The sequence below is a fragment of the Muntiacus reevesi genome, chromosome 12 (genome assembly GCF_963930625.1).
Source record: "Muntiacus reevesi chromosome 12, mMunRee1.1, whole genome shotgun sequence".
Taxonomy (NCBI): Eukaryota; Metazoa; Chordata; class Mammalia; order Artiodactyla; family Cervidae; genus Muntiacus; species Muntiacus reevesi.
The window spans coordinates 11,025,779-11,169,957 of record NC_089260.1 but is presented as its reverse complement, the minus strand read 5'-3'; the positions used below and the strand labels follow the sequence as shown (position 1 = coordinate 11,169,957).

Genomic DNA, 144,179 nt, shown 5'->3' with positions numbered 1-144,179 from the left:
TTGATCACTGTCCCTTGGAATGTCTGAAGCCAGTTAAAACGCATTAGCAGTTGGGGAAAGGCCAATGCCATCTCTTCTGGCAGCAGCAGGAGAGAACTTGTAATTTGATTTTCTTTATTGTGTCTTTGAGAGTCTCTGTACAGACTGGACAATGAGAAGTGCTATTTTAGGTGTTAAAAATGAGGACATTTGACTCATAAAAATATCAGATTGATAGTGACCTTGTCCATTTCCTTGCTTTTAGGTGGAATGGTGTTCCACCCGACAGATAAATGAGACCCTAGGGTGTCACAGGTGCTTCAGGTTATAACTGTTAGTAAATCACTGCAGATGGTGACTGCAGCCATGAAATTAAAAGACACTAGCTCCTTGGAAGAAAAGCTATGACCAAGCTAGACAGCATATTAAAAAGCAGAGACATTACTTTACCAACAAAGGCCCATCTAGTCAAAGCTAGGGTTTTTCCAGTAATCATGTATGGATGTGAGAGTTAGACTATAAAGAAAGCTGAGAGCTGAAGAACTGATGCTTCTCAACTGTGGTATTGGAGAAGACTCTTCAGAGTCCCTTGGACTGCAAGGAGATCCAACCAGTCCATCCTAAAGGAAATCAGTCCTGAATACTCATTGGAAGGGCTGATGTTGAAGCTGAAGCTCCAATACTTTGGCCACCTGATACAAAGAACTGACTCATTGGAAAAGACCCTGATGCTGGGAAAGATTGAAGGTGGGAGAAGAAGGAGATGACAGAGGATGAGATAGTTGGATGGCATCACCAATGCGATGGACATGAGTTTGAGTAAGCTCTAGGAGATGGTGATGGACAGGGAAGCCTGGCATGCTGCAGTCCATGGGGTTGCAAGGAGTCGGACACGACTGAGCGACTGCACTGAACTGAACTGAGGGTGTCACATGTGCTTCAGATTATAACTGTGAGTATAGGAAAGATGACAGAAGTGGACACATGAGGTTCACCTCCTTTGTGACTGAAAAGGAAGATGCAGATTGTGCAGCCCCGTGAGAGAGTAGATGAAAACATAAGATGAACCCAAGGTGAGGATAGGTTGCCTGGGTTTGGATGCTAGCTCCCCCTGGGTTATCCCAGCTAGGTAACTTGGACAGGTAACAGTCTTTATCAGGCTCAGTTTCATCATCAGAAGGAAGAAACAAGTAAATGAATTAAGATGATCTATTTCTTAGGTTTTTATAGAGAATAATGGAAAAGTGCAGCCTCCTGGTACATGATGCCTAAAGCTTTTAGCAAGGTATATTTTCTTTATTCAAATAAAAACCAAGTGCCTGCAGAGACTAGTCCTAGGAGGGAAGTCTGGAAGCAGGGAGGGGCTGTCTAACAGGAGACTCTCCTAGTCTGTTATCCTAAATTGTCATCTTCCCCTTGGCAGTCATCAGTACTCTAGAGGGGAGTCCAGCCTGAGTGTCCTGGTAAAGGATGGACCAAACTTCCTGCCACAAAGGAATCACATTCCTTTTTAAGGCTGAATAATATTCCATTTTATGTATCCACAAATGAATTCTATATTTTCTATATTCATTCATCTATCATTAGGCACTTGATTGTTTGTACCATTTGGTTATTATGAAAAATACTGTCATGAACATGGGTGTATAAATATCTGTAAGAGTCTCTGTTTTCAATTCTTTTGAGAAGAAGTGGAATTGCTGGATCTTTTAGTAATTCTACCTTTCATTTTTTGAGACATCTCCGTGCCCTTTTCCACACTGGCTGTGCCATTTTACATTCCCAACAGCAATGAATGTACAAGGGTTCTGCGTTCTCCACATTCTTGCCAACACTTCCTATATTATATATTTTTTTGATAATAGCCATTCAACTGGGTGTGAAGCAGTATCTCCTTGTGGTTTCAGTTTGTATTTCCCTAATGATTAATGATGTTGAAAGTCTTTTCATGTGCTTATTGGCCATTTGGTGGTGGTTTAGTTGCTCAGTCGTGTCCAACTCTCTGTGACCTCATGGACTGCAGTCCTCTAGGCTTCTCTGTCCATGGGATTTTCCAGCCAAGAATACTGGCATGGGTTGCCATTTTCTTCTCCATTTACATACTGTTTTTGGAGGAATGTCTATTCAAGTCCTTTGCTGATTTTTTGATTGGGTTATTTTGAGCTGTAGGAGTTGTTCATATATTCTGAATATTAATCCCTCATTAGATATATGATATGCAAAGATTTTCTCCCATTAAATGGGTTGTCTTTTTACTTTGCTTATGGTGTCTTTGATGCACCAATGTTTTAAATTTTGATGAATTCCAGTTTGTCTACTTTTTCTTTTGTTGCCTGTGCTTTTGATGTCATATCCAAGAAATTGTTGCCAAACCAGTTTCATTTGCCTGACATGCAGCAAGTCAAATCTAGATGGAGAGGTTTGTAGCAGAGAAAGAATTTGTTCACAAGGGAGCCAAGCGAGGAGTCAGCAGAACAAGTTTCAAGTCCACCTCCCCAAAGGCAAGAGGGCCTCAGGATATTTATGGGGTAAGGAGGTAAAGTGGTCTGAGGAGTGGGGAAAGATGACTGGAGGCAAGAAAAAGTTGAAATAATTGGTGTTCTGTGCAGGTGTATCTGAGTTACATGCTTCTTCATAACACGCATGTTCAGAAAATGGCAGCATTAGCATGATCTCAGGGTGGAGTTTGGGGCCCTCTAACGTCAAAAGGTCATCCACTGGACACTTGCACAGTCTCAGTTGGATGTTGGTCATCTTGATCAGTTTGATCTGAGCAAAACTAGCTCCATGTTCCTGAAAAATGATTCAGCCATTACTGTGGAAGCCCATACATCAGAGGTTTTATCTCTGGGGGCAGTTAATTGAGTCATGTGACATATTGTCTAGGCTCCATGAAGCTAGAAGGGTATGTAATTCACAAGAATAATTAAGGTAAGCTTGATTGGTGAAGGCAGGTTTTTGTGGTTATTCAGTCCTGCCCAACTCTTTGCAACCCCATGGACTGCAGCATGCCAAGCCTCCCTGTCCTACACCATCTCCTAGAGTTTTCTCAAACTCATGACCTTGAGTCAGTGATGCCATCCAACCATCATATCCTCTGTCATCCCCTTCTCCTTCTCCCTTCAATCTTTCCCAGCATCAGGGTCTTTTCCAGTGAGTCAGTTCTTCACATCAGGTGGCCAAAGTATTGGAGCTTCAGCTTCAGTATCAGTCCTTCCAAAGAATATTCAGTCCTTTTATTGAGTATTCTTGATTTCCTTTAGGACTGACTGGTTTGATCTCCTTGCTATTCAAGGGACTCTCAAGAATCTTTAACATCACAGTTCAAAAGCATCAATTCTTCAGTGCTCAGCCTTCTTTATGGTCCAACTCTCACACCCATATATGACTACTGGAAAAACCATAGCTATTACTATATGGACCTTATAGGATATTATTTATTAAGCAAGTTATGGTTTAAAAGGTCTAATCAATTACTGCTTTCAGTTTCAAAATCCTTGCTGAATCCAATGTTATGAAACTTTTCTTCTCTATATTTTCTTCTAAGTGGTTTATAGTTTTAACTCATGTTTGGGTCTTTGATCTATTTTGAGTTAACTTTTCTAGGTGGTGTAAGGTAAAGGTATAACTTTTTTTTTTTTTTTGCACATGGGAAATAGGTTTCTTGCATCATCTATAGTTCACTGGTTGCAAGCAACAGAAACTGAGAGGCTAACTATTGGAATAATTGTAGATAGTTCACAGAAATTTTAAAAAGTTCTGAATGGTAAAAATCTCTGTAAGTAAAGAATATGGCAGTGGTTTAGGAATCTTAGTCATGGACTATTTCTAATGATGCTGTGATCAGAGAGACGTAGCTCCAAAAATTGTGTGTGTGTGTACTTCATTGGATATCATATTTGGCTAGGAAGCCTATAAGGGGAAGTGTGTGTGTGTGTGTGTGTGTGTGTGTGTGTGTGTGTGTGTGTGTGCGCGCGCGCACGCTGAGGATGAGGTAGCATTGTTACTGAATTATCTCAACAGATAAGATCAGTTGAAATGTAGGGTTTGAGTGAGTGGGAGAGAGGGAGGAGGGAGGAAGGGATTCCCCACAAGAAAACCAGAATTCAGGAGCAAAAGGAAGTGGGAAGGGATACTGGCTAGGCCAAACAATAGATACTCACTACCTGTCTTCACTGAAAACTTTCTCAGATATTGATTGATATTGCATTGTGAATCTTGAGTGACAGCAATAAAGTATGCCGTGTTTTCCGCACCTATCTGCCCAAAATACTTTTAAGTGCATCTTACAGGATTGATGTTCCATAGAACATGTTTTGGGAAGTGCTTTCACATGTTAATAAAAAGAACTCTGTACTTGTACAATAGCAAGTTCCACGCCCGAGATCAGGGGCGGCGGAAAGGAGCAACCCCACGTCCAAGGAGCAGTGGCTGCACAGGCGCAGGAGGGCTGAGAGGAGCTAGCCACGTTCAAGGTCAGGAGGGCGGCCGTGAGGAGATACCCCTCGTCCAAGGTAAGGAGCAGCGCTGTGCTTTGCTGGAGCAGCCGTGAAGAGATACCTCAGGTCCAAGGTAAGAGAAACCCAAGTAAGACGGTAGGTGTTGCGAGAGGGCATCAGAGGGCAGACACACTAAAACCATAATCACAGAAAACTGGCCAATCTGATCACAGGACCACAGTCACGTCTAACTCAATGAAACTAAGCCATGCTGTGTGGGGCCACCCAAAACGGCCGGGTCATGGTGGAGAGGTCTGATAGAACGTGGTCCCCTGGATAAGGAAATGACAAAGCACTTCAGTATTCTTGCCTTGAGAACCCCATGAACAGTATGACAAGGCGAAATGATAGGATACTGAAAGAGGAACTCCCCAGGTCGGTAGGTGCCCAATATGCTAATGGAGATCAGTGGAGAAATAACTCCAGAAAGAATGAAGGGGTGGAGCCAAAGCAAAAACAATACCCAGCTGTGGATGTGACTGGTGATAGAAGCAAGGTCCAATGCTGTAAAGAGCAGTATTGCATAGGAACCTGGAATGTTAGGTCCATGAATCAAGGCAAATTGGAAGTGGTCAAACAGGAGATGGCAAGAGTGAATGTCGACAGAGTTGGATGGTGAAAAAAGCTGAGCGCTGAAGAATTGATGCTTTTGAACTGTGGTGTTGGAGAAGACTCTTGAGAGTCCCTTGGACTGCAAGAAGATCCAACCAGTCCATCCTAAAGGAGATCATCCTGGGTGTTCATTGGAAGGACTGATGTTGAAGCTGAAACTCCAGTACTTTGGCCACCTCATGCGAAGAGTTGACTCATTGGAAAAGACCCTAATGCTGGGAAGGATTGGGGGCAGGAGGAGAAGGGGGATGACACAGGATGAGATGGCTGGATGGCATCACCGACTCGATGGTCATGGGTTTGGGTAGACTCCAGGAGTTGGTGATGGACAGGGAGGTCTGGTGTGCTGTGATTTGTGGGGTCACAAAGAGTTGGATGTGACTGAGCGGCTGAACTGAATTGAAGTTCAATTCTGGTTGTACTCTTCTTCAGTTCATAAATTAGACACAGCTTACCCAAAGAGCAAGGACACACACACATCACATACATCAAAGCACTGAGCTGAAGCGGGTCTGGACTTCCCAAGTTTGTGCTTGGAAGCTAGAGGTCAGATTCAAGTAACCCTCTCTCATACACTCACAGAGTAAAGATGACTTCACATAAGCCAAGCAGAAATATCATCCACAATATTTTTTGGTGTATATATTATCTGTGTGATGGGAATACATTTCTCTGTGACACTTTGATGTGAGAAATGACATGTTCCTTAGTATTTTAAAAATAAAATTAAATCTTCAGCTAGCCCTTTCTCAGCAGGACTGGTCTTTTTGGGAGACCACCACTCTTTTGGATTATTCATGACACCATGGGACTTATTCAAGGCCCAAACAGCTGGTCTCTAGGGATTGGTCATCTTCATCACACTGTGCTTTCTGGGTGCCTTCACTGGGTGCTGGTCCCTCTCGTATTGGGTGCTGACATCCTAGGTGGGCTCCTGAAAGGTGCCCCACCCCTCATAATGCTCTTCTCCACTGACCTCATGCTTGACCTGGGGCTGTCAGTGTGACTTGCCAAATCTCTTAGTATCTGCCTCTGACAAGTAGAGCTAAACCCAGACTCAAGTCCTCTTGCATGCGGGGTGGCACAATGGAAGGCTGGGGTAGTCCCATGGAAGCCGCATCCCCTCCCCAGGATATGGGATTTCAACTCCATTTGACATTGAGTCATTTCTCTTTCTTACTTCAAAGCATCAACACCTCCATCTCCTCCTCCTCTGGCTCTTAGTGATCCAGCATTTGGGGCAAGGAGAGTGCAGCTTTGTAATGGAATTTCAGTCTCCTGGGGGATTTGGAGCTCCCAGGGTGCTATCCACAGAGGTTCTGATTCAGTTCCAGAGTGGCGGGGACCAGAACACACTGTCAGAGAGTCTGATCCAGCACATCTCCCGACCATGCTTGAGGGGCTCTGGCCTCATCCTGGGGAGAAAAGCCAGACAAGTCTCTTGGGCAAGGGTAGCGGGTAGAATAGACAGAGTTCAGCCTTTGGAGATGTCAGAGCTGGTCTCCCAGCTTCCAAAAATGGACAGTATGCTTCTAAAGGAGCAACATATCAAAACAACCCATATGGTTAAATTTCCATAACCTCATCCAATTTGCCATGACTCACCTCTGTAGATCTGTGTTTTGGAATTCCCCGTAAATACAGAGAAGAGAGCCTCTGTGTTTCTATCATGTTTCTATTTCTCTGTGTCTCTGTTGAAGCCTGGCAGGTAACGGCAGGACCTTGGCTGAGTGCCTGGGTTGCTACCTCTTAGCGTCTGACAGGCTGCTGGCTTGAAATGGGGGTGGGGTGGGGGGAGAGGGGCTGTGTTCATGGGTGTGGCTTGTCTCCCCCAGGGCACAGTTGTGAATCTGTCATTGATTTGGGGATATTTTGTGACTTTCAGAAGGGGTATCTTTTTATTTTGTTGCCAGCACCCTCTCTTCTCCAAATTCCATGCAGGCATCCATAATTCTATTGTTTCATAAATCCTGGTGTTCAAGAAATGAATGGCTGTCCACCAGGACTGCAGCAATCCCCTCAGCTCAGGAAAGAGGGCAATGATTGCTTTTTAACTCCAAAACTTAAGGCCTGGTGGTGGAGTAATTCAGGGCCCTCTGAGGACGGGTTTCAGAAGGGAGGAATAAGGGTTTTGCTGGGAGCCTCTGGAGGCTTGGATCAGCCTTGCTCCCCAGAAGGCCAGGTTTGAGGATGAATGACTCACTCTGTGTGCAGTAAGCTAGGGCCAATGAGAATGGGCAGTGGGTATGCTCCTGATACTGAGGATAGTGTTTTCTAGAATGTGAACCAGGAAGCAGAGCACTGGAGGCCTGGGACCAGCCTCAACTCTTCCATGAATGTCTCGTCACTTCTATGCTTCAGGATATTTTCCTCTAGAAAGTGGGAGGGTTGGGCCAAGTCTGTTAATTCAAAGATAAACATTTACTGAGCTTGATGATGCGCTCGGCTCTGTGCTGGAGGGATGTGACATTAAATAAAAGCTGATGCATGCCTTTGTAATGACGCTTTCCAAGGTCTTCAGACGCGCCTGCATTCTGTGAGTCTATGAGCGATGCCTGCTCAACAGCAGCCCCCAAACACTGTGCTTTCACATGCATTATCACATCTGCACTTGAGATGAGTCACCCTCCCACTGCATGGGGGTCAAGTGACTCGTCTAAGGATACACCGCTGTGAAGCAACAGGGCTGGATTTGAATCCGAGTTTCTGTTTCTTGGTCCTGTGCTCTCGGCTCTTTAGCTTGGTGTCTGTGACTGCTCCTTCCTTCCAGATTTTTTTTCCACCCAGTGAAATAAGACCTATCTTTTGCCAAGCGCTTACTTTGGGTCCTGCTACAAGCATTATCTTGTGGAAATCTCACAGCACGGTTACTAGGTAGTTACTGTTACTGTCATTTTACGGAGGTGGAAACCAGGGCTCAGCGAGGTTGAGCCTTACCCAGAGTCACATAGCCTGGCAGTGATGTTGGATCCCAGGTCTACCTGGGGCTGCTCAACTGTACTGCCTTCTGGGATCACTGAGAGAGAAGACCGCGAAGACCCTGAACCCTGTTCTTTCCTAGAGAATTGGAGGTTGGGCCTTTGTATCCTTGTTGGTTCCCTCTGGAGAAAACTGAGAAAGCCAGAGGACTAGAGGGAGTTGTGAGGAGGCCTTGGTCAGTGCCCTCTCCTGGGCTGAAGGTCCTGAGTTTGGGGGCTTCATGGGGAAATATGACAGACTTCCAAGACTCCAGAGACATTCCAGGTCTCAGGCCCAGAGGCCCCCGTAGGTGTCAGCTGAAAAGCAGGAGCATCCTGTCATTTTCCAGAAGGGATGATGTGGACTGGCCGGGGAATATGCTTCTGGGGGTCGAGGGCCTCCCTTCCCCCTGTGCCTGCCATCCTGGGCTCCCTCCTCCCACCCTCAAGACCCCAAATGGCCTTTCCTCTTCCTAAAGCCTGCCTCTGGTGCTCTCTTCATCCAGGGCTTGGAGGCTCTGGGGACAAATTAACCTCTAGCTGGCCAGTGCCCTCACCTCAGGGCTTCTGCTTAGCCTCACGCCCTTGTGGGAAGGCTGAAAGTAGTAGAGTGCGCCCCAGTAAACACATGGGGAGTATGTGTGGGCTTAAAGGGAAAGGAACTAGCTCAACTCACCCACCACCAGCAGGAATCAGGCCTGAAGCCCGGACTTGGTTCCCAAGGGCAGGATGCAGAGCTGGCCCCTGTAACCTGGGGTAACCGTGGCTCACACCTTAGCTTATTTTTTAGGCGCTTAACTCATCTACAACCACCCACGGAGGCCAGTAGTACTGTCTCCATGCTACAAACGAGGAGCCTTGAGCCTGGAGAGTTTAAATAACTTGCTCAAGACCACTTGGCTAGAGAACTAGGGGAGGATTCAAGTGCCTCACTGTCCCTCCCTTCACTGCCACTCTCTGACTTTCCTGACTTCAGGTTCACAGTGTATGCATGCCAAGTCGTTTTAGTCGTGTCCAACTCGTTGTGACCCCATGGACTGTAGCCCGCCAGGCTCCTCTGTCCATGGGATTCTCCAGGCAAGGATACTGGAGTGGGTTGCCATGCCCTTCTCCAGGGGATCTTCCCAACCCAGGGTTCCAACTCAAGTCTCTTGTGTCTCCTACATAGAAAGGCGGGTTCTTTACCACTAGAGCCACCTGTGTTCTGGTTCAAGACCCTGATGCTGGGAAAGACTGAAGGCAGGAGGAGAAGGGGACAACAGAGGACAAGATGGTTGGATGGCATCACTGACTCAATGGACATGAGTTTGAGCAAACTCGGAAATGGTGAAGGACAGGGAGACCTGGCGAGCTGCTGTCCATGGGGTCACAAGGAATTCAACACGACTGAGCTACTGAACAACAACCAACACCTGGGTTCACAGTAGGAAAAAGTAACCTGGATGTGAGTGAAGCCCGGATGGGTCCTTATGGAGGTTGGCTGGGAACTGGAGGACTAACTACCAATCGTTAGCTGACCCCCCCCCCCCACCCAGGCCCTGGATTTTAATTATCATGCAAGCAACCAAGATAAGCTTAGACTCATTCCTTAGCAACAGGAAGTGTGTGGGATGTGCAGAGGCTTTGGAGGGACCTTTAAGGTAACCAGCAGCTCAAGGGGAGTGAGCAGAACTGCCTAGAGACAATCTGCAAGCCGCAGGGCCCCAGGAGAGAAGGCTCTGACAGCTGGTGAAGTCACCATCAGGGGACAGATGCTAATGGACAAAGTTCATGGCCTCCATGGAGCTGGGCATGAGGCATGCATCTGTGAGTCACGGCGGGAGAGACTCACAGGCTTACTCCCAAACCCAGGGACCCCGCACCGAGCTGTCACGAGGGCCACCCTCCTATAAAACACATGATTAATTATGACAAAAGCTTCTTACAAATGGGAGGCTCCATGCTGGGTTTGCAATTAGCATGAAGAGAAGGTGCTTCACGTTCAATTAATTTTTATCTGACCTGCCTGATCTCCTGGCAACAGAGCTTGGCTCCCGCTGCTGTAAGGATTCGGTTCTCTGCCAGGGCCGGAGGGAGCTGCGGCGCCGGGTCCTCCCAGACTGGAGAGCACTGTTCGTGAGATGAGCAAATGGCGCAGATGGGGAATACTGAGCGTCACTGTCCTCTGTCCCACCCCCTGGAGACCTGGGGAGGCTTAAATTGAGCCTGGTGGATTTTTTTTTTTTTTTTTTTTTTTTTTTTTTTTTAGTTTAAAAAAGAATTCAGGTGGCACAGTTTTTTTTCCCTCAAGAAAGCATAATTTTTTAGGGGAAAAGTTTTCCAGCATCCAGAGATGATGTTGACGCTGTAGTGGCAGAGGGAGCGGGGCAGGGGCACAAGCCCTGGGTTCCTGGTGTTTTCTGGGACTTCCTGACTTTGATAGACCGGGGTCTTGGTTTCCCCCTCCCCTGGGCCCCACTGAGGGTCCGGTTCGCACGCTGGAGAGCGGGAGGCTGGCTCCGGGCCGCGCGGGCTCTGACGGAGAGGCGCCGCCATCTTGGGGCGGAAGTGCGTCACGGGAGAGAGCGGGAACGCTAACGTGACCCCCGGGCTGGTCTCCGGATCTGAGAGCCCAGTCCTGCGACGTCGTCGTCGTCGTGGTGGAGAACGGGGTGTCACAGGAACCCTGAAGCACTGGCTCTTGTTGAAAGCAGGAGGATGGGATGGGGGGAGCCAATGAAATTGTTCACTACAGAGAAAAATCCCAGGGCAGGTTGGGATGGCGTTTGAATGGAATGCGAGGATTTGGGGTCCCTTTTATTCAACCGGGATACAGCAGAATGCCACATCCTGGGAAGCCCGGAAGTTTGGAGTTTCAGGGAAGAAGGGTTCAGAACTCTTACCTCCTAATCAGATTTTACCCAGAAAGCTTGAGTCAGACCTGGTTCCACCGCCCACCTTCCTGTTGAGTCATACTGGGGAGGTTATTTAACCTTTTATCTTATCCTTATAATATGAGGGTAATAAATATCTCCCTGTTAGGGCTGAAGTGAGAGTCAGACGGAATCATATTGTAACAGCTTACCCAGGGGTTCACTGCAGGGGTGTCCTGAGGCCTCCAGCCCCGAGAGACTTCCCTTTTTTCTTGACATCCCAAAAGCCTTCCCTGAGGTCTAGTCCGCAAGGTGTGGCTCCTCCCATCTCCCCTCCTTTTGGGCTCTCAGCATTCTCGGGGGAATTTTGTTTGCCTCCTGATGATTTCTCCCTCTGATTTCCTGTCTCTGAAGAATTTTCAAGCCTCTTCTGCATCTTTCCAGCTGTAACTGACCTCCTATGACTCGGCACTCTCCTTCACCTTTAGTTATTAGGAAAAGTATCATTAGTCCAGGTAGTTGTGTTTACTGAAGTTCTGGGCCTAGTTGGGGCTGCTTCAAGAGAGTTTATAACACAGTCCAGAGAACAACCTAAAACTGAGCAATTGGTATGACCCTTCTGGTGTCTCAGCCATTCCACAGGCCATCTCACTAGTCATCTGTATCAGTTAGCTATTGCTGCATAACAAATTACTCCCCAACATAGTGGTAACAGTTCTGTGCATTAGCAACTGAGAATCAGTCATGTAGTTCTGGTTTCATCAGAACTCTCATATGGGTCATCAGTTACCAGTGGTCAGTTTGCTGATCCTGGTTGAATTCTCACATGTCCGGGAGCTTGGCTGGGATACATTGGTTCTTTTATGTGGTCTTTCAACTTTCAGCAGTTAGTTGTTCATATGTCAAGTGAGTGGAAGCATACAAGGTTTCTGAAATGTAGGCTTAGAAATGGCACTCCATTACTTTTACTGCATTCTGTTGGTCAAAGCAACTCTTAGAAGCAATCCAGATTCAAGTAGGGGAAAATAAATATATTTTTGGATGTGAGGAGCTACAAATCCGGATGGCAAAGGGTGTGGATAGAGGGCAGAGTGAAGTACTGTATCCATGTTTTTTTAATCTCCTGCTCCATCTTTTCCCCCAGGGTCTCTCCTATTGTCTTATTGTTGGATCGTCAGTCTCTCCTCCTGGACTGTCTAGATCTCTTTCCAGAGAGATCATTTCTCCCTCTTTAAATCCCTCTTCTGATTTGAAGAAGACTCTGATTTCCTGTAACTTTATTATGCAGAATGTTTATTTTTCTTTATTGACAGTGTTTTCCTTTCCAGTCACATTCTCACCAAAAAATGATCCTGTGTGTTGATTAAAGTATACCACTGGTTCTTGACCTGGGCATCAGAATCACCTGCAAAGCTTTAAAAAATTACTGATGCCTTTAGTTTCACCCCCAGGTCTGGGCTAGGTTTTGGATGTTGTTATTAAAAAAAATTCTCTCCAGGTGGTTCTAATATGTAGCTAAGGTTGAAAACCACTGGAATAAACAAAAGCACCATGTATCTCTGAGATGAATTTTGCTCCTTCTTTAAAATATGGACATCTTAGAAGCTGTTTTTTTTTTTTTTTAATGAGCAAATCCCGTCTTTATGTTACACTGTGTAGTGTCTAGTGTATTGAAGGTACTCACTAAATATGAACTATTATCACTGTTACTATTGCCTTCAAGGATAAGACAATGTGGTGGTAAGGAATGTGGTTTCTGAAGTCAGACCACTTCTCTCTGGCTCAGTTTCCTCATTTGTAAAATGAACATAATTAAAATTATTATTTCATTAATATCTACTTACCTCCAGGATTGTTGTGAGGGTTAAATGTCTTAATGATTGACCTTCAACACAGAGTAGATGTTCAATAAATGGTGGGTACTAAGTAATTATTGTTTTATTCTTTCAGCACCCCCCCCCTTTTTTTTTTACCAAGCACAGTTTTCTTTCTCTTTGGACCAGTTTGTTTCCAAATAAAATATGATGACAATGGATGGGGAGAAGTGGTGGTGCAGTTTCACTGGAGTGTGCTGGGGTTGGGAAGATACAGAAGAGAGCTTGCTTGGGGAATCTCTCAGCTCTAGATTAGTCATGGTAGTCTAGATTAGTCTAGATTAGTCATTAGTCTAGCTCAAGTCTAGATTAGTCATGGCATTATGAAAATTCTCTGGCAAACTTGGGAATCTTCATTCTTTTCCAAGCTGAAGTTTTCTTCAGCCCAAACAAACATTCATTTTAATGGAGGCAACTTCAAACTTGTGCAATTACTTGAGGAGTGCATAATTAGCACGTTTCGCTCAGTTCAGATGTTGTGGAGGTAATAGATGTGAATGAGGATGCAAGAGTCTGCTAGGAGCGTGGACCAGGTCTGAGTGCCAGCCGGGGCGGTGGGGTGCAGTCAGCACTCTGAGGGGGTGGTGGGTAGGACCGAGGACATCTTGGAATCACAAAGAGAGTCAGTAGGGCTCTTTGATGTCTAGACCCACATAAAGAAAAAAGAATCAAACATATCTAGAGTCACATTGCTGGTGACTGGTAGAGCTCAGACTAGCGGAGTTTTAACTGTTACTGTGTCCCTTCTTGGGCCAGGCTTGTGTTGGGTCTTCATCTTTACTACTTCAGTTGTATCTCATAGCTTTAGAAAACAGGGGATATTGTCTCCATTTTGTAGCTGAGAAAACTGAGGCTTCAAGAAATTACAATATTACTGCAACTAAATTAAAAGTTAGGTCACCATACAGCTAACCTGTGACAACACAGGACAGTTTAAAGCCATTGGAGTGACTTAAAAATTTTTCTATAAAATTTCTATTCCCCTTTCTGAAGAGGCAGAATGAGATTAGCTCCACAGTCTGATTTTAGGAAGACCCTAAGAGGAAAAAACTTCTTTCCAAAATCTGAAAATCAGAAAACCCAAATCTTGCTTCAGTTTCCTCTCACCTTATTCACTGATATGTGAAAATAAATTAGAGCTTAATTTAAGGTTTTAATTTCTGATACAATGGAATCATTCTTGAAAGAAGCTAAAACTCAACATGACCTGAAAGAGGCAACATAATATAGGATAAATGAGCACTGTGATCTCATGTTTCAAAAAACTAATTTGGCTTAAAACTTGGCCAGCCCAGTATAAGTCACATATATGGAAAATTCTGGAAGAAAGGGCACAGACAAGATCTTATTTGCTGGAAAGAAGTCCAATTTATAAAATATTTATAAAATATGCAATTTTATTATTTTCCATATTATACACCAATGTATGTGATATTTTTATGCAAAATGAGATGGGGGAAAAGAAAAGAAAAATCTCAACAGCCTTATTAATGTCTCATAGGCATAAAAAAATTACAAAATAAGGGTGCCATGTAAGTTGAGTGGTTAAGTCTTTAGATGTGGGAGTCATACTTTCTGGTTTCATATCCTGGTAGTATCATGTCACTAGTGTGTTACTTTCTGTAAGTTTACTTAATTTCTCTGGGCCTATTTCCTTATCGAGAAAATAGTGCTAATGATATATTCCTGATTCATAATGTTGTTTTGAGATCTGAATGAATTAATGCCTTGCTGTCTTCTTCCCAGTGCAAGATTCTCTTAATAGGAATCCTCTTTGAATTATTGCCTTATTGCTGATAACACATTTTTTGAATTAAGGCAACCGCATTCCTGGTTTCTGGTTATTATCTTTGCATCAGACTAGGATTACCTCTTGTCGATTTAAATTTACCACTTGCCCATGATTGCCTTGGCTTAGACTGACTGCTCTTGCATTGTTTTTCATATAAGTCATGATTTGCAGAGCTTTGACAAATGTGCACTGTCCTACTGTTGCAGCAACAGTGGGGGAGAAGGCAGGATCTCCTGTTTTATCCCACCAGAAGGTGGCCATGGCAGATCTGCTTGCTCTGAATGTGGCTGTTGGTCACACTTCACAGATGGGTATTTTATTTTCATGTCTGCACCCAGCAAGCTCATGACTCTACCAAGCACTCTGCCTCTTACTCCTGGTCTTCCTGGAGACCAGGCACCGGCCTAAAGCAGTAATATGGTTATCTGGGGGCCACAGGGAGAATACAGAGATAGACTACTTTCCTAGCCCAAATACCAACACAAACTTTTTTTAAAAATTGATTTTTACTGGAGTATGTGTGTTTACTCACTCAGTTGTGTCCAACTCTTTGTGACCCTTTGGATTATAGCCCACCGGGCTACCCTTTCTATGAAATTTTTCAGGCAAAAATACTGGAGTGGGTTGCTATTTCCTCCTCCAGGGTATCTTCTTGACCCAGGGATTAAACCTGTGCCTCATCTCCTTTGTCTCCTGCATAGCAGGTGGATTCTTTACCCGCTGAGCCATCAGAACTGATTTAAAATATTGTGTTAGTTTCTGCTCTACAGCAAAGTGAATTGGTTATGCATAAACATATACTGACCCTTTTTAAGATTATTTTCCCATATAGGTCATTACAGAGTATTGAGTAGAGTTTCCTATTCTATACAGTAGGCCCTTATTAGTTATCTATTTTATATATGTAAGTGTAAATGACTGTTAGTTGCTCAGTCATGTCCAACTCTTTGTGACCCCGTGGGATGGTAGCCCATCAGGCTCCTCTGTCCGTGGAATTCTCCAGGCGAGAATACTGGAATGGGTTGCTATTCCCTTCTCCAGGGGATCTTCCTGACCCAGGGATTGAACCCAGATCTTCTGCATTGCAGGCAGATTCTTTACTGTCTGAGGATGCCCATTTTATACATGGTAGTGCATATATGTCAATTCCGATCTCTCAATTTAGTCCCATTCCCCATCCCCCTTGGTCCAACACAAATTTTTATAAGTGAACAGCACACATGATTCTATTACTATCCTCCTGTTACGTAACTCCAACTCAGTGTTTCCACACTCAAAGCACCCAGCCACAAACAAGGGTGATTCTGAGCTTGAGCTGAAGACAGATGAAGCCCTGCTGTAGGTCACCCAGGCTCTAGAAGGGGCCAGCAAGAGATCAAAGTGCAGCCTTGTCACCAGCTGCCTGCCTCTGAGCAAGTGGTTCTTTGGAATAGCTCTGCCACAAATATGAGCAACCGTTAGTCTAAATTTGGGGCTGGCAGAGATAAGAGGCCAGGCAGATGGCCTGGATGAGAGCCTTTCCAGGACCTCAGTAAGAATCTGCAACCGACAATTGTCAAGAGGGTGTAATGGACTGGAAATATGGGCATGTCTTGTTACCAAAGGCATCCCCAAATCCCTTTAGAAGAGGAGGTGTGGGTTGCAGTCTACAGGTTTGGTTGTTTACCTGAGTGAGTATTCCTCCCTATAAGACCCCTAAACAGAGATGAAATAAGGGAATAGCATGGAATATTGCACACTTACCATCACAGGTTTCTTCTGTTAGAAGAATTTTTCTGGTCTTCTTTCTTTCCTTTTCTCTTGGGCAGCATGAAGAGAAATCACAAGTCACATGGAGGCTGAAGTCCTGTGTTCAAATTTAGGTTCTTCTATTAGCTGAAGGATGCTGGGACAAATCACTTAACTGAAGAATTTGTGAAAATGGGGATATAGCAATATTTATCTTGGAGGTGCTAAAAAAAAGCATCTTAGTTAAATAATGCCTGTTTTCTGAATCAATGGGTTATTTTTCTCATGAAAGAAGAAAAAAAATCATATCTTGAAATTGATATGCTGATGGTCTCATCAGACAAGTAACCTCTTTGGAGGGTTCCAGAAGACCCCTAGTAGCTTGGCATTATGACCTAGGTACTTCCTTCCTCATTTTGTGATGAATCATGATCAAGTGTGTGTGTGCCTGTGTGTGTGCGTGTATGTAAGAGAAAGAGATTGTGACAGTTAAGGGACAATTTGGCTGTGCTGTGCTGCCCAGATATGTTGTCAAACATATGTGCTTCTGTGAGATTGTTTTGAGATGGGGACAGGGAGGCTTGGCGTGGGCGGTTCATGGGGTCGCAAAGAGTCAGACACGACTGAGCGACTGAACTGAACTGAACTAAAATTTAAATTAGTGGGCTTGAATAAAGGAGATTGATTTCCCTAGCATGGTCAGCCTTACCCAATCATTTGGAGGCCTGAATAAAACAAGACTGATTTCACTGGGTCAAGCATGAATTCTGTCAGTCAATGGCATTTGGATTTGAACTGCAACATTCGCCCTTCCTGATTCACCAGCCTGCTGATCCACCTTGCAGATTTTGGATTTGCCAGAGCCATAATTGCAGGAGCCAATTTTTTTTAAAAAGAAATCTTTCTATTGGTTCTACTTCCTTGAAGAACCCTGGCTGAATCTTGGAGAGACAAGAAGAGTATCAGCATTCTCTGCTGGCTTATAGCATCTGAGGAACGTCACTTGACAAACCTCATAGCGCTTTTTTCACAATGATTCTGCATTTTTGAGATACTGTAGGTTTTTGTCTTGTGCCTGCTTTTCATTGTTTGCTTCTTTGGGATAAGTTAAAAACATAAAACAGGGAATACAATGGTCATTACTAGACTGTACTATGTTCGAGGGAATCTTAACTCAAACTAAGACCAAAGACACACACCCAGTCCTCTTCTGAAGACAAAATAAAAGACAATACACGACAGTTTCCATCACCGTAGTTCTGTATAAGGACCTGCAAAGCAAGGATCATTTTAGTAATTATAAGAGTAATAACAATAGCTGACTCTTAGAAAGAAAATGAAAGTGAAAGTCGCTCAGTCCATTCCAACTCTGTGACCCCAAGGACTATATGGTCCATGGAATTCTCCAGGCCACAATACTGGAGTGTAGCTTTTCCCTTCTCCAGGGGATCTTCCCAACCCAGGGATCAAACCCAGGTCTCCCGCATTGCAGGCGGATACCAGCTGAGCCACAGGGGAAGCCCGACACATAGAAGCCCTTACCAATTATTGGGCATATACAAGAATTTACATATATCCTTAAACATGATAATAGTGGTGGGAGGCCTTCCCAAATGTACTGGAGAACCACTGCAGGCCCCCAAACTTTAGTGCTTAATTTCTCCCTACAAATGATGCATTTCTTCGAATTTTTCTTTTTTATTTTTAAGTTTTGACTGTGCTGGGACTTTGTTGCTGTGTGTGGGCTGTCTCTAGCTGCAGCGAGTGAGGGCTGCCCTAGTTGTGTGTGGACCTCTCATTTAGGTGGCTGCTCTTGTTGCCAAGCACCGGCTCTAGGGCACTCGGGCTTCAGTAGTTGTGGCGCGTGGACTTAGTTGCCTTGAGACATGTAGGATCTTTCTGGACCAGGGATCGAACCTGTGTCTCTTACATCGGCAGGTGGATTCCTAACCACTGCACCACCAGGGAAGTCCTAAATGATACATTTTGAAAGGACAATTTCTTGGTTATTTTCTGCCAGATTCGTTCCTGTTCAGTTTTATCTGTCTTCCACTCTTCATGTGGTAGATTAACTATATACGGTGGAGGTTGTGTTTATCGTTATCCAGCAGCAGAAAAGCCAGCATGGTCAGAGAACATGTTTATCCTGGGTAATCAAGTATTCTGGTTTTATAGATTTCACATAACCATATGCGGCTGAACAGTTGTCAGATACATTTAATTCAATGAGATACATTTAATGCTCTGCCTCTGGAATGTAATAGCATTTTGTGGGTCATAAACCTCTTGAGGATACCTCGCTGCCTCTGGGTCATCTTCACAGTCATCAGTTCTCACTGTGTGTACCACTACTTTCTGTTTTTAAAAAAGTGGAGTATAGTTGCTTACAATATTGTGTTAGTTTGCTGTACAGTGAAATGGATCAGCCATATGTATACACGTACCCCTTCCCTGGTGGACCCCTGTCCCAGCCTGTCCGCATCCCCCCCATCGCGGTCACCCCAGAGCGCCGGGCTGAGCTCCGTGCGTTATACGGCAGCTTCCCGCAAGCTGTCTGTCTGCACACGCAGCAGTGCGCTACTTGCTAATCAATAGGGCGCTAAATAAATGAGCCTTTACTGCATTGCTTGCCACGAGGGACGAGGGGCTGCTTGGGTCTATAAGATATCATTTGTGGGCAACTTATTTAAAAGTGATGGAAGGTGATGGGAAGAAGGAGCTGTGAAATATACTTTCTCCTTCCTCACTGCCCACCAGCCCCTGCCGGGTTTTCTGGATGTTTTTGTCCTGGATTTGCTGCCCAGATAAGCAACAGACATATCAGTTGTCTTCTGAAGTCAGTCACCTTTGGTAACAGGTCTTCATCCTTTCCCGGATGGTGCTGTTGGCCTTATTTCAGTGGGCAGGATTTTCACCCAGGAAATGCTCTGGGCTTTGGTGCCCCCAAAATGCCACCTGCGGCCTGCCAAACCCAGACAGCAGGGGAAGGCTTTTGAAAGCAGAATTCCATAAGTTAGAGGACAAATGAAGTCACTTGCTGGCTGTGTGACCCTGAGAGAATAACTCAACCTCTCTGAACCTCCTTTTGCTTGCCTGTATAATTGTGGTGGTAATGCCTGTGCCGTGGGAGAGGGGAGACTGGAATGATTCATGGAGGAAATGTATATAAAATGCTTAGTACATGGTCTGGAATGATAATTCATGAATGGCAGTAGATCTAATTGCTTGTAGCCCTGCCATCAGCTCAGATTTCTCTGACCATTGGAGACACAGAATCTCAAATCACACTGTGAGAGGCTAAAGACACCCCCAAGATACCTGCAGATGCCTGAGACCTAACCTCAAGTTGGACAAGCTGCCCCTTCCTTCTACACCCCTTTTGCTTCCAGGTCACAGGCCCCTGTATCTATAAGCGGGCTACTTCTGTTTCTCTCTGCGCCTGCTGGCCGAGATTCTTATATCCTTGAGACACTAACACAGGAGAACAGTTCTTATGTTTCAAAACTAATATTGTAGTGCTCTGAACTCCAAATTTACCTTCCAATTCAGGAGACTTCATTTGCATTTTCTGAAAGGCAAGATTCAGAATGTGAAATTAGAGGCTTGGCACATGGCGTTATGGTGGGACAGTCCCTTCTCTGGAAACTGTCCAATGAGAATGTGCTTAACACCATCTCTAAAGAAATAAATACCTTGATGGTTGGAACCAAAAAAACACCACTCACCCCTTACTGACCCAGATCCTTTGCTCAAAACAAGAACAAGAAGTTAGGGAAACTCAGGGTGTGCATGTGTGTGTGTAACTAAAATGTTCTCATTTTAAAGTTTACTAATAAAGCATGTCAAAATCAACAAAAATAGAATAATGTAATAAACTCCTATGTGCCATCATTGCCCAATTGCTTTGGTATTTAGCTTGTGCCTAGGCTTGTTTCATTTCTGCTGCCCTGTGCCACACTCCCTTCCTTTACAACCAGAATGGATTCTTATGAAGCAAATCTAAGACAGCAAATCACTTCATCCATAACTCTATACATATCGCTAAATAAGGACCCTTAAAGAACTGAAACCACATAACCATTTTCACACCCTGAAATGGAATTTACCTATTTTTATAATTAAAAAAAAAAAGAAAAAGAATTTGTTTGGGGAATTCCCTGGCAGTCCAGTGGTTAGGACTCTGAACTCTCAATGACCTGGGTTCAGTCCCTGGTTGGGGAGCTAAAATCTCCCATGCTGCATGGTGTGGCCGAAAAGAAAAAAACAAAACCACAACAGAGAATTGGTCCATGCCTTCTTTTAATTTTCTTTTAATCTATAACTGTTTAATCTTTTTTCCTTTTCAATTTATACATGGAAGAAACAGAGTCATCTGTACATCTGTACTACAGAGTCATCTGTACTATTTCACATTTTCTATTTTGCAACCCTGAGTGTCATTTCATCTGTAACTTGTTCCTCTCACCAGCATTTCCTGTAGACAAATTCTTTAGACCTACCATCTAGAATGGAAAGTTTTATCTGGTTTAGATACAATTTTCTATCAAGAAATTTTCATAAGCGTACTTCTCTCAGGGGGCAATGGTGCGACAAGTTGTCTGTTTATTGTAGCTCATCATCTTTGATAGATTCATTTTTCACTAGGGGTTGCAAAATGATAGTAGTCTAATTCTATCATTCCTTCATTTATTTGATGGAAGTCTTCTATAAAGAGAAACTTTTCCTTAAAACTCTTTGGTTACCCCAAGATACAGTTTGCACAGTAAGGGCAGGTTAAGTCCTTTATTCTTAACTGTTCAGAATGATGACTTGGTTCTCAGTCATCCTTCAAGGGTGATCAATGAGTTTTTGTTGTTGAGTATAATTATGGCCTCATGGATTTTAACATATTTGATGTGTTTCAGTTTATTTTAGTCATTATTCTTGTTGGTTTTCAAAAATTTCCATCTTTTGCCTCTGAGAGTCTCTTTCTGTTTGCTGAATTCTTTGAATACAACCCCAGTGGTTTTTGATAACTGCTGTCCATTATGACAAATGTTCTAGGTACATTTTGTACACTTCCTGCTACAGACCAATTTCTTCAAGGAGACTTAGCTCCTTTTGTGAGAAATGATGTTTAAAGATCACAAGTTGGCGTTAGGGCTGCTCATTGCTTATGGGCTGGTCATTGTTTCTAGACTGTTTCAGCGGACAGAATGATAAAAATTATGTAGGAGAAAATACATCATGAGTTCCTGCTAAAATTTTGAATTTGGACTTAGTATTATAGGACTTCTATTTAATTTCTTTGATTTTGTATTTGTATATTTTCTTTATGCATAAAATCTTGATTCCAAGCAATATTAATATAATTACTTTGGCTTTACTATCTGTGTTTCAGAATGATGATATTAATATCATTGCTAGCAGAATGATTTCTGAAAACAGTTTAAGATTTTTAAGGTGATTTTTGTCCTTAGGATCTAACCCACCAGGGTTCACAGTGAAATTGCTCTTCTTAAATCATTTGAATTATTTCCTCTCAGGCTATGCTTCTCATTCAATACACAGCGAAGTTTGTTTGTTTCATTTGCTTTCCATTTAAGAGTGGCTTTCTTTTAATTTTGGCCTAAGGTTGTTTTGTAGTTATGTAAAGAATTTTCATGGTTCTAATGTCAAATCTATACAGTCAGTTACATTCAGAGAAGTTCTAGCTTCTGTTCTTATTCTCTCCACTTTGATCTCTAGCTTCCCCTATGATAACTATTAAACAAATGTGCTTTATCCTTCTATTTTCTAAAGTATAAGTAAATGTATACCTGTATGTGTTTATATATATGCATAATTATATATATACAAATATATGAGTTTGTATCTTCCCCTTCTTCAGTATTAGGTAAATGGTTCAGTTCAGTTCAGTTCAGTCACTCAGTCATGTCTGACTCTTTGCAATCCCATGGACTGCAGCACACCAGGCTTCCCTGTCCATCACCAGCTCCTGGAGTTTACTCAAATTCATGTCCACTGAGTCAGTAATGCCACCCAACCATCTCATCCTCTGTTGTCCCCTTCTCCTCCTGCCTTCAATATTTCCCAGCATCAGGGTCTTTTCCAAAGAGTCAGCTCTTCGCATCAAGTGACCAAAGTGCTGGAGTTTCAGCTTCAGCATCAGTCCTTCCAGTGAACACCCAGGACTGATCTCCTTTAGGGTGGATCTCCTTGCAGTCAAGAGTCTTCTCCAACACCACAGCTCAACAGCATCAATTCTTCGATGCTCAGCTTTCTTTATGGTCCAACTCTCATATCCATACATGACCACTGGAAAAACCATGGCTTTGACTAGATGGACCTTTGTTGGCAAAGTAATGTCTCTGCTTATTAATATGCTGTCTAAGTTGGTTATGACTTTCCTGGTGGCTCAGAGAGTAAAGCGTCTGCCTACAATGCTAGAGATCCGGGTTTGATCCCTGGGTCAGGAAGATCCCCTGGAGAAGGAAATGGCAACCCACTCCAGTATTCTAGACTGGGAAAATCCCATGGACGGAGGAGCCTGGTAGGTTGGTTATAGTTTTCCTTCCAAGGAGCCAGTGTCTTTTAATTTCACGGCTGCAGTCACCATCTGCAGTGATTTTGGAGCCCACCAAAATAAAGTTTCTCACTATTTCCATTGTTTCCCCATCTATTTACCATGAAGTGATGGGACCAGATGCCATGATCTTAGTTTTTTGAATGTTGAGCTTTAAGCAGCTTTTTCACTTTCCTCTTTCACTTTCATCAAGAGGCTCTTAAGTTCCTCTTCACTTTCTGCCATCTGCATATCTGAGTTTATTGCTATTTCTCCCGGCAATCTTGATTCGAGCTTCTGCTTCTTCCAGCCCAGCGTTTCTCATGATGTACTCTGCATGTAAGTTAAATAAGCAGGGTGACAATATACAGCCTTGACATACTCCTTTTCCTATTTGGAACCAGTCTGTTGTTCCATGTCCAGTTCTAACTGTTGCTTCCTGACCTGCATACAGGTTTCTCAAGAGGCAGGTCAGGTGTTCTGGTATTCCCATCTCTTTAGAATTTTCCACAGTTTGTTGTGATCCACACAAAGGTTTTGGCATAGTCAACAAAGCAGAAGCAGATGTTTTCCTGGAACTCTCTTGCTTTTTCTATGATCCAACAGATGTTGGCAATTTGATCTCTGGTTCCTCTGCCTTTTGTAAATCCAGCTTGAACATTTGGAAGTTCAACTTCATGTTGAAACCTGGCTTGGAGAATTTTGAGCATTACTTTACTAGCATGTGAGATGAGTGCAATTGTGCAGTAGTTTGAACACTCTTTGGGATTGCCTTTCTTTGGGATAGGAATGAAACTTGACCTTTTCCAGTCCTGTGGCCACTGCTGAGTTTTCCAAATTTGCTAGCACATTGAGTGCAGCACTTTAACAGCATCATCTTTTATGACTTGAAATAACTCAGCTGGAATTCCATCACCTCTGCTAGCTTTGTTGGTAGTGATGCTTCCTAAGGCCCACTTGACTTCTGACTCCAGGATGTCTGGCTCTAGATGAGTGATGGTAGCATACTATTAAATATATAGACTTTCTTTTGGTTTTACTTATTTTATTTTAAACTTTTTATTTTGTATTGAGGTATGGCCAGTTAACAAACAATGTTGTGATAGTTTCAGGTGAACAGTGAAGGGACTCAGCCATACAAATAGATATATCCCTTCTTACCCAGACTCCCCTCCCATCCAGGCTGTCACATGACATTGAGCAGAGTTCCATGTGCTCTACAGTAGGTCCTTGTTGATTAACCACTTTAAATATAGCAGTGTTTTGGGTAGCAGCAGCCAAGCAAATACTCAGCTGTTTGGTTAGAGCCCGAAAGTCAGTTCCTCTCAGTTGTTGACCGGAGGCAGCTATAAGTCATTTTTTCAACTCATGAACTTCTGTGGTTCAGAGAGCAAAAATTCCTCAGAATTGTCTACCACAATCAAGTGATGTTAAGAGTAACTTGCATGGTGCCTCTTCAGGCCCTATCACAAACAGATTTGGAAAAAGCCTGCAAGAACCCAACCAGTTCAAAAGTAGAAGAACTTCTGTTCATTGGATGCCTGTCAGGTAGAGAGAAAAGCTGATGTAATTTTATGAGTTGAGAAGCTTGGCCTATAGTCCAGGTGATGCAGGACCATTTGACCTCTAGCAGAGTTGATCAGAAGTCTGCCTCCAGGCAAGACCACTATTTCTTTTTTCTTAAGAAGTCAGTTTAAATGCTCTAGGGTGAGGGATCAGGTCATGTGTTTCGAGGGAAATACAGATGGGACAAAGCTGGACATGAGCTGTCAACTGCTGAAGCTGGAGGTTGGTACATGTGTTCATTACATTAATCTCTCTACTTCTGTTTATGTTTAAATTTTTCCACTGCAAAATGTTATAATAAGAGAATTCAAGTCACACACACACACCCACACACACACACACACACACACACACACAGCCTGACTGAAGCATTTGGTATCCAACCATAGACTACAGATACTCCTGTGGGCCTTCTACATCTATCCTTGAATCAAATTGATCACCAGCAGAGAGATTATCTTAGATGGACCTCATTAATTTAAATTCCAGTGGAAAAGCCTTTTTATTAAGTTACTTTTTCAGGTTATGTCCTTTGCTTTAATCAATGATGGATGTAAGAGATACCCTTATAGTGAATGTACATCTTTTATACAATCAATGCAAAAAGAAATTACATTGTTGGATATACACTCTAGAATTGAGGTTTGATCTGATTCAGGTACATTTTCCCAGCAATAATCCTGTATAAATAGTATTGCATACTTCTACCAGAAGGCATCAAGTGACCAGTTTGCCAACTTGTGATGGGGCAGTCTAGTCTTTACCTACACGCATTATTTCACTAGGCATTTATAAAATGGTAACATTCAAATTCAAGTATACAGGACTTCCCTATAGCTAAAATGGTACAGAACCTGCCTGCGATGCAGGAGACCAGAGTTCGATCCTTGGATTGGGAAGTTCCTCTGGAGAAGGAAATGGCAACCCACTCCAGTATTCTTGCCTGGAGAATCCCATGGACAGAGGAGCCCGGCAGGCCACAGTCCATGGGATTGCAAAGAGTTGGACATGACTGAGTGACTAACACATACACACTCAACATTCAAATTATGTCATTGTCATTTCATTTGTTTGCTGAAAGACATCTATAAGAGGAACTTTTCCTCATGACCCTAGAGTTCCTCTCCTTACAGAATAGCTGGCATGCTTTAAGCCTGGAAAATGCTAAGAGTGGTTACCACCTTCCTCAACCTCAGCAGAACCTTAGTAAGCTTCTGAAATGGAGAGGATGGCATTTGGACAGAGCAGGCTGTATGAATTCATATAAATATGTCCTGGAGAGAATATAGAAGTAGATGAATAAACAGGGCTGGTTTAACGTTGCCTACTTCAACATTAGTGAGTTTGCCCGAAGCAACAATTTTGGTTTTGATGTAAGTTCTCCAGAAAATTTTTTTGACTATCTGAAACAGTTAATCGTATACTAAGGCCTCTTCTGATTGGTTGAGCCACTCAAGGCCAAGTAATAGGAGAAAGGATGTGGTCCTGGTGTCCAGGGTAGAAGCTGTGACTAGGACATCTCTGTAAATCAGGAGCAGTGTTCACCATGACAAAGATCCTGAGTTATCTGAATCCAAATCTTAGCTCTGTAACCACCAATTAACGTGTCTAAGAACAAGGTATTTGATTTCCCTGAACCTCAGTTTCTGTAATTGGGGTTGGAGACTGTGATCTACCTTGTGTAGATCTTGTGTACATTAGAGATAAGATAAGCCAAGCACTTTGCCCAGCATCTGGCACAGAATAGATACTTGCTAAATAGACCTCATCATCATTTAGAAGTAATTCAGAAAAAAGCTAACAACATATGATACCACTTATATGTGGAATCTAAAATATGACACAAATGAACTCATCTACGAAACAGAAGCAAACTCACAGACACAGACAATAGTCTTGTGGTTGCCAAGGGGGAGGTGGGGTGGGAGAGGGATGGACTGAAAGTTTGATGGGGCGGGGGAGAAGGCATAAGTAAAGCAATAAATGGAAGAAAGACAATGGAACTGCTTAATGATCAGACTAAGAGTTAAGTTGGAATTGGGGACCATCCTTAGATTCAGGGCTGAACACATTGGGTGGCAAACCAACTTCTGGAGCAATCACATGGGCTGCATTTGAAAACTACAGAAGGTTCTTACTGGGGAGAATTGTATGTCCACCAAATGCAAAGACGTTGCTGCAGAGTTATAAAGTCAGGGCAACTCTCTAGTCAGCTACCAATAGAAATCAGAGTTCTCACTGCACTTTCAGAAGTCATTTGGTGAGAAATATGTCCAAATTGTGTCTGTTGAGAAGCCTAATGACTTATTTCAAGCTTTCTCACTGATGTTTGCTGTATTTTAGCTTTTAAAATAGAAACTTAAATGGAGAATTTGAACTTAGCTTTCTGTGGCTTCCTTTGTATTTGGTTTGCTTATTAACAACACCAATTTTAGTTTGCTAGCAGCCTTTGCAATACCACGAGATTAGGGTGATTAAGCCTTCTAGGCTTGTGGTAGATGAGGCTAATTGCTGTTGGTTCCTGGTCTGAGTGAGGTTGTGAGGCAAATGGCAAAACACTCTCCAGGCAGGTAGAGTAGGGTTGAAAGGCTCCTTAGAAAAGTAATTAATGGACGATGTTGGAATCTCCTCTTTCTACCTTCAGTATATTCTTACGTATCTTGGTACCATTTTAAGGCAGAGTTCAGAGCTCCCTACAAACACCCCTATTGCACCTTAGTATTTTTAACCCCTTAATTGTGCCACTGCTGTTATGAGCACAGAGTAGGCGGTTTAGTTATGGAAGGTCTAGTCTAAGATTTCCAAATCCTTGTTGGTGATAAATATAGGAGTCAAAGAATAGCATTGGAATTGGGATTCGCATCCTAATTTGCCAGTCCCCGAAGGCTGTGGTCTTAAACATGACTCAAAGAACAGTGTGCATGTGTTAGCCTCTCAGTCGTGTCCGACTCTTTGCGACCCCATGGAGTGTAGCCCGCTGGGCTTCTCTGTCCATGGAATTTTCCAGGCAAGACTACTGGAGTGCATTGCCATTTCCTTCTCCACAAAGAATAGTAGACCAATAGTTTATTAGGGAGCTGACTAAAAATGGGGAGAAATAAGTTCTCATTGCCCGTGTCAGGCTCAGGAAATGTGTCCCTGACACTGAGAACCCTGGGACTGGCTCTGTGGTAATTCTCCCTCCATTCTTTTCCTCATGGTCAGCAAAGAAAAAGACCAAAGGGTCCTCTATTCCAAAGACAGAAGAAAATTAATTTCAGAGTCCAAAGTGCATGTCACTCAGACTCTTTGCGACCCCATGTACTATACAGTCCATGGAATTCTCCAGGCTAGAATACCAGAGTGGGTAGCCTTTCCCTTCTCCAGGGGAATCTTCCCAACCCAGGAACTGAACCCAGGTTTCCCGCATTGTAGGCGGATTTTTACCAGCCGAGCTACCAGGGAAGCCCAGGTTCAAGTCAAAGTCCAAGGTCCCTGTTAAATTCCAGAAGGTCAGCACATTGGCACTGTTGTACTGGGAGCCGTGTGATACCCCAGTAATGGAGAGGATGTTCAGTTATTGGGGGAAGGGGCTTCCCAGGTGGCTCACCGGTAAAGAATCCACCTGGAAAGCAGGAGATGGTGGCTGGATCCCTGGGTTTCTGACCCTGGTGTGTCAGAAAGATCCCCTGGAGAAGGAAGTGGCAACCCATTCTGTATTCTTGCCTGGAAAAACCCATGGACAGAGGAGCCTGGCCTGCTGCAGTCCAAGTCAAGTCAAGTCAAGTGAAGTCGCTCAGTCGTGTCCGACTCTTTGCGACCCCATGGACTGTAGCCTACCAGGCTCCTCCGTCCATGAGATTCTCCAGGCAAGAATACTGGAGTGGGTTGCCATTTCCTTGGGGGTTGCAAAAGAATCAGACACAACTGAGCGACTAAACAGTGAACAACATGTAAAAAGCCCAGGAAGTCAGGAATAATTGAATGACTGCTGGGGCAAAGTGCACCTGGCCTCGTGTCTAATTCTTTGAACAATATTGGCTGCTGGGCTGGGCTGGTCTGAGCTGAACTCCAGTAAAGCTAACCACTTCCTCATTAGCTCTGAGACAGGGTGACCTTCCTCCAGACCAGCTGAGAGAGAGACTGGATCCAAGTCAGCCAGGTGATGCTCTCACTCCACGACGAGAAAGGTCAGGGGGATGTCTAAGGGGATACCAGCTGGGGAGGAGATCTGGGTAGAACATTCTCTAGGGGGTAAAGTAGTTGGTGTTATCTGTGAATGGCAATGACACCAGGGAAGGATTCCCAGGGAAGGAACTCTCAGAAAAGGTGGAGCGAAGGGACAGCTGGTGGGAATGTTGTCAGGGTGGGAGCGTAGATGCTTGGGCTGCGGTTCTGTGAGCTGATGCTTCTGAGCTGCCTCTGATTCTGGTGCCTGGTGCATAAGTAGAGCTGCATAGGAGAGGCACCCTGCGGGCTCTTAAAGAGGCTCAGTCCCGGGTAGCTAAGAAATGCTCTGATATATATATATATATATATATATATATTTTTTTTTTTTTTTCTAATTCACACCTGGATTCAAGCCTTGGTGAGTCTATTTTTATCTTCTTTTTTTCTCGGTTTCTTTATGCAAAGTAATAAAATTAATGACCTCACAGCATTGTTGTGAGTGTAATATGCTGAGACCAGTTAGGAAAGCGCCTGACAAAGGGCAGGCCTTGGATCGGTGAGTCTCAAACTCAGTTGAGCCTTTGGTACCAAGGAGAACATAGAGATGGCTGTTGTCAGGTCATCAGACACCAATCCAATTAGAATCACTTTATTTCTGTGCATCCAGGGATAAGAACCTCAGTACTAAAAATTAATTGTTTTCGGAAAGCTCAGAGGATAGAAAAGAGTGGTAGTTTTTGGTTAAATTTTAGTCAAGTCCTGTGTTGTTAACTGTGATTAGTTTTCTTTTGTATAAGGTGGTATCTTGGAGAAGGTACAGCCACCTCTGTCTTGTAAATCAATCTGATTGGATACAGTCCTGGTTCCAGGCAATTCCTTTTGCTTCTCATGCTTAGGAGCAGAACTGGGAGGATATGGGAGTAAAACAGTCTCTCTGGAGCCTTGCCTCTGGGACTCACCGGACAAGACCGCCTGGTTTAAAATAGGGGCATGGTGTGAGAGGGACTCTAACAGTTTAATCAAAGACGGTCTGTGGGGCCTCCCCCGTGCTTTGTGAGGGGGCCTGGCATTACCTGACCGCTCATTGGTGACCCTCAAGGATCTTTCCCCAGTGGCTTCCCGCTTTCCTCCTCCTTCAGGCTTCTCCTGAAGAACAGCAAAGTGAATCTCAGGTGTAATATTTCATTCCTGGATTTTCTCATGTAGCAACTAGCGAATTTCAGGCTTAAGATGACAGAGCTTTTCCAGAAATTCTCCTGCGTTATTCCTGTGTGTGTACGTGACACTAGGCTTAGTATTACCCTGAGCCGGAAGACCAAAGGAAGAAAAAAATTTCTCTTTTGTTTTCCGAGTTACTAGATTTGGTCACTTCGAAAGAAAATAGACTTCCTTTTTTGGGGGGCAGTGAATTCAGAGTTTCTCTAGTGCTGTACTGACTGACCTGAAATGCTACGAGAGAGATGGAAAGGCCTGTGGTAACCAGGTCCTCTTTTCCTTCCTTCTTTGCTTAGGGCAGAGAACTTTCAAGAATGTAAGTGTTGTTATAGACATTTTTAAAAGTAAAACATAAAAGATGAGATCAAATAATAAGTAAAATAAGCAAAGCAAATATATTTAGGTGAGACTAACATGATTAAAACCCCTCAAATCATCTATGATAGTAGAACACAATGAATTGGTTCTGAAGTCCTGGTTTGAGGAAACTGGAAATGTTTAAGCCTGTGTCTTGTATTTTGTATCAGGGTGAGTTTGATTGTAGCAATTACCTCTTCCCTTTTTTTGGTAACAGCTTTACTGAGATAAAAATTAATGTACATAAAATTTACCGATTTAAAGTACGGAACTCAATAGTTGTTTTTAGTATATTTATGGAATCGTGCAACCGTCACTGAAACGAATTTTAGAACATTTTCATCACTACAAAAAGAAACCCCATATCCTTTAACATAAACTTCTAACCCCATCAACCCACTCCTTGACATCAGGCAACCATTAATCTACTTTCTAGCTCTATGAACTTGCCTGTTCTGGGCATTTCACATGAATGGAATCATACAGTGTTTGGCCTTTTTTGTCTGGTTACTTTTACTTCATCTATGTTGTAGCATATGCCAGTGCTCCTTTTTTTTTTTTTTTTTATGGCTGAAGAATACCCTATTACCTGGCTATACCACATTTTGTTTATCCATTTGTTGGTTGAGTGTATATTTTGTTCTTTTTACTTTTAGTTATTATGCATAATGCTGCCATGACCATTCATGTACCAATTTTTATGTGGACATATGTCATTTTTTCTTAGATACATACATAAAAATGACATTGTTAGGTCAGATGGTTTAAGTTTTTGAAGAAATTTCCAGATTTTTTTTCCAAAGTGACTTTATCATTTACATTGCTATTGAGTATACAAAGATTCTGATTTCTCTGTGTCCTCTCCGATACTTGCTGTTATATGTCCTTTTTGCTATAGCTATCTCAGTGGGTATAAAGTACTATCTTACTGCAGTTTTGATTTACATCATGCTTATGCCTAATGATGTTGACCATCTTTTCATGTCTTTGTTAGCTATTTGAGTACCTTTTTAAATAATATCTGTTCTTATTCTTTGTCCATTTCTGATGGATTTTAATCTAGCTATTTTTGAATTCTAAGAGTTTTTTTTAAAGTGTGTTCTAGCTACAGTTCCCTTCTCAGATATGTGGTTTGCTCTCATCCTGTGGGTGGCCTTTCCACTTAAAAAAAGATTATTTTTATTTATTTGACTGCACTGGGTCTATGTTGCAGCATGTGGAATCTGATTATAGTTGTGGCATGCAAACTCTTAGTTGTGGCATGTGAGATTTGATTCCCTGACCAGGGCTTGAACCTGGGCCTCCTGCATTGGGAGTGGGGAGCCTTAGCCACTGGACCACCAGAAAAGTCCCTCACTTTTAAGAGTGTTCTTTGAAGCACAAGTTCTTAATTTTGATGAAGTCCAATTTGTTTTTCTATTGTTGTTTGTGCTTTTGCTGTTATGCCTAAGAAACCATTGCCAAATCCAAGGACATCCAGATTTACCACTGTTTTCTTCTAAGAGTTTTATAGTGTCTCTAATTTCAGGTCTTTAATCCACTCTGAGTTAATTTTTCTGGATGGTATGATGTAGGAGTTTGACTTCGTTTCTTTGCATGTGGGTATGCAGTTATTTCATCACCATATGTTGAAAATACTATTTTAATTCAGGAAATACTTCTTAAGGACAACATTTTCAGAGGTAATCCCAATGTTTTGTTTTCTAGTGAGATACCCATAAGTAGAGAAGGGAATCCAGAGTTTACTGAGCCCTCCTGTCTAACTCATGGAGTCCTTCCTAGGCAAGGTCTGTGATTCCCAGGCATATTCACTGCCAGCCTCCTATTTGTACCCATGACAGGAATTACTAATCAACCACAGCACCCTGGCTAAGGCTTGGTGACTCCCAGGGCTAACATGAAGGCGTAGTGTCCCAAGAGGCTCAGTTTGGGAGAGAGTGAAATGGTGAGGTTAATTTTGGATATGTTGTTTGTAGTGTGTTGGGAACCTTTAAAGGGAGCTTTGGCAATAACTGGTTGGTGTAAAAAGACTGAAACCCAGGCCAGGGGAGGGATCTAGGCTGAGAGACTTGAGACTTTGCTGTACTGATAGGAACAGAGCCAACCTCCTAGAATGAGTGACAAGGCGAGATAACCCGGCATTGACCCAAGGAGTCTGGTGAGTCTACAAATGGGACTGCCAGAGGTTGGCTCGAGAGGTAGAAAAGAAACCAGAACAGAGTATTCGCAAATAAACCAAGGATAAAGGGCAGTTCAGGGAAGGCTATTGATAGCGTCACATGTTGTGAGAGATCTGGTAAGGTGCAGTGTTTCTGATTATCAAATGGGGTTGTTATTGCCATGACAAGTGCAGCTTCCATGGGATACTGGAGGTGGAAACAAGATGCAATAGTCTGAGCATTGAACTGGATGTGAGCCGAGACCAATGCTGGTGAAATCTGGTAAGAGAGACAGAGATCATACTCAGAAAGGCAACAAGATTATTGTAATTTCTTGGAATTAAGAAAAAAATTTGAGGTCAAATGAAATGTTCAGTAGACCGTGAAAAAAATGTTTGAGGCAAGATAAGCATCTTTGTGTTTGCCAGATTCAGTCTGCACGGATGACATCAACTCAACCACAGTGTTGTCTGAGACAGGTCCTGCAGAAATGGTGCAGGAAAATTAATATCAAGGACAGACCTTGTTAAAGAATATTTACTTACAGACAGAGCACAGAATCACTAAGCTGTGTTTCTCAGAGAAGGGTCCATGTGATTACCTGCATCAGGAATCCAGAGGGCTTTATAAAAATGTTGATCCCTGGGATGCATCCGTGACCCCTGAGTCAGGATCTCATCATAGGAGGCCAAGTTTTAATAAACTGTCCAGATTTAGAAAGTTCTAGAAAGCATTTGTCCAATATATGTCTGATGTGGATACTTACTAGCCATTCCAGTCATAGGGTTCTCGAGCAGTTTCCTGATAGGGGTAACTGGAGCCAGATTAAGGACCTATTGCCTATTAGGACCAATTGCCTACTAGGCAATTGCCTGGAGCAACCCTCTGTAGATGGAGTTAAAATATTCCTGAAATAAACAACTGCAAACCAGATCCACTTCTGTCAAAATTGAAAACAGGGAAAAAACTTTTCATTAGCTTCAGTCTTTTTTTAATATTTTTAGGATGAGCACAGGTCATAGCTAAGATTTTGAAACTTCATTATGTATGGTTCAGTGTTTTTTATTTGGCATTATTGTTTTATTTTAATATCTAAGTCTTAAATCACTTAATAATTCCTTAAAGTGTTCTGGTTTGGGAAATTGCCCAAAACAATAACAGGAAAAACAATAAAAAACCCAAACAAACTCAAGGACAAGAGTAAGGGCAATGTAAGAGTGGGGGCTATGTTGCTTACTATTATCAGAAAATGGACACTACCTTGGCCAGTGAAAGGAATTAGAGAAAATTCTGCTTTGGTCTAAAACATTCACTAGCAGAAAATCAGTTTCATGTCATCCCACTAAATAAATATGGAATAGAAGATGTAAAATATAGCCTTGAGAGGATCCTAAATCATTCACTTATCTGGATTCCCATTAGCCTGGGTTGAGCCTGCATGCAATCCTGACTATTTGGAGTTATTGAATTAAATAATTCAAAAGAGTTTAATTCTAAAAAGTATTTACTGAGGATTTCCTGGTGGGCAAGTGGTTAGACCATTGCACTCCCCCTGCTGAGGGCCCAGGTTCCCTGGTTTGGGAACTAAGATTCTGCAAATTGCACGTCTCAGTCAAAAAATAAATAAATAAAATAATAAGAATTTACTCAGTGCTAATGGAAGACAGATGACCATTATATCTACTAGTGTGGGCAGGAATTCCTTAGAAGAAATGGAGTAGCCATCATGGTCAACAAAAGAGTCCAAAGTGCAGTACTTGGATGCAATCTCAAAAACGACAGAAAGATCTCTGTTCGTTTCCAAGGCAAATCATTCAATATCATGGTAATCCAAGCCTATGTCCCAACCAGTAACGCTAAAGAAGCTGAAGTTGAACGGTTCTATGAAGACCTACAAGACCTTTTAGAGCTAACACCCAAAAAAGATGTCCTTTTCATTATAGGGGACTGGAATGCAAAAGTAGGAAGTCAAGAAACACCTGGAGTAACAGGCACATTTGGCCTTGGAGTACGGAATGAATCAGGGCAAAGGCTAATAGAGTTTTGCCAAGAGAACACACTGGTCATGGCAAACCCCCTCGTCCTAGAACACAAGAGAAGACTCTACACATGGACATCACCAGATGGTCAACACCGAAATCAGTTGATTATATACTTTGCAGCCAAAGATGGAGAAGCTCTATACAGTCAGCAAAAACAAGACTGGGAGCTGACTATGGCACATGAACTTCTTATTGCCAAATTCAGATTTAAATTGAAGAAAGTAGGGAAAACCACTAGACCATTCAGGTATGACCTAAATCAAATCCCTTATGACTATACAGTGGAAGTGAGAAATAGATTTAAGGGACTAGATCTGATAGACAGAGTGCCTGATGAACTATGGATGGAGGTTCATGACATTGTACAGGAGACAGGGATCAAGACCATCCCCATGGAAAAGAAATACAAAAAGGCAAAATGATTGTCTGAGGAGACCTTACAATAGCTGTGAAAAGAAGAGAAGTGAAAAGCAAAGGAGAAAAGGAAAGATATTCCCATTTGAATGCAGAGTTCCAAAGAATAGCCAGGAGAGATAAGAAAGTCTTCCTCAGTGATCAGTGCAAAGAAACAGAGGAAAACAACAGAATGGGAAAGACTAGAGATCTCTTCAAGAAAATCTGAGATACCAAGGGAACATTTCATGCAAAGATGGGTTCGATAAAGGACAGAAATGGTACGGACCTAACAGAAGCAGAAGATATTAAGAAGAGGTGGCAAGAATACACAGAAGAACTGTACAAAAAAGATCTTCACGGCCCAGATAATCATGATGGTGTGATCACTGACCTAGAGCCAGACATCCTGGAATGTGAAGTCAAGTGGGCCTTAGGAAGCATCACTACGAACAAAGCTAATGGAGGTGATGGAATTCCAGTTGAGCTATTTCAAATCCTGAAAGATGATGCTGTGAAAGTGCTGCACTCAATATGCCAGCCAATTTGGAAAACTCAGCAGTGGCCACAGGACTGGAAAAGGTAAGTTTTCATTCCAATCCCAAAGAAAGGCAATCCCAAAGAATGCTCAAACTGTCACACAATTGCACTCATCTCACACGCTAGTAAAGTAACGCTCAAAATTCTCAAAGCCAAGCTTCGGCAATATGTGAACCGAAAACTTCCAGATGTTCAAGCTGGTTTTAGAAAAGACAGAGGAACCAAAGGTCAAATTACCAACATCTGCTGGATCATCAAAAAAGCAAGACAGTTCCAGAAAAATATCTATTTCTGCTTTATTGACTATGCCAAAGCCTTTGACTGGGTGGATCACAATAAACTGTGGAAAATTCTAAAGAGCTGGGAATACCAGACCACCTGACCTGCCTCTTGAGAAACCTATATGCAGGTCAGGAAGCAACAGTTAGAACTGGACATGGAACAACAGACTGGTTCCAAATAGGAAAAGGAGTACATCAAGGCTGTATATTGTCACCCTGCTTATTTAACTTACATGCAGAGTACATTATGAGAAACACTGGGCTGGAAGAAGCAGAAGCTGGAATCAAGATTGCTGGGAGAAATATCAATAACCTGAGATATGCAGATGACACCACCCTTATGGCAGAAAGTGGAGAGGAACTAAAGAGCCTCTTAATGAAAGTGAAAGAGGAGAGTGAAAAAGTTGGCTTAAAGCTCAACATTCAGAAAACTAAGATCATAGCATCTGGTCCCATCACTTCATGACAAATAGATGGGGAAACAGTGGAAACAGTGTCAGACTATTTTTTTGGGCTCCAAAATCACTGCAGATGGTGACCGCAGCCATGAAATTAAAAGACGCTTACTCCTTGGAAGGAAAGTTATGACCAACCTAGATAGCATATTAAAAAGCAGAGACATTACTTTGCCAACAAAGGTCCGTCTGGTCAAGGCTATGGTTTTTCCAGTGGTCATGTATGGATGTGAGAGTTGGACTATAAAGAAAGCTGAGTGCCAAAAAATTGATGCTTTTGAACTGTGGTGTTGGAGAAGACTCTTGAGAGTCCCTTGGACTGCAAGGAGATCCAACCAGTCCATCCTAAAGATCGGTCCTGGATGTTCATTGGAAGGACTGATGTTGAAGCTGAAACTCCAGTACTTTGACCACCTCATGTGAAGAGTTGACTCATTGGACAAGACCCTGATGCTGGGAGGAATTGGGGACAGGAGGAGAAGGGGATGACAGAGGATGAGATGGCTGGATGGCATCACTGACTCAATGGATATGAGTTTGGGTAAACTCTGGGAGTTGGTGATGAACAGGGAGGCCTGGCATGCTGCAATTCATGGGGTCGCAAAGAGTTGGACACAACTGAGCCACTGAACTTAACTGAATGGAAGACAGTTTCTGCCATCAGTAACATGAGTAAGACAGATATTAAGTAATTAAAAGTATTGTTATAGATATGTATTATATAACTCCTATTAGATGAGGCTCTAGTTGATAGATTCATGATAAAATGTTCATAAAATACATGATATGTAATGCAAATAAAGCCCAAGATAAAGTGCAAGTGAATGAAAAATGGACAAACAGCATTTATAAATTTACTTTGAGCTTTAAATAATAAGAATACTGGAAATGTAACATTCTTTGAAAGTTAAGAATCATTTCAAATTTTCATCAAGATTTTGTCTGGGAGGCTATCCAAACTTTATTACTTGCTAACTAGCTAACTGGCACAGTCTATAAATCAAACACTGCTTATATATTTTCTATGGCTAATGTTGGAGGAATAGTTAAAACACTATTAATATTAATTGTTAATATGTTCTAATACCATGAAGCTATTAGTCAGAAGTATTTGTCCAAACTTTTCCAATTTTTCACTTGTTTCCATCATATAAACAATTTTTATCTACTTTGCTCTGATAAAAGGAATTTGTAAACTTTATTGATTAAAATTTCCTTATTATTACTGTCAGTATTAAACTATTGAACTGGAAATGCCTCATTTTTACATAAGAATGGGTTCCTAAAATGCAAAAGTGTTCACCCTGAAACACAGGGCAGAATTTAATCTAGAATTATAAATCCAGATAATTTTAATCTATAGTTGTAAACCCAGATAATTTTATAGCTTATAAATTTTATAAATTATAAATTTAATGTATGAATGGTGAACACACAGCTCTGAAAACTATGCTAACCTATTATCATGGCAAGCACAGAAGCCTTTATAATACAGAGATGTAATTACCTGTTAATTTCTCTGATGGGTGGTTTTGGCCTTTTTAGAGTTTAATCAATCTAATGCTCTGACTTGAGAATCTAGGGACCTAGAACATAAAGGGAAGCCCACTTTAGGAACCTGGCAATCTCCCATCAGGAACGGGGTCACACAAATGGATTTCTTCCTAAATGGAACCAGAAGAAAAACAATCTGGCAGATTCAACAGCTGTGGTGGTGAATAGGTTAGGCTTTGAATCAGACAGATCAAGGTTGGAGTCCTGATTCTATAATTTTGATCATTGCTAAGAAACAGTGATTAAAAGTGGTACATATATACATGTTCTTTTGAAGAAAAGCTTATAGATTTAAACATACTTTTTGCATGCGTTATTAAAAAGGACCACAAGTTTCTGAAGAAGAAGCAAACTCAGAGCAATACCTTGAGATTCTTGCCATTGATTCAGGAAGTAAAACATACAAGTGAAAGTTCTTTGATCTGTGGAACGAGGTCATTTTATTCGGTTCACGGGAGGACAGAGGTGTTAAGAATGTGAGAGTTGCTTGGCCTCACTGACCTCATTTTTCTAAATGTAGCTATGTTGTGAGACAGAGGAAGAGGGATCCTTGCTGGGCCTGCTGGCCCACCGAGCATGTGGACCGCTGGCCCCCAACCAGATGGCTCCACCTCAGGGTCCCCAAGACAAGTGAGGCTTACTCTTCTCAAGGGGATGGAGAAGGAAGAAGCCCGTCTAGACAGTGGGCTATGCTCTTGTGCTTTGGTTGTGCTGGATACACCCTAGAGACGGATGGAGAACCCAGTGCAGCCCAGGAGGAGCCCGAATGCACATCAGAACGACTGTCACATTTCACATAAAAGTGACCTTGATTCGCATCTTTAGTGTAGGTTTCCAGAGTGACCGAGGGGTGGGAATGAGGAATCCGTCAAAAAGAGCCCTTGACTTAAGAAATCTGGGCTATAGGCTTTTATTGTTTAATTGGAAACCTCATTTTGAGTGGAAAAAGTGATAACTTGTTCTTAATAAGTCCATTCTCAGAGAGGTGAGAAAAAGGACATGGTTTGTGTTTTGGGGGAGGCTACTGCCGGCTGTCTCATGCAGACTTTGAAGAGGACCTTTGGGCTTCAGAAACAGGTGCTGTCAGATTGCATCCTGGGTTGCACCATCTGAATCATTTCCCCCGTCTCTTGTGCCTGGTTATCAGAGAACTGAGTCACTGCTCAGACATGACACCCTGTACCCGTCTGTGTTTAAGTCGTAATCTACACAAATATCTGTGAATTATTCTTCTGTGCCAGGTGGTGGGAAAGAGGACTTCCTCTCTGGTTCATTGGGTAAAGAATCTACCTACAATGCAGGAGACACAGGAGATGCGGGTTCAATTCTTGAGTCAGGAAGATCCCCTGGAGAAGGAAATGGCAACTCGCTCCAGTATTCTTGCCTGGGAAATCCCATGGACAGAGGAGCCTAGGGGGCTATAGTCCACGGAGTCGCCAAGAGTTGGACGTGACTGAGCGACTAAACGCAGAAGGGTTGGGAGAGCAAAATATGGATGAAATTCAGAGATGTCAGGGAACTCACACTCTCCAGAGAGTCGAATACAGAGAAAGTTTTTCCATGCTAACTTCTCCTTGTCTTCTATTTTATTTAACCTACATTCTGAAATTCAGAAACTTGTTCTGAAATGTATTAGATGTGAATGAACTGCTTTTGGTACAAACACATTTCTTTCCTGGATTATGATTCTATATATGACATCTGATGAAAATCAATAAAACCAGTCGATGGTTAATGTTTGACTGAAGGGGAAGGGAGAGGCTGGGGAACCAGAGCCCTGCACTGGGTGTGGCCTCTGGGGAAGATACTTGAGTCCCAGCAAGGGTCCCAGCAGCTGATGGAAGAAAATAACCTTTAACCACCATTTTTGTTACTTACAGAAAGGTAAGCTTCGGTATGTCTTAACTATGCTGATAATGTATTTCTTTAAGAAGAACACAATAGATGGCGAAGGGGCTTACTTAAGTTGCTGGACAAAAATATTCCTTGAGGTGTGCTGGGTAGCATTTGCTGGGAAGGAAAGTTTATTCCTAGTGTAATAAGTTATGCTTCTGGAGCATAATTTCTTTTGCAAGTTCTTTTTATTAGTCTATATCTTCTATAAATCCATTTCATGAAGTGGTTTGGGTTAAATCAAGCTTGGTAGTAGAATGAAAGGAAAGCATAATACTTTGGATATCTACATGTGGATTACTCCCATTCTTTGTAATTAAAATGTAAAAAAGTGCCCAGCCCTGAGAGCCCTGGGACTCTCATACTCTAGAAATCAGGGCCAGAATCTCATTTTCACAAAGTGTCATCTCTCAGAGGTGGTCTTTAAGAACTGTGCATTTTATTTACTTCTTAGAGAGCGAGATTCAATTTAGGATTCATAGGACTGCCTGGGACAGAGCAGAGAAAGCGAAATGTGTAGGAGGAAGAAAAGTCCTTTGTTAAAAATAGTGGAATAGGAATTGAAAACAGAGAGACAGATCTGACTTCCCAATTGGGAAAGCAAGGTTGGTGCATGTATCTGTCAGATTCTGGTCCTTCTTTCGGTCACATCGGTGGATGTAACATTAACTAACGAGTGATTATTTTGAGATGTCAAGACATGTACAGCTTGTTAGTGTCTTCAAAGGTGCAGTGCCTGTCTATGTCCCAGTTTTTTCTTCATTGTGAGTGACTTTGAAACAGATGCCCTCTGGGCTGGCAGACGCCAAGCAGCAGACGGGCAATGCATTCTCTAATATTTTCTTGTCTTTCTGTTTCTTCAAAAATTCAGATAGCAAGAGAGGAATAATTTGAAAGAAGAAGAAAGCATATGTTTCGATGACATGGAAAATGAATGGCATTCAGCCCTCACCAGGAAATGAAATGAGTCTTGCTGAGTGAGGGCTTATCATGGACTATAGAGTATATAGTTTATGAGTCTTCAGGGTTGGGCAGATGGGTTAGGCCAGTTTCATCATTTACCAGCCAGCAGACACCAAGCAGATTGCTTACCTTACATTTCTCACCTACAGAATGGAGATACCTGCCTCACCGAGTAGTTGTGAGAGTAAGTTAAAAACTAGATCCGCATGTCAAGAACTCAGTACACTGTTTGGCACACAATAGACATTTAATGAATGTTAACTCTACTTTCCATGAGAAAAGATGTTAGCTCTACCTTTCAAGTAGGTGATTCAGGTCAGACTGAGAAGTTCCTCTTCCAATCTCTAGGGAAAGAAACCAGCAGTAATGTTGCAGTAACTACATCTACCATTGTGCAAGGGAGAAACTAATTCTACGCCAAGGAAGTAGGGTCCCAAAATATGAGATAAGGAGAAAACACTTGACTTTTGCTTTTTTTAAATGAAGCATTTTAAAGCATGTCTGATGTTTCACATATATCTTCGATGAGAAGGGGTTGTGGTATCCTTTGAGACTTGCTAAGATGTCCCCTGGGAAAAATCATTGCTGTTGTTCAAGATGAAGATTGCATATCCAATACCTTCTCCCTTCTTTTATAAAAGGCAAAATATACCCTGACAACAACTCGACTTCCTGTTCCTTTGTCAAAGGAGCTCTCTGGAAAGGAGGGTGGGCTCCACTTTTCTTCCAGGTCAAGAGAGGTGACTCTGCTCAGGAGGAAAGCTGAGCACCACTGTGCTCCTTTCTTTGAAGGCTGACAGGTGCCTTTATGGCTGTTAGTTTATACGGGTAGAAATATACAGATTTATTTGTTGGCATAAGGTGGTATTTCTTCAGAAATCCCTGGTGTCGAATTTAGCAGGGGCTAGTTGTTCTGTGCTCTCTTCAATGATTAAACAAGAAGAGAGGTACTGAAGTTTGTTAGGGGGATATCAGTCTACCCATTTGTTACTTGTGGGAACAAACAAGAATGTTTATTTAGGTACAAGAAATGTTGTTAGCAAAAGCTGATACTCACCCAGTGGTTGAGGTTTAAACTCTGGTACACTCAAGCTGAGCTTTTCACTTCTGCATGTGTAACAGATCAAGCTGTCCACGGGCATTGTGTATGCGACACAAATAAAACCTGATTTCTCTTACAATATTCTGTAAGACCGACATTGAATTCTCTGATCCATGATATTCTGAATCAGTGATTTCTTACTGCATTTTAATTATTTTAAAACATAGGACTTGTGTTTCTGAGTGAGAGACAGAGAAATCGAAAGGGTAGACTTGTGCCCTTAAGGAATGTTAAACTCAGGATGAGCACGCCTTCCTCACGTGGAGGGTGGCGTGTTTGGTCTCTGTGATCAGACTGATGCTCCTTCCTCAACCTCACTGAGCTGTTTCCTGCCCTGTAGGATGACAGCAGGTCCTGTCTTATGGGAACATTGTGAAACTAAATGAAATAAGTCATCCAAAGTACATAACTTGGTAAATATTCACTAAATGCTAGCTTTTGTTGTTGTTGTAAAGGTTTCATTATAAAAAACCAACTCATGAGGGGGTTTTCGTAGTGGTATAGCACCCTTTATGGAGATAGAATTAAATTTATTTTCCCATTACTCTCTTGTCCATCCCAGTTGTCAATTACGACTTAGTTACAGAGTCAGAAAGTCACCCTGTCACACTTGAGGAGGAGTGCACATTTTTGTTTTTAGGGTCCTTGCCTGAAGTTCATCTTGTATGTGAGTTGGTATTATAGCAAGTCTTTTGTTTTGTTTTAAATCTCAGTGTTTAAACCATACGTGAAAGTTGAAGTGTTAGTCACTCAGTCATGTCTGACTCTTTGCAACCCCAGAGGACCCCAGGCTCCTCTGTCCATGGAATTCTGCAGGCAAGAATATAGGAGTGGGTAGCTGTTCCCTTCTTCAGCAGATCTTCCTGACCCAGGGATCAAACCTGGGTCCCCTGCAATGCAGGCAGATTCTTTACTATCTATCCACCAGGGAAGCCCTTAAATCATATGGGATGGGATCTAATTTAGATATACCTCATATTGAATTTCTAAGGTCAGAATGTATTATCTTGACAAAGTATTCACCTGTGCACTTCATAATATGCAAAGAAATGTTGTATAAAGCATGAAGAAACACTTTGTCAAAAATAATTAAGCCACTTTTTTGAGAAACATTGATTTCTACTCTCCTTTTGGTGGCTCAGTCAGTAAAGAATCCGCCTGCAATGCAGGAGACCACCTGCAGCGTAGGAGACCCAGGTTTGATCCCTGGGTTGGGAAGATCCCCTGGAGAAGAAAATGGCAACCCACTCCAGTATTCTTGCCTGGATAATCCCGTGGACAGAGGAGCCTGGTGGGCTACAGTCCATGGGGTCACAAGAGTCAGACACCACTGAGCAACTAGACAACAACAAAACCCTCCTTTTAGGCTAGAAAAGACCCTGTGATGTTGTTGTGCTAGATATGGAGCAAAGAAGTCCTATCTCTGCCTCAGGTTTCTGAGGTGGAAACCTAAACACCTTAGAGAACTCAGCACTGTTGTCGTTACTGCCAGTCTGCTTAAGTGGTCGGAGAAGTGCCGGGGGGAGTGGGTAGACATCTGCGACCCCATGCGAGGGCCTCCCTTCCCTCTGACCTCCTCACCCCAGCTGCCCCTTCCCGAGCTCACTCTGAGGGGAGTGCTGGGTGGGGGTAAGTATGAGCACATTTCCTGAAATAGTCCTCTACCCTCTCATAAGACTATATAACCAATTATTCACCTACTGATAAAGTAGGAAATCACCCTCAATTTTGCTTACGTGTAAATTCAGATTTTCATATGCTGTAAGATGGGCATGTTTCTATTGCAAAATTCAGTGAGAGAACAAAGGGCCTGCCTTTATGTGTGCATTGGGTGGGGAAAGGGCAAGCCACCCTTCCTTTTCCTTCTTTGGACCTTCCTTCCTCCTTTCTAATCAGCCTGAAGTGGAAGACAGCAGCCCAGATTTTACACCTTCCTGTTTGTTTCTAGCTTATTATTAGCCGCTTTAATTGGGTCCTTAGTTTGCCAAGAAGGCAAATTGGTCAGATCCTCCTGTGATTTTTTTCTAAACCTTAAATGATGTAACGGGTGCCAGAGATTTGTGAGCAAGAAACCCACAAAGATGGGCATGATTGATCTGAACATTACTTGATGAACAATGTGAGCAAGCTTTTAATCTGATTTTTATTCCTATTTGGCCTTGCTGTCCAGTTTATGCTGTTCTTAGCAATATACAATGCAGAGGTGAATTAAATGGCACACAGAATATTTGGCTCTATTATGTGATCCTGATGGTGTTATGAATTCTATTCACATTCTTTCCTTGGCCACATCACCTATGATATTTGAGAGCAAATTTTGCACCCCTCTCCTTCTGTACCTTCGTTGTTCTTTGGAAATGCATGGTTCAGCCTTAGAGCGTGGTGAATTACTTTAATTCAAAACCCTTAACTTTCCTTTTTTTAAACAAAAAGGATGAGTATGGCTGACTTGATTTAAGGTTTGCCTATCACTTAGCTTTTTGTAAGAGGGGAAAAAAAAATCAATGCTTGTGTATTGATTTACTTGCAGGTTTTGAGACCTGGGACCTAGAAATTGCTTGCCCTTACTCAGATAAGTGGGGAAATGACAGGCGAGTCTAAAAATACCTCTTGGAGGCACTGGAGCTCAGCAGGAGAGTCAATCAGCTTGGAGTGGAGGCCCTGGGATGCAGTGACGACTGCCTATATAGTAACTGGATGAGGCCCCATCTGAGGCCACCTCTGTCCTAGGATGGCAGTGCCTTTGTCAGTCAAAACTAGGGCCCCTTGATGTATTAGTTTGGTAGGGATGCTATAACAAAGTACCACAGACAGAGTGGCTCAAGCAAAAGAAATTTATTGTCTCACAGCTCTAGAGGCTCGAAGTCTAAAATCAAGGCATCTGCGGGGCTGACTCCTCCTGAGGGCCTTGAGAACAGGCCTGAGGCCTCTCCCCTTGGCTTGTCTTTCCCCGTGGCCCTCCATATCCTCTTTCCTCTATGTGTGTCTCTGCGGCCAAGTTCCCCCTTTTGATGAGGACACCAGTCATATTGGAGCAGACCCACCCTGACAACTTCATTCTAACGCATTACCTCTGTGAAGACTTGCGTCTCCAAGTCAGATCACATTCTGAGGTACTTGGGAGTCAGGACTCCAACATGAATTTTGAGGTAAGGGTCACTCTTCAACCCATAACACTGAGCTCGATTAAAAACTAAGAAACGACTGGGGTGAAGGTCAGAGAGTGAAGGAGGAGAGAGCACGAAAGAGAAATAGTTGTGCGGTAGGAGCCGGATCTCGGAGGCCATTGGTCCTCTGAGAAGGTGGACGCGTGTTAGCTTCTGAAGAGGAAGCGCCGCCAGGGAGTGAAAAACAAAACTTTTTGAAATTTTAGCAAGATAACGTAATAGACTCAGTGACACTAGCCATCTTATTTGTAAGGATGTTCATGCTTTCAGAGAGACTAATATATGAATGAGAGCTTAGGTGTGAAGTTAGCCAGACAGTGTGATCTTGGACAATGTCTTGTAACTTCTTTGATTTTTGATCTTTATGAGGTAAAAATTTTTTTACATTAAAAAATAATTTTATATTTATTTTTGGCTGTGCTGGGTCTTACCGCTGTGTGGGCTTTTCTCTAGTTGTGGTGCATGGGCTTCTCATGGCAGGAGCTTCTTTTTTTGTGGAGCACAGGCTCTAGGGTGTGGACTCAGTAGTTGTGGCTCCCGGGGTCTAGAACACAGACCCAATTGTTGTGGCACATGGGCTTAGGTGCTCCAAGACAGGCAGGTGGGATGTTCCCAGATCTGGGATCGAACCCATGTCTCCTGCATTGGCAGGTGGGTTCTTAACTGCTGAGCCACCAGGGAAGCCCCTTTAAGAGATACATTTCAACAGTGCCTGCTTCATAGGGTTCTTACGAAAAATCAGTAATTCATATAAAAGTCTCAGCATGTGCTGAGACAAAGGGCTTCTAGCAAATGTTAGCTGCCTTTGTGTTGTTATCCTGACTGGACACAGATTAAGGGTATGGAGGGGTTTCAGTGTTTTCTGGGCTGTGGTGAATTAAACGAAGCCATCAGCTCTAATCGTCAAGGCCAGCAGCCCTGATTCCGCTTTTGAAAATGGTCCACGGTTAAAGCAATTGATGGTGACTTTTCAAAACTCTCCCAGACCTTTAACCTCCGTTGCTAAGGATGTATTTGGCCTCTCAGATAGTTGCATAGAAACTGTGTGAATTTAGTCTTTGTGCCTAAGGGAAACTCTGACAGATAGCAAAAATTCCTAGCAGATGGTTGGATCAACTATTTCAGATAGTTCAGATAAAATGTCACTGAATTATCTGGAAATCTACTCCAATCCTTTGCCAAGTAAGGTTGGTGAAGTAGTCTATCAAGCATGTATGGCTTGGTGGTTTTAGTCAGTTTCAGTTACAAACTATGGTTTCCCTCCAGCCAGGATGTAATATTCATTAGTGAAATTATGTCTGTGCAAAGAGGAAAGATAGGCGAGACTTGTTTGTGAGGACGGAGTCCTCCTCTGGCATAATCCTAGCAGTGGTGTACTTTGCCTTGGATCTTTCAGACAAAGGCTTTGCTTAGCCACTTCATTTGGCCGTGAGGGTGTTGCTGTGAAGGCTGCTTCTAGTATCCTTGTGGCCAGGGCCATCAAAAGCCGGGAATTGTGACAGAAACTGTCTTGTAGGACAACATTTAAAGTTCTGACTAATAAACTTGGGTGCAGAAGAAAATTGTATTTGACAAAAAATATTAACTGTTCAAAATATTCACTTATTGAGGTCCACAAAATAGATACTACTATCCTCGCTTTACAGATGAGTAGATGCGAGTCAGCGGAGGAGCCAGGATCCAAACCAGCCAATCTAACACTTGCGTTGTGTGACTGATTCATCCATAAAGAAATCACGAGACCCTAGGCATGGGAGAGGAAAGCAATTACTTTTGTTTCCCACTGGAAACCTTTCTGTGAGGGGTGAGACCAAATGTAAATGACAAAATAAAGGATGAGTTTAATGGTTTGTTTACTTTTTAGGTTTCATTAAGCACTTCAAACAGTGGCCTGTTTGAGCATCTAGCTAAAATAAGGCATTTATTTTAATTTGCTTTTTTGTCATTCAACTTACATGTCTTTGGAAGATTGGAAATACTAAAAAATCATTTCAAGTGGAGATGGTATATATCAATTGGTTCTTAACCTATTTACTGAGAAGAAATCTGTGTATTTAAGAGAAATAATTCTTTTCATCAACAACAAGAATTTATTACTGTGCATCAAAATAAATCTTTAGATCTCAAGGTAGTTTCCTTTAATGTTTTCTGTTTATTCTGAAAGCTCTTATTAATTGGAGAAATTCACAGAATACCAATGTTAGACAATCACAAATGTTTTAGAATTTAATAAACATCTGTTGAGAGCGTAATATGTGCAAGCCATAGTACGAAGAGCTGGGAGAGGTTAAAAATATATAATTTTAAAATAAGGCCTCTGCTTTGAAGGATTTTGTTTTCTAGTAGAGGCAGCAACACAGACATGTAAATAAGCGATAAAAAATAAAATTCAGGCAGGAGGGGCTTTAGAGCTTCTGGCTGGAAATCAGAGAGATTGCATGAAGGACGTAATTTCTAGCTCCATGAAGCAGATGCTATCCCCCTTATTTTGTTTTCCCAGATTTTAGCCCAGTGTCTGGCACATAATAGAATTGTTAAATTCAGTGATTTTAAAATAAATAAGTTGGCCCTAGATGGTCAAGTATGTAAGGAAAAATGAGAACACATAATCCTCAATCCAGCTTGATTCAGCAAATATCAATTGTCATATACTCTGGGTGGGGCCCTTTGCTGGGTGGGAAGAACAGCCAGTGCCAAAGCGTGGAGACAGGGAAGCTGGGTGCAAAGTCCATGGAGTGCTCGGCATTCCTGGGTGCGGCAGGTGTGGGAGATAAGGCCAGAAGAGCACCTGGGGACCAACATTTAAAAGATCTTGATGTTGAGGTTTTGAGGAGAAAGATCCCCAAATGTCTATATTATAGTGTCTGTATTTTTACTTCTCTTAAGCAAATATTGGTTGCTAGCTGATCTTGTCCATTTTACTAATATAAAAAAATGACTAGTTAGATTTAATAATACCAATTGATTCATTTTAGATATATTGTAGCATGCTAGAACCTGGGCTTGTTATTTGTTTCTGTATGTTTCCAAACCACATAAGCAGTCTAAAGCAGTAGAAAAAATGTCTTGTTTGTGTTTGACAAGGAGCCAGTTCTAAAATGATGTTTGGACACATAGACCAGACTAATTCTGTTGCAAAAGCTCATTTGTAAACATTCACAGAATTTACAGATCTAACTGTCCTGAAGGGTTTTAATCCTAGCTCTTTCTTAAAATAGCTCTAGCCCTGGGAGGATTTGCTTCATTTGCCCAGCATGTGCAAACAATATGTACATCTCTATACCTACATCTACGCCTCTTCAGCTATCACACAGTACAGGGTAGAGCAGAAAGAGAGGAAAAGTTCTTTGAACTTTGGCTTCTGACAGATCTGGTTGGCAACAAGGCAACATTACTTCCTAGCTGCGTCTTTAGGTGAATGGCTTAACTTTGAACTTCAGTTTCCTCGTGTATAAAATAAGAGTAACATTTCCTAGTTCGTTATGGCCGTGAGAAACTCATAAGAGTGCTCGCTCACTGTTGAGCAATTGCTATGTATTTTCCATTTGAGTAAGCTGAGCACACAGAGAGATTAAGTAGTACCCACGTGGCCACACAGCTAACGAAAGGCCGCACTGGGTTTCTGGTCCACACTGTGACTCAGAGTACACCTTCTGGGCCTCTGTCATTCTGTCTGTAAAGGTCCCTCCACTGATCTACCCTATGTGTTGTGCTGGGCTGAGTCAGTCAGTCGTGTCCAACTCTTCATGACCCCACGGACTGTAGCCCACCAGTCTCCTCTGTCCATGGGATTCTCCAGGCAAGAACACTGGAGTGGGTAGCCATGCCCTTCTCCAGGGGATCTTCCCAACTCAGGTATCGAACCCAGGCCTCCCACGTGGCAGGCAGATTGTTTTTTTTTAGCATCTGACCCACCAGGGATGATCCTTAATAAACACTAATTTTTATCTTTATTTCCCAGGACATTTGTGAAGCTAAATTGTTGTAGTACTTTGACCTTTCTTAAAGTTCAAATATAAGTTATCCAAAGGTAAGGAATTAAATTTTTTTAGGGTTTAAATTTTTAGATATTATGAATTTTATAACCATTTCCCCATGCCAATTGTATTAACAATGTAAGTTCAATGTAGAAAACTTTAAAAAATTTAAAAAAAGAAGTAAAACAAGATCATCTACAATTCCTCGAGGCAATAAAATAATTGGAATTTTAGTGAAGTGAATGCATTCTTCATTTCTTTGTTTTTTTGTTGTTTTGGTTTAGCAGTCCAATATTATGATAGGCAACAATCCTGCTTTACAGACCATGTGGAAAATTTGTCTCAGATCTTAAAATCAGTTAGTCATGAAAAAATAAAAATAGGAAAAAAATCGGTTAGTCATGATGTATCTTAGGGTGAAAAGTATATTTTTTGTGAAATGTGAAGGCACAAGGAAAGAGGAAAAATAATATTGAGTAGGAGAGAAGAGGGGCAGAGTCTGGATTCTTATTGGGCTGCTTTGGGAGTAATAAATACATTTTTTCCTTTGGTGTATTGTACAGTTAACAGCAAGGTTTAGAAGACCAAAGAGGCGGCTGGTGAGGTTGTTGAATGAAGGATTGGGAACATTCTTGGGTTCTTCCTCCTTGAAGAATCTCATATATTTGCAGCTGTGAATCAGAACCACTGAAATTTTAGCATCTCGTTATTTTGGCATTTGCGCATCTTCTCCATCCATATAATGAGGGTCTTCATTGCAGCACACGGGGCTTCTCTAGTTGTGGAGCAGAGGCTCTCTAGTTGCAGTTTCTCTATCTGCCTCCAGGCATGTGGGCTCTTAGTTCCTCTACTAGGGATTGAACCCTTGTCCCCAGCATCAGGAAGGTGGATTCTTAACCACTGGACCACCAGGGAAGTCCCCATTTAAGATTCTTTAAGTGAAGAAGACTGATGAAGTGAAGCGGTCAAGACGGAGTTAGCATAAGCTTGTTTCGGGATATTGACTTGGTACCAGGCAGCTAGGGGAAGACCAGACTGTTCCACAGAGGAGAGGCTGGCCTTCAAGGATGCCATGCTGCTAGGTTTATAACTGAGTATCGTCCAGTGATCTTTTGTGCTTGGCTAAACATGGTTTTAACAGGATGGGAACTAATCAACTTGTCTCCGGTTTATTCACAGGAGCTTGAATAAGGAAAATCATGACAATGCAAGTCCAGCTACACTGCCTCTGTCTCCTCACAGTTTACTTGGTAAGAGAAGAGAATTGTTCTTTCTGTATTTAGTGGACTATTTCTAGCCCATATCGGGGAAGCAGCAGCTATCATCACTTAAAAAAAAAAAGGCTATCAAATTAGCTTATTGTGAACAAAGCACGCAGCTTACCCCAATGGGCTGCTTTGGATGAAATGGCTGTAAGTTATATGTCTAACTTTCAACCAGGGAGACGCTTTCTCCTCAGCTCTTATAAGCCAATCCCCCTTCACGGGCAAGTGTTAAACAATTCATCTGCTCAGTTTTAGACCTTCACACACAGCTCAGAGAATCTGGGAAGAAAAGTATATTGATACATGTTAACACATGTCTATGTCCCTTAGTCTTGACTTTATTTATTTTTTCTTTAACCATGGTTAAACTACCACCGAAATTAAGAAAAGCATTTTCTCCATTTTTGACTCTGCTCTGCTCTGTACTTTTGTTTCCATATATGGCTTGGACTCTTTTTGGCCAAATTTGCCCTTAGTCACTTGTTGAGCTAACCCTATCGACTCAGGCTTCTAGAAATTGGAGCTGAATGGAACGTGGGGAGATCAGCCCAGACCTCAGGTAGATAAGAGGGATGCTGTCTTCCCTTGTGTCATGAGGTTCATAAAGGTCATACACTTGCCAGATTTGTTGTGTTATGAAGCAAAATTATGGGGAAGCATTTGCTTTCTCCTTAGAAGGAAGCTACTAGATCCTCTTACCTCTAATCTTGGTTCCTTTCTTTGAAAACCCAAATATAACATCAAATCTCAAGTTCCAGAGAGCCCCTGAGACTCTACACAGTTCAAAATATTTAGAGTGACATATAGCCGTACTTGTAAACTTACCAGAGCATTCCTCCTGAGGGGAAAAGCTGCAGTTTGAACCTTATGAGCACTGTGCATCCGTACAGCCTAGGCCTCGAAGTTTGTCCTTAGGACTGCCAAAAAACACCACATGACTTCTTTCTTCTTCCTACTTTCTCGTATGTGCTTTGCTATCTATATTATGGCAGAATGGTGAAATCAGTGCCTAGTTCAAACTTGGCACTGCTGTTGACCGGTGATAGGAACTTGGGTGAGTTACTACACTCTGATCCTCAGTTTTCTGCCCTGTGAAATGGGTCTAACAAGAGGACTTGCCTTGTGTGGCAACTAAATTAGATCATATAAAGCCCTTGGATCAGTGACTGGCACAGTCTAAGGTCTTGATAAATATTAGCTATAATTATTACTACCACATTTTAAATATGCAGTAATTACACTCATATGGACCCTGGCCTCCATGAGGAAGACTGTGTTTTAGTCATCTTTGCAGCCTCAGCACATAGCACAGTGCCAGGAACAAGGTAGAAGCTAAATATATAATTATGGATTCATATTAGGAAACAACAGTGAGCTCTAAGAAAGAGAGAGAAGATTCTATCATGATAATTTAACATTAGCATGCTCAACAGCTTCTGATCTGAGATGGGGCTATGCATTTTCCTTCCTAGATAGAGGGTGAAAATAAGTTTTCCTTTTCCTTACTTTCATTTTCCTTACTGTCACCGTAGTGAGGTTTCTACCTGGAATAAGCAATACGGCCCAAACCACTGCTGGCAGCAAGACCGTTGCCCGGGAGACAGCCCCGTGCATAGCTGTCTCGGTGAAGGACGGCTGTGACCTGTGGGGTGGGGTCTCAGGGGCACTGGGAGGAGCCGTGTCTGTTCTGCCCCCTCACCCCTACGCCCAGACCTCTCCTGTAAAGACTGCAACTTCACTTGGTGCTTCTTTCTTTCAGCATCAGGCTTTTATCTGGCAGAGGTTATTTATCATTTATTACATACTATAGCGGTTCTCCCGTTCTTTTCTGAGAACTGGTTCTCTTCGGGGATTAGAAACACTATGAATATATTGGAAGGGCACTGAAGAGAGGATTTGGGAGTGTGCTGAGTAGGGATGCAGGGAAATCAGGGAGAAGCCAACTCTTTTAGAATTGTGCCTGGGGCTCTGCTTCCTGCAGAAGGAAGAAGAGCTTGAAATACTTACTGTGTAACCAACGCAGAGAACTCTTGTTGTAAAGTGCAATGGAAGTGGCTTCTAGGCAGGCAGATCTGACAATTGCGAGTGTCCTCTGCTGGCCTGGAAGGCAGTGGGGCCACGTGGTGGAGAGCTGGGGCTTGGTGGTCCAGCCCATTGGCACCGTTCCACCGTAACACCAACTATCTGTGCCTCTGCTAGGGGGATTCTCTTGAACGGCTTCCCTGATATTGATGAGGATCTGAAGAAATGACATGTGTGGAGGGTCTCATTCCATAGCAGGAAACACTAAAAAATATCAGGTCCATTCACTTCCTACCTTTCACCTCTTTATGCAAGATGGTGGGTTTTATTCCTCCAACTACTTCACAAGTTATCACCGTAACATTCTTCCCAGTTCTGGCAGTATGGCTCATTGACTTGTGCATTTTGAAATCTTTATAGCTCAAATAGCCCTGATATGAGAACCCAACCCTACTTTGAACCTTGCCACTGAGACTTCTCCTTTTTCCCTGATAGGTGAGCCAGCTTTCCCACCGAGGAAAAATGCAGGCTTTTTTCCTGGGTGAGGGTGAGGTTTGCCTGACTAATGTAGTTTTCCTGGAGGGGCCGCCACTGGTGTGATCAGCTGAAAGACGGACTGCTTACTGATGTGAGCAGAAAGCTTATGAAATGAATGAAAGTCGCTCAGTTGTGTCTGACTCTTTGCGACCTCAAGGCGTATACCGTTCATGGAATTCTCCATTTCAATTCCATTCTCCATGGAATTCTCCAGGCCAGAATACTGGAGTGGGTAGCCTTTCCCTTCTCCAGGGGATCTTCCCAACCCAGGGATCAAACCCAGGTCTCCTGCATTGCAGGTAGATTCTTTACCAGTTGAGCCACAAGACGGACTGCTTACTGATGTGAGCAGAAAGCTGATGAAAGCAGTTTTCTCTTAAGCAGCAGCCGCTCAGAAAGTACTGCCCTCATCCTGTATCCACCATGGTGCCCACTCCTTGTGCCCTGCCTTCCAGAGGGGCCAGTGGAGCTGCAGAAGATGTGGAAAGATGTGGGAGGGAAGATGAGCCCTCAGAGGAAGACACACCTTGAAAGGAACTGATGAGCTAGGAGTCTGTATAGTTATTGTGTCAGTTAAGAAGTCCTTTAGCTATGAGCAAATTTAGAGTGTCTCCAGTCAACAGGGATTTATTTTTTTGTTAGACAAGAAGAATCCTGTAGTGGGCAGTCCTAGGCAGGTTTAGCAGCTCTGTGATGTTATCAGAGACCTGGGCTTCTTTATCTTTGCTCCACCATTATTTGAGCTGGTTTATCCCCCATGGTTTCATGACGGCTGCCACAGCTATAGATAGGGGACCACTGCCTGAACAAGAACAAGGAAAGAGGAAGGGCCATGCCACCCACCTCTGTCCTTTTTCATCAGCTCGGTTCAGTTCAGTTCAGTCGCTCAGTCATGTCCGACTCTTTGTGACCCCGTGGACTGCAGTACGCCAGGCCTCCCTGTCCATCACTAACTCCTGGAGTTTACCCAGACTCATGTCCATTGAGTTGGTGGTGCCATCCAACCATCTCATCCTCTGTTGTCCCCTTCTCATCAAGAGAACAAAAGCTTGACTAGAAACATCCCCCCACCCACACCTCGACCCAGCGGACTCCACCTTTTGTTTCATGAACCAGAACTGAGTCATTTGGCCATGATCTTTCCTGCAAAGGGGACTGGGAAACAGATCATTTGTCTTTCCAAGGGATAGAGGTTGACAATGGCTGCAGGGGCAGCTAACTCTGAAGGGGAGGGAAGTTCCAAATTCCAAAACCTCTGTGTTCTTGTTTGTTATTGCTTTTTTGTTGGACACCCAGATCAACTCAGTCAAGGTTTAATGAGCCATAGTACAAGATCTTTTTCCCCATCATTTCATCCTAATTGTTTTTGGGTTATTTATCGCCAGTGTTTCTGCGGCCAGAGTGTACTTGCTCCATATAAAGAAATGGAAAATAAATCTCTTCTCCCCAATTTTTCTTTCTTTTTTTGGTCTTATCTGTCCAGTTCTCCAAACCATTAAATTCCCACATCATACTAATCTATCCCACCCCTGACTCCCGCCACAGGAGGAGAGCGGAAGGACCACTCAGGAGGGTCACTGACATCGGGTGTCGTGCTAGATGCCTCATTCCAGGGGTGCCCACTGTGGTGGGTTTATAGCTGGCGGTCCCTTCCTGCGTGCTGCTCTGCCTCCCGATTTCCTTCAGGGATCCTCGTTGGGGGGAGACAAAGGGATGGCAGGAACTACTGCTGAATGTGCCCCCTTGCACACCCCCCGTGCTGCAGATTTCCTGCCAGGCTGTCTCGGCCACCTCTGCTCCTTCTAGTGGGTAGTGGGGCTGTGGCTTAGCGCGGCTCAGAGTGGTCTGGAATTGTAGGTTCGAATCCTGCTTCCTGCACTGTGAGCAAATGACTTAACCTTTCTGTATCTCAGTCTCATCACCGGTGAAACAGAGCTAGTGATGATAATTTACCCCGTAGGATTGTTAACGTGGTGAAATGCGCTTAGGACAAAGCTCAGCATACACTGACGTAGCGAATGTGAGCTCTTTCTGCTGTGTGCCAGACAAGCAGTGTACTAAACAGGTCCACGTATTTTTTCCCCTTATGGATTCAGTTGTCTTTGAGGTGCCTGAACTCTAGCATGCTGGGGATCTGCCATGGATTTCCTTATAAACCAACAAGAGTGGAATGGAGGGGTTTTAAGAAACTGGTGTCAACCAGGTAGAATTGAATGGCATCGTGGCCTTGTGGGACGACGATCACGTTTTCCTTCAGCTAGAACCTAGTATACGTGCCATGTCAGCTGATCATGGGTTCTACCCTGGTCAAGTGACTAACCCTCTGTGAGCCTCATTGAAAAGATGGCAGTGTTAATTTTCCCCCTCAGGCTGATTGCTTGAATCACCTTGAATAAGAAAAGCAATGCTAGGCTGCTGGTAAACCATCTTGACATAGTGGAGCCTCAACAAATGTGAGAACCCTTCCTGCCTATTTTGATTTGATTTCACTTTTTTTTTTCTGGAGCCATGTTTGAATCTTAGATTTCATATATCACTCCTGGAACCATAAGAAAATCATCAAGTGGCCCATATACATTCATAGTACATGGTGTTACTAATTTTCTCTTTTTCTTTCATCTTTTAACAGATAACTGGATATGGGCAAGAGGGAAAGTTTAGTGGACCCCTAAAACCCATGACTTTTTCCATTTTTGAAGGCCAAGAACCGAGTCAACTCATATTCCAGGTAAGGGCTACTCTTATTCCCTGTCATCTTGATTTTGGAGGCTCTCTCCATGGACTTTTACTCCTTTATCTACTGGACACCCTGAAATAAAATAGAGGCCTAGGAGATCTCATTATGGAGAATGGTTTCAGGAGCCAAGAGACGAGCAGCCTCAGTAATACCAGGCGTCCTCATTCGGACTTCCTCAGTGGTATCTGGGGTGTCCCCCATCCCTGAGGTGGGGACCTTAGGGCCTGTAGACTCTGCCCCTCCCCAGGGGTGGGCAGGGAACCAGTCTTGGAAGGGGGTGGTTATCTGAGTCTTGGTCTGTTCCGTGAGCTGGCTGCTTGCCGAGTTTGAAGATGCAGATTCTCTGGATTAGCGCTGGAATAGCCTCCCTTCCTGGAGAAGGATATGGCAACCCACTCCAGTATTCTTGCCTGGAGAATCCCGTGGACAGAGAAGCCTGGTGGGCTACAGTCTATGGGGTTGCAAAGAGTCGGACACGACTGAGCAACTAACACGCACACACAGCCTGCCTTCCCCGCTGCCTCCTCTGCGCCCGTCTCTAGGCCTCACCCAGGCGTTGGCCGAGACACACTGGGAGGCAGGCATCTTGTTTACTTAGTTAACTGAGAGAAGCCCCAGATTGAAGGTGGATGGCAGGGGCTTGAAGGGCAAGAGACTTCAGCTTTAGGGGTGCTGAAGTAATCCTGGAAACATAACGGACAGAGGGAGAAAAACATACTACTGCGTTGGTCAGAAACCCCCTGGGGAAGCCTGCTTGGCCCTGGAGTGGTTGAAGAGGCTTTGATGGGCCTTAGGGGGTGCCCAGGACCCCCTGCCCCATGCACTGGGGGAGCAACAGGGTTGCTAAACTACTGTCTGATGCGGGTATGCCTTCTGTTAAGTTCCCCACATCTCTTTTGTTGGACAGTTCCCATCCACAGAGGAGGGCCTGAAAGCTGCCTCTTCCCACCTTCTCTCATTTGGTACCAGATTAGTGCGAAGTGGCCCTATTATATGAGCTGGTGGGGGTGCACAGGTATCTCTGTGCCCCGCTGTGGGATGTTGCAGAGGCTTTGACCTCTCCTGTCAGGGGAGTCAGGCCCTGAGGGAGGAGCAAATGCTTTGAGAGCTTAGACAGAAGAGCATTCCAGCAAAGGCACAGCTGGGACACCTGCCCTGTGCCGGGAGAGGGCAGGGCGTGCCTGGGTTCTGGCAGAAGGCCAGTGAGGCCGGGAAGCTGCGGGCCTGGAGAAGGAGGTAGGAGCGGAGGCTGCAGAGAGAGGAAGGACCCTGGCTTCTAAGGTTCTTAGATTTTCCCCCAGAGGAGCAGGCCTGAATCAAGTCTCCATTCAGGGCTGCAAAGTGGAGGGGGCTGGAAAACAGGAGAGGATGCCAGGAAACTGGTTGGGAGTCTCTGGCGAGGGCCACTTAGAGGAAGATCTCCTCGTTAACTGACTCTGCCTCCCTCGCCAGGGAGCATTTAGTTAGAGATTTCTCATTTACATTTGGAAAGTCCTTTTCATTTGTGTGTTTTTATGCTTCATAAGTTGGTAAGAATGCTGTGGGCCAGGCACACATTCATCTCTTTTTATGAACGGTGCAGAAAGTGCCTACTGTTACAAGATCTGCGCTGGGTCCTGGGGGTGCAGGATGAGACCCACAGCATCCCTGCCCCCAGAGAGCTCTTGGGTAGCAGAAGGAGACTAACCAGAAAGCAACCAGTGCAGTGGAGGGTTCTGACTGGAGTCTGGTGGGCTGCAGAGGGGACCAAGTGCAGGTGGAGAAAGAGTGGTCGATTTTAAGAGTGGAGGGTAGTCGTTGGACAGAAAAGGTTTCATTGGACCCCTGAACTGAGTACTTAAAGTTGACCAGGCACTCCCCAACAGAAAGCAGGCCCTGAGGACTAGATGGAAAAGAAATAAGGGGGCATGCATTTAGCAAGAAAATGAAAGACGGCAGGTGGTTTAGGGTGGGAGAGGGTGTGAGGAGAAGGAGAGACTGCTGAGGGCGGGGGGTCGGCGTGGGGTCCAGACTGGCTGTCTAACCTGTGCCAGGCGGCAGGGCCCACTGGGACGTTAAGCAAGGGGTGAAGGAGGTAGGCTGTGTTTGCCCAGACCTACTCTGTGATCGCTTTGAGTGTATGATGAGGGGAGTGAGCCTGGAGGTGGGAAGGGTCTTGGGACACTGTTTGCCATAGAACCAGTGGGACGTGATGGAAGCCTGGTGTAAGCGAGTATAAACGGGAGTGGAGGGGAGTGGAGGGGTGGGAGCAATGCCAGGGGGTCCCAGGTGCTGGAATTGGTTACTGAGTGAGTGCAGGCAGTGAGAGGTGTTGAGGGTAACTCTGGGGTCTCTGGCTTGCTTGATTGGCTGGTTCGTGGTGTCATTCAGAGAGAGAGAGGAGAGGAGGGAAAGTTTATGGGAAAGTAAGTTTTAGGCTTATTGAATTTAATCTGTGGGGTTAGTGAGGTGGAGATGTTTAGGAGACAGTGGCCACATGAGTCTGGAGCTGTAGGCTGGGGAGTCTTCCTCGCACAGTTGCTAATCCAGGGCTTGGGTTTGAAAGTCCATCTGTAGTGAGTACCTCAACTACCCACAGGGGCCAGGTAGACGAGGAATAGTACTATCTTGGGATAAGAAAGGCAATAGCAAAAAAAACAGATGTAGAAAACCCCCAACTGTGCAAATGTGAAATTAAAAGCCTTCTGACACTTGGTTTCAGCCTGTGGGACACAGGGAACAGTGGGGAGCATGACAAACTGTGGGTGCTCAGAGGCTCAATGCAATTCCAGATAACTTCTCAAATCAGAATTTGTGTATGGTATTACAGGATTTCATGATTTTTTCCACAAAAGTCAGACATTTTTCTATTTATGTAGAATTTCCTAAGAATCTAGATATTTCCTAAGAATCAAAATCTAAGAATATTGGCACAGTTAAAAGAAAAAATCATCCTATAATCAAAGCAAAAGCTATCTGTGGGCCAGAGAGTCTGCCGTCACTTCTTCGGGCAGGAAGGAATGGATGTTCTGTGAGTACAGGTCCATGTCTCGTTCAACAGAATCAGAACTGCGTATAGTTTTGATGTACTGAACTGCACAATCTCCAACTTACAAACATCACAGACCTAGAAATTGCTTCTTAGGAACCTTTCACAGTCTCTGAGGATTCCAGCCAGTAAAATCATTCTTTGGGTTGCTCCACTTTATTTTCTGTTCTTTTTCCATCAGTCATGCTACAAAGTTTATCTCTTCTAGGCAGGAAATGAGAGGCCCGTTGTCATGGCTGAAAGTTCTTGTGTATGAGTGTGTGTGTTACAGTGGAGAAGTAGGAGATGGAGGAGATTTTCTTCTAGAATCTCAGAGTCTTTGTGCTAGAAAACACCTCAGAGACTTTCTATACCAACTGCTTGTTTTACAGATAGGGAAACTGAGGCTTAAATAAGTTAATGGCATAACTGATATTATAACCCTGCTGTTCTCATGTTTTAGTCGAGTCTGTCATGCTACCTAACACCATATATGGTTTCCCAGGTGGCGCTAGTAGTAAAGAACCCACCTGTCAGTGCAGGTAGAAATAAGGGACGTGGATTCAATCCCTGGGGTTGGGAAGATCCCCTGGAGAAGGGCGTGGCAACCCACTCTGGTATTCGTGCCTGGAGAATCCCATGGACAGAGGAGCCTGGTGGGCTAGAGTCTATAGGGTCACACAGAGTCAGGCACAACTGAAGTGATTGAGATGCATGCAACACCATATGCAAAAATCAACTCAAAACAGATTAAAAACCTAGATGTAAGACCAAAACCATAAAACTCCTAGAAGAAAACATAAGCAGAACACTCTTTGGTATAAATCATATCTGTTTCCTAAAGCAAAGGAAATGAAAGCAAAAACAAGCAAGTTAAACCTAATTAAACTCCAAAGCTTTTGCACAGCAAAGGAAATCATTGATAAAATGAAAAGACAACCTACAGAATGGGAGAAAATGTTTGCAAATGATATAACTGATAAGGGGTTAATATCCAAAATATACAAAGAGCTCATACAACTCAATATCAGAAAACAACCTAACTAAAAAAATGGGTGGAAGACTGAGATAGACATTTTTCCAAAGAGGACATACAGAGGGCCAACAGGCACATGAAAGATATTCAACATTGTTAACCATCAGAGAAATGTAAGTTAATAAACTCTAGAAATGATCCCTGAAAGTATAGTCTTGAGAAATGCAAATTTAAACCACAAAGAGATAGCACCTCAAGCTGTCAGAATGGCTATCCTCAGAAAGAGCACAGATAGCAAAGGTTGGTGAGGTGGTGGAGAGAAGGGAACTGCTTGTGCACTTTTTATTGGGAATATAAATTGGTGCAGCCACTGTGGAAAATTGTATGAAGGTTTCTCAAAAAATAGAACTACCATATGACCCAGTGATTCCACTCCTGGGTATATGTGAAAAAAAAAATGAAAACACTAATTCAGAAAGATACATGGACCCCAATATTCATAGTAATAGTATTTATAGTCGCCAAGATACGGAAGCAAGCTAAGTGTCCATCAGTGGATGAATGGATACAAAATATGTGAAACAGACACACACAATGGAATACTGCTGCTGCTAAGTTGCTTCAGTCCTGTCTGACTCTGTGTGACCCTTTAGACAGCAGCCCACCAGGCTCCGCTGTCCCTGGGATTCTCCAGACAAGAATACTGGAGTGGGCTGCCATTTCCTTCTCCAATGCATGAAAGTGAAAAGGGAAAGTGAAGTCTCTCAGTCGTGTCTGACTCTTTGCGATCCCAAGGACTGCAGTCCACCAGGCTCCTCCATCCATGGGATTTTCCAGGCAAGAGTACTGGAGTGGGTTGCCCAATGGAATACTACTCAACCATAAAAAGAACTTCCCTGGTGGCACAGACTGTAAGAATTTGCCTGCAGTGCAAGAGAACCGGGTTTAATTTCTGAGTCAGGAAGATCCCCCTGGAAAGGGAATGGCAACCAATTCCTGTATTCTTGCCTGGAAAATCCCATGGACAGAGAAGCCTGGCAGGCTACAGACCATGGGGTTGCAAACAGTCAGATATGACTGAGCGACTAACACTTTCACTTTCATAAAAATAATGAAAATTTTCCATTTGCAGCAATATGGATGGACTGATAGGGTATTATGCTAAGTGAAATAAATCAGACAGAGAAAGAGAAATATTGTATGAAATCATTTATATGTGGAATCTGAAAAACAGAACAAACTAGTGACTACAACAAAAAAGACTCATAGGCACAGAGAACAAACTAGTGGTTACCAGTGACAGGTTGGGGGAAAGGAGGGGGCAAGCTAGACGTAGGGGATTAACAGGTACAAACTATTATGGACAGCAAGTGGATCAAACCAGTCCATCCTAAAGGAAATCAACCCCGAATATTCCTTAGAAAGACTGATGTTGAAGCTGATACTCCAATATTTTGGCCACCTGATGCAAAGAGCTGACTCAGTGGAAAAGACCCTGATGCTGGGAAAGATTGAAGGCAGGAGGGGAAGGGGACGATAGAGGAGGAGATGGTTGGATGGCATCATTGACTCAATGGACATGAGTTTGAGCAAACTCCAGGAGATAGTGAAGGACAGGGAAGCCTGGTGTGCTGCAGTTCATGGAGTTGCAAAGAGTTGGACACAACTTAGCAACTGAACAAGAACAAATAATCTACAGGGATGTATTGTACAGCACAGGGAATAGGACCAGTATTTTGTCGTAACTATTAGTGGAATATAACCTTTAAACGTTGTGAATCTCTATGTTGTACCCTCTAATTTATGTAATATTGTGCGCTGTGCTGTGCTTTGCTTAGTTGCCCAGTCTTGTCCGACTCTCTGCGACCCCACAGACTGCAGTCCTCCTGGCTTCTCTGTCCATGGGGATTCTCCAGGCAAGAATACTGGAGTGGGTGGCCATGCCCTCCTCCAGGGGATCTTCCTAAGCCAGAGAAGGAACCCAGGTCTCCTGCATTGCAGGTGAATTCTTTACTGTCTGAGCCACCAGGGAAGCCCATGTATTATTGTGCTTCAATTTAAGTTAAAAAGTAGGTTACATGGCAAAAAATAAAATAAAATCTGACATCTCAGAAAAAAAAAGCGCTTCATACTCTCTCCATCTTTGGATGTAGAGATGATGTGGAAAACTCAGCTTTGGTAAGATGTACTCTGAGCTCTTTATTCCAGTGGTAGCAAGGAGTTGTCCCAGTCCCCTCATCTGTACCACTCAAAGAACTTCTTACCTGAAGTCAGGGAGGCACAGAACAAGCTTATTGCCCCATGAGGTTGATCCTTGCACTATTAACATATCTTCTAAAAAAGAAAGAAAGAAAAGGAAGGAAGGAAGGTACTACACATCTACAGACTTCTTTCACTGAAGATTTGCAACTGTCCCCAGCTCTGTACTCTCAGGGGCTTCCAGATGAAAGAATTGTATGATACATTTCTGAGATAGGTCATATTTTGCCTTTTCTCTTTGTAATGTTTGAGATGTAACTCACATATCTTAAGATTTGCCCTTTTAAAGTGGCGAATTCTTTGGTTTTTAATGTATCATAAAAATATGCAACCGTCACCACTGTCTGATCCCAGAACACTTTCTCCAGCCTCAAAGAAACCCTGTACCCACTGGCAGTCACTCTTTCCTCTCCTCCCAACTCCTGGCAAACACTAATTTACTTTCAGTCTCTATAGATTTGCCTTTGTAGACACTTCATAAAAATGAAATCATATAACATGTGGCCTTTTGTGTATAGTTTCTTTTACTTAGCATAATATTTTCAAGGTTCATCCATATTGTAGCAGGTATTAGTATCCACTCCTTTTTTATAGCTGAATAATATTCCATTGTGTGAATATACTACCTTTTGAATATCCATTTATCATTTGATGGACATTTATGGCTATTACAAAGTAATGGTATTATGGACATTCATATACAATTTTTTGTGAGGACATATATTTTCCATTCTCTTGAATATATACCTAAGAGTAAAATTTCTGAGTTGTGATGAATTTAATATTTAGTCTTTTGAATAACTGTAAAATTGGTCTGCAAAACAACTGAACTATTTTACATTCCCACCAGCATTATATAAGTGTTCTGATTTCTCCACATCCTTGACAATGCTTGTTACCTTTTTTTTTTTTTTTAATTAAAGCTATCCTAGTGGAGTAGAGTGGTTTCTTTGTGGTTTGGGTTTGCATTTCCCTAATGTTTAATGTTAATATCTTTTAATGTACTTATGAGCTATTTGTATCTGTTCTTTGGAGAAATGTCTCTTCAAATCCTTTGCCTATTTTTGAATTGGATTATGTCTTTTTATTGTTGTAAGAGCTGTTTATATATTCTGCATAAATTTCCTTATCATACAAATAATTTGCAAATACTTTCTCACATTCCATAGGTTATCTTTTCAGTTTCTTGGTGATGTCATTTGAAGCACAAAAGCTTTTAATTTTAAGGTTCAATTGATTTATTTTATTTTCTGTTTGTGCTTTTGATATAATCTAAAAAAACTATTGCCTGATCAAGAGTCATAAAGTTTTATGCCTGTGTTTTCTTCTCAAAGTTTTATAGTTTTAACTCTAACATTTAGGCCTTTGATCTATTTTTAGTTTTATTGTGCATGGTGCAAGGTAGAGATCTAGCTTCATTTTCTTTTGCATGTGAGAATGCAGTTGTTCAAGCATCATTTGTTGAAAACACTATTCATTTCCCCTTGAATAATCTTAGCACCTTTGTTGGAAATTAATTTGACAGTAAATACAAAAGTTTATTCTATACTCCTGATTTTGGTTCCACTGATCTATATGTCTATCCTTATGCCAGTGCCATAAGCTTATGGCCCCATGAGGTTGATCCTTGGGTTATTAACATATCCTCCAAAAACGAAAGAAAGAAATTCTTATACAGTTCCAATATTGTACCTTTGTAGTAAAGTTTGAAATTAGGCACTGTTAAGTCTCCCAAGTTGGTTCTTCTTTTTCAAGATTGTTTTGGTTATTCTGGGTCTTTTATATTTTTACCTAAATTTTAGGATCATCCTGTTAATTCCACAAACAAAACAAAGGTAATTTTGATAGGGATTGTGTTGAATCAATATCTCAACTTAGGGAATATTACTATCTTGAAAATCTTGTTTTTCAGTTTTTAAGCATGGGGTGTTTTGCATTTATTTAGATCTTTAATTTCTTTCAACAATGATTTGTAGTTTTCAGTTTACAACTCTTGTATTTCTTAGGTTAAATTTATTTTGAAGTATGTTATTCTTTTTAATGTTATTGTGTATGGAGTTGTTTTCATAACATCACTTTCAGATTTATTTTTGCTAGTGTATAGAAATAGTATTGAGTTTTGTATATTTATCTTTTGTCCTGCAGCCTCACTGGACTTGTTTATTTGTTGTAAAATTCTTTTTAGATCCCTTAGGATTTTCCATATATAAGATCATGTCTCCTATGAATAGAGGTACTTTTACTTTCCAATCTGGATGACTTTTATTTTTCCTCTTGCCTAGGATCTCGAGTATAATATTAGATAGGAAGTCCCCTACTTACGAATGAATTCTGTTCCGAGAGTGCATTCTTAAGTCCAATTTGTTCATAAGTCCAACAAAGTTAGCCTAGGTACCCAACTAACACAGTTGGCTATAGAGTACCATATTATAATTGATTTATAATACTTTTCACACAAATAATATGCATAAAACAAACATAAAAAATAAGGAAAACATTTTTAACCTTACAGAATAGTACCTTGAGAAGTACAGGACAACACCTGACCTACAGAGGCTGGTACAGAGTGAATAGGCAAGAAGAGTTACTGATCTGAAGAGGGAGAGGAGGTGGGAGACGATAGAGCTGAAGCATTGTCAGCAGTAGGAGACGGAGGGCGAGCTGCAATTTCACTCCCGCCTGATGTTGATAGCACAGGTTCTGGTTCCTTGCTGGATTCAATTCTATCTACCCTTTTGATAAAATGATCCAGTGATGTCTGGGTAGTGCCTCTTTTTTTCTCATCATTTTTCTCAAGCATCTAGATGGCTTGAAATTAAGACACTATACTACTCACTCTATACAGTGCGTGCACGCTCAGTTGTATCTGACTCTTTGCGACCCCATGGACTGTAGCCCACCAGGCTCTTCTGTCCATGGGATTCTCCAGACAAGAATACTGGAATGGGTTGCTATTTCCTCCTCCAGGGGATCTTCCCAACCCAGGCCTTGAACTAACATCTCCTGTGTCTCCTACATTGGAAGGCAGGTTCTTTTCACTACTGACATCTGAGAAGCCCATTCTCTACAGAACTGTAAAGGACACAAAAGCGCAACCACTTGTAGAGGATGCACGCACGTGATAATGTGCGCCAGATAAGTGAGCTAACTTAAGACATGCAAACGCATATTCGAATCTTTGAAAGCTCACACTTGAAGGGGACTTACTAGGTAGAAGTGACATGATTGGGCTTCATTTTCTTGTTCCTGATCATATGGGGAAAGCTTTCAGTCTTTCACCACTAAGTATAATATTAATATTAACTGTGGGTTTTTCTTATATATCCTTTATCAGGTTGAGGAATTTACCTTCTATTCCTGAATTGTTGCGTATTTTTCATCATGAAAGGATATTGGATTTTGTGGAATGATTTTCTGCCTCTATTGAGATACTCATCTGGTTTTGTCCTTTATTCTATTAATATGGAGTATTAAATTAATTGATTTTTGTATGTTGAACCAGCCTTGTATTCTGGGAAAAATGCTACTTGGTCATGATATATAATTTTTTATAGTTGCTAGATTCAGTTTGCGAGTATTTTGTTGAAAACTTTTGCATCTGTATTTATAAGAGATATTGCTCTGCAGTTTTATTGTATTTTTTTCTGGTTTACATATAAGGAGGATACTGGCCTCAAAGAATAAGTTAGGAACTGTTCCATATTCTTTTTTTTGGGAAATATTTGTGAGACTTTGGTGCTGATTCTCTCATACTTGTTAGGTAGAATTCACCAGTGAAGTTATCTAGACCTGGACTTTCCTTTGTGGGAATTTTTTAAATTGCTTGCTATAGTTCTTTTATTCTTTTGTCAATGTTGCTTCAGTTCAGTTCAGTTCAGTCGCTCAGTCGTGTCTGACTCTTGTGACTCCATGGACTGCAGCATTCCAGGCCTCCCTGTCCATCACCAACTTCCAGAGTTTACTCAAACTCATGTCAATTGAGTCTGTGATGCCATCCAACCAACTTATCCTCTATCATCCCCTTCTCTTCCTGCCTTCAACATTTCCCAGCATCTAGGTCTTTTCAAATGAGTCAGTTCTTTGCATCAGGTGGCCAAAGTATTGGAGTTTCAGCTTTAGCATCAGTCCTTCCAGTGGATATTCAGGACTGAATTCCTTTAGGATGTACTGGTTGGATCTCCTTGCAGTCCAAGGGACTCTTAAGAGTCTTCTCCAACACCACAGTTCAAAAGCATCAATTCTTCAGCGCTCAGCTTTCTTTATAGTCCAACTCTCACATCATACATGACTACTGGAAAAACCATAGCTTTGACTAGACGGACCTTTGTTGGCAAAGTAATGTCTCTGCTTTTTCATAAGCTGTCTAGATTGGTCATAACTTTTCTTCCAAGGAGCAAGTGTCTTTTAATTTCATAGCTGCAGTCACCATCTGCAGTGATTTTGGAGCCCCCAAAAATAAACTGTTGCCCCATCTCTTTGCCATGAAATGATGGGACCAGATGCCATGATTTTAGTTGTTTGAATGTTGAGTTTTAAGCCAACTTTTTCACTCTCCTCTTTCACTTTCATCAAGAGGCTCTTTAGTTCTTTATCTTTAGTTCTTCTTCGCTTCCTGCCATAAAGGTGGTGTCATCTGCATATCTGAGGTTATTGATATTTTTTCCCAGCAATCTTGATTCCAGTTTGTGCTTCATCCAGTCCAGCATTTCTCATGATGTACTCTGCATATAAGTTAAATAAGCAGGGTGACAACATACAGCCTTGACGTACTCCTTTACCAATTTGGAACTAGTCTGTTGTTCCATGTCCAATTCTAACTGTTGCTTCTTGACCTGCATACAGATTTCCCAGGAGGCAGATCAGATGGTCTGGTATTCCCATCTCTTGAAGAATTTTCCACAGTTTGTGGTGACCCACACAGTCCAAGGCTTTGGCATAGTCAAATTTGGTAGTTTTTGTCTAAGAATTCATCCATTTCACCTAGGTTGTCTGATTTGTGAGAAAACAATTGCTCGTATTATTCTATTTAGATTTTTTAATCTCTGTAAGTTTGGTAGTGATGTTTCTTTTTTTTGTTTTTGGTTGTTCCATGTGTGACTTGCAGGTTCTTAGTTCCTCAACCAGATATTGAACTGGTTGAGGTAAGTCCAGTTGAAGATTTTTTTCTCTGTATTGATCTTTAAAAAAAAGAACAAAAAACTTTTGGTTTTGTTGATTTTCTCCTTTGCTTTTCATTAATTTCCACTTTATATTTCCTTCTGCTTGCTCTGGGTTAGTTTAGTCATCATTTATTTAGTTTCTTTTTAAAAATATTTTTAAAATTTATTTATGGCTGCACTGGGTCTTCATTGCTACATGCGGGCTTTCTCTAGTTGTGGTGAGCAGGGGCTACTCTTTATTGCCTTGAGCAGGCTTCTCATTGCAGTGGCTTCTTTTTTTGTGGAGCACAAGCCATTTATTGTTTAAAAAATATTTCCTTAAGATAAATTCTGTTTAGCAATGTTTGCTATTAAAGGTTAAAAACATTTTATGCCTCAAGTTATTTCCAAAAGGATTATGCTAATTTATATTTTCATTAATAATATATGTGCTTCTTTATATTCTTTACAAGAGCTTTTACAACATTGCTATTATTGATTCTTAATTTTTGAATATAGAAAAATATATTAAAATTGTTAATGAGGTTGAATGATTTTTATGTCTGCTCCATTTTACGTGAATTTCCTATTCCATGGTCTTTTAAAAGTACTGTAGCTATCCCATGAATGATCATTGACATTTTCTTCATTTTTGAAAAAGAGAGATTTTCATACAGAATTTTATCAAATAAAGCCACTTTAAAGTTGTTTTCCTTAACATTAAAATATCTCTTAATCTTTGTCACAGTTTTTAGAAGTACTAAATGCTGTCTTTTTCATCCTAGCAGTGAAACGACACTTCTTAATGTTTCTTAGAAGCTAGTAGTAATACGGCTCTCAGATATTCCCAGAAAAATCTCATCTAACTGTAGGTATAATGTAAACTATCAATTGATTTTTGTAAATATATTGAATTATGTCATATATTGTTTCTTGAGGGAAATGTAGTTTGAATGTTAGTTAATATTAAAGCAAACTTTTAGAATGTATCCCTTTAAAAGCTTAGCAATTCTTATTTTGGTGATTGTGCAAATGAAAATGTTTCCTGAAATTGGTGACTTAACTACAAATTCTACAACATTGCTTTTCCTTGTGATTTAATCTAATTTTTGCTTTTTCCCAGTTTAAGGCCAATCCTCCTGCTGTGACTTTCAAACTAACGGGGGAGACAGATGGCATATTTCAAATACAACCTGACGGACTTCTATATCACAACAAAACTCTGGACAGGGAAACAAGAGCTGTTCACAGACTCCAGGTGAGCTGACGCCAGACACCGGACACTAACTCCAACCTCTGAGCACTGGAAATATCACTGACACCCATCCCCAGCACAGAATACCGTTTCCACTCTCCTGACCCTAATGACGTGTTTGCACATTTCATTTGTCCACATTTTTTTTTTAAACCAACTAGAGAGTGATTTGGTAAAGGTAGCCTCATTTTTAGGCTTTTTGACCAGGGTAACACATGTTATACTTCCAAGGCTCTCAGATGGGTCACTCATCCCAAGTAAGGCCCTACTTAGGCACCTGGATCAAAACCACTCGACACTTTTCTGATGTTTCACTGATGTCTCGCTCTGGCTGTTGGGTGGGCTCTGGCTCCGCAAAGAAGGCAGCATCGGTGCTAGATGGCACACCTTTGGGCCTTGCAAGAAGCAGCAGTAACCGATGACCAAAATCAGAGTCTGACTAAAGAGACCTCCTCCCTCTCTTTCCCCCTTAGATTTCATGGTTTGTATCTGAATACACAGCTATTTAGAAAAGAGCATGTCCAGTGTCCAGCATATCCCACTGCTGGAAAAACAGAGTCATGATTACCTTGGCTTAATTGATAGGGCCTCTATTTTAGCAGCCCCCAATTTGGGCTTTTATAGGTGTCTTTCTCTCCTATAGTTAGAAGATTATTGGTTATTTGGGCTCTAATTTCCTTCAAGTGACTTTTGGGTGTGTGATATGAGGTTCAGACTTACTAAGAAGGTTTCCTTTTCCTGTCAAAATCAGGTCTCAGCCCTGGATGCTCAGGGCAATACAGTGGAGGGCCCGGTCCCTGTCACCATCGAAGTGAAGGACATCAACGACAACCGACCTGTGTTTCTCCAGCGACATTATGAAGGCTCAGTAAGGCAGAGTTCTCGCCCAGGTAATAGGCAGGAGCCTGGAGATATTTGGCAGTATGGCAGATTTGTGTGGTTAATAGCTATGGCTATCATTCATTAAGTGCTTACTATCTTATTTAAATTTCATTTATCTTATTTAAATTTCACAGGAATCCTCCAGGATTTGTTTTATTATACCAATTGCTCAAGGGCACAATTTCTCAGCCTTGGCACTACTGACATCGTAGGCTCTATAATTCTTTTTTGTGTTGTTATGTGTGTGTGTGTTTTTTTGTTTTTTTGTTTTTTTTTTTTGGTCAAGGACTGCAGTTTTGTGCATTAAAGGATGTTAGCAGCTTCCCTGACATCTATCTACACATCAGATGCTGGGAGCAATACTTCCCTTCTTTCTGCTTTGATAGCAGAGATGTCTTCAGACATTGCCAAATATCTCTTGGGGGCAAAATCACCCCCAGTTAAGGACCACTATCTTAGGGTGTGATTTTAGAATACCTTACAGCTCTAGAGGGGCTTCCCTGGTGGCTCAGACAGAAAAGACTGCCTGCAATGTGGGACACCCGGGTTCAATCCCTAGGTCGGGAAGATCCCCTGAAAAAGAGAATGGCAACCCACTCCAGTATTCTTGCCTGGAGAATTCCATGGACAGAGGAGCCTGGCGGCTACAGTCCATGTTGTCATCAAGAGAGAGTGATTAACACACACACACACACAGCTCTAGAACACTCTGGAAGGGTAAGCTTACTTTCCCACATCCTCCCAGGAATCCACATTCTTATGGTCACTGCTGGCTCCCAGTTCTTTTTCTTCTCTTACTTCCAACTCCTAGCTATGGCTCATCCTTTCACAGTTCTCTTACCTTTCATCTCCAGGAAATCCTCTCATCAAAACCTAGGTGTGTGCGGTAGGCTTTACTAAAGATTTAGAGAAATGAAGGAGCATCTTGTCATAACAGTGCACAAAATAAACATGAATATTAGACTTTGAGTTCTCAAAAAGACTCTTGGCCATTTCCATGGACTCACTCTCAAGCTTCCTTCTGTGTTACTTAATGTTCTGACTCATTTTTCAATGCCCACTTCCAATAACTCAGGAAGAGTATTCCTTTCACTTTATTATGTAGAGTAATTTCATGTGTCTCTGTACCTGAGGTTGCATACCAAAGGATCACTGCTGAACTGTGCTAAGTAATAATCTTGCAGGTCTTATTCTTTACCAATAGGATTTTCTAGTTCAGTGGTTCTCAAACTTTTTGGTCTTAGGGCCCTTGTATTCTCCTCAAAATTATTACAGCCTCCAAAGAACTTTTCCAAGGGTATGTGGCTTATATCCAGTGGTATGCTGGCAAATGTTAATAGCGTCTCTCCGGGGGGGGGCGGGAAAAAAACCTCTGATTTGTAGCATTTGTCAATTTCTATGGTATAAGTACTCCCACCATAACCCATTTTAAACTACCAATGGTGTTAATAATTGACTCACAGAATTCCTGGAAATTCAACTGGGTTGTACAAATTGGCTCCACTATATCACTGGTTATATCTACCAATAGTTATCATATTTGAAATCAAAACTGAGAAATTGAAAAATTATTTAGTAATTGATTTAAAGTAATTATCACATTTTAATAAAAAGAACTGTATTTTCGAAGATAGAGGAATTATTAAGAACATGGCATTGTTTTAATCTTTGCACATCCTTTAATGTTTGGATTAGTTGAGAACAATTGGATTCTTATGTCTGTTTTTGCATTCATTTTGGGGCATATACTGTTTTGGTTGAAACATTTAAAGAAAAACTCTCAGATATGTAGTTGGAAAAAGGAATATTGTAACAGTGTTTTCAGATAATTGTGAATACTCTTTGACACCGGACAAAACTCAGCAAGGGATGGTTTCTTTATTGTTGGTTGCAATGTGAAATCTGAAACCATATCAATGTTTTTTGGGGGTATTCCTTTATGCTAAAATGCATCAATTTATCTTGTGATTTGGATGGGTCTTTTATACATGTATGACCATAAAAACAGTCTCAAAAAGAAAAAAAAAAAAAAACCAGTCTCAAAGACCCCTGAGGTTCCTGAATCATACTTTAAGGAACTTCATCTTAGGAAAAAAGAGCAGAATAAAGATTTATCCCACATTAGTATGAATTATAGCACATTCCTCCACTCTATTTCTGCCCCTTGGAAGGAAAATGTGTCTATGGTTGGTTTGGGTATCATTTAATATCTTTTTTTTCCCCCTGGGTACATTTTGTTAAACAGGAAGGCCCTTTATGTATGTCAATGCTACAGACTTGGATGATCCAGCCACACTCAATGGCCAACTTATTTATCAGATTCTCATGCAGCTTCCCAAGGTCAACGATGTCATGTACTTTCAGATCAACAACCAAACAGGAGGAATTTCACTTACTCCACAAGGTGAGTTAAGTGATGCCCTCATGGGACTCTCTGAATCAATACAAAGGACCTAGATCCGTATCATCTTCGGAGACATTTCCTTTTCTTTTCTCTCCTACTTCCCATAGGATCCCAGGAATTGGATCCTTTGAAGAATCCTTCCTACAAGCTGGTGGTCTCAGTGGAAGACATGGGAGGCCTGAATGAGCATTCCTTTAGTGACAGCGTACCTGTGGCTATTACGGTGAAGGAGAATATTTGGAAAGCACCAGAACCTGTGGAGATTGAAGAAAACATGACTCAACCTTACCCCATTAAAATTACTCAGGTAGTGCCCAAGGAATGCTAACAGCCTGCCCAATCAATGCACTCACATTGTCAGGGCCCACCCTCACGGTCTTCACTGATGTTTTTGCATAGTATCATTATAAAGCAAACTAAATAAACAAAACCTCTGGCCCCAAGTCTCTGGAGTTTGCCATCATGGGTGAACTCTGGACTGTACCAACTTAGATTCATGTGTGCTAAGTCACTTCAGTCATGTCTGACTCTTTGTGACCCTATGGACTATAACCCACCAGGCTCCTCTGTCCATGGGATTTTCCGAGCAAGAGTACTGGAACAGGTCGCCATTTCCTTCTGCAGGATATCTTTCCGACCCAGGGATTGAATCCAAGTTTCCTGCATGGAGGTAGATTCTTTATCATCTGAGCTACTAGGGAAGCCCAACTTACATATATTTGAATTTTAAAAGAGAACTTTGCTTACCTTCATTTTCTAAGTAGATAACGCTGTTTTCTTTTTCTTGTCTATAGTGTAGGATGTGGTTGAGTTGTATGTGGTACTTGTGCATGATTTGAATTTGAGACTGCGAATTATTTTTGAAAGGTTGTTTCTTATTCTGGTGGGGAAAATCTTGATGTGAAAGATTCATCCCATCATAGACTGAGGGGCAGAGATAGGACTGGCCAAGAGTAAGAGCTGAGTAGACAACTTTTATCTTTGGAGCCCACCCCCTTCCCAACGCCATCCCCTGTAGGTACCTCCCCTCTCCCTTCAGGGACTCCCATGGTCCCACCTGTGTCTCACTCTGAGCTTCCTCTTCCTGCTTTAACTCCTGGAAATCCACTCTGGGGCCCACCCAGATCTGATCTTTCCTGGGACATCAGGAGATTTCTTGACACAGAAAGAGCTGTGAGTCGGTGGAAGAGCACTGGATTTGGAAGCAGATAAGTAAAACCACTGCTGCACTCAATATGCCAGCAAATTTGGAAAACTCAGCAGTGGCTGCAGGACTGGAAAAGGTCAGTTTTCATTCCAATCCCAAAGAAAGGCAATGCCAAAGAATGCTCAAACTACCGCACAATTGCACTCATCTCACACGCTAGTAAAGTAATGCTCAAAATTCTCCAAGCGAGGCTTCAGCAATACATGAACCATGAACTTCCAGATGTTCAAGCTGGTTTTAGAAAAGGCAGAGGAACCAGAGATCAAATTGCCAACGTCCACTGGATCATCAAAAAAGCAAGAGAGTTCTGGAAAAACATCTACTTCTGCTTTATTGACTATGCCAAAGCCTTTGACTGTGTGGATCACAATAAACTTTGGAAAATTCTGAAAGAGATGGGAATACCAGACCACCTGACCTGCCTCTTGAGAAACCTGTATGCAGGTCAGGAAGCAACAGTTAGAACTGGACGTGGAACAACAGACTGGTTCCAAATAGGAGAAGGAGTACATCAAGGTTGTATATTGTCACCCTGCTTATTTAACTTATGTGCAAAGTACATCATGAGAAACACTGGTCTGGAAGAAGCACAAGCTGGAATCAAGGTTGCTGGAAGAAATATCAATTAAAAAAAAAGAAATATCAATAACCTCAGATATGCAGATGACACCACCCTTATGGCAGAAAGTGAAGAGGAACTAAAAAGCCTCTTGATGAAAGTGAAAGAGGAGAGTGGAAAAAGTTGGCTTAAAGCTCAACATTCAGAAAACTAAGATTATGGCATCTGGTCCCATCACCTCATGGGAAATAAATGGGGAGACAGTGGAAACAGTGTCAGACTTCATTTTTTTGGTCTCCAAAATCACTGCAGATGGTGATTGCAGCCACAAAATTAAAAGACACTTACCCCTTAGAAGGAAAGTTATGACCAACCTAGATAGCATATTAAAAAGCAGAGACATTACTTTGCCAACAAAGGTCCGTCAAGGCTATGGTTTTTCCAGTGGTCATATATGGATGTGAGAGTTGGACTGTGAAGAAAGCTGAGCGCCAAAGAATTGACGCTTTTGAACTGTGGTGTTGGAGAAGACTTTTGAGAGTCCCTTGGACTGCAAGGAGATCCAACCAGTTCATCCTAAAGGAGATCAGTCCTGGGTGTTCATTGAAAGGACTGATGCTAAGCTGAAACTCCAGTACTTTGGCCACCTCATGCGAAGAGTTGACTCATTGGAAAAGACCCTGAAGCTGGGAGGGATTGGGGGCAGGAGAAGGGGATGACAAAGGATGAGATGGCTGGACGGCATCACCAACTCGATGGGCATGAGTCTGAGTAAACTTCGGGAGCTGGTGATGGACAGGAAGGCCTGGTGTGCTGTGATTCATGGGGTCGCAAGGAGTCGGACATGACTGAGCGACTGAACTGAACTGAACTGAAGTAAAACCACATTCTTGCTCTATTACCTCAAGGACTGATCATAAACAAAGAAAGTGAAAGTGAAGTTGCTCAGTCCTGTCTAACTCTGTGTGACCCCATGGACTGTAGCCTGCCAGACTCTTCCATCCATGGGATTTTCTAGGCAAGGATACTGGAGTGGGTTGCCATTTCCTTCTCCAGAGGATCTTCCCGACCCAGGGATTGAACCCAGGTCTCCCGCACTGCAGGCAGACTCTTTATGGTTTGAGCCACCAGGGAAGCATAAACAAGTCATTTACTATTTATGAGGAGTTGAGGCAACTTCTCACCAATAAAACGGGAATACGACAGCTCTTTGGGGTGTGGCGGAAGTTAATTAGTATCTGTGAAAGTGGATAAAAGGTATTAACATTATGAGGTCGTTCTAGTCTCTAGTACTCCTATTTTTTGTTTAATGGCACTGCTGTTATTAAGGGGTCCTGGAATGGCCCATTCCACCGTATCTATCATCTAACTTAAGATTTTTATTTATTGAAGTTTTTTAATGTGAAAAATGTTTCACCTCCTTTTATTTATTTAATTATTTATTTAATTGGAGGATAATTTCTATACAATGTTGTGTTTGTTTTCTGCCATACAACAATGAGAATCAGTCATAACTGTATATATATCCTTTCCCTCTGAAGCTCCTCTCTCACCGACCCCCCGCCCCCTATCCCAGCCCTCACAGTGCGCCAGGCTGGCCTCCCTGTGTTATATAGCAGCTTCCCACTTATTGAATGTTGAATTAATGAATTTCACCTTCGGAAGAAAAAAAATGAAAGCAAGAAGTATTCTGCTTTGCCAGATAATAAAGTATATCCGGACTCATACCCAAAGAATTTCAGTTTGGGTTCCTTTATGAAAGTCTTCCTATTTATTACTCAGGTTGCCTTCATAAGGATTTGTAAATGCTAAAAAAAAAATGCATATACTTATTTTTTTCATAGGGCTGTCAAAGAAAAGAAAATATAAAGAGCCACAGCCAATACCCAGGCCTGGGAAAAGTACTCCGTATGTCTTCAAACTGAGGAAGAAGGGTGCAGGGGGACAAGATGCAAGAACTTGGGCTGAATTTGTAGGGCATAATGGGAGCTTGCTTACAACCAAGAACGTGATCTTTGGCTTGGAGCTTAAATAACTAGAAAAGGACAGTGGTGGCTCCTTGATACCCTTCCGAAGCTGTCTTTGAGAAAATAGTTTAGTGTAGAAATGTAGTATAGGACCTAAGTGTAAACCTAAGTGTAGGACTTTAGGCAAGTCATGTAAATATTCTGTGTGCTAGTTGCTCCATTTATAAGATGAGGATAACAGTAGTGTCTACCTCATGAGACTGTTTGCGGATTTAATGAGATACTTTAAAGTATTTAGAATTATGTCTGGAATGGGGCACAACCCTCAATAAGTATTGTTATTAGTAGTAAGTAGATTATCATATAGGCTAGGCTCTGTCTGTAGCAAGTAGATAGGACTTACTATTGAGTTTATTGATTTTTATTATTTTTTTTGCCAAGTTATTTACAAAACAACACTGGGAGTTGACAAATATTCTTATCCCTAAAGTCTATGAGATTAAATATTTAAGGGAGAGATGCTCTTTATTTATGTATCACTTGTCTTAAATAACAGCATGTTGAAGAATTGAAAGTGTCTCCTATCTTTACTGGGGAGTTTTGGGAGCTTGTCATTCATCATGGCTTAGTCCACAGATAATGCCAGATACTAAGTATATCTTGTTTCTTAAATTGGTGTTTCATGACAGGAAGTCTTCACAGCCAGCCTTCCTAATGAACAACCTATAGACTCTTCAGAGGGTTCACAAAGAATTGCTTTAGGGAAGAGAAACACCGCTATGTGCTTATTTGGAGCATTACAACAGTGAAAAGGCAAAAAAGGAGAAGGATTATTTTTAGGTTGAAAACTAAAAATGTAATTTAGCAGTTATGAGAAACCACAGACATCCAAGCAAGGTTGTCAGAAATTTCAAATGGAGAGCTAGAAAATTGCTTATTTCCTTTCCAGTTCTCTCCGTCCGGGTCTGTCTTTCCTCACATTTCGCTCTGGGCCCTGTAGGTGCAGTGGAATGATCCAGGTGCTCTATACTCCTTAGTGGACAAGGAGAACACACCACGATTTCCATTTTCGATCAACCAGGAAGGAGATATTTATGTGACTCAGCCCTTGGACCGAGAAGAAAAGGACGAAGTGAGTAAAACTAAGAGGAGGTTCACGGGTGACAAGGCAAGATCCTGTGCCCATGGAGATCTGAGAGCAGAAGGGATTTTACTTAACACCCGCACCACCACCCCCAAACCCCCAAACTATGTTCTGAACCTCAGTGCCTTATTGCTCTCAAAGACATGGAAATAACCCCACAAATTTGATCCATTTTATATTTTCTCATTTCCCAGTTCTAAATGAGTTGAAAATAAGGGGGTAAATGAAATAGTCTTGAAATAATTGTTTTCTCTGCCTTTTAAAGAGTCATGTTTTACCTCTGATCTTCTTATAGTATGTTTTCTATGCGGTTGCAAGGGATGAGCAGGGAAAACCACTCTCAATACCACTGAAAATTCAAGTGAAAGTGAAAGACATTAATGATAATCCACCTACGTGTCCATCTCCAGTGACTGTACTTGAGGTCCAGGAGAATGAACAAATAGGTAAGACAGTGTGTGTCTGTCTTCTTTAACTCTGTAATCCCTTTCTCCTCCCTGTTGGGTAAGTGGTGGGCAGGTAAACCTGACTGGGGATTGGTTGTCCATGCCCAACACAGCACAGAGGTGGAATGCATTTTGGGACTCACGTAGATACAGTATTTCAGTTCAGGGAGTATCCGAGAAGTGTTCTAAAATTGGAGTTTTCTGACTACCGCCCCTACTCATAGCACTTTTACTGCCACTACCATTGCTACTACTATTATTACTACTGTGTTACAACCCTTACACCTACCGTGAGCGCCGTAACCACGTACACCAGTATCCTGCATAAATGTGTAAGGTTATCTCATCTGCACGGTTTTCCCATAGATTCTTATTTGCCTTCCAAAAAAGTCAGTGACAGATGTAACCCCATCAAATTTGCTAAGTAATTTAAGCAAATATTCACACTCCGTGTTAGATACCCTGCAATTCACCCTCTCTAGGAAGCTGATAAAAGCTCATGGGGCTTGAAGATGAAGTTCAATTTCTATCTGTTTTTGTCCTTTTGTTCTTGACCTGATTCGTTTCTTTGTACTGTGCCAAGATAGCTTTAGTTTTGTGCAGGAACAACTACTATTAGAACACTGATTTCTGGGAGTTTTATGACTTCACTGGATTTGGGACACCTCTTATCTATTACTCCTTACTGCTGAGCTCATTGGTTGTGCAGAAGATCTTTGAAAACCTCTGTAGATGATACCTCAAGTATCTCTGCGTAGGGCACAACATTTAGTGTGTTAGTCGTCTATACTGCATAACAAACTGCTCCAAAATTTAGCAGGTTAAAACAACAAACATTTATTATCTCACAGTTTCTCTGAGTCAGGGATCTGGACATGGGGTGAGTACCTTTCATTCAGAAAGAGAGAGAGTTTTTTTTAAAATGGCAAGTAAGATGAAAGTCAGTCTTTTTATAACCTAATCTCACAAGTGACATGCCACAACTTTTGCCATATTCATTAGAAATCAGTCACTAGGCCCAGCTCACACTCAAAAGGAGGCAGTTACACCAAGGCATCACTATCAGGGGTGGGGTGATTGCTGGGGGCCATCATAGTGGTGGCCTGCCTTACTAGGGAGGATAGCACTAGTTTTCTGAGACTAATGAGGATGTCATTGTTGGTAAAACAAATTGTTCAAGGGTGCATCCTCTCCAAAAGTGATAATTTATTTTGTAACAATGTTTCACAGTCTTGAGTTGTGAACTTAATGGACCAGGAATTCTCATAAATCAACACAGAATGAGTCTATTATAATATATGGCCTAAAAGGGCACCCCCAAAAATGTCCCTGCCTTTTGGGGTCTTACTATCTAGCTCGCTAAAATACTAAATTATTCTTTCGTATATTTATATTCTCCTGTTTGATGTCTTGTATCGGCCAGAAACTTGTGAGACTCACGTCCCCAAGTCTCAGCAGTGCCAACTTTAATTCTGAAATCCCACTTGCCACCAACACCTTTGTGTTCACACCAGAACTTTATCCTCTCATAAAAGCCACACCTCCCCAAAGTATTTCTCAGTGCCCCAAGAAATGCTCTGAATCAGTTTGGCCTGCCACTTGTTCCTGGCCTTTGTCACTTGGAGACAAGATACTTCTTTTTTTTTTTTTTCCCCATTTATTTTTTATTAGTTGGAAGCTAATTACTTTACAATATTGTAGTGATTTTTGTCATACATTGACATGAATCAGCCGTGGATTTGCATGTATTCCCCATCCCGATCCCCCCCCACCTCCCTCTCTACCCGATCCCTCTGGGTCTTCCCAGTGCACCAGGCCCGAGCGCTTGTCTCATGCATCCAACCTGGGCTGGTGATCTGTTTCACCCTAGATAATATACATGTTTCGATGCTGTTCTCTCGAAACATCCCACCCTCGCCTTCTCCCACAGAGTCCGAAAGTCTGTTCTGTACATCTGTGTCTCTTTTTCTGTTTTGCATATAAGGTTAGCATTACCATCTTTCTAAATTCCATATATATGCGTTAGTATACTGTATTGGTCTTTATCTTTCTGGCTTACTTCACTCTGTATAATGGGCTCCAGTTTCATCCATCCCATTAGAACTGATTTAAATGAATTCTTTTTAATGGCTGAGTAATATTCCATGGTGTATATGTACCACAGCTTCCTTATCCTCTCACTCCTGGCTCATTCATAAAGTTCTCCGCCCCCGCTGAGTGGTGCTCCCTACCGGAATTTCCCTGTCATTGATGCCAAACAGTCCTGGCGTCTCTGACAGCTGGAGGGTGCCCCACAGTGAGGGAAGACCGGCGTCCTCTGTGTTAGGCTCAGCTCACTTGCCTGGGGAAGGGTCCCGAGCAGGGCTGCTCAGACGCCAAAGTGAAAGTGAAAGTCTCTCAGTCGTGTCCGACTCTTTGCAACCCCACGGACTATATCGAGTCCATGGAATTCTCCAGTCCAGAACACTGGAGTGGGTAGCCTTTCCCTTCTCCAGGCGATCTTTCCAACCCAGGGATTGAACCCAGGTCTGCCTCATTGCAGGTGGGTTCTTTACCAGCTAGGCCACAAGGGAAGCCCTCAGACACCAAACCATCACAGAATTTAGAGAGACGCGCTTTCATTCCAGCACACAGGTGCTTTTCTTACAAGGGCAGATGCAGATTCCAAAGGTGGCTTGGTTGCTTGTGAGGACGCAGAAATGGCAGCTACTACCACGCTAGACACATGTTCTGATGCCTCTCCTCCCCTGGCCAGGAGACACGTCTGCCAGAGCAACCCCCTTAGAGGCATAACCTAAGTACTTCCATTCCTTCCCTCACAAAACCCTCCAAATCTCCCTGTGAATCAGTAGATGCAAAGTAACAGGGCGCGGGGATAAAGCCAGACTCCACAAGGGGGATACATATCCAAGTTTTAGCCCTCACGTGGGATTCCGGCTGTGTGTAGAGAAACACACAATTCCCATTTAATGCAGCAAGATGACCCAGCATCTATCAGAGCTCATCCAGACAGACCTGGGTAGAGCACTGTGTTGTGACCAGACTTCTAGAACTCCCTGGACTGAGATGCTCACAGAATTAAAACTTAGGTCCATAAACTGCAGCGAGGCAGAGAGGCCGCCTGCCTACTCTCCGCCCAGTGCCATCTTTATCTCTGGGGTGGAGTCAGTCTCTGCCGTTGGTCAAGAAACTTGCTTAGAATTCAGCACAGTTGGCTTGTCCTTTAGTGTTACCATTTGCCTTGTGCAAATGTGCAAAAGGGTGGCTATAACAAATGACCACTGACTCGGAGACTTGAAACAACAGAAATGCATTCACACGCAGTTCTGGAGGCTAGAAGTCTGCGATCAAGGTGCCCGCGAGGGGAGAATCCTGGCCCCTGGTGGCTCCGGGCATTCGTTGGCTGCTCCTGGTGGTCACGCCGCAGTCTCTGCCCTCTTCTTCACGTTGCCTCCTCCTCCGTGAGTGTCTCTGTTGCCTTTTCTGGATTTAGGGCCCACTCCACATCCAGGATGGTTCATCTCAAGACCCTGACTTGGGTCCTCCTGAATTCATATGGTGAAGTCCTAGCCCCCGGCACCTCAAAGGGGGACTATCATTTAGAGACAGGGTCTTCAATGTCATTAGCGTGAGTCTTAACCCAATATGACTGGTGTCCTTCTGAGAAGAGAAAATCTAGATAGACACAGAACAGGGGAAGACCACGTGCAAACACATGCAGCAGATGGCCATCTATAAACCAGAGATCTCTGAAGAAATCAGTCCTACCACACCTTGCTCTCAGACCTCTAGTTTCCAGAAACTGAGGAAATAAATTGCTGTTGTGAAAGCAATCCATTGTGTGGTCACTTTTGTTTTATGGCAAGCCCTAGCCAGCTAAAAATGGACTTCCCTGGTGGCTCAGGCAGTAAAGAATCCGCCTGCAATGCAGGAGACCCAGGTTCCATCCCTGGGTTGGAACATCCCTGGAGAAGGGAACAGCAATCCACTCCAGTATTCTGGCCTGGAGAACTCCATGGACTGCGGAGCCCTGCGGGCTACAGCCCATGGGGTTGCAAAGAATTGGATGCGACTTAGCGACTAACACACACATATGCAGCCAACTAAGATGCTGCTCCACACACTGCACTGCTGAAAAGGTTAGAAGCACCAGCATCAATCTAAGAACTTTATTCTGCTTCTCACGGTTACTTCCAGTGCCTTCTAGGAACCCGATTCTCCACGGAAGCCATTTTTTAATAGGCTAAAAAGAATAACGGATGGGTTTCCTTCTTTCTTTCCCTACAGGGAGCAGTATTGGAACTCTTATTGCTCATGACATGGATGAAGAAAACACTGTCAACAGTGTTTTAGAATACAGAATTGTGGATCAAACTCCCAAAGTTCCTCGAGATGGACTGTTCCTGGTCCAAACATACCATGGAACGCTCCAGTTAGCGGTGCAGTCTTTGCACAAGCGGGACACTCCGCAGTACAACCTGACCGTGGAGGTGTCTAACGAAGGTTAGTGTCACTTTCACGGTGTCGAGTGAAAACACTTGTCTTCTTTCTAGCTGTGATCGTTCGGCTGCTCTAATGCCTGGGTGTGTTACAGAGGCTGCCATTGAAAAAGGTATTGCTTCCCACATAAAACAAGCCCAGAGGCCAGCATGGGAACGGCCAGAGTTGCAGCTCAGAAAATGTGATTATGTTTGTTTCCTGAGAAGCAGATGCCCAAGAGGGGATTAAATATATAAGAATTTTATTAGGGGAACTGCCTATGAGAAAAAATGGAAAGGGATACAGAGGAGGCTGGAAGAACCATCAGACCTCAATGCGAGCCTGACCTGAGTGAAGGAGGGAAGGAGGAAAGTGCTGGGGAAGCTCCCGGTCAAAGGGAAGCTGGGCAAGGTCATCGGAGTCCGCGGTCGGCTGTGGAAGGAGTCTGTGGTCCCCAAAGGCAGGCCTACCTTAGCCTGCCTGCCTTGTTCAGGCACTGCTGGGGCAGCCAATGGGAAGCAAGCTCTTGGTGCACACGTGGTGACGGGTTTCAGAGCCCGGCAGCTCCTTGTCAATTAAGATCCCTGTTGTTAGAAGTCGTTGGCAAGCCTCGTTGTCATGGCCACCGTGATCACAAACAAGAAAGTTAGTTGTATTTCTCAAGTCTCCCTTTCAGACTCAAAGGCTTTTACTATATGACAGTGAAAGAACTTCTGGAAAGCTTTGCCTTCTCCTATTAGCTTCTAATTGGCCGTTTGACGATATCAGGAAACATTCATCTTTATACAATTTCAAAGCAAGTGGTTTTTAATCTTTGCTAAGTCATGAGACCCTTTGAGAATCTGATGAAAACTATGAATTCCTAAACGAATGCATACGTTCTCAGATAAATTGCACAGACACACAAACATACTCGACCTCAGAGACAGGCTTATTTTAGAGTCATTAATACTTCTAAGTTAAGAATCTTTCTTTGAGCTAACTGGTACTGTGTCTTAAATAACCAAGTAGTTCGGTAATTATTATGCTAGGAGAGAAAGATTATATAGGTATGCTGTAGTAAAGAGCGTCATTTCACATTGTGCTTCATATTTTTTTTCTTTATACAGATGTTCAGATACTAAAGAGAACTGAGAATACTGGGGTTTACCCGGCCCCCAAAGCAGGACGTTTGAGACATAGTAATTTGGCAAATATAGAGGGCCTAACATAATGCTTAGCATTATGCTAAGAGGTACAATGAAAGTGGGTATAATAAATCATCCCTGTCTGTGATGAGCTGACAATTTCACACCATTAGCCAGCCATTCTTCCAGTGGTTACTGAATATTTACCTTGATTGAGGCACCATTCAAGGTACTGGGAATGCGCAAATAAATAAGACCCAGTGTCTGTCCTCAAGGAGCACTTTTTGTTAGAGGAGATGGACAAGTGAATAAATAAATTATAAGGAATATGTACAAGGTAGCCCACGAAAACAATGAGTGACTCAGTGGAGAGGGAGAGAGAACTGATAAAGCTTTCTGGAAGAGGTGTCATTAATGAGTTTCAGAGGATGAATATGACATGTTACAAAACAGTGTAAAGGCTTACAGAGGAGAAGAAAGTCCATGTGCAAATGCATGGAGACCCAAAGCAGTTTGATGCCATAAGAGCATAAAGTGGAAATCAGATTACAAATTGTCTATATACATGAATACATCTATAGACTATATGGACCAGATTATGCAATATATTTATATGTAAATATATGTGTGTTGATGGAATTAAACATTCAATTGTGTACTACAGAAAATTAGTCAGTAGGCTATAATTAGCATAGTTTTACATAAATTCAGGGAAGTGATTTTATTTACATAAAACCACAAGGCTCACTGCTGGTCCAAATGAGGCTTACTTGGAATAGGCAAGTGGTAAGTTCAGGCCCTGGGACCTCTCCAAATCTCCAGACATTCTTGCTGTCTACAAATGTCCTTGGGGCTGGACCAGCTTTAATTAACATCCACTTATTTATAAGATGGTTATTATTAGGTTACATGCCTGGCCTTGTGTCTGGTGTGTTGAGAACAAGCTCTGGAGCTAGGCAGCCTGAGTATGTTTGTCAGCATCCCAGGAAAAGAAAGCCCCCTTCGAAGAAGTAACCAAAAGGAGAGTCAAGAAGGGATTGTCTGTAAAGCTGTGGGTAGGGGCTATGGAAAGCCAGCAGGAGGTATGAAGCACAATAGAGTCATTTTTACCCCAGGGTGAGAAGGGGCAAGGGAAGGGCCCTCCCCTGAAGGAGCAGGCCCTGGGCCTGGGGCTGTGACTCTAGAGGAAGCTGCTGGCAGTGGGAGCCAGACTCTGACTCCGTGCTCCTGCCCTTCCTCAGACCTCCTGCCAGTGCTCCCCCTGGTAGACCTCAACTGCTACCCAGAGGGCCAGGATGCCCGGTGATGCTGTTCCTAAGGTCAGCCTCCAGGGCACAGAGCAGGGTGAAGGGCGGGGAGCAGATGGAGAGGACTAAGGAGCACATGGAATCAAATTCTGGCTCGACCACGAGCTAGCTGTGGGACCTTGGTCAAGTTACCCTTGGCTTCCTCGGTTGCGAACTAAATGAAAATGGTAATAGTGCCTACATCACAGAGTCAGAGTGAAGATGAAGTGAGTCATGGAAGCAAAGCACTTAATACCATGCCTGATACACAGAGTGCCAGCAGTGTCTGTTAGGATGAGAACCTTGATTTTGTTGCTCTCTACATTTTGTAAACTGACTACCACACACTGATTTCAAGTAACATGCTCAACCTCTTACACATCTGATAAGTAGCAGAGACAGAATTTCAGTGGTGGGGTTCCAGAGCCCAAAGTCTTAGCCATTGTACAATACAGGCTTCATGGTTGGAATAATGGAAACGTGGATCCCATCCTGATGGTCTTCATGTGGCTGTTTTTCTGGGGATCCCATCCCTATCCGTACTCCATGCTCACCTTGGATCCAGGTTGACTGCTGTCTCTGACTAGGTCTCTGAACTGTCAAACCCACCCCTCAAAGCCACTTTCCAGGATTCTGTGAGCTGCCTCTGGGTAGGCATGCCCTTGGAAGAGGGCTAATTGTATCGTGGGCTTCCCAGGTGGTGCTAGGGGTAAAGAACCCACCTGCCGATGCAGGATACGTAAGAGACGTGGGTAAAATACTGGGTCAGGGAGATTCCCCTGGAGGAGGACATGGCAACCCACTCCAGTCCTCTTGCCTGGGAAATCTCATGGACAGAGGAGCCTGGAAGGCTACAGTCCGTAAGGTCACAAAGAGTCGGACACGACTGAAGCGACTTTGTACACAGACACACAATTGTACCTTGCCTCCCTCACTTGGGCCTTCGCTTTATGGCGGCAGAAGAGATAAGGACAGTGAGTGCTGAAAGTGTTCAGAGAAGGAAAGACAACCTTCTGGGATGCTCAAAGAAGTTTTCTAGAAGGACAATTTTGCACTGGGCTTTGAAGGCTACGTAAGTTTCACTAGTCAGAAAAGAGAGGCTGCTTCCGAGAAAGCCTGACTCAGGAGCAAGATTTTACCAAGGAGGAGGCAGGTGGATGGAGCGGGAAGCCCAGAGGAGCCTCTCCCAGGGTTTTCTTCTGCCCCACCTTGGTGACCAACACGTGGGTGTTGGTGGGGAGCAGAGAAACTCCTTGCCACGCCCTTCGCAGATCACTAGTCAGATTGTGGCATGACTGTCACTGTACTTGCCAATTGCTTTTCTTGTAGATTTCTGATCTTAATGCATGATTTTCAGAGAAAATTTTTGTGATATGCTTTTGATTTTCAGACTTCAAGACCCTCTGCTTTGTGCAAATCAACGTTATTGACATCAACGATCAGATCCCCATCTTTGAAAAGTCAGATGTGAGTAGTCGTCACCTTGTTTTTGCTTTAGTTTGTTTATATTACCTGACCCCTACTTCTGGAATAGAGACACAAATAGTAGTTAGGGATAATGCCAGATTTAATATCTTAGTTAATCCGCTGGTAGTAAACTCAGGCCTCGTCTTCAGTGCAAGTCTTCTGGGAACAGTAACATTCACTGTTATAGTATCTGTGAGCATCTGTTTATAAACTTTTGCCAACAGCTCATTTATTTCAAGGACTGCTTGAAAGCTACAAGCACAGTCTTTGTCAAATTGAGACAAATTGAGTGGCTGCTTGCAGTTTGCCTTTATATATTTTGTGTGTATAGGACAATAAATAGATTATTGCTAGATTCTCAAACAAGAATTTTTAGTCAAAATTTAAAATCTGGCAAAATATTGGCAATTTAAACCCACCTTGCAATAATTGAATAAGAGTCCTGTAGTCATATATGGATGTGAGAGTATCTGAAGGCTGAGTGCCGAAGAATTGATCCCTTCGAACTGTGGTGCTAGAGAAGACTCTTAAGCGCCCCTTGGACTACAAGAAGATCAAACCAGTCAATCCTAAAGGAAATCAACCCTGAATATTCATTGGAAGGACTGGTGCTGAAGCTGAAGCTCCAATACTTTGGCCCCCTGATGCAAAGAGTCAGTTCATTGGAAAAGACCCTGATGCTGGGAAAGATTGAAGGCAGGAAGAGAAGGGGATGACAGAGGATAAGATGGTTGGATGGCATCATCGACTTAGTGCAAACTCTGAGAGATGGTGAAGGACAGGGGAGCCTGGCGTGCTTCAGTCCATGAGGTTACAAAAAGTCAGACATGGCTGAGCAACTGAATAACAAAAACAAAGTCGAAGAAAAAGCTAATCTCTGGTTTATGCCAAAAGAATGTGCTCATGACACTTGCAAAAATGAGAAGAACTGGGCAAAAAGAGCAGGAGGAAAAAGATCAGTTGACTACATCAAGAATTCAAGCTAATTTATTGTTAATGTGGGCTTTGAACTTGGCATTAGTTTTTTTTTTTTTTTTTTTGGCTTTAGTTTTATCATTGCTTCCCTTAAAATGGATGCCTCTATTTATTTATTCTGGAGGAGAGAGAAGCTGTTTTGACTAGATTGTTATGTTTGAAGTCAGTGATGAGGCAGTCCAGAGTCTTGTGATGATGTTCATAAATCAAAATAAGGATAAAGCTGTGACAAAGGAAGGGAATTGATTTACAGGAGGGTTTGCAGAGGTAAAAGGTGTGACAATGTAACTTGTGTAGCAGGCACTGAGGTTAAGTGGGCATGAGATTTAGAGCCTGTCTCTTCTCTGTCTCCATTCTCTTGGGTATTTGATCTTTTCTGTGTATTATAGTTTCCTCGCATTACATCTAGACAGTGCTTTTAGACTGAGGACAAGAGTTCTGCTTTAGGAATCTCAGAGCTTGGAAAGGCAAATGGGGCTCTGGAAAGTGTGAGTCCACTTCTTTTGCTGGCATGGTCCACTCCTGGACCCTGCCTGTTATCATCTTCATGATCATGATGCCAAGAGACATGACCTGGGGGATTTTCAGTGGAGGAGTGAGAGATTAACAGCACCTGCTTTGGAGGTGGACAAGCATGGATTTGAAACCCAATTCTGGACCAGCTAGCTGTGTGGTCTTGAGTGGGTTTTTTTTTTCCTTCCCAATTATTTTTACTAGTTGGAGACTAATTACTTTACAATATTGTAGTGGTTTTTGCCATATATTGACATGAATCAGCCATGGATTTACATATGTTCCCCATCCTGAACCCCCCTCCCACCTCCCTCCCCATCCCATCCCTTTGTGTGGGTTTTACCTCTCCAATCTTTTGCTTCTCTGTCAAATGGAGATGATAACACAGCTATTCAGTAGGGCATTTTGTCTTGTTGCTTATCTTTATTGAGCACTTATTATGTGCCAGGCATCCAGAGGTTTTATATGTATTATCTCTCTAAATCGAAACAGAAAATGTAAAGTAGCTTCCATTTTTATTGTGTTCAATGGACAGAGGATGAACTTGAAACTTTAAAAAATCAGATAACTTATTTCAATTCACCCAGGTAATAAGTGGCAAGCCTAGGATTCATAGTGAGGCCATTTGACTCCAAAGTTCAGGCTCTTAACAACTATTCTCTGATTGATTAAGAGTTAATTAAAATGATATATGTAAAGTGCCTGTCACGTTGTAGGTACTTAATACATAGTAGCTATTTATCTGTCTCATTACTAATAACTATAATGATAGTTACAGTTATTAAATATATTGGATGCCGGTGGGAGTATCTGTTTTCGAATCCTATCAGTAGCTCCCTGAGACACTGTTTCTTGGTATAACGGATATCAGTCTACAAGTGTGACTGGTGTCAAAAGCAACTGCATTCTGCTCATCAACAGGAAAAACATACTTGGTAAGTATTGATGTAAACTATGACTTGTGTCCATTCTGAAACCCGAGGCAAGTTTGTTCTTTGACAACTGTGCTTGATGACAATGGACATTCTCATTGTTTCTTTCCCCTATTTCCTTCTTAGTATGGAAACCTAACTTTCCCTGAAGACACAGCTGTGGGATCTGTCATCTTAACCATCCAGGCCACAGACGCTGACGAACCACATACTGGGAGCTCTAAAATCCTGTATCGAATTACACAGGGAGACAGTGAGGGACGTTTGGAGATTGAAACAGATCCCCAAACCAATACTGGATACGTCAAGCTTAAAAAGGTAAATTGCCCGTTGAATGGAATTTGTCTTTTTCATAGATTAGTTTCCTTAGGACCATTCGAGGACCTGTAAGCAGAGGTGATGAATTGGTGGTGACCTCTCAGGCGCGTGATGGACTGCTGGAACACCCTCAGTGATTCCTGTCCTCATGAAAGACAGAGGCCAGGATTCTAGCTCTGGGTCTGTCACTAGCTGACCAAGTAACCTTTGCAGAGGGAGGCAGGATTGCCATAAAAATTATAGAATGGATCATTTTTAGTATTAGTATATCCCATGTAATAATTGGGACATGCTTATACTAAAAAATCGCTTACTGTTTATCTGAAATTCCAATTTAACCAGGCATTCTTTATTTTTATTTGCTAAATCTCGGGCAAGGTGGTGCGCAGGGATTTTTTTTTTCCCCTTTGCAAGTGTGGGATATTAGACTAGATGAGTCCCATGAACCCTTTAGGATGTAGGCTGTTTATTCTAGTGGACCAGCCATAGGCTCCTCTTTTTAATAATGACTGGAGATTGGTAGGTCTCCTTTAATAGGCAAGTTATAATAATCAAATTTATCCTCTCATACCTTCTTCCTGCCCACCCCTTACCTTCATCTTTTATGGCGCTGCTAAGTCCACTGGCTCCTGCTTCGTTTCTCCCTTTGTAAGGACTGCTTAGTCTGGAAGCCAAAATCTTGAGTACCGTGATACTTGCTTCTTTGTAGAGGGTCTTCCCATTCTTGGCTCAATCTACTCCTATCCCCTACTGTATACACCTGAAGTTTGACCCTCTCCTCCCTGGCTGCCTCATTTATGCATGTTAACTGTGTATCAGATGACTCAACAGGAAGCGGCACTCAATGTCGTCCAATATCTTTAGAATGAAAAGAGATCAGAGTTACATCAATAGAGACCCTGCAGACCTGGCTGAATGCTGAGAGTTTGTAGTACAGTGTGTGGGAGGCTGCATCAGAAAGCTCTGAAAGGAAGTTTTGACCCAGAATAAAGGTAGAAACTGAAAATGAAGACAAAAGAAAATAATTTTATAAAAAATGGCTAGAAGCATGGGGAAAAAAGTGCCAGTGCTGAAGGAAACCCTGGAGCAGAATCTCAGAATGCTGGTAGCGTTCTGACCACACACCCCGCCTCTGACAAAGGGCCTCACTGGGTGTCAGCTGCAAGGTTTGTGCGTGGATCTACTTAAAGCCAGTAGTATTTTGTGTGAGTCTGACCTTTGAAAAAGGCGCCATTACATCTTCCCCCACTATTCATGGCTGCCTACATGGACTCAAAGAATCCAGAAGGAAAGGCCAGGGCCCCGAGTTTGCAAGCCCTGCTCAGCAGGTCCGGGCAGCAGGCCTGGACCTGTGGCAGGAGGTGAGGGCAGATAGCATCCTTCCTTCCCCAGGACCAGCACCCTCTAGATGTCTAAGAGAAGATAAAAGGGCTGTCCATCTCAGTATGAAACTCGGTAACTTTTCACAGTGGCTTGTTGTGAACTAATGTAAGTTAATTTGACCATCTGTGGCTAACGGGCACCTATAGGGAAAAGTTGGTAATCTTGATGATCAGCAGTAGGTGAAGGCTCTAAGTATCTTCCCACACCTTCCTTGACATGAAGGGGTGTGTTCCAGTACTGCGGGCCTCTGGCCAAAATCTTGGTCACATCTTTATTTTGTTTGTGGTTGTATGCCAAGTATCCAGATTATTTGCACATAGTGGAGGTTCAATAAATCTTGGTTGCCTGAATACATAGTTGAATTCTGTCCCATGTGCAATAAATAACAAGCAGGTATGAAAACCACATTCAACTTGTGCTTTAGGCTTTAGGTTTGTCCTGGCTCTCTGTCCCTCAGGCACTGTGATCACAGTAGTCTAGGAAGAGGATTCATCTGACTGTCCACAGAAAAGGTGACGATAGAACAGAACTGGAGTCCTGGAACGCTGAAGGGTATAAGCTGCTAGACTAGCCAGAGGCTACATTCTTCTTCAAGAATGTATTTTTCTTAAAAAAAAAAAAAAAGAAAAAAGAATGTATTTTTCCACCAAATTGCATGTCTTGAATACCACTGATATCTCAAAAACCTCTTCGCAAGATCACTTTGGTAATTAACAGACCTTCTAGTGTAGCTTGAGACAGTGCTAGCTCAGAGCCTGTAGCAGCTGCCTCTGGGGTGTGGCTCTGATTGGGATCTTTCAAATGTTAAGTGACAGCCAGCCCAGACGTGTAGATCCTTGACCAGGATACCCTGGATGTCAGCCAACTGCCCCTAGGATGTGTGTCCTCACCATGACAGATGTGTTCATGCAGTTTTCAGTTTTTAAAAAATAAATTAGACTCTATTATGTGGTTTCTCTGGTGGCTCAGAGGTAAAGAATCTGCCTGCAATGCAGGAGATGCAGGAGGTGTGGGTTCGATCCCTGGGTTGGGAAGATCCCCTGGAAGAGGGCATGGCATCCCACTCCAGTATTCTTGCCTGGAGAATCCCATGGACAGGGGAGCCTGGTGGGCTACAGTCCATGGGGTCACAAAGAGTCAGACACAACAGAAGCGACTGAGCACGCATGTATGTGTTTTCTCTTGCATAGCTTAGCCTTATTTTCTAAGTCCGTTCTCATTAAGCCTTTCATTGCTTCAGAACCATTGTACTGATCATTTAAAAAAATTTAAATCCCAATGTAAGCTATCATGATTCTATCAGTACCTGTTCACCTGAATTAAATGTGCAAATAAAAAGTGAAACTCGCTCAGTCGAGTCCGACTCTTTGCGACCCCATGGACTATATAGTCCCTAGAATTCTCCAGGCCAGAATACTGGAGTGGGTAGCCTTTCCCTTCTCCAGGGGATCTTCCCAACCTAGGGATCGAACCCAGATCTCCCACATTGCAGGCAGATTCTTCACCAGCTGAGCCACAAGGGAAACCCAAGAATACTGGAGTGGGTAGTCTATCCCTTCTCTAGGGGATTTTCCTGACCCAGGAATTGAACCGGGGTCTCCTGCATTGCAGGCAGATTCTTTACCAACTGAGCTATGAGGGAAGCCCTAAATGTGCAAATGGCAACTGATAAAATTCACCGAGGAGCGCATACTCCACAACTGAAGCCCCTTTCGCTTACTCCTTTGCTCCTCACGCTGACCCCAAGGGAGGCAAAAACAGTCCCATCATCCAGCTGAGGTTTGGGCTCACAAGTTACAGTCAGCCCCTCTACTAGATGGCGGAGCTGGGAACTTGAACCCTGGCTTCTGACTCCTTTCAGGAAAGAACAGTTATGGGGGCCTGGCATTGTCATGTACTAGCTCTGCAACCTTGACACGAATGTTGTGACCTCTCAGACCTCAGTTTTCTGATCTGAAAAACTGGCGAACTGGTAGAACCTTGTTGATGAGGACCCTGGAGGATTCAGTGAAAAAATACACACATAGCTTTAAGACAGCCCCTAGCAGGTGATAGCCAACTTCATAAATGTTCAGCATTATCTTAATTCTAATTAACTGGAGGGAGGGCAGAAGTTAGGACTCTGGCTGTGGACAGATGAGTCGTTTTCTCTTCTTGCCAAGGGGGCTGAACTTGCCTGATCCCAGAGTCAAACGGTGCCCACTGGGGACAGCTGACTCAGGCTCTCTGCGGGAGGGCCTGGAAATCAGTCATTTTAGCAAGCGCCCTGCAAAGGCTCTCTCCTTCACTCTTGAGTAATCGCTGCACTTCACAGTGGACGCCAGGAGTGTGGGCTTTCCACACACCTATCAATTCTCCAACGCCAGCCTGGTGTCCTACGACGTAACTCAATTCTGACACTATCTGTCGGGAGACAGCATCCGACCCCCCAGGTTAAGGGCTCAGTTCCACTCTCCCACCCTGCTTCAGAAGCCAACTGCAAGTCTCAGGTTGTCACCTGTTCTTCTGGCTGACTGGCTATACATCAAAGGTTCATGACTGCCTCCTTAGGTTCCAACATTTGCTAGAACAGCTCACAGAGCTCACGGAAATGTATTTACCAATGTATCACGTAATAAAGGATATGATGAAGGATCTAGCTGAGCAGCCAGATGAAGAGATACATGGAGTGAGGTCTGGGAGGGCCCCGAGAGCAGGGGCTTCCATCTCATGGAGTTGAGTTGTATGTCACTTCCCCAACTTGTGAATGTGCTCACTAAACCAGAAGCTCTCTGAATGCCCTACTCTGGGGCTGTTTATTGAGGCTTCATCATGTAGACATGATTGATCATGAACTCAATCTCTGGCCCCTCTCCCCTTCCTGGGATATGGGAGGAGTTGTGCTGAAAATTCCAAGCTTCTAACCATGGCTTGGTCTTGGTCTGATAACCAGTCTCCCTCCTGAAACCATCCAAGGAGCCACCAAGGGTCACCTCATTAGAACAAAAGACACTCCTATCACCCAGGAAATTGCAAGGGATTTAGGAGCTCAGCGTCAGGAACCAGAGGAAAAGACCAAGAAATACTTTTTCTTTCAATTCATGTGCCCCAAGTGATGCTTGGGAATAAACACGATTTAGAACTGCTGTCCTCGCTGTCTTTACTGCCACCCCAAGCTCCGACCTATTGTGTGATAGATCAACATATTCTTGAGACCAAGCAGGTATCAAGAGCCAGGAAGGCTATTTCTCTGAGCCCTGCTGGACTCATCAATAACTCTCCTGAAATTGAAATTCAGACGTTTGTTTTGGCTTTAATTTTTTTTTTTTTTTGGTGATACAAATTTTGTCACTTCCTCATTATGGTTGGTTCTTATGAATTCTCAGTACATGATGTGTTTTTAAGCAGCTAGAGTACCATGTGGAAAACTAATGTGCACTTTTTTCTCTTCACTGATTATTGATGAAAATGTTAAATGTCCCTGGTCTCAGCTCCTTTCCTTCAGCACTTTATCTCTGCTTCCAGGTTGAATCTAAATCATGGGGTTGACCTTCCAAGCAGTCGCGTACCAAGAGGGGTTGTGGCATGAGCGTGTGTTTTCTGCCTACCTGATGAGTAAGGTCGTGAGGGTCTCTTGACTCTGCAGGCATATCCCCGTGTCGTGAAAGACAGGGCACGTGGTTTGACAAAGCTTGTTCTTGATTAAACTCTGCTGATTATCACTTGCTAATTTTAGTATCTTCCATTTCTAATTTTATTCCTGGAAAATGTGGTCCCATGTGCTTTCCTGGTGTGAAAGGTAAGCGGACTGACTGATAGCAAGCTCTTACTTCCATTCAGTAAGTGTTGAAGAAGCACTGACGCCCTCTCCTAACGGGCCTCCCTGCCCAGGGCAGATCAGCTCAAATCCACCCCTCCCCAGCAGCTCCCAGAGTTAACTTTCTTCAGTCCAAGTCCCACCTTGTCAGTCTTGCGCTCACCACCTCTTTCTGCTCATCAATGATCAAGTCCCAGCTTGTTAGCTTGACGCGCACTGTCTTCTCCATCACCTCTCTCTTCTCTCAGGTCACACGTTCTGTCCTGATAACTCTTGCTGCTCCTCATTTGCAGGCACACCATTTCATTTCTTTATCCCTCACCTCCGGTGGCGTCGTGAAAGGATCAGAAAGCCAGGGAGGGGACTGAGGACCTGTTTGATGTAAGGATGGGGTGCACGTCCTCTGCCTGAGCCCACAGAGAGCTGTGCTGCCTGTCTGAGCCTGGGCTTGGCTGGACCCCAAGGAACAGGGTGCCGCATTCTTGATCCACATGGCGGGCTTGCTCTGGGGGCTGCTGCCTTCCTGTTCCATCTACCAGACTTTCTCAGTTCGACAGCCCTGCCTCCCTCCCCTGAGATGATGGGTGGTCCCTGGGAGTCAGCTCCAGCTTACACACACCCCTTCCCAACTCCCCTGGGTGGAGAGCCCTATCCCACCATGAGGTCACGACCAAGAGGTCATCATGGGGTCATACCCTGTAGGCACTGGGTGCTTATCTCTACAAAAAACCTCTGTTTTTACTTCTCAGCTGGATTACAAAATTTTATATTCTGCATTTTAGCGAGAGCCAATTGATTCTCAAATGACCTTGAGTCTTTACACATCATTCTTTCTCTTTCATATGAGGAAATTTTCTATCTTCCTTTTGAACTATCAATTGGGTTGCGATGTTGTGTATGTTTGTGTGTTCATGGAGAAGAGGGTTTCTAGAGAGTGAAGATTTTCTTCAGAATCTCTTTCCCACTGGAGCCTGCAAGGGCTTGAGAAGGACCAAGACCTTCTCATTTTTATATTTCCTAATGGATATACTATATGGGCACTGTTTGTCAGGGAAGTGATGAGAAGCAAAGAATATAATACAGTTCCTCTTCTCAGAGAGCTCGTGGTCAGTAAGGATCTGGAATAGAGAAGCAAACAATTAGAATCCTGAGGTAAGTACTGTGAGATTACAGAGGGCACAGAGCTCATCTATTTGGGAATACAGAGTGGGATTCGGGGAAGATGATATGGAGAGGACAGCACTGAGCCAACTTTCGCCTGATGGGGAGAATTTTTTCAGATGTTGGGGAAGAGCAGGCTGAGCTAATGCAGTCATGTGTCAGCGTTTCCTCTCCATGAAAGGAAAATACCATTTTTGTTTAACTGATGAGAAACTGATATAAACTCAAGTTAAGGAACTGACGGCTCCCCAAGAGATCCTGGGTCCTCCAGGCCTGAAGAGTGAATAAAACAGTGCAGTTCCCAGAATCTACAATGTGCTTTTTGAGCTTTCCTTGGGTTCCTTCATCTTTTTGAGGTCATGGGTAACTTTGAGACTCTGGCAAAAGCTACATAACCTCTCCTGATGAAAAAATTCACTTATGCACAAATAACAAAAATTCAATGGAGTAAATTTAAGGATCACATTGGCTTTATTAAATAATTCATAAATCAATTGTCATTCCATCTAGCAAACAGAAAGGAGCTCCACCAAGCTGTAGAAAAGGAAAGATTTTTAAAGGGAGAATGGGGGTGGAAAAAGGAAATTATTGGCAGAGAATGTCTTGTTTCAGACAAGGTTGCCCTCCTAAAAGGAACAAAAGGGCCTACTGGGTGGATTACCTCACTAGGGCCAACCAGATTTAAGACTCACTGGTTAAAGTTGCGTTCCTGGGGCAGGGATTGAGAATGCAATAAGTTAGGTAATAGGTTTTGTTGCTGACATGGGGTTTAGCACAAGTGATTCTGTTTTGGGCCTGTTGTTTCTTTAAAGTGTGTGCATGCTCAGTTGTGTCTGACTTTTTGCAACCCCAACGAGTCCAGCTCCTTGTGGACTGTAGCCTACGAGGCTCCTCTGTCCATGAGATTCTCCAGGCAAGAATACGGGAATGGGTTGCCATTTCCTTCTCCAGGGGATCTTCCTGACTCAGGGATCGAACCCAAGTCTCCTGCGTTTCCTGCACTGCAGGTAGATACCTTACCAATGAGCCACTAGGGAAGCCCTTTAACAGTTTCCCCATTTTGATCAGATTCTCGCTTATCTGAGAAATGTGATAAAAACTTAAAGCATTAAATGCCATTATCAGATACTGCTCTTTAGTTCTTTCTGCTTCTATTGATCTTACGTGTCATATTTACAGGTCATAATTTTTTTTAATTAATCCCTGTGATAGTCACAGGTGTCAGCTTCAGGTTTAGAGTTTTTAAGTTGGTCATTCTCTCTGCCCCCTTTCTGATGTTCTTAGTTTTAGTGAGACTCGGTGGTGAGTGGTTATGAGCATGTATTTAAAGCTTTTGAGGGAATGCAACACATGAGAGAGAGTACTCTGATTCTAACAAGCAGGATAATTCCTCGTGTTTGGTGTGTACCTTTGAGCCATGGTCCCCAAGTCCAAAACCAATCAAATGCAAATAATTCAAAGAAAGACTCCATTGCAGGAGTCACCCTTTGAAGGCAAGTGACTTGCTCAGTGATCTGATGTTCCAGAATTTCAGCTGCCCTGAAAGTGTTACTCCAGGTCCAGCAGGTGGTGTTGGCTACAACATAGACACTTCCTTGCTCAACTGAGAGAGAATCAAGGGCTATCTTATATCAAGAACAACTTTGGCCAGAAAGTCTTAGGATTTTTGTTGGGCAGCTATTGCTCTAACAGTGAGTTTTTCAATATTTTCAAGAATTAAGGAAAAGTTCCTAATCATATTCTGGTTTACATGCACTCTTAACCAGGGAGGGCTTCCCTGGTGGCTCAGCTGGTAAAGAATCTGCCTGCAATGTGGGAGACCTGGGTTCGATCCCTGGGTTGAGAAGAGCCCCTGGAGAAGGGGAAGGCTGCCCACTCCAGTATTCTGGCCTGGAGAATTCCATAGACTGTATAGTCGGTGGGGTCGCAAAGAGTTGGACATGACTGAGCGACTTTCACTTCACTTCGCTTAACCAGAGAAGAATGGACCCACTAAAGAAAGTGAATCCTGAGTCATGAATACCTCTTGACACTTCCTTCTAACTCACTGATGTAAATCCAGGGAGTTCAACCAGTGAGGTATCTCAGTTTGTTTGTGAACACTCAGGGGCACAGTTAGATATCCTAAGAGACTGCCTGATGACGATGTACCAGCCATCTAGGTACATACGGAGAATGATAACCATCACAGACAAAGATGAATCCTGTCAGGACACAAATCACTTCCATCAAGGCAGCACTGTTAGTGGATTCACTCGCAGGGATAGTTAGTTGCATATGCCTATTCAAGTTAGATGTCAGTTAGGTTTTCTCCTAGCCCCAAATCATAGTTGTTTTAAATTTCAGAGGCTACCTCCCTTATCAACGGCCTGGGAGATACAGATGATGGTTTACCTTCTCAGGCCGATGCCAGAGTGAAAGAAAGGGAAGGAAAAAATAAAAATAAAAAAAGAGAGAATTTCATGTTCAGTTGAAGTATGAAGTGTTGATCTGATGTCCTGGAGGGAGCATCCACCTCACTGTCAGCTGCCTCGCTTCCTACTCAAGTTGATTTAGAGATTCAGTATTTTACAAGACCAGATGTCAGGTGGACTCTTCAGCTGTGAGATGTATATGTAAGGTTTAAGACCCTAAAGATTGGCTGCCATGTGGGTAGCGAGGAGGACCTGGTAGAGTCCCTTCCAAGGAGGTTCAAGGGCAGTCTTCGTTCTCACTGATTCCAATTCAGAAAGGTGGGAGACAATTGAAACATTAATTTGGAGAGTTGTTGCCAGATATTTGAGGAAACTAGAAAAATTCAGGATTCAGTCCAGTTTATGGGCATATGTGTGCATGCTAGGTCGCTTCTGCCATGTCCGACTCTTTGCAACCCCATGGACTGTACCTTGCCAGGCTCCTCTGTCCATGGGATTCTCCAGGCAAGAACACTGGAGTGGGTTGCTGTGCCCGCCTCCAGGGGATCTTCCTGACACAGGGGCCAGCCCTCATCTTTCATGTCTCCGGCATTGACAGTCGGGTTCTTTACCACTAGCGCCACCTGGGAAGCCCGAAGTCCGATTTGCTCAGCTGTGCTTAGCCGCCCAGTCATGTTCGACTCTGCGGATCCCGTGGACTGTAGCCTGCCAGGCTCCTCTGTCTATGGGCAATATAAAGGTTCAAATACAATTTTTCTCCCTACAATTATTCCTGCTTTGTAAAAAATTCTTTATAAGAATAATCCCAGTAAAACTTAAATTTTTTTTTCATTAAATTTGGCTTGATTATTTACATAAGCGCAGCAAGAATAGTGATTGACCATGTAAGCTCTTTTTACGATTGCTTTGCTGGAACCCTGAAAGCAAGGTCCTCTCTGAGTCTATGTAATCTCTCTCCAATGTGACAATCCAGTCCAAGCCTTGGTATTGTAATCAACGTTTCCAATTGTGTTCCATTATGAGGAGAACAGATTCTTTTTGAACATATGTGAATGACTACCTGTATTGCCATGAAAAGAATGCATTGAGAGTTTCTGAATTCTGGAGAGATCACGTAGAAAAAAAAATGTCATTTTTGTTTAAAAAGGTATGCTTTATTGATTGCTGTAAGTCATAGATTATTTAAAAGAAAACATTTCTTTAAATCTGGAAAATAAAACATGAAGAAATACGCACTGTATTAGAACAAAAAGTCATACAAATTATAATCAACCTCCTCAGTTTATTTAATTCAATGTAATTAATACTGGCTCTATTTGAATCTAGTTTTTCCATTATTCTGGAATTCTTACCCAGTTTAGTTTTATGATTTTAAAATGATCAGAAACCTGTACTCTAGAACACCTGTTACAGTTCAGAGTTCTTTTTATGGATTTCTCTGAAGATGAAACAGTTTTGTAGGAACACTTTTGCAAAAGCATCAGAGTAAAACAATTAACAATTAACAATTAAATGACAAAATCTTTAAGATGCCCATTATTAAATATCTGATAAGAATTCATGGTAATGGAATTGACAAGGAAATTTGGTGATCTTTGCAATGAGTAATGTTTACGACAACTAGAATTATGACTGATAACGTCAGACCAGGAAATAATAGATTTCCAGGAAGTTCATACAATTTCCATAACACATACCTATGTAAATATAACATAAAGAAGGTTTGGACTTCCCTAGTGGTCCAAGGGTTAAAAATCCGCCTGCTAATGCAGGGGACATGGGTTCGAACCCTGCTCTGGGAAGATTCCATGTGACACATTAAAACCGTGCACCACGACTGCTAAAGCCCGTGCACTTTAGAGCCCTTGCTCTGCGTGAGAAGCCTGAGGACCACACTGGAGTGTAGCCCCACTCGCTGCAACTAGGGAAAGCCTGTGTGCAGCAGTGAAGACCCAGCGCAGCCAAAAATAATTAAACTTTTCTTTTTAAAAAAGAAAAAAGCCTGAACACTCAAATCATTAAAAAAAAAAAAAGCTTAGTATTACTTGTTTGACAAAGTTTTCCATGTAATTTAATATATCAAATAATCTTAATTAGTGTAACAGCTCTCTTTTTATAAGGAGAAAGAAAATGCCTTTTCTGATTTTTCCAAAGTACCTCTGGAAAATCCCAAAGTTATTTCCAGGTCAAAAAGACTTCGCTTAGAATTTGATTTGGGGAAGTTCTGCCAAAAAATTCAAAAGATTTGGACACAACTAAAAAGGATCACAGATCATTATGAAACAATACCTAATTACCCACTTAATCATTCAAATAGAATAGAATGGAGGTTTTCAAGAGCAAATGCAGTAAGTTACATACTTCTGAGCCAAACGTCGCTTTTTAAATATTGAGACGACTCAGTTTACTTAACTAATCAAAGACTTGATAATAAAGATATAAAGCGCAAAAAATTATTTTGATAAAACACAAAGTTTTTGCTTTCTAAACAGACTGTTTTAAAGATAAAGGAAAGCTTTTCAAATTTCTCGTAAGGAGTAGATCTTTTTTATTCATAGAGCTAATAAAATTTGCCCTTTTAGCAGATGAAAGAAAATTAAGTTTTAGTTTTGCATAAGAATATTTAAGCTTATTTTAAGCTTAAGCTTAAACATTTAAGCTTATTTTAAAACTCTTATAATAACAATTAATTTTTTTAGCTAACTTGACTGCACAGGGTTTCCTCTTTTTTCCTCTTTTTCTTTCTTTCATTCTTCTTTATTTTCTATGTCCATAGTTTTTCTGTAATTTTTCTCCTTTCTATTTTAAAATAACTAGCTTTACTTTAGAAAAAAACCACTTTTATTTCCCTCAACAAAATATATTGCCATGCCTCATACCCTTTTAAAGCAAAAAAAAACCTCTGAAACAAAAAATACATCCTATTTTCCTTGCATACACAATTATTTCTTATTGTTTTAAATTACATGAGTGACTGAGCTTGCACATGTTAGAATTCTTAACCCTTAGAAGCCTTAATTTATAGTGAACACTTGCTAAGCAATTAAGAACTGTTACCCTAGCATTCTTTAGACTAGTAAATTTATGAATACATTTCATAATTTTTAGAAAAACATGCTTCCTCATAGTAAACATTTTTAATGTGGTACTAACCATATTTACTAATAGATCCAAATATCTTTAGTTCCTCTGCAAAAGGAAACCAAAGTGGGTAAAATTTATGTTCAGTAATTAAAGTTTTAGTATTTTATCTTGTTTAGAAGTGATCTAGATGTTCAGTGAACTTCTGTGGAGGGGAGCAGTAGGAATTACATCAGTCCTATAGTCTTTTTTTGGATACCTTTTATATCTCTAGTTTTTTATCTGGCTTTTGCAATGAAATTTTCAATGAAACTATTTTGGAATTTTGAAGTCTTTTGGAGGCGTCTGCATGCCAGTTAAAATAGGTATTCTTTGCTTTTAAGTGCTCCTCTTAAATGCTCTTGTCTAATTGGAACATTCCTCTTAATGGCCATTGTAATTCCTCTTAAGACAGCAGTTTGCTAGGAACCTTAGCAGCGTATGGAGTTCAACCTCCATTTCTTTCTGTTCAGCCATGTTTGGGGCCCCAGTTTGATGTTACCACACCAAGTTCTCATGCACAAAAGTCTAGGTTGTCTTCAGTAAGATTTTGGCCATTTTGAGGGGTAGGTATTTATAGTTTCTGAGACAGTTTTTAGATGTAAAATGAGCAAGCATGCTCTAGTTTATGCTAACCTCTCCCAACCGCCATGAGTTTAAGTTCTTTTGAAATTCGAATCCTGAGGTTTCTGGGAAATCATCCTCCATACAATGTGGTTGCTGTTTAGCTGCTGTCGAGTCCAGCTCTGCAGCCCCATGGACTGTAGCTGCTTCGGGCTCCTCCATGGGATTCTCCAGGCAAGAACACTGGAGTGGGTTCCCATTTCCTTCTCTAGGTGATCCCCTCGACCCAGGGATTGAACTTGCATCTCCCGCATTGCCAGGTGGAATTCTTTACCACTGAGCCACCAGAGAAGCCCCACACCATGTGGAAATCTCTGTATAAGTGTTTCCCAGTGACTTCTGAGAACTGTCTTGAGGGAATCAGTAAGTTTCTGCTGAATGAATGAATTATCCCAGGATTAAATAAATTGGAGGAGTGCTGTACTGATTCCCTCTTCTAGGAGGGTCAGAACACACATTAGCATGTTAGAAGTCCTGGTAAGTCCTGTAGCAAAAACTTCTCCATGGCTCTGCTATCCAGAGAAGGAAGTTTTTACTGACCCTAGTTTAAGAACAGATGCTCTGTCAGAGTGTTTTTAAGGGCACCTAGGGGGTGAATTTTAAGGGAGTTAATTATCCCCCAATTGATTTTCCTTCTTTTTTCCCCTATACAGCCTCTTGATTTTGAAACAGTAGCCATTCATAATATTGTCGTCCAAGCAGAAAATCCTGAGCCTCTGGTGCCTGGCGTACAGTATAATGCCAGCTCTTCTGCTACCTTCAGACTGACGGTGACAGACGTGAATGAGGTCCCGCAATTTTTCCAACAAGTATTTGAAGCAACAGTCAGTGAGGCTGTGGCTAAAGGCACAAAAGTGGGCAACGTGACTGCCACGGATCCGGAAGGTCTGGACGTCAGGTAGAGCGGAGCCGTGCGGGGAAGCTCGGCTGGGTGCTGTGGTCACGGCCCGTGGGAGGAGGAAGGACTGGGGGCGAGGGGGGCAGAGAAGCTGGCCTGACTCCAGGGCTCTCCCCTAAGGGATCTGAAGCTGTGTCCCTGTGGACTTGGTGAATCTGCCCTTGGTTTTGGCAGGTGCCAGTCACCTGGAGGGCCCCGGGGAACATCCAGGCTCGGGAGTGGGAAGCAGGTCAGAGTCCAGCCCGGCTTGCCTACTGCAGGTGTCAGCTGAGAGCCAGGGAGCCCAGGAGGTGGGGCTGGAGACCCAGCTGCCCAGAGGTAGCCCTGTGTCTGGGCCGGTCACAAGGCCAGGTCCAGAGACGAGCTCCAGCTCCTGAGGCAGACAGGTGTCCTAGACAGCAAAATAAAGCAGAAACCTGACGGGTGGATTCAACCACCTGAGTGGGTGAAGGGAACCGTCTCCCTGAGGGGCTCTTCAGAGCAGGTCCAGGGCAACAAGGTTCATTCTGGAGCTCAGCCCTGGAAAGGTGAGTACGTGGGCAGAGATGGTGAGACAAGATGTGTAAGTGTTTCCATTTTAGTAGTTCTCATTGTTTTTTTTCAGGGTGATAGAACCCACACAGATTTTCCTTAACTATGTGCAACAACAAATCAAATTTTCCAAGATAACAGATGGATGTGTATACATCCATGTCTGTATCAATATCTATAACCTTCTTAAGATCATCTCGTTAATAAGCCCAAGACAAGACTTGAACCTGGATTTTTGTTTCCATTGTATAACGTCAGCCCTACTGTCCCTGGCATGACAAATATTTTAGCATGGCTTAAAACCTATGCAAGTGATCATGAATGTTATGAATGACAATTCCTTAAGTGTCTCTAAATATTTGAGGGGAGTCTTGTCTCCCACTGAATGATCCTTTTGGCACTTGGAATCAGTTTCGACTCTTTCTGATTGTCAGAGTAAAGTTCCCACCTGCTATTTGACACTGCAAGCACTTATCAACTTTCACAAAGACAAATAAGAGAAAAGATGTGTTGTACCGCAGGGTTAGTGTAGACGCTACTCTGTACGTCAGAGTTACTAAGCGTGATGGGGCACAAAATGTTCCTAATTTTACAACAGTTCGCTCTTTAACAAATGCTTCTATCTCCTTCATGAGAATGCCATGAGAAAGTCATTAGTCAGAGGCAAGTGAATAAAAATTTGAGTTTATGAGGGGAGAAAACTAAGTCATTTAAGAACATTCCTCAGATGGATGTTCATTCTTTCATCTGAGGAAAAGATATGATGTATGTACCATTAAGTTAAAATCAGGAAGATAAATAGAAGGATAATGTCCTGGATGAAATAAATGAAAAGAGTACTTCATGAATGAAGAGTAATCAACAGTTGGGATGCTAGGAGTAAGTCAACTCCAAAGCTGCTGCTGAAACCTGAGCAATTTAATTCTCTTTCTTTTAGATCCACAAACTTGGAATCCATTAGCACCCAAATGGATCCTAATCCAATCTATCAGTAAATATTAGTGATTCTTTCATTGAAATATACCCAGAATTCACCTGCTTCTCATCACTTCTGCAGTGATCCAGGCCACATTATCATCCCTTCCACCCATCCATTCACTGCAATGAGGGCAGGTCTTTAAAAAAGTAAAATCACATAACTCCTCTGAAAACCCTCCAGAGGGTTTCCATCTCACTCAGAAATCCTGACTACATCAGTTCAGTTGAGTCACTCAGTCGTGTCTGACTCTTTACGATCCCATGGACTGCAGCATGCCAGGCTTCCCTGTCTATCACCAACTCCCAGAACTTGCTCAAACTTATGCCCATCGAGTCAGTGAGGCCATCCAACCAAATATAAGCAACTTTTAATTCATTGCCCATACACAGAGCCTAACACTTGCTTGGCATATGGAATATTCTAACACTGGGAAAAAATTAGTTTGAATCAACAACATTATTACTTTTAAATCATTCTCCTACTCCCAGACATGTAGGTTGTTTCCAGTATTTTTTAAGTTATAGAAAAGTCTTGAATGTATGTGTATAATTTGTTTTTAAAACTTCTATTAAATTGTTTTTTATTTGGAGAAAATTTCCAGAGGTGGAGTTTTTTTAATTCAAAGATACAGACATCCTTATGGCTATGACGCTTTGTTCCCAAAAGGCTGTAGCTATCTGTTTTCCTTTGGTTCTAGATTTTTCTTGCTCAAATTCACCTTTCATGCATCTACCAATGAGTTCCACTGAATACACAAACATGACTAGGTCACCATCTCCTGCCTGTACATCGCTTCCCATGACCCAGCTCCTTCCATTCCTTGAGCTTCATCCTTTGCCGTCCACTGTGTCCTATTTTTATCCCTTCACTCCTGGGAGGTCTGATGCCCCCACACCTTTAGCTATTCCTTGGCCTCTCTGCCTTAGTTCCTGCAATTTCTTCTGCTTAAAGCATCCTTCTTTTTCTCGCTTTAGTTAACATCTACTCTTTCAGATGTTTCAGAAAAACAGCTATTTCTGCTTTATTGACTATGCCAAAGCCTTCGGCTGTGTGGATCACAATAAACTGGAAAATTCTGAAAGAGATGGGAATACCAGACCACCTGACCTGCCTCCTGAGAAACCTGTATGCAGGTCAGGAAGCAACAGTTAGAACTGGACATGGAACAACAGACTGGTTCCAAATAGGAAAAGGAGTGCATCAAGGCTGTATATTGTCACCCTGCTTATTTAACTTACATGCAGAGTACATCATGAGAAATGCTGGGCTGGAAGAAGCACAAGCTGGAATTAAGATTGCTGGAAGAAATATCAATAACCTCAGATATGCAGATGACACCACCCTTATGGCAGAAAGTGAAGAAGAACTAAAGAGCCTCTTGATGAAAGTGAAAGAGGAGAGTCAAAAAGTTGGCTTAAAGCTCAACATTCAGACAGTGATTTTAATAGACAATTCCAGGTTGTTTTATTTGAAAAAGAAGTTTAACTTTTTTCACGAGAGTTTGTGACTCTACCTTTTTCAAAAAAATTAAAACAGGTACAAAAACCACTTTGTAGGGATGAACAAATCCTTCTTTTGAAGGCAGACAGTAGGCAAAGAAAGCATTGAAGGTGAAGGTGAAGTCGCTCAGTCATGTCTGACTCTTTTTGACCCCATGGACTGTAGCCTACCAGGCTCTTCCATCCATGGGATTTTCCAGGCGAGAGTGCTGGAGTGGGGTGCCAAGCATTAGTAATACTGAATTATGCTTCTTTACATGTGTTGTCAGTAGTCTGCAAGGGACAGCGCTGATATAACAGCACAGAGGCGCATCAACTGTCTCCACGTTTTCATGCAGGGTAACGTGGGCTTTCTTTTGCTCTTTTCTCTTACTGAAGTTACTCACTGAGAGGCGACAAGAGAGGCTGGCTAAGAATCGACCCCGTCACTGGTGAGATCTTCAGTGCGGCGCCGCTGGACAGGGAAGCTGAAAGTCTGTATCGGGTGCAAGTGGTGGCAAAGGAAGTAGGTGAGCCGACACAAATACGTAAGAGGTAACACAGGTGATCGGGGCTACGTCAGGAGAAGTGGGAGGGAAGGCGAGGTGAGTGGGAAGCTCTACTGGGTCAAATGGCCGGAATATCTGACAGCGGAGAAACGAGAAGAGTCCAAACACGGAGGGACGGGCTCACCCCTCCTTGGCTATGTTCCGGGTGAGAACCCTTGTGCCTGCTACGGGGCTCTTTCAGGCCGGGCTGCCCCTGGAGGCCGGCAGGATTTAGGGCTGCTGCTCCCTCTGTGGGGTCCTGCAGGGACCACGGCTTCTAGGAAGGTTCCTGTGCCCCCACTGAACTACCCTGCCTTCCTCCAAAGCGGCTGTGGGTTTCTCCAGGCAGCGGGATCAAACCACTGTGTAGTAATCTGGAGTTATATGGTGATGGTGGTTTAGTCACTAAGTCGTGTCTGACTCTTGCGACCCAAGCACTGTAGCCCACCAGGGTCCTCTTCCATGGAATTGTCCAGGCCAGAACACTGGAGTGGGTTGCTATTCCTTCTCCAGGGGATCTTCCCGACCCAGGAATTGAACCCAGGTCTCCTGCATTGCAGGCAGATTCTTTACCAACTGAGCTATGAGGGAAGTCCCAGAATTATATAATATATAGTAATACACCTGCCTGACTTACCAAAAAAAAAAAAAAAAGAGAGAACTGAGCAAAGTAAGACTAAATAAACACAGATTTAGAGCAAAGAAAGAAACTTTTAAAACAGAAAGCCCAGGTTTGGGAATAGGAATAGGGAAAATTCCAGTAGGTGGGAATCATGAAAATGGTCCCTGTCTGTGAAAAGATGAAGAGCAAAAGTACTGTAGTTATGTTAAACCAAAGAGGCTGGACCTGCAGATGTGTGTGCTGAATGTGAAAGGGTTGTGGGTGAGCGCACGGACCTCGCTGAGGTGGTTTGGGGGCGCTCTCTCTCTTGCTTCTAGTTAATGTGCTGCTAACACACACCACTATCACACTCTACACATTTAACTCTTGATTTTAAAAGCTCCTGATTTCAGCAGGAAGTTTATGGTGAAGTCTTTGTGCTCCGCCTTCTGCTAAAATGTACCGTGGGGTCAGCACTTCACTTTAGACGTGTCCTAAAGCCTCTCACTGTTTAGAAGTGTCGGGAATCAAAAACAGGGTTCAAAACCCCGCCTGGTGTGCAGCTGTTGGCCCTTGAGAGATCCATGTCGATGAAATGACTTCAAGAACATGGTAGCTCTTCCTCCTTTGGTTAAGGAGACAGCTGACGGGAAAAGCAGGCAAATAGAATTTACTGGAATTGAAGCAGGTTAGAGTCAGAAATTGTACAAACATCAGGGAGAATGAGAACCGTCAGTGTTACCGCTATACTAACCATCTCCTTCTAAGCAACTTACCCCTCACACAACACTATGGGGAGGGAATATAATTGATCATATTTGATACAGAAACCAAGATACTGATAAGTAACTCACCAATGATCACACAGCTACTAACTGCTCAGGCAGCAAGGTCAAAATTTTTACCATGATACTCCAGCAAATAACATTTGTACAGCTCTGCACAATTTTCTAAGAATACTACACATTGGATCCTCATAAAGTCACATTTTATAGCTGAAGAAATGAGGCTTAGAAAAGTTTAAAAAATATATATTTATTCATTTATATTTGACTGCCTCGGGTCTTAGTTGTGGCACTTGGACTTCCCTCTAGCTGTGGTGTGCAGGCTCAGCTCGGTAGTTGTGGAGTACAGATTTAGTTGCCTTGCAGCCGGTGGGTTCTTAGTTCCCCGACCAGGAATCAAATCCTCACCCTCTGGACTAGAAGACAAAGTCTCAACCACGGGACCACAGGGAAGTCCTGAGGTTTAGAAAACTTAACCATGCCTAAGTCCGTGATGAGGAGCAATTGAAGTTGTGGGCTGTAGAGTCAGATCTCCTGAGTTGGAAGACTCTCCACTGCTGTGTGACCTTGGGCAAGTCACACAACCTCTCTGAGCTCCAGTCTTCTCACCAATAAATGTATGCCAGTATTGTTTTGAAGTAGCGTATATAAAACATTAGCACATAATTCTTGGGTGTGTGTGTGTGTGTGCTCAGTTGTGTCTGACTCTTTGCAATTCCATGGACTGTAGCCCGCCAGGCTTTTCTGTCCATGGAATTTTCCAGGCAATAATGCTGGAGTGGGTTGCGATCTCCTCCTTCAGGGGATCTTCCTGACCCAGGGATCGAACCTGTGTCTCCTGCGTCTCCTACGATGGCAGGCAGATTCATAATTCTTAGTTATTTTTATTATCAAGACTTTTAAAGCAGAAAATGAAACTAGGTCTGAATTGTAATTTTTTTTTTAAGGAAAGGAAATAGCCTTTCTGATTGAGAGGAGAATGACAGCAGACACCGTATTTCAATGATTCAATTCCTTAGGTGGATCCTACTTGAGTTCCACGGCACAATTCCACCTGACCCTTACGGATGTGAACGACAACTCCCCACGGCTGGTCAAGGAGTACACAGGCTTGTTCTTTTGCTATCCCCTCAAAGCACTTGGAAGTCTCATTTTTGAGGCCACCGATGATGATCAACCGACATTTCGGGGTCGACACTTTACGTTTTCCCTTGGCAGTGAAAGCTTACAAAAAGACTGGGAAGTTTCCAAAATCAATGGTGAGTTGTCAAAAGCACATTGAGAAAAACACCGATGGGCGATGAAATGAGTTTTTAATTTGCCTTGATGTGTGTGCAGCACTCAGCACAGAGCTTCCACACTCCCGAAAGGAAGTTCATGCTGTGGAGACTTGCACAGGCAAGCTCTCCAGAGGGGTGAAAGCCCCCAAGGTTGGGAAAGGACAGATTGTGTTTTAACGCTCAGTGTCCCCTTTGGTGTACGTGAACAGTTGGACAGTAGTTGGTGTACATGCATGGTTTTGCAATCAGAGCAGCATTGCAGAGCAACCAGTGGCAGCTGAGAAACAGATTTCGTCATGATCTTTTAAAAACAGCCTTATTGAAATATCATTGACATACAATTAACAGCATATCTTTAAAGCATACAGTTTTATAAAAGTTGACATATGTATGTGCCACTGAAGCCATCTGCACAATCAGGTAAGAACAGCTCCACCAGCTCCACCAGGTTTGTTCAGACTCTGTTGCAATCCCTATTTTCCACCCCACGCTGTTCATCCATCCCTCAGTCAGTTCAGTTGCTCAGTCGTGTCCAACTCTGCGACCCCATGGACTGCAGCAGGCCAGGCTTTCCTGTCCATCTCCAGCAAGTAACCACCGATCTGCTTCCTGTCACTGTAAATTGGTTTGCATTTTCAAGAGTTTTATGTGAATAAAATAACAGCGTGTACTCTTTTTTTTTGTTTGGTTAATTTCACTTAGTATACTTATTTGGAGATTTCACCGTGTTGTTGCATATTATCAACACAGCACTCATTTGTATTGCAGAGGAGTATTCCATTGTATATCATGATTTATTATTCATTGACTTATTGATTATTACTTAAATTGCTTCCAGTTTTTGCCATTTCAAATAAAGCTGCTATGAACATTTGTGAAGTACTTTGTAAGAGCCTGTGCTTCCATCTGTCGTGGTTAAATACCTGGAAGTGGTCATATGGTAGCTATATGGTCAAATGTTTAAGAGGATATCAAATTGCTTCCCAAATAGTCTGTAACATTTTACATTCCCACCAGTGAATGAGAATTCTAGTTGCTTAATATTCTCAATGCTTGCTATGCTCAGTCTTTTTAATTTTAGCCATTGAAGTGGGAGTGTAGTATTTCGTTATGGTTTTAATTTACATGGCCCAAGGAAATGGCAACCCACTCCAGTGTTCTTGCCTGGAGAATCCCAGGGACGGCGGAGCCTGGTGGGCTGCTGTCTATGGGGTCGCACAGAGTTGGACAGAGTGAAGCGACTTAGCAGCAGCAGCAGCAATGACTGATGGTGTTGAACGGCTTTTCATAAGCTTATTTGCCATCCATATATCCTCATTAGTGTAGTGTCTGGTCAAATATTGTGCCTGCTTAAAAAATTTAGCAAAGATTTGACTTCTATTGTTGTCTTTATTTGTCAGATATATGTTTACAAATATTTCTTCCCAGGCACTGTTACATTTTTATTTTGTAACAGTACCTTTTGAAGAGCAAATTAAATTTTTTTGATGACATCTAATTTATTGATATTTTTCCCTTATAATTTGTGACTTTTTTGCATATTCTTTAAGAAGTTTTTGTCAAGGTTATTAAATTTTTCTTATTTTTTTTCTTCCAGAGGAAAAGGAAGCTATGGTTTTAGCTTTTACAGTTAGCTCTATGATCCATTTTAAGTTAATTTTTTTGTGCACGTATGGCGGATGTCAAGGTTCATTTTTTTTTAATATGGCTATCTAATTATTTAAACACTTTATTGAAAATATCCTTTTCACATTGAATTGTCTTGGCAGCTTTGTCAAAAATCAAGTGACCACATATATATGGATCTATTTCTGGACTCTCTCTCTTCTGTTTCATTGAGTTCTTTGTCTATCTTCATAGCAACACCATAATGTTTTGATAATTGCAGCTCAATAATAAGACTTGAAATCGGGTAGTGTAAATGTCCTCGCTTTGTTCAAGTTTATTTTTGCATTTCTATATAAATTTTAGAATTAAGCTTGTCTGTTTCTATCCCCAAAACCTATGCCGGTTGTGACTGAGATAGTATGAATCTGTGCCTGAATCTGGGGGAGAATTTAAATCTTAACAAAATTGAATTTCCCAATCCATGAATATGATTATGTCTCCACTTATTTAGGTCTTCCTAATTTTTCTGAGCAATGTGTTTTAATTTTCTAAGTATAGTTTTATAGAATTTCCCCTAAGTGCTTCATATTTTTATGCTGTTATAAATACTTAAAAATTTTAATTCCAGGATATAGAAATATAACTGATGATTTTCTTGTACTGATCTTGTAGCATATAACATTGCTGACCTCACTTGTAAGTTCTCTCTTCCCCTTTTCCTTACATTTTCATAGTTTTTCTACATGTTGTCTGTGAATCATAATAGCTCTAATTCCTTTCCAATCTGGATGGCTTTTTATATATTTAGCTTGCTTTCTTACTGCTTAAAATCGCCAGAACAATGTTAAATGAAGGTAGTGAGAGAAGAAACAATTTGGCTTCTGATCTCAGGGAGAAGGCATTCATGGTCTCTCACTGTTAAGTATAAAATTAGCTATAAGTTTTTGTAGATGTCCATTATCAGAGTGAGGATTTTATCTTTTATTGCTAACTTGCTGAGAGGTTTTTTTTTTTTTTAAATGAAGTATGATGCTAAAAATTTCAGGTGTTTTTTCTGCATCTATTTAGATGGTTGTTGGTTAATTTAGGTTTTTGTTGTTTCTGTTTGTTAGTTGGTGAAATATTTCAATCAACTTTTATATCTTAATTCAGTCTTTTCCTGGGATAAGGCCTACTTGATGTGAAATATTAGCATTTTTATAACTGATTGGATTCAATTTGCTAAAATTTTAAGAATATTTCTATCTATATTCATAAGGGACATTGGCCTATATTTTTTCCTTATAGTGCCTTTGTCTGATTTTGGTATCAGAGTAGTGCTGGCTTCATAGAATGATTTAGAAAGTGTTCTACCTCTTCAATTATCTGGAAGAATTTGTGTAAAATTGCTTTTTATTTTTTCCTTAAAGTTTGACAGAATTCACCAGTGAAGCCTTCTGGCCCAAAGTTTTCTTTGTAGGAAGTCTTAACTGCAAATTCGATTTCTTTAATAGATAAGGGACTACTCAAGTTATAGATTTATTTTTGGTGGAGCTTGCTAGTTTGTATCTTTCAAATGATTTCTCTGTTTCAATTAATTTGTCTAATTCATTGGCACAAAGTTGTTCATAATATTTTATTACTTTTAATAATTATAGAATATGTAGTGATATCACCTCATTCTAATATTGGAAAGTTTTGCCTCTATTTTGGTCCTGAACAGTCTGGCTAGAGGTTACTAATCTCACTGAATGAACTTTTGGTTTCATTGATTTTGCCTTATTTTTTGTTTTATATTTCATGCTCGGATCTTTATTATTTCCTGTATTCTTCTTATGTTGTTTTTAACTTGCTTTTTGGTTCTGTTTTGATTAAGGCGGAAGCTGAAGCAACTGAGAATTTTTTTCTTTGTTAATGTAGGCATTTGGTGTTATAATTGATCTCAGTGTCATATTAGCTGTATTCCATAAAGTTTGATGTATTATTTTCATTCAGTTCAAAACACTTTCTAATTTCCCTTTAGAGTTCTCCTGTGACACATGGGTTATTTAGAAGTAGGCTATTTGGTTCTCATATATGTGGGGACTGCCCACATCTTCCTGGTTACTGATTTCTAATTTAATTCCATAGTGACCTGAGAACACGTGATTGGAGTACTTTTAAACTTACTCAGAGTTTTTCTTTCAGTACTTTACAGACATTTCTTCACTGTGTTCTGGATTGTGTTGGTCTTTCTTTGTTCTTTTGAGTATAATATCCTTTTTTCTCTGGATACCTTTAAGATTTTCTTTTTCACTAATTTTCAGTAAATTGAGTATTATGTACCTTGGTGTAGCTGTGTTCACTTTTCTTTTTCCTGAGATTTGCTGATCTTTTTGGATCTGAGGATGTAGAGTTTTCATCAAATTTGGAAAGACGTTAGCAATTACTTCTTCAAATATGTTTCCTAATTCAGTGTTTGTGGCCACTTTATGGAACATAACTACCAGGAGTAATGACAACCTACTGCATTTAGTGTTCATTTCTACAGCGAAGTCAGGAAATGAGAATTTGATGGATGCTTCAGCATCCTTTTTAACATTATGGGGGGTACCTGTGGAGTGGTGATACTTGTGGTAGTTTAACTCACACTTTCATCTAACCATTCATATATGAGGCAGAGATTAGCTTTATTCCTGCTCATCCAGGGGCCCACAGTCGTGTTTTCACGTCAGTCATTTTTTTTCCCCTATTCTGACAGGAACTCATGCCCGCCTCTCCACCAAGCACACGGACTTCGAGGAGAGAGTTTACAGCATCCCAATCCGCATCAGTGATGGTGGCCGGCAACCCATGGAAGGGACTGTCTCTTTGCCAGGTAGATACTTTGCTGCAGGAAACTTGGGATAATGCTGTCTCTCAATATGGTGATTTGTGAGAACCCTTATCTTTAATACAGGATCCTGCAGTTGTTTGCTTGAAAATTTATCTACCAAATATTATTCTGTTTCTCAGTCACTTTCTGCAAGTGTGTGGAAAATAGGTGTTTCCGGCCAGCGGCTCGCATGCCTGGGATACCCCCGGTGGGCATGGCAGTTGGCATACTCCTTGCCACCCTGTTGGTCATTGGTGAGTATAGTGTCAAGGATTTCTGCCCTGGGCCTCAGAAACATGAGCTTACACGAGGGTCTGACTTCATAGGCTGAGCTGGGGCTGCTCAAATGGCAACCTGGGCAATAACCAAGAATACAGATCACCAGTAAACCATAGCCAGCCTTCCTGATTGGGAGTTACTGCTTTGGTACTACCCTCCATCCATCACTGCCTTGCTGGTTAATTTGGGAAACACCACATATGCGGCTTTAAAGAATAAATGATTGTATCTCACTCTGAGTTACCACGCTTTCATGATGAAGGAGAAAGAAATGCAGTAGCTGTGCCTCTGCTATGTGCCAGGTACTGTGCCTGGTGGGAGACACGGTGACATAAACGGATCTTTCACTCACAGAGCTTAGGGTCTAGTCCGCCATTATTGGAATAGGTAGAAGCTAGCCTTCCAGTGGAGATGCGGGCATTTCTGAAGGACCTGACATGTTGCAGAACTCCCCCTTTTGTGTTATTGTGACTGTGGACCTTGATTCTTTATTATCTCAGAATAATTCCACTGCATCGCAGGCCTCACTCTGCCTTGGCCCCTAGAGAGCAGAGTTCCCTGTCTTCTTTTTTGTAAACAGCTCAGTGTCTACTCTAGTCTTTACCCGCTTTCAACGGTTGTTCTCACCACAAATTAAGTATTAGAAGTAGATACTTCATCAGTTCACATGCACCTGAGTGAAGTAGTTGACACAGTTTCACATCCTTTCTCTTTTAAAGGAAGAGCTGGGGTTATTCTAAGTCTTCTTCATTGTTCTCTTGGCATCTGTTCTTTTCTGCCATCATTCGGTCTCCACCCTGGATTCTGATTCATAGCTCTAAAAGGGATCTCATTTCCTTATACCCTTCTGTTTGTATTCCTCATTCTTATGACATAGAAGGGGCTTTGTGACGTCACCGTGGCCCATCCTAATACGTGCATAGTAATAGTACTGCTAGTCGCTCAGTTGTGTCCAACCCTTTGCGACCCCACGGACCATAGCCCACCAGGCTCCTCTGTTCATGAGCTTCTCCAGGCAAGAATACTGGAGTGGGTTGCCATTCCCTTCTCCAGAGGATCTTCCCAACCAAAGGATCAAACCTGGGTCTCCTGCATTTAGGCAATTCTTCACTGTCTGAGCTACAAGGAAGTCCCCAATATGTGTATGGTGACCATTATTTCTCTCTGACAACAATTTGCTGCAAATCTATGCTAATTGAGCTGGCTTTTGAGGTTTACTCACTTACCAAACTCCCCCCTACGTCTATGCCTTTTCTTATTCTATTTGTCTTCTCATCTTGAAAGGATTTTTGAGCTTACATGCCATGGTTTTCTAGCATGACCATTTACTCTCAAAATTTTACCACAAGTTAAAGATTGGATGAGTTTGGTGATCTACAGATAAAAGTAATAGGACCTTGTAGTTTCATATCCTTACTTTTTTTCAAAATAGGAGGATTGGGATTATTGTAAGATTCTTAATGGGCCTCTGAGCATCCAGTCTTTTCTGCCATTATTCCTCCTGTGACCCTAATGCCAGGTTAATTTCCTAAAAACAATCTCCTTTTCCATATAGGTCTCTGGTTTGTAGTACACATTTAGTGCTAAAACACACAATGTAATTTTGTACGAGGTCAGAGATGAGGGAAAGTAGAGAGGTTAGGTAGTCTACTCAAGCTGGAGCCATGAGGAAGGTGTGAAAGAAAATGTGATACTTGGTGAAAGTAGGCTTTAGGTAGGTAGACAAATCCAAGAAAAGCTCTCTGGTTGTTCTCATTGGACTATTTCCTCCAGGGAAGGAGAAGGAGGACTGGAATCAACATCTATTGACTGTGTCCTAAGTTCAGGAACTCTGTCAGCTGCTCATACACTTAGTCTTCAGGGTAGTGCAGGCATAAAGTCCTATATCCCTTGACAGAGGCCTGGGGATAGCCATCAGCTTACATATAACCTGGGACTTGTTACACACTGACAGCAAGATAAGTGATAATCATACTTATCCAAGAAAACCCATGCCTAGAAGCCCTTAATCACCATGACAACGAAGCTTTGTTGACCCACTCACAAAGTGAAATTATATGAGTCATTTTTTCCTTCCAGAGTGCTACTTTATAAATGAATGTGACAGTACATTGTAAGATTTCATCTATTTGATTCTGATTTTTCTCTTTTAGGTATAATTTTAGCAGTGGTGTTTTTCCGGATGAAGAGGGATAAAAACCAACATAATGCTGAAAGTGCTCAGGCATCTGAAGTCAAGCCTCTGAGAAACTGAATGTGAAAAAGAATGTTTAAGTTTATGTACCAAGTGCTGTTTCAGTAACACAACCATTTAATCCCATACTTTTGCTTTTCATCCAACATGTGCATGGTCAGTTTTACAGATAAACTCTCTTGTCTTTCGATATTTTATTACTTTTAGATATTTCATGTGCTATAGACATTAGAGATATTTTCCAGTTTCTCATGACACTTTTCTACTCTGCAAATGCCATAGCTATTTCTCCAAACACAAAAATGTGTGTGTTTTTCCCTCTTACGGAATGAGGGGCTGATGAAATACTGTTTATTTTTGCTTCCTCAAGAGGTTTTATCAGTCACCCATCACAGAGCTTTCTGGATTCCATTTATGCTTTTTTCTAATTCCATCCCATGTCTCCTTCCACCATATCTCCCTTGGTATTTCACTAATTTTAAAACATTTGTTGGAGAAAAGAACAAAGCAGAGTCTCGGGAAAAAATAAAAGGGTAGACCTGTCCCTCAGTTTGAACAGAAACACTTCATCGTTTGAAGAGGCCTGAGTCACAGACCCTGGTTGCAAACACCAGCCACTCACCATGTTTATTCACTACCTACCAAGCTTGTGTGCTGTGCACGTTTCCTTTATGTGTATATTAATAAAGTTTTGGTTATTATATATTTAATGGTGAAGGAAAATAAGGAAGCATGAAAGATGTAGTGACAACAATCAAGAATAAACATTGGCTGTGGTTTAGTATCTTGGATTTCTTTGGTTCTGCTTCATGGTTCTTTGCATTTCTTGAGGGAAGACCTAGATAGCAGTGGTTACCTATCATTAATCAAAATTACCTCTCATGTAGAATTAACCCATAAAGAGGGGTCCACAATGAAATAAAAATTCACTGTGCTTATGATCATGGATTGGGATGTTCAAGGCAGATACATGAGGAATTTTAAATTTTTAAATAAGAAAACCTTAGATTTGGAAGCACTTCTAGGACCTGGAGCTGTTGTCCGGCTCCCGATTTGAGTCTTTGAAAGCATTCAATATTACACAACCTCTCAGAATTTTCAAGAATTTTGGGGAAAACAACTTGCATCTGAAAAGGTGCTCCTACACTGATGGCTAAAACAGGCCGTGGAATTCTGTTTTTCATAAATAACCCTCTTTGTGGGCTTTATATTTTTTTGAAAGCAAAAAAGACAAAAGAAATTATGTAAACTCTGTTTCTAAGACCTCAGTATTACTTTCTTGCATAATGTTATCCTGTGTCTCAGCATCATACTGAACTTTTTTACCTGTTTTTTTTTTTTTTTTCCACACAAGACTCGTTGGAAGTCTCATGATGGGTGAGGTTCTCTCTTGTCTCACCAAATGCTGAAAGACCAAACAAAAGAAAACAAAAATCTAGGAATGCCAAAAGCAAATCTACTGCACTAATTATACCCCAGCCTAAAGAATGGTCTAACTTCTACAGGAAATTTCCTTGTGTGTTTTTGACCACAAGTGACTGTGATCAGGTCACTTAAAATTGCATCCTTGTTGTTGGCCAGTCTGTCAGTTGTGCCCGACTCTTTTCGACCCCGACCCCATGAATGCAGAATGCCAGATCCCTTTATCATTCCTGAAAGACAGGCAGTTCCATGGCAGGTCTGCTCAAGGGGCTCAAGAACCTTCCTGCCTCAGTTCAGGGTTGTCTTCTCTAGACCAACTTGTATCACCTAATAGTAGACTGATCACACATAACCTTCTCATCTAAAATCACTGATTAGTATTCATGCTTTTTCCCTTGGTGGGCCCTCCCTCTAAACCTTCTACTCCTTTCATGACCAGATCCTACCCATTCTTAGAGTCTTCAAGACCAATTTAAATACTGGTCCCTTTGGGAAGCCTTCTCTGAGGAAACTACAGGGACCCGGCCACCATCTCCTCTAAACCTCTACACTGTGGTGAGGAAAATGCCAGGATCTATTCCCTCTGCTAGTGAGAGTGGTTCCATTTCCACTGGAAGACATCTTCCCCTCCCCATTCCCCAGCTTTTCCACACCCAGTCTGTATAGTTTGAGGCATCAATTTCCTGTTTTTCTCCATGTCCCTAGACTCACTTCTAGAATTTTGTCGAAACTCTCAGAAAACAGCTCTCTTTAAGTACAATTTGCTAAACTAGTAGAAAATAAGCTTAGAGCATTCTCGTCACCATAAGAGGTAAGCTTGTTTCAGAGCAAGGCCCACAGAGTTCAGAGGAGGCTTTGAAAATGCTGAGGGGCCTTGCCCTGGACTTTCCTATCCTGTGAGGCAGTATGTTCCTTTTTTACTTAAAACTCAGTGGACTTCTGCCCTGGCAACTAGAAGAGTGGATGTTTGTACCTTACTTGTGGGCCTTCTGTTCCACAACTGGAGTGCGTTTGACCTCCCCAGCTAGTTTGGGGTTTCTCTGAATTCTTTCAGTGTCTCTCTGACAAGTCTTGGCTCATAGCGGCTCCTCTGTAAGTTTTTAAAGAATGAATACATGAAATACCTGATTCATTTAAGCCATTTATGCTATTGTCATTTAAGGGGCACCCATCAGACAAAATTGAAACTAATCCATTCTGTGTTTAGTTACGGTATCTTCAAGGATACCTTAAGCTCCCACTTTACCACCCTGCTTTTCCCTACATGTAAACTGATGCACCGTTCAGACATCCTCGGAGCTGAAAGCAGTGGTGAGTGAGGCCTGTGAGTGACAAAGCCCGCAAGAGTTTCTGGATGATTGACAAGTGGCTGTGAAAGAGAGAGGGTCTCAGGAGTGGGGGTGGGGGTACTCCTGGGAGAAGCTCTAAGGAAAGCCTTGGGGGTTTCTGAACCGCAGTAAATGAAGGGACGAGATCTCGGGTGGTGGTGGTAGCGGCGATGGGCTGGGAGTGGTCCATGGTCCAGATACTCACAGGCAGGAAGCTAAGTTTACCTCGGGAGGTATCCAGGGCAAGAAGTATCCATGGCAAGAAGGAAGGAATTTGTTTTCAAGGTTCTGTGTGATGTTATATGCATCATGCGAACTTGTTAAACTTGGAAACTTAAGAGTTACCTGAAAAGAAACGATGTCTTACAATTTTATTTTTAAAATTCATTTAAACTATTTTAAAAGGTACAGTTCAGTAGCATTAAGTTCATTCACATTATTGGACAACCATCACCGTCACCCATCTCTAGAACTTTTTCATGACTGTGTAGAGTTTCTAAATGAAACAATTAAACATGAACTCCTCATCCCTTCCTACCCCTAGTCCCTGGCAACAACTGTTCTAACCTTCTGTCTCCATGAATCAGGTATCATACACTATTTGTTCATCATATCAGTGTTTTAAAACAGGTTTTAAAATAGTAAAAGAGAAAAAATAGCATTCAAACCTAGGAGTTATCTTATGAGGAGACTGTCTCAAAGCTAATGCCACTTTTGATTTTGCTGCAAATGTCCTTCTACACTTAGATGTACATTTTACACATCTATGAAGATATCCATACAATGCATGTGGGCTCTCCAAACACATACACAGTATCGTTGCTCCTAAATTTCTTCTCACTGAAGCCTGTATCCTTCTGGCTGAATCCCGAGACTATGGACAGCTGTTGGATGGCCAGCTCTCTACCACAGGGGTGCTCGGTGGACACATGTTAGAATCACCTGGGGGAGTTTTTAAAAAATACTCACTCCAGAGCCCCATCCCCGAATGAGTCAGCATCTCTGGGCAGGGTGTTTAAGCTTTAATATTCTGAAAAAAAAAAAAAATCCCTGTGTGAGTCTAATGTGCAACCACGGCTGAGATCCCTTATTCCAGGCAATCTTCAGAGGGGTTAGCACCAGGCTGCTGTGGAATATGATCCTCTGTGGGGTCTGAATCAGCATCTTTCTTCAGAACATCAGCTTCCCAAGCCTCTTAACTTTCTGGCACCTTTAACCTTAATCAGGCCTTAATCTTATCCCAGCTGGAAACATGGATCATGACCTAGAGCTCAGGGAAGGTGGGGGGGGGGGGGTGCTGTCAAGAGAGCCATTCCTCAGCCCTCAAAGATCCTCCCACTGAGAGAGGCCTTGTGGGTACAGACCCAGGTCAGCCTGCCAGCACACTGGAGCCTATGAACTCCAACCATGAAGCTGAGAAGAAACACATGGCTTTTACCTGTGGAAGAGCAGAAAGTTTGTAGACTAGAGCAAAAATTACTCTGAAAACAAACATTTCTGTAAAGTGGTCTTCTTGTGCTTGGAGACTTGGTTATTTAAAGGAACATTCCTGACAGTCTTCCCTGTAGCTCACACAGTAAAGAATCTGCCTGCAACGCAGGAGACATGGGTTCGATCCCTGGGTCAGGAAGATCCCCTGGAGAAGGAAACGGCAACCCACTCCAGTATTCTTGCCTGGAGAATCCCATGGACAGATGAGCCTGGCGGGCTACAGTCCATGGGGTTGCAAAGAGTCAGATACGAATGAATGACTAACACTACTTCCTGACAGTGTTAAAGACAAAGAATATTTTTCATAACACAATTCAGTTCAGTTGCTCAGTCATGTACGACTCTTTGTGACCCCATGAACCACAGCACGCCAGGCCTCCCTGTCCAGCACCAACTCCCAGAGTCCACCCAAACCCATGTCCATTGAGTCGGTGATGCCATCCAACCATCTCGTCCTCTGTCGTCCCCTTCTCCTCCTGCCCTCAATCTTTCCCAGCATCTGGGTCTTTTCCAGTGAGTCAGCTCTTTGCATCAGGTGGCCAAAGTATTGAAGTTTCAGCTTCAAAATCAGTCCTACCAATGAACACCCAGGACTGATCTCCTTTAGGATGGACTGGCTGGATCTCCTTGCAGTCCAAGGGACTCTCAAGAGTCTTCTCCAACACCACAGTTCAAAAGCATCAATTCTTCAGTGCTCAGCTTTCTTCACAGTCCAACTCTCACATCCATACATGACCACTGGGAAAATCATAGCCTTGACTAGACGGACCTTTGTGGACAAAGTAATGTCTCTGTTTTTTACTTCCCATTTTATCGGTTTTCCACTTGTACCTCGAGCATGGTACAGGCACCATGTGACATGTCAAAAGGACTGTGTGCTACGTGCTAGTCATGTGTCAGCCCTCTGGGCCCTTGGGACAAGGAAGGCTGCATCCTGACAGGGTAGATAATTCTAAAGGAGCAGGGACTGTCCTGGAACCCAGGGGTAATAATGTCCACAGCAGGGGCACAAGTCACACCTGGGGCCTCCACAAGTTATTTGTCTCCAACAGCCCTTGGTGTTTGGGGACAGAAATCAAAGCCCACCCCCCACCTTTTTACACAAGATCCTCATCTTGGGAGTGCGTGGTTGGACAGAAAGAGGAGTGAAGCCGGGCTATGGAAACAAGGGCTCCTCTGAAGGGGAGAAAGAGTTTCTCACTTTTTCCATTGCAACAGCTGGGCTGAGGGGTAAGTCCCAGAGTTGGAAAGCTACTTTTGAAGGGGAGGAGGGCAGACATGAGGGAGGTGGGAATAAAAATAGCACCTGTGTGCTCGCAGCATTTTAGTTACTTGAATTAAGCACAGGACTGGGAGGAAACAGAACCTATTTTTAGTAACCGAAGTTAAACTGAGACTTTCTGGCTCTTGGCCGAGAGAAGATCCCAGAGGCGGAATTTCCAGGGGTCTGCCACAGCCTTGGCTGGCTGCAGACACAAAGAACCGGGGAAGGTCCCCTAAGGGGCAGGAGGGGAGAGGCCCCGGGGGGCTCCCTGCCGAGTGTGGGCCTCTGTGGGGGGATCTCAGAGCGCCTTTCTGGTGCCTCTGAAGGGGAGGCCTTCCCTGGAGTAAGCAGGTCACACGACTCCGCGCTGGATCACTTCTTGGAGTCCGGTTCCGGTTCCGGCTGAGCCGGAAGTCGGTCCTGGGTTAAGGCTTCCTCGGGGTGTGAGTTCTTCCCCGGCTGCTCTGCATCCTCCCAGCTCAGTTTCGGTGACCTGAAGGGTGACTTGGGCCCGTGTGCTCTCCAGGAAGGCCCTTCAGGAAGTGGAGGCTGAGAAAGAACCAGGCAAGGAGAAGTTCTGTGGGAGGCAAGGCCTGCGAGGGATGGAGGGAAGGAACCGCGAGGGTAAGGGGAGCCCGGGCTGTGACCTACGGGTGCTGGGTGTTAAAGGAGCCAGGAGGGCGGGAAGACCTTTAGGAGGAGCCTCAGGCCCGCTGTGCAGCTCTGAGAGCCCAGGGCCAGGCCTAGGCCGAGCTCGAAGCAAAGACTGTTGGAGAAGCCCACGTTGGGCAGAAGCCTCTGATCTCAGAACCCCTGCTCCGCCGGGCTGCTGACTGGGGATGTGATCCTGAAGGTGGAGGTGGCGATCCTCCAGTTCCTGCAGTGAGGGGGCCTCTTGAGGGAACATCTGAGCCTGCCCCCACCCCCATCCCATGGCTGTCATAGTTAGGTAACCATCTTGTCCTTTTGCTTATCCATAGGTCAGATATTCGTCGAGTCTCCAATATGACTAGAGGTAAAGAATCCTCCTGCCAGTATAGGAGACTCAGGTTCAATCTCTGAGGAAAGATCCTCTGGAGAAATGAAATAGAATAAAATACACTCCAATATTCTTGCCTGGAAAAATCCCATGGACAGAGGATTGTGGGGGCTACAGTCCATGTGGTCACAAGGAGTCCAGCACTACTTGGAGACTTAAAATAACAACCACCACATCAAGGCCTGATACTGAGCTAGGCACTGGGAACACAAATCACATTAGCTAGTAATTCTACAGCATTTATCATGTGCCCTGTACTGTTCTCCACGCGTTGCAAAATATTGTCATTGGATCGTTACAACAACTGTATGAGGGAGGTGCAATTATTATGTCTGTTGTACAGATCAGAAACTGTAATAGAGAAAGGTGAAGTATGTAACTTGCTCAAGGTCGCATATCAAATAAACAACCCTAGAAGTCTTAACTCTGAAGTCCATGTCCCAAACTACCATATTTCATCTAATCTAAGGAACCAGCTCTTATAAGATGCACTGTTATTTCAAGTGACACTAAGAAAGAAAGAAAGTGAAGTCGATCAGTCGTGTCTTGACTCTTTGCGACCCCGTGGACTGTAGCCCACCAGGCTCCTCGTCCATGGGATTTTTCAGGCAAGAATACTGAAGTGGGTAGCCATTTCCTTCTCCAGGGGATCTTCCCAACCCAAGGATCGAACCCAGGTCTCCCGAACTGCAGGCAGACGCTTTACTATTTGAGCCACCAGAGAAGAAAGAAAAGAGCTCTGCAAATCAACTTTGCCATTCCATTATTAGTAAGATGCATCCTCAACTGCAGAGAGGTTAAAGTGTGAGAAGGAAAGCAAGTCTTGAATTGATCATCGTTACAAAGAGGCCCTGTCTCTGTTCTAAGGCACAGTTGCACAAGGGAGACAACTTCAATGATCGCCGTGCAGTGAACTGAGCATCAAGTCACACCAAGGTGGCGCACACACGGACTGCTTCGGTGGCAGAAAGGGGCGACCTTCACTTCTGTCTGAGGGTCTGGGAACCCATTGCAAAAGTGGCGCCCAGCTCTGCCTTAGGGTTTCTCCAAATAGAGAAGGGAAGGATAGAATTGGGAAATCTGGGGTATTTTAAGGGCCATGGTTGCTAATACGAATGCTATTAATAATCAGCAGTAGCTAACAATAGCTAATCGTTTAGTCTTCACCACTTGTCAGGCACCGTATTTAGAGCTTTCCATGCATAATCCCATCTAATCTTCACAGAAACCCTTTGAGAAAGCACCCTTACGAGGAAGAATCCCAAGGCTCAGGAGGTGAACAGATTCATCTCCTACAGGACAACTAATAGGTAATGTACCAGGATAAGGATCTCTGGCAGCCCAGCTCCCAACTCTCAGGTTTTAACTACACTGCAGAGCCACCTCTAGGAAGTAGGTTAATCTTATAACAATGTACTATACACCAGAAATTTGCTAAGAGAGTAGAATTTCAGCGTTCTCTCTCACACACAAAAGGTAAATATGTGAGGTGATGGCTGTGTTGATTTAATTAGTTCAGTGGAAGGAATTCTTTCATAACACGTATGTATATCAACTCATCACTTTGTATACTTTTAAGTCTCTTGCTATGTTATTTGTCCATTGCTATATTTCTCAATAAAATGGAAAGAAAAAAAAAAAAAGAAGAGAATTGGTGATGAGACCTGCTCACCAAGATCACTCTCATCCACTGAGCTCTCCATTTCCTGGGAAAAGCACATGTGAGGGCTAAGCATTGTCCAATCGAAGGGTTGAAGAGAAATCTTTGGCATACCAAAGACCTCTCTCTGAAGTTGGGCAGAGGATGAGTGATGGGCAGGAGGTTCTGCAAGCGTTGGTGCAAGATTGGGGGCACCCAGTCATTTCAATGAGCAAGTCTTTGCTGACAGCTCATCTCAGGCAAAGATCTGTGCTGGGCATCCAGAGGACTTTTGAATGAAGTCATGGACTGAGCGTCAGATGTTGCATGAATGAAATATAACGTTGAATTCCTTTGCAGGCCTCTCTTATCCAACCCCTACTCTGACCTCTGACCTCATCTCCTGCCTCCTCGCTCTTACTCACCATGGTTTAGTCACACCGGCCACCTGGCACTTCCTTGAGGGGGCAGATTCCTTCCCGTTCTGTTCCTTTATATGTGCCTCTGCCTGGAAGTTTCTCCTACTTCTAACCCCGTTTTTTTGGTGTCTGCCCTTTTCTCTTGCTTTAGGTCTCAGTGTTAAGTTGTTCTCCTCCAAGCTGTCCTGTCTGTTATTTTTACACCTGTTAATTTTCTTCCTAGCACTTTCATAGTGTATATTATATCCTTTATTAGCTTGCATCTTTAGGGGCAGAAACCTTGTTCGCTGTTGTGTCCCATCACTGAGCATGGTGCTGGCATGTAGGAGAGGCTCTGTATTTGAATAAGTGAATAGCTTAACTTAGAATCTAGTTGTGGAGCCAAGATGTACATCGATGGCAGAGAAGAGTTAGCTGCTGAACTTTCAATGAATGGAGAGAAAATGTGGGCAGAAAATGTCAAGGAGGTACAAGCATTGAACAGGGTGAGCAGAATCCAAGAACATAGGGATAACCCTGGAGAAGAACCAGCTAGGAGAGAAAATCCAGTCTGTGGGAGAACACAAAAATAGTTTTCTCTTCCCTACAGGTTTGAAGCACCTTCAGTTTCAGTACCTGCAGTCCATCTAGCTTTACTTACCCTGTGCGCTCTCCTCCTACTTACTGGAACATGAGCAAAGGCCACAGTGGCCAGTTGTCCAAACTTCCTTCCCCAGAGTGCTCTGGTGGACTCCCTTGGGGGACCAAACACAACCCTGAGATTGAACTTGCCTATGGCTCAGCCCAGGAATGAGGATGTTTGGGGGGAAACCAGCATGGATGCTGCCTCACCTCATGAAAAGTGATCCCCAGAGTCCATGGCTCAGAGGGTAAAGAATCAGCCTGCAAAGAAGGAGACCTGGGTTCATTCAGTCCTTGGGTGGGGAAGATATCCTGGAGAAGGAAATGGCTACCCACTCCAGTATTCTTGCCTGGAAAATTCCATGGACAGAGGAGCCTGGTGGGCTACAATCCATGGAATTGCAAGAGTTGGACACAACTGAGCAACTAACACAAAGTCCAGAAAGGACCTCAGATGGTCATATTTTAGAATCCCTTCAAGGAATGTAGACACAGAGATATAATTCATCAATTATAGTGTCTTCAGTCAGCTATTCTCCCCCACCCTGCATCGAGGTCTAATAGAGCACATTATTTGATTCACTTGCTTAAGAGTTGTACTTGCACAACTTTGAATTTCGTGAATTTCCACACTGTACATTTTGAAGGTTAAGACTTGTTACCATTTTACACATGTTCGGCCTTATTCATCTTACATGTCTAGAAGGATGTCTGTAGACATCAAGTCTTACTTTAATTATTTATTCATGTGTTCACTTCCCCTCACCCCATCCCTATCCAGCACACACTCTGCACAACTTGAGGGCAGGAGACCAGGTCTTATTATCATTGTAACTCTGCTGCCAGCAAAGAATCTTAAACAGTTTCTTGGTAAGTGTTGAATTAAACTGAAGCATTCTAAGGCCTTCAGAAGTTCAGTTCTCTTTTTTAGCAAAGTTGCCTCAATTCACCTGAGCCCAAGGTTGTTTGCCTATTAACTGTGTAATCCAAAATCCGTGTCCTCCTTGTCAAAGTCTATTAAAGGGCAGAGATCTCATTTTAGCTTTACCTGGTCTGTGACTTAATTTGGGAAGCCTTGCTTTACCCACGATTAGACATTATTGAACAAGAATACAGAAAAATGAACTGAAAGTTAAAAATAACTTTCTGCTATAGTGAAATAACAATTTAAAACTCTAAGCAAAACTCTTTGCCACAAACCTCAACCCAGGAATCTAGCTATTTCAGAATTTGTAGGGATTTAATTGCCACATTTCTGCCAAGGACAATACCATGCAATGGAGCTAGGAATGAAGTCATTTGGGCATGTGTTTTCTGGAACTGTGCCGAAATAGTTTTCTTCTTGACATATGCCCAGCTCTTTAAAACAGCTTAGCATTAGTAATGCTCATAGTTTCTTTATAAAATCATGTTTAAAATATAAAGGAAGCATGGAAAGATGGTCAGAGTAAGGGAAAGGAAAGAAAAGTAAGTAGGAAAGCATTTGTTGAGGATGAGTGAACCCTCAACAAGAGTGTATGATGAAAACTGCTCTGTAAACGACAGCCTTATTCAAAGAGTCAGCCCAATGATTGACATGACATTTGCCCCCTGAATTAGGACACTCTGAATTTAGCTAAGGATTATCTTCCTTAGGTTCATGCATATTCACTTAATCCACAAATGACTATTACTTTTTTTTTATTCCTAAGAAATAGGCAGAAGCAGTGATGACAACCCTATGCCTTTGCTCATGAAGTTTCCTTTCTATCAGTCATTTCACTCCACTCCTGTCAAGTCTTCGGAAGGAATTTTGGATGTTCCCTGACTCCAGGTTTAAGGACTCTTCCACCAAAAGGTTATTAAGTAAATGTTTACAGTAATCTTTGCCCACCTTGGGCTGTTCCTGTCTCTGGTATTTCATCACGATCAGAGTCTAAGATCATTTGGCAAACATTTTAAGGAAATAAAAGGTATGAAAATCCCTTTATTGAGGTCGGAACTATGGAGTTACAGAGAGACTTGGTAGACTCCCCAGCAGCTGAGAACAGTCAGCTTGAAAGTGATGCAGAAATTCATAAACCATATTAAAAGTTTTGGTGCCCTGGAAAAAGCTCTGCAATGTTCCAATCATTAAATTACTCAACTGAAATCACTTTCAGATGAGCAAATGCAGAACAAACCCAAGCTTTTAAACCACATCATATGTTCCAAAAGTAAAATGGAAAGCAGTAAAGCAGAGTGGTCTGTTCCTACTCCCACCTGCTTATGCAGGTGATTTCAGATTTAATACAAAGACATCTCCAGTATGTCTGCCCTCAGAGCCAAATATGTAAAAGTAATAAGCTTGGGTCACTGACCCAAAGGAGTTTAATCTTTAAATGGTTCTTCCAATTAAAGAGTGGTTGATGTCAGGACACTTAATACATGGTAGATTTTAGTAATGTTCATTTCAGTGATATACAAACACACGGATAAATAATATCTGTGGTGAGAATAAGGTGAAAACTCTTGGGAGAGCAAGTATCCCTGTGAAAGAATAAAAACAGAGGTCAAAAAATAAGACAAAAACTTGCAGACTAAAGTGCTGACAAAAGTCAGAGAAGAAAATCATAAAAAGGAGTAAGTGGTTGACAAGCTCAACTGTAGTGAGGTGCCTTGGACCGATCAGTGTCAAGCAAATTTAATAACAACTTGGTGATCTGGAAGATGATAGTTGCAATTTGTATGCAAGATCAATTAAGTAGATGTTGCCTCCAGCTCCCTATGCATTCCCTGATATCATTCCCTTAACAAGAGCGTGGGTGGGGTTTAGTGACGGAATATTAGTGAATAGAGTCTGGAAGAAGTGACGGGTGTCACTTCTGATATTAGGTAAGAGAAAGACTGTGGTTTCTCTCTTGGGCTGCCCTCTCATTCTCACTTTCTGATTTGCTTGCTCTGGGGAAGCTGGCTGCCACCCTGGAGCTGTCCTAAGGAGACAGTCATGTGACAAAAGCCCTCCTGTTTCTGGGCGATAGCCAGGGTGAACCTGAGGCTTGCCAGCAGCCATGGGCATCCAAGCACATTCCTACAGTCATTTACTGTGTTAGGAATATGTATTAATAGACATGGATTGCTTTCATTTATCTCAAGAAGTACTACTGTGCTATTAATATTACTGAAAATCACATTGTAGCCATTCCCTGACCTAACAGCAAAGAGTGATGGCCCTATGGGCTTAAGGATAAACGTGGAAGATATCCTTCCTCAATGACCGAGCAAAGAAGATAGATGTCCTTTCACATTCAATTTACTCTTTAGTCTCCTAATTCATGGTTTCACTTACCATTTCAAGGTCTGTTTAGAAAATTCCAATCTGTTTTGACTCGATAGACAAAAATAGATGACTAAGAGCCAAAACAAAATATTTCAGAAACTGTGATCTTTTAAAATAGGATTTATTTTTAAGTCACTTTCTCTTTTGAAAAAAGATAACCTGAAGGAAAACAGTTTAACAGAACTGATTAACACAGCCATTTGGATGTGGTTATTTTGATTTAGGAAGTGTTTTGGTGTAACTGTTTTGATCCCAGTATTCCGATGAAAATGAAAAATGCTGTTTATTTTTAAAAATTTCCAAGTGATATGCCCAGTAAATTAGTGGATCTTTCTGTCCTGACCCTCCCTCGCCCTGGATCACTCTGATCTTAATTTCCAGGTAGTAGTTGATGATGAGATGAAACTTAGGGGTTGGGTAAAGATGACAATTTCAGAGGATTGCAGAATGATATTTAAAATGTAAAATTTTAGTGGCACAATTTGGGGGGGGGATATTCAAATAATCTGATTATCAATATGGCCATTGCAAATTGCCAAGAACTTGGAGGTATATTATTTTTGCTAATATCTCTTTGCTTATGTGACCTTACTCAAAATGTGTAATATCCCCTAATATAACTGATGTAAATGTTTTCCAGATTTAAATGTAAATGGATAGCAGTTACATGAAATGCTCTCTGGAATGCACTATAATGTAATGGTTAAGAATACAAGATAATATACTCTATAATATAGTATATAATACTATACACTATTTTAATCCTCTATAATATAATATATAATATTAGTGTAGGCCACTCTGTAATATAGTGGTTAAGAATTCAAGATAATATAATCCTATATTATACTAGTAGTATTGTTATCAGAAATGCATATGTTTAAGTTGAATCTAGGAAGGCAATTCCATTGATAACATCATAAGCTGATAAAATATAGATGAGAATTATTAGGATTTCCCTGGTGGTCCATTGATTAAGACTCCATGCTTCCCCTGTGGGGGGACATGGTTTTGTTCCCTGGTTGGGAAGTTAAGATCCTACAGGCTCACATGCCATGTGATGTGGCCAAAAAACAAACAAGCAAACAAACAAAAGCTATGTAAAGTTGTTAATATTAGGAATTTCCAAACATGCTTGCATATTAAGAACCATCTAGAAAAATTCCACCTTCCTGTGAAGCCTAAGGAGAAAAATTTCACTTTTCCTGTGAAGAGTAAGGAGGTTTGGATTTAACTTCAGACCATAAACAACTAGAAAACAGGGTAAAATAGATGAAACAGTTGTTTTCATGCATTGGACAACAGGCAGCAATTGATTCTTGAGAGAAGGAAAAGAGATAAGATGAGCCCTGTGAATTCTGTGAATCCCCCAACCTTCTGCCCACAGGCAATTTATGGATCAGTGACTTGGCAGGAGGGAATCCAGAGACTTGCTGAGTTGAAGAGAGAGAAACAAAGTTTGGGGGAGACGGAGGTGGCCGAGCTTTTGGGACAGAGTTCCAAAAAGGAGGGAGTAACAGAAAAAGAACTTACCTGTGTAGGGCTTCCTTTGAATCTCTGCTGAGTACTATGCTGTATAAAGTGTGAAATTCCACAAGCCTGCGTACAGAATGACCAGAGTTATAAACTGAGTAATTCCCAAAGCTCACACAGGGAGGAAAAGATTTGAAATCTGGTCAGTCAGTCTGATGAATCCTTTACATCATCTACAACATTCAGTAGAGGGCCCAGAAGAATCACATCATAGTAATAGGACTCTATTATTTTGGGGTGGCTAGACTACCCTAGCTTCCCTGGTGGCTCAGCAGTAAAGAATCTGCCTGCAATGCAGAAGATGCGATAGACATGGGTTTGATTCATGGGTCAGCAAGATCCCCTGCAGAAGGAAATGGAAACTACTCCAGTTTTCTAGCCTGGAAAATCCCATGGCCTGAGGAGCCTGGTGGGCTACAGTCCATCTAAGGGGTTGCAAAGAGTTGGACACAGCAGAGTACATACACACACACACACACACACACACACAGAGTTATATTAGAAAAGATGGCCAAAATTAATGATCTAAAATCTCACCTTAAAAAACGAGATGAAGAAGAGTAAGTTAAACCCAAAGGAAACAGAAAAAAGAAATAATAAAAAGCCAAAAGCAATAAATAAAAAAAGTAGCTAAAATCAGTTCGTGTAAAAGCTGATTCTTTGAAAAGATCAGTGAAACTGATGAACATTTAGCTGGACTGGTCAAAAAGGGAGAGAGACACACACAGAGAGACACAGGGAGAAGACACACATTACCAACACCAGAAATGAAAGAAGGAATATCACTATAGATCTTACAGACATTAAACTGAGGTTATGGACAACTTTATACCAGCAAACTAAAAAATTTAGACAAAATGGACAAATTCTTGAAAGACTCAAATTATCAAAACTGACTCAGGAATGAATATCTCATTCATATGGAGTCAACTGAGCACTGATTCACTGAATATTATTGAAAACCATTGGTTTTGATCAGATTTTATCTGAATACATCAGTGGACCAAAATTACAGAAGATTTCAGCAGGATTGTTTGTTTTTGTTGTTTTAGTCACTAGGTTATGTCCTACTCTTTGCAAGTAGGACTGTAGCCTACCAGGTTCCTCTGTCCATGGGATTTTCCAGGCAATAATACTGAAGTGAGTTGCCATTTCCTTCTCCAGGGGATCTTCCTGACCCAGAGATCGAACCCATGTTTCCTGAGTCTCCTGCATTGGCAGACAGATTCTTTACCTCTGAGTGAACAGGGAAAGCCAGAATTAGGGTGTCCAAATAAAGCCAAACCCATTAAACAATAAAATATGCAACTGCAATTGAACACTGCACCACCAAACACGTCTCCAAATAGTTTTCATGGCGTTGCTGAATGACTTGAGTCAATTGTCTAGGAATTTTACAAACCTAGCCTTCAAGATTTAGATGTGAAGACACTGTGTGTTGGCTTACTTGACAGCCATTCCGAATCCCCTTCTCTCTTGCTTATTTTCTACGCCTTCTTTGCAGCTAGATAAAGGTGGCCAATGCACCAACTTGGCAAGAATTATAAGCAGATATCTGCTAAAGAGTGGGGGAATTACCTTGATAAAAGGTGAAAAAGTTCAGCAGCTCTCTTGCAAATGAGAAAATGGCAGGGGCAATAGTCCTAACATCTGTTAGCTGTTGAATTGGTAATGGAAATAATGGGCTTCTTATGGATTTTTTATTATTGATATGTAAGAAAAAGAAATCCCTATTTATTTGAACAGTCGATATTGAGCTTTCATTTACTTGCAACTGAGCAGTCTTAACAGAAGACTTGCTGTTACTATTTAGTTGCTAAGTTATGTCCGACTCTTTCGTGACCTGATAGACTGTAGCCTGCCAGGCCCCTCTGACAACGGTGGAATTCCCCAGGCAAGACTCCTGGAGTGGATTGCCATTTCCTTCTCCAGGGGATCTTGCTGACCCATGGATCAAACCCATGTCTATCGCATCTCGTGCATTGGCAGGTGGATTCTTTACTGCTGAGCCACTAAAGAAGCCCAAGAGAAGACTAGGGCACCTTTATATACCCCCCATAACCAAGGAAACAGCGAAGACAAAAAGGGAACTGTCGTTCAACTCTTCCCTTGATTGGCTGTAAAATCTTAGAACCATTCCTTAGCATCAGTGAGCCTGAGTTTTGACACCAGTAGATTAGCAGCAACAATAATAGCTATGTAGTAAAAACAGCACTGAAAGAAGAAATAAACAAGAGGCTTCAGAATCCCTTTTGGCCACTGGAAAGACACTATGCCAGTATAGGAAGTTTCTACACTGATATCAGAATGGCTAAATCAAGACTGAGATTCTCCATGTGGCATAATGAAACTTGATTAAGCCTCAGCTTTAGCTCGAATAAGAAGAGTCTTGAGGCTTTTTTTAGAGGTACATATGCTAACAAGGCGTCAGCTCCTAAGAGGATCGGGAAAAGTAAATGAAGTCGCATTCAGTGTGTCCCCAACAGAAGCCTGTGACAATATTTCATATGAAGGAATCTTTGCCTCTATGATTCACTGCAAATCCCATGACCCATGTGTCTTTTTACATGAAAAACCACCAAGGTTCCCCCCGGAATAACTCCCTGTTTAGCAGATATTTGTGGTCAAGGTTCAGAGAAGATATTTTTTTCCCATAAATGACTTGTGCTCTATCCACTTGGAGGAAAGTAAAGCTCACAGAATTTCAAAAGACTGCTAGTGCCCAAGGAAATCCATGCAAACAACCTGGGCATATAAGCAAAAGGAGCAAGAGTGTCATGTGCCACCTCCAGGTGACAAGGAAGGGCAGTGAGATTGGGATCCACACAACCACGATGCCTTACTTTTCTTTCTTGAAGCATGGAGCTTTATTTGCTCACTAGTCTAATTGCTTTCTGGCTTCCCATGTGGCACAGTGGTAAAGAATCCATCTGCCGACACAAGAGATACAGGTTCAACCCCTGGGTCTGGAAGATCCTCTGAAGTAGGAAATGGCAACCCACTCCAGTATGCTTGCCTGGAAAATCCCATGGACAGAGGAGCCTGGTGGACTGCAGTCTCCATGGGGTTGCAAAGAGTCTGACACAATGGAGCATGCACTAACTGGTTTCTTATATAAAAAAAGGGCTCTGGTATCATCCAACTCCACCACTTACGACCTGGCTGTGTTGACATTGGGGGAAAAAACCAAGTTGTGTCTCAGTTTTGTCATATGTAAAATAAGGATGATAATAGCTATTCCATAGTAATAATGGGCTTCCCTGGTGGCTCAGGGGTAAAGAATCTGCCTGACAATGCACGAGACACAGGTTCAATCCCTACATCTGGGAAAATCCCCCAGAGAAGAAAATGACACCCTGCTCCATTATTCTTGCCTGGGAAATCCCATAGACAGAGGAGCCTGGCTGACTACTGTCCGTGGGGTTGCAAAGGAGTCAGACACTACTTAGCACCTAAACAACAATAAGCAATTTTAATAATAATAAATTTATTGAGGTTTACTTCATATACGGAACACTATTGTAAGCACATTAAGTATGTTAAACTCCTGCAACCTTCGCAACTTCATGGGGTAGGCTCTATTATCATTATTGCATTTTAAGTTGAAAAAAGTTGAAGAAAGGGTAAGAACCTTCCTGAGGTCACATAGCTAGTAAGAGACAGAGATTAGATAGAGGGTGACTATCAGGATTGAATGCAATAATGTATGTATGTAAAGCCCTGCCTGGCATATGGCACATATGTGCCACTACAAATACTAGCTGTTATTTCTAGGTCACGTTTTGCCCATGATGTCACCTTAGAAACAAGTATAGGAGTCTATTCCAAGTTATGAGTAGGGGATGCAACATAAATAAAAGGACTGAACCTTTTTTACTGAAACCCAATTTTGCAGGATAGGAACATGCTGGGTAAGGCAGTTCTAATTGTTTTCAAGGGAGTCTTTTCGGAGAAGCAGCCAGCACAGACCAGTCACAGAGACATTGTCAGTGGTGCACTAAAGCCAAGCTTAGGAGAGAAACAAATGCTGAGTTCTCACAATGGCAGGGGGGTTATAAGAGAATATAAAGGGATAAACCTGTAACAGATGCCGTCCCACTCCTTCCGAAAATAATCTAGAGTCACCCAATCCTTCCGTTTTTCTACTTCATAATAAAAGAGTCATTGGCTATCTATCTGCTCCTCAGATAAACCCATTCTATTAATATGAACTCTTAGAACATTTTTTCCATTCCCTGAGATACACTTAATTCTAATCCACTTTTGATTTCATCTTTAGCCAAGCTGAATTTTATGCATCTTTACTTGTATTGCCTCCAATTCTGTTTAAAACTATTCACTGAGCTCCTATCTTCTCCAAGATTTTTCCTGCAATCAAAAAGATTTATTCTTTAATGAACTTCCATGGAAATACTTTTAAGGGTTCTTTTTCTTTCTTTTTTGCAACTCTCCAACACAACTTTCTGTTCTGACATTTGTTAGAAATGAGAACTTTGTGGACTGTCTTGTGATTTGTGATATTCTCAGAGAGATGATTCTTTCCTTTCCCAGAGGTCTCCCCTGTGGCTAAATAAATATTTCTCCAAAGAACACATACAAATGGTGAAAAAGTACACGAAAAAGATGCTCAACATCATTAATTATTAGAGAAAAGAAAATAGAAACTCCAATGAAGTAGCACTTCACCAGTCAGAATGGTCACCATCAAAACAATCTACAAACAATAAATGCTGGAGAGGTAGTGGAGAAAAGGGAATCCTCTGGCACTGTTGGTGGGAATGTAAATTGATATAGTCAGTATGGTGATTCCTTAAAAAACACTAGGAATAAAACTATCATATGACCCAACAATCCTGCTACTGGGCATGCACCCTGAGGAAACCATAATTAACAGAGACGCATGTACCCCAGTGTTCAATGCAGCACTATTTGCAATAGCTAGGACATGGAAGTCACCTAGATGTCCACGGACAGGTAAATAGATAAAAAAGTTGTGGTACATATATACAATGGAATATTGCTCAGCCATAACAAAGACCCCATTTGATCAGTCCTAATGAGGTGGACCAAGCTAGAGCCTATTATACAAAGTGAATTTGGTCAGAAAGAGAAAAACAAGTGTGATATATTAATGCATGTATATGGAATCTAGAAAGATGGTACTGATGAACCTATTTTCAGGGCATCACTGGAGAGGTAGACACAGAGAACAGACTTGTGGACCCAGTGGGGGAAGGAGAAGGTGGGACGAATTGAGAGAAAAGCATGGAAACATGTATATTACCATATGTAAAACAGAGCTGGGGGAGGGATAAATTGGGAGGTTGGGATTGACATACAGACACATCTACATAAAAAGAGATGACTAATAAGGACCTACTGTAGAGCACAGAGGACCCCACCCAGTACTCAGTAATGGCCTGTATGGGAAAAGAATCTAAAAAAGAGTGCATAGCTGACTCGCTCTGTTGTACACCTGTAACTAACACAATATTGTAAATCTACAATGCTATACCAATATACCAACTATGCAAAGAAAAGTTAAAACGAGACATCCATTCATTCAATGTTCAGCACCAATTATTTCCTAGGAGTTGGGAATACAAAGATAAATAAGATGTCGTCACTGTCTTGGACAAGATACTACAAGTAAAGGCAAAAAAAGAGTCAAGGCAGAAATCAACATAACATTGTAAACCAACTATACTTCAATAAAACAAATTTTTAAAAGAGTGAAGGCAGAGTTGAGATTTAAATACAGAACTCTCTGGCTCCAGCACTTGTGTACATCTCATCGTGTTAGACACCCATTCATTGACTTACTCAGAGTCAGGTTCTGGGCGAGGTGACATGGCCAGGAAGTCATCAGGGCATACAGCAGCTGGGACTTGACCCCAGAGCTTCCATACCAGCCCAACACTCCTCCCATGCCACTGCAGTCCTTGACTGGGTACTTAACAAAATCAGGCAAATACCAGGATAAACGCTAGTGGTAAAGAATCTGCCTGCGAATGCAGGAGACTTAAGAGACACAGGTTTGATCCCTGGGTCAGGAAGATCCCCTGGAGAAGGGCATGGCAACCCACTCCAGTATTCTTGCCTGGAGAATCCCATGGACAGACAGAGCCTAGCAGACTACAGTCCATAAGGTCGCAAAGAGTTGGACATGATGAAGCTAGTTGGCATGCACACATGTACCGTGACAAAGACTGAGTGGGGTTGGGGTGTGGTCTCCCTTGGTTCAAAGGCACCCAACAGAATGTGCAACCCTCTACAGGTCCGCGTCCCCTCCCCACTGTTGCAAACGGACACCCACTTTGCACCTCGTCCTTTGCTTCTGCTTTCTTCCTGGGCTGTTTGCAAAGCACCAGAGACTTAGTGTAAGACAAGACTTACTCTTGTCTCCTTGAGGTTTTGCTTAGGTATACTTTCCAGTTTCCAAAGCGTTGAAAGATATATTGTTTTTTTTTTTTTTTTTTTTTTCTTCTTTCCATGCAGTTTATTGCAGAGCCACTCACAGAATAACTCCTTTTAGAAAGAGGTTGCTACAAATGTAGCACACACTTTAATTTAGAATTTTCCTTGCTGTCCTGTTAGAGCCCCAGTCTTGACCTCTGGAATTTGTCTCACCTAATGAAGATTGCAGCCAATACGATTTTTGCCTGAATGTCTACAGTTTTAGAAGGAGGTCTAGGATTGTTTAAATACAGGTTAAACCCATTTAATTGAACAAATATGTAAGGTCCATTGAAGTGCAACCATCAATAATAGAATCTCCCAGGTTGGAGGCTGAGGGGATAGCCAGGATGAATGAGACAGTCTATGCCTTCTGCGAGATTTTGGTTTAATTTGAAGGGAGGCTGATGGAGAGCAGGGGTCAGCAAACTTTTTCTGAAAAGAGTGATACAGTAAATATTTTAGACCCTGTAAGCCATAACATCTCTGTAACAACTACTCAATTCTGCCTCTGCAGCACAAGAACAGCCATAGACAATAGTAAACAAATGGACATGGCTGTGTTACAATAAAACTTTATTTATAAAAACAAGCTATGGGCCAGATTTGGCCCACCAGCCATAATTTGCCGACTCTTGGTTTAGAGTGAGGTCTCTGCCATGAGACTGCCCGTGTTACAACCCCACTGCTTCCAACTATGGGACCTTGGTCAGTTCACTTAATCCCTCCAAGTCTTAGATTTCTTATCTGTAAGTGGGAATGGGGATAAAAGGTGCTTCATGGAAATGTTCTAAAATTGAATGAGATATGGCTTATGTAGGCAATGGCTGGTTCCTGGTAAGAATTCAATAAATGTTAATTATTCCCACTAAGCCAAGAGCCCAATCAGAAGCCTCTCTCTGGTGAGGGCATCACAGGGATAGAAGTAGAGAAAGGGGATCGTAAACCATAAAGTGTTGTAAAGGAATTCCCTTAGAAATGAAAGGCTTTCACAAGGCCCTTGTGAAGAAGGTTGTGAGGATCAGAGAGATTGCTGAGTCTTTTTCTGATGGTCTCTTCCACCAACACATATGCCTTGCTTTGCCCTGTTCTCATTTCATCTTGTGTGAACTTCTGTTAGAGTCATTGATGATTCCTCTGAGGAAACCAAGAGTTAACACCTGTCCTCACTCTACCAGGATCCTCTCCTCCTGGAATTCCAGGATCTTGAACAGGGCTGGACTCAGCGTTAGGTGGTTAGTGAGTATTGTTTTTGTATACTTTTCAGCGTTTGGTATTCTACATGTGTAAAGAAACAGCTCTGCTATAACAGCCCTGAGCTCTTCAAAGCCAGTCCAGGTTCGAGGGGGTTTTGGAAGGACCTTGCTAACATCCTCCCCCTTTTGACCGCAGTTTCTAAGCTGGATCTTACCCAGTCTCTGAAAGTCTGTTTTCTTTATTTCTAAAAGTCAAGGACTGATCCTGTAACACTTAGAGAATGTTCTTGAATAACCAATTGACCCCTGATTATTCAATGAATAATCCTCTTTTACTCATAGGAATGAAAACAAAAGAAGGTGCCAAAGCTAAACAACCCTAGCATCGCAGTTCTGTGCTGGGTAGTGGCCGTGCCACTAGGCAGAGACCCAGATAAACAAAGTGAGTGGAAGCCAGACGGCCAGCTTTCCATCGCACCCCCGGTAGGCATCCTTCAGCACCTTTCTGGCACAGCCTGGAAGGGGGCTGCCAAATGGGGGCACGGCTGACATCTGCCTCAGTTCTGACGGATGCAGATCAATGAACCGGGCACCTAGCTCATCTTCATTTGGATCACTTTTGAAAGCCCGAGGTAGGGAGAGCCAACCGGCTCTGCAACACAATGTGCTGTTGGCCTTGGCCAAATGCTCTCCTGCTGCCTGCCTCTCCGCTCTGCTGAGTCACTCTCAACAGTGGAGGCGGCAGGAGGAAAGGGGCCTTTTTGCAAAGATGTGGATCCAGCCTAACCACATCCCAGGTCTTGGCGCAAACTGGGCATGGCTACTCACTTCTGTCTGAGCCGCAGAATCAGAAATGTAGCAGAAGTGAAGAATGGGGGCCTCGTAGAAGAACAAGCCAATGTGCCTTGGCAAGCTTAGCGCCAGAGGCTGACACACGCACTCACATGAAATGCCCACAGAAGGTCGGAGTGCTTCACACCAGAGCCCTTCTTTACCCTGGATCCCAGGTATGAAGGCTGCTATCCGGTCTTAACCTCCACAAACCTCCAAGAGGTTCTATCACCACTTCACGCTCTCCCTGAGACCAGTCAGCACTTGCTGGACTTGCTCTTCTCAAACTCGGCCTTCTCTCTTTCACCTCAGAATCTTTCCAAGCTCTACGCCTTCCCTCTGGAGCTCTCTTCTCCTCCTGACTCCCCTTCCTCCAGCCTTTTATCTTAGTAACTCAATATTTAGATCTCAGTTCAAGTTTTCCTTTATCCACCTTCACCTAACCCTGCAGTGTAGGTCTGTATCTCTCTTCAAACCTCTTACCTCAGCTTGTAATCACACTTATTAGCAATAAGTCAGTAGTTAATGCAGTAAGTGTTTTATCCCCATTGTTAACACAGTTCCTGGCTCTAGAGCTGATCTCTTGGGACTTAAATCTTATTTCTGACACCTACCAGCTGTATAACAAGGGCAAACCACCACACCTGCCTGTGCCTCAGTTTATTCATCTATAAAATGGGCATTAGAATAGAACTGATGTTTTTGAACTGTGATGTTGGAGAAGACTCTTGAGAGTGCTTTGGACTGCAAGGAGACCCAACCAGTCCATCCTAAAGAAAATCAGTCCTGAATATTCATTGGAAGGACTGATGCTGAAACTCCAATACTTTGACCACCTGATGGAAAGGACTGACTCTTTGGAAAAGACCCAGATGCTGGGAAAGATTGAAGGCAGGAGGAGAAGGGGACGACAGAGGATGAGATGGTTGGATGGCATCACCGACTCGATGGACGTGAGTTTGGGTGAACTTTGGGAGTTGGTGATGGACAGGGAGGCCTGGCGTGCTGCAGTCCACGCAGTCACAAAGAGTCGGACACAACTGAGCAACTGAACTGAACTGATGTCATAGAGTCATTGGGATGATCAGTCAAGTGAACCCCTGAGGGGCTGGCTCTGCCTCTTCTCCTTGGTGTTGACACCTGCTTGGACTTCTGCATTCACAGGGATCAGTCAGTTCAGTCGCTCAGTCGTGTCCGACTCTTTGCACCTGTGTGCATTCACAGGTATAGTCTGAACCTAAGCCTTAATCACCCCTGACATTGTTTCCACCAACTGGTTTTGCCATCAGATTGGCTCATTTCTGCCTGCTCAGTCCTTGATTTTTTGCTTCAGTCCTGACCCTATTTCCAGCCCCAAAGCGAACACGGACATCAGCAGCCCTGGCTCTCGTCCAGGTTGTGATCCCTGTTCTGAGGAAGGGGCACAGAGGTGACAGCGGGGAGGAACTGGATGGACTGAGCTCTGACCTGAGCCACCACCACCAAGAGGCTGGGAGTCCCTGCAGGGCAAAGATGACATGCAGAGCAGTGGTGAGACTCCTAAAACCTGCTTTTCATCGCATTTTCCCCTACTCCCCTCCCTGACCTGGGCCGCAGGCTGTCACGCTCCCCTCCCAGTGACCTGGATACAGCAATGAGAATTATGTAGGTGGCGTTTCCCACCATGATCACTCATCTACTATGCTGTAATGACATTTTACATGTTTATATTTTTATTTTATCTCAAATTAGTTTTTTTAAAATATTTATTTGGTCGTGTCAGGTCTCAGTTGCTGCACCCCAGACCTTCACTCGCCGTGTGGGATCTTTCCGGGCAGCACACGGACTCTAGCTGTGGCGCACGGGTTCGGTAGTTGCGGCTCACAGGCTTTGTTGCTTCGTGGTACGTGGGATCTTAGGTCCCCGACCAGGGATTGAACCCATGCCCCCTGCATTGCCAGGCAGATTCTTAACCACTGGACCACCAGGGAAATCCCTCAAATTAGCTTTTAATTTTAAAATTAAAATAAATTTACACGAGGGCTTCCCACGTGGCTCAGTGGTAAAGTATCCGCCTGCCAGTGCAAGAGATGCAGGAGATCTGGGTTCAGTTCCTGGGTCGGGAAGATCCCCTGGAGGAGGAAATGGCAACTCACTCCAGTATTCTTGCCTGGAGGATCCCACGGACAGAGGAGCCTGGAGGGCTCTAGTCCATGGTGTTGCAAAGAGTTGGACAAGACCAAGGGACTGAGCACACAAGCAAGTGTATGTGATTTAAAATGATCAGAAGCACAGAAAAGTTATGAAAAAGCTCTCTCCCAAGTTACTTATACTTAAAAGTCCCTTTCTGGGGGGTGTCCACAGTCTATTGTGTGTCCTTCTAGAAAAAAAGAAGTCACTCAGTTATGTCCAACTCTTTGCAAGTTCATGGACTGTAGCCCACCAGGATGTCTGTCCATGGAATTCTCTAGGCAAGAATACTGGAGTGAGTTGCCAAGCCCTTCTTCAGAGAATCTTCCCAACCCAGGGATTGAACCCAGATCTCCTGTATTGCAGGCAGTTAGTTTCTTTACTGTCTGAGCCACCAAGGAAGCCCTGTCTTTCTAGAAAAATGTTTGCCAAAATGGATTTATGCAAAAATATCTGTGCAAATGATATATCATACACAGTGCCCTGCACAAGGGCACTTCTTTCAATAAAGCTGTACCTTTGTTTCATTTTAAAAGATAGAGACTGAAGGAGAAACAAAGATTCAAAATACCACTTGTCAACCTATGCTGATTCTTCAAATATTTTTGATATATGACGCATTCTTCTCAAGGCAATAGCATTCTGTTCACAAAATTCAGAAAGGTCATCATTTCAAAACCAAAGAAAAACTTTGGTTTTAAATGGATAATGGTACTTGTACAGAGTGGGCATTTATAACTGATAGTGATACCACAACTGGTAACATTATTAGAATATTCTAAAAGAGGAGGCGGCCTAAAAGGAGCTGGTTATTCCTTCCCTTGTGCCACTGTTATCCCTTGAACACTATAGCCACGTCCGTATTCCATATTTATAATTGTGTGTTTGTATTTCTTTCCTTTTGAGTCTTATTTAGCTTTCAAGCCACATGGACTCAGTAGTGTCTGGGACATAATATGCAATCAGTCTTTGCCCTGTCAGTCTCTATGTAAAGGCATAGCTTCAACTCTTAAATATAAACAAGCAACCAAGGATCAGCAGCCTCGAGGAAAGCTATGTCATAAGGTCCAGGATATAGGGAACCTAACACAAGGAGATGGAGAGGATAACCAGGATGATGGCAGAAGTCAGTCCCAGGACTACAGCTCTGCAGCAGGCCTACGATGGGACCAGAGGTGAAGGACAGAAGAAGAGAGGATGTCTCCAAGGAAAAGTGTGATTGATAGGTTACCTGGGGCTCCCCTGGTGGCTGCCTGCAAATGCAGGAGACGTGGATTTGATCCCTGGTCTGGGAGGATCCCACATGCCCCAGAGCAACTAAGCCTGTGTGCCCCAACTACTGAAGCCCAGACACCCTGGAGCCCACGCTCTGCAACCAGAGAAGCCATCCCAGGGAGAAGCCTGCACACCACACCTGGAGAGCAGCTGTCACTCACCGCCCCTGGGGAAAAGCCGGCACAGCAACCAAGACCCAGCACAGCTAAAAGTAAATACGTAAATTAAATTATTTTAAAAAATAGGTTGCCTGATGTGTTTGATCACGTTGAGGGAAACTTTACAGCTTTGTAAGTGTGACTGGCTGTAAATTGGTGATAAATACACAACATAAGCTAAAGGAATAAAAAAAAAACACGATCCTTAATTCCAAGAAAAACAAGCCCTTCTACAGGAAAGCAAAATGAACAATGCTTGACTAGATATAAAAATATAAACACAAAATAGTAATTTAACCAGAACTTGGGATATAAACATACTTTGGATATGAATGTACTTGAAAAATGTATAGAGATGGAAGTGAAGTGAAAGTGAAAGTCGCTCAGTTGTGTCCGACTCTGCAACCCCATGGACTATACAGTCGATGGAATTCTCTAGGCCAGAATACTGGAAGGGGTAGTCTTTCCCTTCTCCAGGGGATCTTCCCAACCCAGGGATCAAACCCAGGTCTCTCGCATTGCAGGTGGATTCTTTACCAGTTGAGCCACAATGGAAGCCTAAGAATACTGGAGTGAGTAGCCTATCCCTTCTCCAGGGGATCTTCCTAACCCAGGAATCGAACTGGGGTCTCCTGCATTGCAGGTGGATTCTTTAGCATCTGAGCTATCAGGGAAGTCCATGGAGATGGAAGAGAAGTATCGTATAGCTTATCTTTCAGGGTATAAAGTCAATCAATAATGTCTATAAAATCAGGAAAAATAGCAGGAAATTTCTGCTAAAGCATGTTACTTAGACACTATGGAGATTCCATAGAAAATTAAAAATAGAATCACCACATAATTCAGTAATTCCTCTTCTAAATATATATCTGGCTTCCTATGTGGTGCTAGTGGTAAAGAACCCACCTGCCAATGCAGGAGACATAAGAGACATGGGTTTGAGCCCTGGGTTGGGAAGATCTTCTGGAGAAGGAAATGGCAACCTATTCTTACTTGAAGAATCCCATGGACAGAGGAGCCTGGCAGGCTATAGTCTATCGGGTTGCACCAAGTTGGACACGACTGAAGTGACTTAGCACACACAGCACATATATATCCAAAAGAAGTGAAAGCAGAGTCTTGAAGAGGTATTTGTATGCTAATGTTCATTGCGGCCTTATTCACAACAGCCAAAAGTGAATATCCATAGGTGAATATATGGAGAAATAAAATGTGGTGTACAAACACAATGGAATATTATGTAGCCTTTGAAAAGAAGGCAGTTCTGCCATTTATGTTCACATGGGTGATTCTGGAGGACATTATGCTAAGTGAAATAAACGAAGAGACAAATACTGCATGAGTCCACTTATATAAGATAACTAATCAAATTCATAGAAACAGAAAGTAGAATGGTATTGTCAGGGACTGATGGGGAAGAGGGTATGGAGAGTGTTGGTCAATGTGTACAGAGTTGCAGTTTTGCAAGATGAAAAAGTTCTAGAGATCTGTTGCACAACACAGTAAGTATAGTTCACACCACTGAACTGTACACTTAAAAATGGTTAAGGTAAATGTTGTGTTATGTTTTTTAACCTAATTTAAAAAGATTCATAATTAAAAGACACTTGCTCCTTGGAAGAAAAGCTATGACAAACCTAAACAGAGTATTAAAAAGCAGAGACATCACTTTGCTGGCAAAAATGTCTGTATAGTCAAAGCTATGGTTTTTCCAGTTGTCATGTATGGATGTGAGAGTTGGACCATAAAGAAGGCTGAGCACCAAAGAATTGATGCTTTTGAATTGTAGTGTTGGAGAAGACTCTTGAGAGTCCCTTGACAACAAGGAGATCAAACCAGTCAATCCTAAAGGAAATCAACCTTGAATATTCATTGGAAAGGTCACTGGAAGATGCTGAAGCTGAAGCTCCAATACTTTGGCCACCTGATGTGAAGAGCCAACTAGTTGGAAAAGACCTGATGCTGGGAAAGATTGAGGGCAGGAAAAGAAGGGGGCAATGGAGGATAAGATGGTTAGATGGCATCATCAACTCAATGGACATGAATCTGAGCAAACTGCTGGAGATAGTGAAGGACAGGGAAGCCTGGTGTGCTGCAGTTTATGGGATCATAAAGAGTCAGACACAACTCAGCAACTGAACAACAAAAAACCCTCATCAACTGTACAGTTAAAGTATGTGCATTTTATTGTACGTAAGCTATGCCTTAATGAATTTGAAATCAGTAAAAAAAAAAAAGAAGAAGAAGAAGAAGCATGTTACTTAGAGAAAACACAGGAAGAAATAGCTCTTTTTAAAAATCTCTTTAAAGAGGTCATCCCTGGGGGTGGGGGAAGTAGAGCAGGGACTACCAGTTCATCCTACAATTAAATGTTAAATGGTATATTTTGTTCATATATTGCTCAGAAAAAAATAAACAATAAACTTAAAAAAATCCATTCAAGGACATGAGTAAACATTAAGTTTTCAACAGAAAAATAGGTCAAGACTACAATTCAAGAAATACAAAGAGCTAATGAAAATAAGAAAAATAATTCAAAGTTATTAATAGCCAAAGAAATCCAATGATGTACTATTTTTCCTATTAAAATAACAAATAGTCATAAGAAATCATGTCATTCAATGATGGCATAGAGAGAATGAGATGAAGGTTTTCACATGCAACTTTCCAAAAGGGCACTTTGAGAGTGTGTATTAAGGTCCTTTGGGCCATGCTTTTTGACCCAATGGCTCTAGTTTGGGAATTAATCGTACAGAAAATTAAGGATTAAATCAGAGACATGGACAAAAAAATATATACAAAAGAGTTAATCATTGCACCATTATTTGCAATGTTTTATTATAAAAAAATTTCAAACACAGAAAAGTTGAAAGTATAATGAACTCCCATATACTGTTCACCTAAGTTCAACTGTTGACAATTTGTCACAAGTTAAATTAGATGATCTCAGTAGTTAACAGTGGTTACATCTGGCTATTGGGATTATAGGTAATTTTTACTTTTTATATCATATTTTTTAGCTTTTAGTAAAAACAAACATCAACACTATATGACTCAGCAATCCCACTACCAGGCATATTGTTGTTCAGTCGCTCAGTCATGTCCGACTCTTTGCAACCCCATGGACTGCAGCACGCAAGGCTTCCCTGTCCATCACCAACTCCTGGAGCTCACTCAAACTCATGTCTATCATGTTGGTGATGCCATCCAACCATCTCATCCTCTGCCATCCCCTTCTCTTCCTGCCTTCAATCTTTCTCAGCATCAGGGTCTTTTCAAGTCAGTCAGCTCTTCGCATTAGGTGGCCAAAGTATTGGAGCTTCAGCTTCAGCATCAGTCCTTCTGATGATCCTCCCAATGAATATTCAGGGTTGATTTCCTTTAGGATTGACTGGTTTGATCTTGTTGTCACGGGACTCTCAAGAGCCTTCTCCAAGGCTCTCTTGTAGTTCTTCTGTGTATTCCTGCATTTGTTCTTAATCTCTTCTGCTTCTGTTAGGTCCATACCATTTCCGTCCTTTATGTGCCCATCTTTGCATGAAATGTTCCCTTGGTATCTCTAATTTTCTTGAAGAGATCTCTAGTCTTTCCCATTCTATTGTTTTCCTCTATTTCTTTGCTTTGATCACTGAGGAAGTCTCTCTTATCTCTCCTTGCTATTCTTTGGAACTCTGCATTCAGATGGATTTATCTTTTCTTTTCTCCTTTGCCTTTCATTTCTCTTCTCCTCTCATCTATTTGTAAGTCTTCCTCAGACAACCATTTTGCCTTTTTGCATTTCTTTTTCTTGAGGATGGTTTTGATCACTGCCTCCTATACAGTGTTACGAACCTCCATCCATAGTTCTTCAGGCACTCTGTCTATCAGATCTAATCCCTTTCTATTTGTCTCTTCCACTATATAATTGTAAGGCATTTGATTTAGGTCATACCTGAATGGCCTAATGGTTTTCCCTACTTTCATCAATTAAAGTCTG

At 42.5% G+C, this 144,179-nt stretch overlaps 1 protein-coding gene and 1 long non-coding RNA gene across 3 annotated transcripts; one reads left to right on the top strand and one right to left on the bottom strand.

Annotated features, from left to right (window-relative positions):
- The first annotated feature begins 28,481 nt into the window (after positions 1 to 28,481).
- CDH17 (cadherin 17) lies at positions 28,482 to 114,848 on the top strand. Of its 2 annotated transcripts, XM_065902853.1 has the most exons (18): positions 28,482 to 28,572; positions 49,830 to 49,900; positions 55,104 to 55,202; positions 67,715 to 67,849; positions 68,598 to 68,736; positions 70,974 to 71,132; positions 71,240 to 71,439; positions 75,866 to 75,997; positions 76,305 to 76,455; positions 80,743 to 80,958; positions 84,738 to 84,814; positions 87,361 to 87,552; positions 100,704 to 100,948; positions 104,336 to 104,466; positions 106,890 to 107,129; positions 111,478 to 111,594; positions 111,732 to 111,845; positions 114,024 to 114,848. In XM_065902853.1, the coding sequence occupies exons 2-18, from the start codon at positions 49,850 to 49,852 to the stop codon at positions 114,122 to 114,124; spliced, it is 2,499 nt and encodes an 832-aa protein (XP_065758925.1). In that variant the 5' UTR covers positions 28,482 to 28,572; positions 49,830 to 49,849; the 3' UTR covers positions 114,125 to 114,848. The 2 variants fall into 2 exon arrangements, with proteins under 2 accessions (XP_065758925.1, XP_065758926.1); XM_065902854.1 differs by lacking the exons at positions 28,482 to 28,572; positions 49,830 to 49,900; positions 55,104 to 55,202; ... (1 more) ...; positions 68,598 to 68,736; positions 71,240 to 71,439 and having other exon boundaries at positions 71,076 to 71,132.
- Positions 114,849 to 116,846: 1,998 nt separating this feature from the next.
- Positions 116,847 to 128,181, bottom strand: LOC136144790 (uncharacterized). The gene is made up of 3 exons (XR_010658634.1): positions 128,119 to 128,181; positions 117,784 to 117,844; positions 116,847 to 117,159 (listed from the first exon to the last, which is right to left on the bottom strand). It is a non-coding gene; the product is annotated as an uncharacterized lncRNA (long non-coding RNA).
- Positions 128,182 to 144,179: the final 15,998 nt, after the last annotated feature.

Bases quoted from the DNA above. Each gene is read 5' to 3' on its own strand.
- CDH17 (XM_065902853.1), top strand. From the start codon at position 49,850: ATGACAATGCAAGTCCAGCTACACTGCCTCTGTCTCCTCACAGTTTAC. The intron at 75,998-76,304 runs GTGAGTAAAACT...ATCTTCTTATAG, and splicing joins ACCGAGAAGAAAAGGACGAA to TATGTTTTCTATGCGGTTGC. The intron at 111,595-111,731 runs GTAGATACTTTG...TCTGTTTCTCAG, and splicing joins AGGGACTGTCTCTTTGCCAG to TCACTTTCTGCAAGTGTGTG.